Raw genomic sequence first — 112,776 nt, 5'->3', positions numbered from 1 at the left:
CAGCAAAAAGCTAGGCAACTCTTCCACTCAGATCAGAAATGACAAGTGAAACCACCTGAGGAATGGAGCATTTATACTTAATTATTTATTTTTGTGTGTATATGCTCTGTCTTCTAAAATTCCCAATCGGTCACACTGAGCCTGGTTCTGCTGGATGTTTCTTCCTGTTGTAGGAGAGTTTTCTTCTCCACTGTCGCTACATGCATGCTCAGTACGAGGGATTGCTGTAAAGTCAACAACACAATGCAAGCCACAGCCCCATGTCACTACATGCTTATCTAGGAGGTGTAAATGGTGGAAGTGAATGACTCAATGCAGTATGTTGGGTTTCAAGAGATACATTTGAATAATAAACTGAACCTCACTGCAATTTTAATAACCAGGATCAGTGTAGAATGTATGTACTTCACTTGGAATCTCCTCCGAAGTTAACAGGGACCTCTCCTTGCCTGGTCTGTCAGTTAAAGGTATACTATGCAACCGGGGTTGATTTCCCAGCGAGGCTCCCCCCAGGGGGCGAAAGTAAAAGTGCACCGTCGTAAATATGCTCAGCTGTTCTCCTGGTTTGTCCGTCAAGCCAGGCGCGTTTGTTTTGAGCTTAGCAGACAGGCGAACGCAACGAATACAAAAGTCGAAAAAACGGCAGTACAAACAATGACTAACACAGTGAAAGTATGAACATGCACACATAGAGAGAGAAACCATTCCAATGCAGTGTTTCCCCTAGGAATTTGGGACGACCGGCGGAGCGGGGGTGGGGGGGGGGGGGGGGGGTTGGGGGGGGGAGGGAGACAAACTTTGCCCCGATGACCGTCTGAGCTGAGCGGGGGGGGAGACAAACTTTGCACCGCTGACCGGCTGAGCGGAGCGGCGCGCATATCGAGTTAGTTTTATTTTTTTATTATTATTTTTTTGGAATGTCGGCGAGGCGGTAGCGTGAGGGAAACCCTACAATGTTACTTACAATCGCATCAGCAGAAACGCGAGGTCCGCGTCAGCCTTGCAGCCTTCTATGTTCACCCGTGTACGACTCCTCTCTCTGTCCAGAGCCCTTTTCCTCTTTCTGGCCTGCTCCAACATGGGCTTTCGCTGTTTTCTCGCTGGTTCCGCCATGATAACTGCACAAATATCGCCACTGCGCTACCAACGAGCATGCCTTTCACTGGGGGCGTGTAGCAGTTCTCGCCGTAAAGCAAGACCGACTCTCGCGATGCACACAAGACTACTGAGCCTGTGAGTGCGGGCCGACTGCTCCTGTAATTGAAAGTGCGGTATTTCCCCCACAGACCACCAGGGCGGCCGAGAAAACCTTAGTTCAACCTGAAATGACTCATTTAATCATCCAAAACGGTATGGAACACATTAATTAACTGAAAAATGTTGCATAGTATGCCTTTAAGGTGGACAGTCATGTCCAGGTTTGCAGTTACTCTTTCTCTTATCTACTCTTTCAGCAGGTGTTGCTGGACGTACCAAGGACATGACTGAAGCTCAGGGGAGATCAGGCTTTTGCTGTTGCAGCTCCCAAACTGACAACGACGTCTTTGTTGTCAGTTTGGGAGTTAGGGGACACTTACGCAAAGCGGTCTTACAGTTTGCAAATTAGAAAAGCCTCTTCAATAGACAGTTTTAAATATGCTCTCAAAACCACACTCTCCTCTATGGCTTTTGAACCAGCATAAGTAGTTCATCGATTTTTACTTTCTTCTCGTCTATGTTGTATTTTCTTGTTGTTACTTTTACTCGGATTGTTTATTTCCACTTTATTTGTTCAACATTTTTATTTATTTTAATAATTATTTCTGTTCAGCTATTTGGTCAGTGACTACTGTTTTTTTTTAAAGCGCTTTATAAATAAAGTAGACTTGGCTTGGTTATTTCTGTTTCTCAATCATGGATTGAACAGAGTTTTGTTACAGTAGGTGTTCGACTGTAGCTTGGGATATTTTTTAAACTTATCCAAAACCTTAACCTGTGGTGTGTTCCTTTGTCTTCATGATGCTGTTAGTTTAGTTAACCTCTGTCGCCTTCACAGCTAGACTTTGTTTACCATTACAATTGGTTGCACTGAATTCTCATTAGGGTGTATCAGATCACATTTTCAGATTTTCAATGCTTGCAATAATCTAAAAATATCACAAAGGTTGAGACATAAAAATGTAAATAAAGCAATTAATTACTAAAGTGTACGCAAATCTGGCTGCTGTAATTATGTAGGTGACATGATGCGATAATTTGGACTTCAATATTCTCAGAAAATGTTCAAAATGTGTAAGACTTCCAGTGCTGTTTCGTTACTGACACGTCTTCCTTGCGTACAGTTGCTTTCTTTTTAAATTCTTATTTTAAATGTGATTTTTGCTTAACTCTACTTTGTATTTCCATGGTTTCATCCCTTGAAATAGTACAAAGTAGAGTTTTTCTGTTTATCCTCCTAATCAGTGAGAGAAAAGCCGCTTTGGTTTTATTGCACTTCCATAATGTGCTGTTAAATTAATGGGCATGCTGCCTGTGGCAAACTCAGCGTTTTTTTATTCAGCTTGTGGGAAAGGACAGATGCTTATAAACTGCTTAAAAAAAAAAGAAGTTTAGACTTTAGTCAGATGCCTAAAATCTAACTCAAAACCTCAGGCAATGATCTTCAAAAAACAGGAGTAAATATGTAGTGGAAATTATTGTCTGGGCTTAGGATGCCTTTTATTAAACCAACTCTCTGTTTGTCGCTGCACAAACAATTATGCAAACAATAACTGTGTCAAAACAAAACATTTGTTTTATATACTGGGGTATGAGCACATTTAGGATACGGCCAAAAACTGTCGTTTTGGGCTGAAATCATTTTCTCTTCATTCTTTTTAAATTTGATGGGGAATTTATTTTAATTTTCCCTGATGAGACAGTCTACAGTATAGCAAGACAATAAAACAAGTAAAAGATTAAGCAGTCAAGGGGCCTCAGAAAGAAACTAATGTACCATGTTTTTCTGTGGGTTTAAATGGCTTTTTAAGCAGCATTTGTGTAGAACTTGTGTTATTGTTGTGTTTTTAGATTAACGTGTTATATATTGGTTCAGAGATTAAGAAATGTTGGAAAACTGGATCTTCTATAGACTTGCTTGTAAAAAGATTCTAAGTGTTTTGTTTAACTTACCTAATTTGGACTTTAGTTGAAACAATCAGTGTGCTTCAGATGTTCTGACTTTAATAGACACTACACTTTTATCAGTTTTGTGCATACAAGTAGCACATGCAGGTGCTTAAAACCAGTGGGGAACTGCTTTCTCAGTAATAAGTCTATGTTATTTAGATTATTAGCTTTTTCAGAAGCTGCTTACAGACTAATAGCAAAGGCAGTGCCTTATTTACATCTTTGTTCAGATGAGATTTGAGTTTTATTTTTTATACCACATCACCTCAAGCAAACAACAAAGCAATCCCCACTCCTGCTGCAAACTGTGTCGTGTGCCATGAACCACTGCGGTCCTAAGCTAGAAGCTAAAATAATTTTAGGAAAAAAAAGTAAGGAGAAGAAATATTAATTATATTTCTGCTTGAAGTTTTTTTGGCCACTTTATAGGAAGAAACAGGACCTTGGGTTTGTTTTTGATGTTTGTTTTGATGCTGAGACTTTACCGACAGTCTCAGCTTGCTCTATTAAAGAGCTTCTGCATGCCTAACTTGTGTGCCCTTGACAGTTCATCTTTTATCATCAATATCAATCCATGTCAAGCAAGTCCACCCCAAAGCCCAACTATGTACAAAGCTCAGACAAAAAAACTAAACCATTAGCTACATTACATTAGCTAGCCTGGCCAGCCAGAATAACGTTTGCCTTCCCTTCGATACGGCTGAAGTTAGTCTGGAACTGCTCCAATAGTGGCATTTTTCTGGGGCGGTAAACCAGTCAGAGAAACTCCGGACGCGACATAAAAAAGGCACAATCAGACTTCTGCTGTCAACATTTCACAATATAATTCAACATGGCAAGATGCGGTCCAGCGGAGACAACGGTGAAGGATTCTTGTTAAAACAGAAGTAAGCACACTAACAAATCAATGCGCTGTAGCAGCGTCCATCTTGTTCTTTTTGGCTAAAGGATTCTCGATAAAGCCCGCCCACGCCTGTGATTGGTGGCTATCAGGAAAGAGGGCCCCATGGGAGCAGTTCCAGGCTCAGTTCGCTGTATAGCAAAGCAGAGTCTGGCTGGCCAGGCTGTGGATTAGCAACGTTACAAAGCTTTAATGTAACAATGTATTTTGGAGAGTTGAGAATAAAATAATAAAGATGCTTAGATGCAACTCTTTTAACATAACTGCAGCATAAATGCAGCAAACACCCTTTCGACCAACTGCCAAGCACGGTTGTGGAGGGGTGATGATTTGAGCTTGGTTAGCAGCTCCAGAACCTCAGCATCTTGTAGTCATTGATTCAGACATGGACTTCTGTATATATTAAAATCTTGTAGAGTCATACAGGAGGTCAGTGGGCATTCGACAGCCTAATGATCCCAAACCAGGCTTTAAAAAGATTTTAATGAGACATGTCAAAAAAACTCAGGATTGACCTCAGAGGCCTTTTGTATTGATAAATGATTATTAACCTTAAATAATTGAAGCAACATGGAGAAGAAAAGGGAGACATTGTCCACCCTTGAAAAAAATAAGAATAGTTTTTGTAAATACATTTTTATCTGAAATTGTATTTACCTTGTAAAGTTCAACTGATTTTTCACTATTAATAATAAAGTAATTGAGATTGGTTGCATTTACAACATGTAATTTGTCCGTGTTTTAATTCTTAAAGAACACTTGACTAAACCATCTTTAGTTAAATGAAAATCTTGGATACATTCCTGTTCCACTTGAGTTCTCGGCCGTCAACCTCCTTAACCTTGGTTCAAAGGAAAAAGAGGCCCAGCTGACAGTGAAGTGGTGATCGCTATCAGGATGGACTGAGGCAAGGTGACTCACTGACTCTGCCTCCTAATGCAAGGCTCAGTCTGCCCTCAGGGAGGAGCTGATGGAGCTCTCTCACTGTGCCGGGGTGAGTATCCTGCTTCTGGTTCCACAAAACTGGACATCTTCCAAGAATTGCATTGTCCTCTGGTTTTCCAACAGTTTAATGGTCCAAAACTATCAAGTGGTTTTATGGCCATTATGATGTAATGACAGGTATTTACTTTTCCTTCCTATGATGCGTGTATGGCAAGAGATTCAAATTAAACACTTGACTCCATTTAACAGGACTTTTCCTGTTTACCTTGTGGCACATACAATATTCAGTGGCACGGAAGAAAAAAGACTGGATGATCCCTTCAGGCAAGACACTGTCTCTGGACATGAAGTAATGAGTACACGGGAGTGTCCGTTAAGATGTAGCTGAATGTGGACTCCTCTTATGGTTTGATGGACAGTTGCATGTAAAACATAGGTTCATTTCATATATTGCTCATGCAGCTTAGGTTACAGTGCTTTAGTTTGCAGCGACAGTCAGAAGGTCTGAAACTGCAAACTACAAACAATATTAATAATAAAAAAAACAATATTTGGGTCCAAATTTTTAATTAATGCTTTTTGTAATCCACACAGGGTAAGAAGTAAGCATACAAACTCAAATATGTAAACACACCCCAACTAACATTTGGGTAAATGTGGCTTTTTGCAGCCATCAACGAGCGTTGGTCATTTTTCTGGCAGGATATTTTAGCACCCTTCTTGGCAGAAATTGCCCACTTAAATTGGTTGGGCCCAGACACAGACTCAGCTTTTAAGCAGTGTCTATAAATTTTCAACAGGGTTGAGATGGGGGGCATTCCAAAAGCTTAAGGCTTTCCCATTCCCAAACCAGTTTATCGGCCTGTTGTAACACCCAACTGTGTCCAAGTCTCAATGTTCCAGAGTAACATTCTTGTGATGAAGCCTGTTCAGCCAAAAGTAAAAGGTTTTATTGTGTAATTCAAAAGAAAGATTACGAGCTGAAAAAAATATAAATCTGATCAATGTTAGGTTGAATGAATAATTAAAAGACAGACCTAAAGTAATTCTGAGCAACACATAGAGATAACTGTAAAACGATATATACTCACAATCCAGAAATTAGAATGTTATTGAAAAGTTCATTTAATTCAGTAACTCAGTTCTCTAAATGAAACACATTATATAGATTAACTACAACCATAGAGATGTTTTCAAACCTTTACTTCTGCTAAATGCGATGATTTTCTGTAGTCCGGCATGCAGACAGTACAACAGAAATGACGGAAATAATAGAACTGACGATACGTCAGTTCTTTTGTGAGACGGGTACAGAAATAGAAAGGTTCCATACATATCATGGGAAGGTTTGACCAATCTGAGTATTATTTTATAGTATAGATTTTAATGATTAAATACAGTTAATTAGATCTGTAACGCATGTGTGCAGCTGAATTGTGAGTTGTCAACTAAATACCAATTAACAGGGACTTAGCTGGGCATGTGTATGGCCAACTCCTTGAAACACCTGCATGGACGTGCAAATAAGTAGTGCCTCTGCTCGACCTGCTTCAATTAAAATCAAAAGAAGAAAACAAAAGGTGAAAAAAATGTGAAAATTAGAAGACTAGGGTTTTGACGCTTGGGTCTTAATGATGTGAGTTTAATGCTGTCTTCTCCTTACCCCCATAATAATGTCATTTCTTATTCAGGAACAGATTGGATATCTTGTCAGATAAATCAATCCTGTCAGAGACAGAGGGAACCAGTATGTGAAGCTGGGCCTGAGCGAGGTGAGCGTCTCAGCCCAAATGAACGGCGAACAGAGCTGCCTTGCGTTGCGCAACACATCCAACAAGTGGAGAAAAAGAGCGCAGTCACGATTCAGCCATGTAAAACCCAGCAGATTCAACATCTGCAGGACATTAATGACAAGGTAATTGACAAGTTTGCAGAGAGAGAGAGAGAGAGAGAGAGACGCTGTTGCTGCTTTCCTCTTTAAGCTTTTGAGAGTGATGCAAAGCTTTTCTTGGTTTGACTTGGCGGAGCACTTCTGCAAAAAAAACAAAAAAAAACACATTGATCACTGGCTGCGAGTTGTCAAAGCTAAACTCTGCTGTGAAAGCTGCAGTGTCATGGATTTTAAGCTGCGAAGTTACTCAGGAGCATAGTCTTAATGAACCGTTAATGTTTAACATTAAAACTGATCATTGATGTCTGCAGATTTTTGGATAAACATCAGTAATGCAGAGCTTTGCTGTAATACCATGTCTTCTGTAGTTGATGTAACCGACAGTGATTAAATTTGGATGATTGCTGCTCACCATGAGAAAACAATTATTTACATATAAGTGATTTCTTTACCAAATTACATCAAATGTTTGTGTTACAACGTTAACAAGATGGCACTGTTGAGGTAGAATCCACACATATAATACCACAAAGTGGTTTTAAGCATAGAAATCTTAACTTTAGTCTTGTGGGTCGCGCTACCCGCTGCGCCAGGAGCGCGCCCCAGGTGCTCAGTTTTAAAGAACATTTTAAGTTAGAGTCATTGATTTTACTGGAAACGTAAGTAAGTAACGCCCATGTCTCTTTTCGAATAGCTGTGCATGTGCAAGACCGTTTTAGGAGAAAACTAACAAGAAACGTTCACACACACTGGCATCTGATAAGGCAATACCCCTAGAACTCGAGGGACAGAGAGGGGTGTGAACATGATAAGACATAAAGGCTTCTGATTGGTTCTTTCCATTCGGACCGAATGACAAGATTGGTCAGAGTTTTTAAAGGCCTGCAGATTTCAAAGAGATCTAATTTGTTTACCTCTTGTCTCTGAATACATAATGCACTGACTACTATTGATGGAAGGACCATTTCACCCAGTATAACAAAAGTGTATCTGAACAAGATTACCAACTATAGCGTTAATGCTGCCATAATCTCTATCTATATAATCTGAAGGGATTGTGGGACTGGAGGAATATTGCACTCAATTTCCTATTCTGACACAAACGATTGAATAGGTTCCAGTTTTTTTTATACATACAGTATTATAAGTCAATATAAAGAAAGAAATTATCTGTGCTCCACGATATTGGTTATTAAAAACTTTACTGCAAAAAAAAAAGCAAAAAACTCTGATACATAACTACTTGTACATTTTGTGTTGAGTGCTCCTGCTGCCAATAAGACCATGGGCGCTAAACCATAACCCCTGTATGAATGCCCACACTGATGATGAGATTATGTAAACTTCTGACTGGCTCTGTACAGGAAGACTCTTTCTTGTAAGGTGCATTTATTATTAATCAACCTAAAAGACTGGTTATATTTATTCAGCCACATATCCATTAAATGCAATAAAATGTGTTCTGTTGAGCTTGGCTTATTTTGTCATTCTCTCGCCAAACAAAATGCTGCACTCAAAATAGACCTCTTACTTTAAAGACCTGGTTTATAACAATTAGTAGAGTTCATAAAAATAGTTTTACAGAAAATAAACTTTGTACAACTGAGTCAAACTACTCACTCTTGTGTATTCACTGCCTCAGAATGAGTTATTTAAAGATGGTGATTATAATATTCATGCTGTGTGTCATGTTATCCATGTTATGCATCTGTGTGCCACAGGTGTTTCCCATCAACTCCAATTAAGAGGAGCATTTAAGGCGGCAGGAGACAGAATGAAGACGTCAGAGCATTAGTTCTCCCTGAACGGTACCTGACCCAGGGTCCATTTGAATACCTCTATTTGCTAAGGGCTCTTTAGCCAAAGTGGAAGTGCATCAACAGTCGTCATGATACATGCTGTTCAAATAATACAGTCAGTAAGGAAGGAGGCAGAAAAAGGAGCCTGAATGCTTCCTCTCATGGCTAGTTTAGCCTCGGAACCTTGTGACGTCCCTTACCGGTGCTAAGGAGCTATAATGAATCCCATAAACATTTACATGATGTGCATAGCAAACTTTATGGAAATTAACAAAAATGGCCAGAGAGAAGAGTGCGTGCACTTTGCAGTTCATTTTCAGAAGGCTGGAGGCCAGCATTTGACTCATATCATCCATGTGCATTTCCGCCACACAATGACGTCTGAGTTAAAGGCTGTCCGAAATCAGCACAGTAGTCTGATGCACCTTTCCTACCCTCAATAGAGCTCTTACAGTGGACCCCATGAAAGGTCAGGGAGCAGGAGCTAGGAACTATTATTAGAGGTATCCGGATGGAGCCCACGTCTTTGTTCCTTGTTGCTTCCTGAAGCTCGTGTGCCTTTGACTCACTTCTGTCTGTGTTCCTTCCCATTCCAACCTGGATCCTGTTCTGGTTGGAATGGGAAGGGGTGAAAGGGGTGATTAGAGCAGCGCACTTGCACTTAGAGAAGGATGCAAGTACCCGGTTCGATCCCCAGTCACAGCACTCTGGGTCCCTGAGCAAGACCCTTAACCCCTGATTGCTCCCCAGGCGGTGCACAGTGGCAGCCCACTGCTCCCCAAGGGGATGGGTTAAGATGCAGAAGTGAATTTCTTCATTGTGAGATCAATAAAGTTCAATTATTATTATTATTATTATTACCATCCACCTTGGAAGAACTCAAGTCATGGTTCCAGTCCATGATCACAAGAACCTTCCAGAAACTACTGTCGACCTCCATTCCTGAAACACCAAAGACGCCCTCAGCGTATCACCGGACCACCTGTCCATCCTCCAACATGCCGTCCGGCAGTCTGTTGACCAAAGATGTCTGCGTGCCGCCTCACATGCACCCTGGACTCTATTACTCATCCTATCCGTAAGTCGGCCTCTGCCTGAACAACTTCATCCTCCTGCTTGCTGTTGGTGCTCAGCCTTGTCCGCTCTCTCAGTGACCAGAGCCTCCCCAGTCACCCCTGGCATCGGTTCCCTCAGTCACCACCTACTCACTATCTTTAATATAACTCTTACACCGCTTTTCTGCCTCCGTGTTTGTTGCCTTCAGTGTCCAAATGGAAAACACAAATGTGACACATTTGGCCTAAATTTTTAATATTATCAATATACGTTGCTAATTAACACAAAATGGGTCTTTAGTTTTAAAGATCACTTTAACAGTTATTTTTCAGATAAATATTAAATATATTTGCCCTTTTTTTTTTCCTTTTTTGTTTGTTACATAGCCTTCAGGTCGTAAACAAGGTGTCTTATGTGAATGAGCAACAGAAAATGATTGATTATATTGAAGTGTATGAGGCAATGACTTAATTAATTTAATGCACCGTCTAACAGTTTTATGATACAGTAAAAGCAGCTAATTAAGACTACTAAGCTGCTGGGGAAGCTGGATGTGGAAAAGACAGAATCGTTTTGTCAAAACTAATGACTTCAAGCTGGAGGTGAGAAATTCAATCAATATGGCAAATGGTTTGATCACTGACCACTGCATCAGCAACTTTTTCTGCATATTATGAACACACTGAGGCTGGCAAAAGGCAAGCGTGGGCAAGGAGCTACACGATGGGCCAATACTCGGTTTGGAGTGCATCCATATTTAATTATTTTATGCCAAATCTGCTGACTGGTACAGGCTGGACAGTATAAATGTTACTCTTTTCACCACCATTATCAAAGTTAAACATTAAATTGCAAATTTAACTGTTTCATTCTATGCTTTATAGATTTTCATAATTTCTTCTATGGGGTTCCCATTAATGCTTTTGAATGAATCCTAATCACAGATACAGTGCTGGCTCATCTGTACACCATAGTTATATAAAAATATTGGGCAAGCGTTTAAACATTGTATACATTATTTTGCTAAGGTTTTTATTGTCTATCTTAAAGCAAGATAAATTCTCAACTTCTACAAGTCAAAGTACTTTGAATTTACCAAATAGGAGACCATCAAGAAATGTAAAGAGATTCATTCGATCACATATTGAAGGATATAGAAAGTATGTGATGAGAACAGAAAGCTTTATTGATGAAAAGTCATTTGAGAAGAATTCAAGATGCACAACACACATTATTACTGGACAGTATATGTTTCAATCAACAAAAGCTCCTCTCACCTTCACTTGCTAAGAATATTATTCAACCAGATGGCTTTCAGGCTTGTGCACAAAATATCAGTTTTCATGCATCTTTGCATCAAATTGCATTTGCTTTGAATAGGCATGTTCAGTGAGAGCAATCACTAATTGCAGCAAACAGTTGAGCACCTAGATTGTTCCCATAATAGCGATTTACAGGCAACATTCTCATAAGGACCTAGTATTAAAAAAAATAAGTTAAGTGCTCTTAAATTTAGCTTTCTCTTATTTTTTTCTGGATCTGTCTGTCAACGAGGAGATGACTGCGGTTTGAATGACTTGTCACAGGGTTGACTGAACCAGCAGAGCAGGAACACTGACCTCAGTGTGGCTCCTACTCTGTATTTAAATCTATTTTAGTTGGACACACAGCGAAGCACACTTCCCCAAACACAGTTGGGCTCTGCAGGAGTTCTGGCTTTTGGCTTCATACAGAGATTAGAAGCATGGGCAGGAATTTTGATTTTGCAAATTGCGATTAGTCTACACGAGCAGGTGCCCCGGAGCATATCACTGGGTACATTTGAGATTGGACCTGAGTGCTGCATTTGCACCAAATGGAAAATAGAGTGATTGAAATTAAATAAGAGGAAAGTTCCAGGAACTTAAAAAGAACTATGCTAAACAAAATAGTGGAAGATGTGTGAGTCGGGCATGCTTTAGATGCTGAAGGAGTTAATCGTGCTTTTACTGTACATGGACCAAGGAAGTGCAGCCCACTCCAGGCTCCAGCACTGTTGTGCCAGGCCAGATGGCTACCATATGCACACCAAGCAAGCGATCATAGAGAGAAACATAGCAGGCTAGAAAATAGGAAGCAGAGTCGTGAAGTGAGGTGGTATGTGTTAGAATGTCTTTCATCCCCTTTAAAGCTACTCACAACTGCATGCTAGGGTGTTGGAAAAGGAAGTGTGAGCAGGATCATAGGCTTTATTTGATGAAAAGCTGGAATACCCCTGCACACTGTAAATCTGGGGAGATACAACTTCGGTTTGGTTTCCCCGACGTGAACACAGTGTGGTGTGATGTAGCTTTTATTGGTTTGGTCTAGTTTTAGTCGCAGGGATTCAAAGAAGGACTCCACTAAAACGAGTCCTGTGAGAAACTACGTGCATGCTTGCATATGTTTGCTAAAATTAAGAAACTGGCAGATGGGGAACGTGTGTGAATACCAGCTCAACCACACACACACACACAGAGTCAAAATCTCCAAACAAGTTAATAACAAGTCCTGCTGCTTACAACACAAAAGTGAGTGTACAATAAAGCAGACACATGGTAATTACTGCTTGTTAAAAAAGTCTTAATTGCAGTCACTTCATGTCTGCTTCAAGTGAGATGTTTGGTGCGTCTAAATCCAGACTGAATATTTCCCTTTATTGCTCTGCAAGTCTAAGGTAGTCTGTTGGAGTTCCTAACAAGCGGGACGAAAATAGCCTGCAAAATTTCATCTTGTCATAAATCAGCTAGAATTACAAAAGCCTCCTGTAAAGTGTTCAGCAGTACTCGGGAAACTGCCTAAAGAACACATTGAAAGAGCACCAGACCTCTTATTTTCAAGATTGTTTTTAAAAAAGAACAAGTCAAATGATTCTGTATACACAAGACTTAAAGCTCGTGAACGTCACAAAGAGGAGATTTAGACAGATTGAAAAGTACAAGCGCGGTTAAAAAAATAATAATCCATATCAGATACCGCATAAGGATAGAAGCAAATTCACCGGGCCGCAAATCAGAGTTTGAGATGACAGCCATTGGAAATGCGGACACTGCTGGGCTGATTAGTGAAGTGGCTGCAGGTGAGCAGAGGGGCAGTAAATGTCTGGCAATGCAGCTGGCAGGAAGTAGGTGGAGTGAGTAACCAGCTTGAAACAGTATGAGAGGTGATGAGATGAACTCTGAGCTCTTCAGACCGCAACCGAGTCAAATTTATTTATAAAATGTGATTTACCGGACATATTGTTTGTGCTGCATCTATGAGTGTAGTCTACACAGCAACATTGAAGTGAGCAGTAACTTCATAGCCTTACTAGCAAAATACAATTTTCTTATTTTTTTAATTAATTCATTCATTTTTTTTGTTTTGCCTGCCTCCAGCCGAAATTTTTCTAGAACATAATTAACTGTGACATCTGTTCACTCACGCTTGTTTCCCGTATTGTTCAGTGATTTAACTCCACTGCATTAATTTGGCTAGGTACTGATATTGTTCAGCCAAAGAAGCTGTTGTGTGTTGTACAATCAGTTTTGTGTAAAAGTCGCTTTAAATTCATTACGACAGCATGATCAAATCGCTATGAAGTGCAGCTACCGATGCAGCAAACTGGAAAAGCTCATAAACTGAGAAAATACCATAAAGTATTCTGGGGAAACAGAGAAAATAATAATCAACCTCTGTAAAATAAATGGACAACAACTTTGGAAATATACACAAATAAATATTTTTGGAATTGTAGCAAAATGAAGGAAAAGTTGATACTGAATCCCGAAAGCGCAGATTAACACCACATTGGTTTAATACCGGTTTTCTGGAAAGCTGCAAAAAAAAAAAAGAAGAAATGTAAACTTTTGATCAGAAGGATTCTTTAGGTTCTAATCAAACTTTTAGCTTTAAATATTCAGTACATTTCTAAATGATTAGCACATTATGATGAATAGAAAATCACCCCCAAGAAAAAGTTTGTTGAAAAAATAAAGGAATGACAACATTGTTTCTGTGAATACAGCAAGCAATCTTGTACTTTTTTTTAGCGTTGTAGTGTCATGATGAAGATTGCTGAAAAGGTGTTCGTCGTGACATTAAACAAGTGAGGCAAGTCAGAAGATGCGATGTTTATGAAAAGAAAGCTGTTATAAAACTGTTTATTTTGACGCGTGCCAATACATGTCAAACGATCCTCTTTAAAGTAATGTTCTGTTTCTGCAAGTTCAGTAATCTTGTGAAATAAACCATAATAAATTCATGATCAATTACAACGTTTGACACATTTTCTTAGACCCTGAAGGTGTGCACTGCCTCCAGCCAACGGTATTTAATAAATAAGTTTGGAACAGTCTCTTACTCTGAAAACGTAAGCAACAAGTAAAACAAATGTTGAATCGTGTTGTCTTATGAGTGTCTAATGTGATGTATCCCACTCCAGATTTCCTCTGGCTGCATCCTTCTGTGGGCTGGCCAATGATGACTCTGAACAAAGTCAAAGTGATGGACTGACAGAGAAACACACATAACCATCAAAAAAGAGGATCATTCCAGACTTGTCCACTTGTCTTCCCTTACCTTAAGTTTTTTTTTCAACTGAAGATCTGAACTAAACTTAATGATCTTTGAATTTCCACCGAGTTTCACTTACTCTGTGCTTCTGTGTATCTGCGTAAGAAGGCAAAATCCAACGTATCCAGAATACTTTTATTATTGTGGCATTTCAAGTGGACCAGAGCACATGGACAAAAGGAGGCCCACTTTGAGTTAATTTTCTTCTTTTACTATCCAAGCCATTCCTTTGAAATTAGGTCCGTTATTCAGAGCTCCAAACTATGAGAGAAAAACTTTGAAACTAAGTTTAAGAGAGAAAGAGAGATGCTTATAAGATGTTTGCCAATGTTAGATTCAGCTAATGACACAATGAATGTTTGTTTTCCATTCCCTTCTGATTTATCCTTTAAGTAGATAGATTTCATATTTGTTGTTTGCGTTTTGTTTCTTTACTTAGTCATTTGTTAATAATATGACTGATGAGAAAATAATTGATTGTATCAGTACATTTTTCTAATATATTCATAAAATTTCAAGTGGCAATAAAGCATATAATTGGGGCACACTGATATATATATATATATATATATATATATATATATATATAAGAAAATAGATTTCATTCCATCACAATGGTGACCTGACCGCTAGAGACAGACTCCAATTAGCCCTGCATGGATAAGCGGTTATAGATCATGGATTTTTGATACGTAAACAGAATTTAATGTAGATTATCATTTTCTGCATCTGGTGACCTTCTTAGTGTAAACCTTCACAACTCCTACAAAAAAAGCTGTTGACCAAATTGCCTGACTTTTAATGATTTTTTAGATATATTTGCAGAGGACATACGGTTAAAATAAAATGTTGAAAAAAAAAAAAAGAAACGACTAGCTTAAAAACAAGCCACAAACAAAACGTACAGACATCCAGTGATAGAAGAGCTATTTCTGTTTACATGATACATGGTTTAGAAAATGGTCTCTTTGGAACACATGGAGTGAAAATACTAAAACAATTGTATTAAAAATAAATTACATATTTGTTTTATTATTATTTCTCAAGAAACCTTAAATTTATAACAAAATGCAAAAATACCACACAGTAGCATGAATCATATTTTGCTTTTATGCTGGCTTTTGACTAACAAGTTTACTTCAATATTCTGTTGCTTTTTTTGCTTTTATTTTACACTTTCATCAAAATGTTGGGCCCAAAACGTGCCGTGAAAGTCCCATGATACATTACACTGAAAACTGAAGAAATGAAATAGAATAAAAATCCAATAAATAGAGGTCAGCTGTGTTGTGATGCTGAAATCAGGACAGCTAAAAAAGGAAGCAACTGTGAGTAAGTCAAGAGAAAACAGAGATGCAACACATAATACACACAAACACACACGCATAGATGGGCATCTTGTGACGGGTGACCGATGCACAACAAGGCCACTACTGAAGTTATGCAATCCTGTCCAATCAGAGGGAAACCAGCCTCCCTGCAGGCTCTGTGCTATTCCACCCTAAGGTGCTAGCTCTTTCTATTATTTCCCTCTTTTCATCTCATTTCTTCTGTCAAGGGTAATAAGTCTGCGTGTAATATCCGTGAGTTGCACACTTCCCGCAGGATGCTTTCAAGAGTATGCTGGCAATCTTCAGCAGCAGGGAAAAATCTGAAGTCACTGAGCCGTAATCGCTGCGCTCATCCTGTGATGCTTCTCCGGGAGCTCATGGTGGCGTCTGAGGAATAACTCTACAGTGTTTACATTTCTGCAGCTACCTCCACTAACCTGATCCAGATGGGAATAAAAAAAAGTGTATTTTTGAGGTCTGTTGGGTCGGAGCAAAGCACAGACGCAGTTGTCGCGAAATTACCCTCAAAAGTGTATTACGTTTCTGAATCTGAGAGAGATGCAAACAGGGCTGAATGCAACAATGCTCTCAAGTAATTGCTCATTTAGTACTGGAGGCTTTGGAGTAATTAAAGAATATGACTAATATCATAAAATGAGACTTTCTGCAGAGAGACATTTTCCTCGGGGGTAATTTTAAAAAGGATTGTATTATTTAAAGTTGACAGTCAAAGCTTTTAGTAAAAAAAAAAATGCTTCTGGACATTAGATTTCCACACATATTGAAATAAAGTGCAAAGGAGATAAGATGTCCAGAGAGTCCTTAAGGCCAGAGAAGTACAGTCACTGCCTGTGCAAGATGTGCGTGACTGAATGTTTCTTCCTGCGTCCCAGTGTGTTTTCATCTCTGTGTCTGTGTTTCAGTCTCTTTAAAGTGTGTCTGTCTCTGTCAGGTGAAACCACAGCTCTACATCTCTCTAAATCACATTTAATGATAGGTTGGCCAGAGTTGTTTTTTCAAAGATTTCTGTGATGTTTATTATTGCCACCCCAAATCTGTTGCCTTTAGAGAACCGACACGCCTCCCTGCCCCCTGACCCACATTGCCCGTTACATTTTTGTCGTCTTTTGATATGATTTGACAAAATGTCTGCTTTGATGGAAGCAGCAGATGGAAGATGTGACAAAAAAAAGATACTTGCAACGAAGACCAGAGAGGATGATTCAATGTGTTCTGGGCAGAGCTTTACACAAAGCAACGGATGCAAGGAGACGTGACGCACGGTGACACCAGGCTTTGTAATCCATCAGTAAAACCTTTCCAGTGGAGGCTTTATAGGGGAAAGCTTACATTTGAACTCTTCTTTTTAAAGGATGATTGTAATATTGTTTTTTTTTTCTACACTGCGTTAACTAGTTTTATAGAAGGATCAACTGAACCAATAGTTTGTCTCACAGCAAGTGTTTATCTTGACCAAGTCACACATAATCTGCGTCTAGTTTGCTGGGAGCAGGTGAGGCTTTCCTAAATATTCAGTGATGTATTTTAATTTATATAAGACTGTATGAAGGTAAAAATGGCTATCTGTTGCAAGTACCCCAACTGCACTGCGAAGTTTTGGCTGCAGTAAAACATGGGCAGAGTCAAACATGGCTGCAGTCCCAGCTAGGGGTGGGCGATGTGAAGAAAATCTAATATCCTGATGTCTTTGGGCGATACACAATGTATATATCGCTATATGTTCAAATAACCTTGAATAACAAATGTTTTTAGCCAAATAGTGCCTAAAGTTGCATTGGTATATCTCATATTAATGTGTATTTTTTTTTTGTTTGAAAAATTGATTGCAAAATAAAAATGAATTTAAAATGTTCTATTTTAGCCATTTTTTTAACCACAGCTGCACATAGAAGAGGAAAAATGGTTTACTTCTAACAGTGTTGTAGTCTTTTTAACTGCATAAAAGTGGTAAAAATAGACTAAATTTGTTGATATTCGCAGGGTCAGAATGGTGCACATAAAATTGAACATTGGACACTGTCAGCTTTAATTTGCCCTAATTTCCTACAGTAAGGTGTTCCTTTACAGAAAAAAAAACTTATGTTTGCTGTTTGTTTTTTTTGTTTTTTGCTTCAATTGCTGCAGTTCTATTTGCAAACCGCATGTCACTGCTAAAAAATAATAATACTGCACGACCAAAGAAGAACAGTCCCACAGTAATTTACTTCTTTAACAAACATAATGTTCATCTTTCATGTGAACTGATTAGAGTTTACATAAGTCCTTAGGGTCTCAATGTTAGAAAACATGTTCTGTGGTCCGATGAAACAGTTGAGAGTTTCATAGAATCGATAGAACAGACTGTTGAACTTCACAAAGTAGCTAAAAGGAAACAAATTCAATGTTTTGGAGTGGCCATCACAAATCGCTTATCTTGATCCAATTTAAAATGTTTGGATGAAGCTGAAAATATGTGTGTGAGCAAGGCAGCATATAAACCCGACCTTTAAAAAGAGAATGCAGCTCCAATTTAAATGAATTGCCTTAATGGTTAACAAGTAATTGAATTAAGTTTACCCAATTCAATGTGGTTTTACTTGACAACTGATAAACCAAATAAAAAAAAGTTGGATAAACCTAATTCAACTACTTGTTACCAACTGAAGCAATCTGGAGCTGTATTCTCTTTTCAGAGTGTGTTGGGAAGAATGAACCAAAATGCCAGCAAGCTATTGTGAGAAGATTGTGGACGGCTACCCAGCATGTTTCACTGAAGTCAGAGAAGCCAAGAGAATGTGTTGTAGTTGAATTTCTAAATCTGAAAGGAGCAAAAATAAAACTGATTTTTCTTACATTTAGCAAATCAAAATTCTGACAGTAATACCACCTATTTCTATTTTATATCACCCTTATTTATACAGGTAAATGTCACTGAGGCACAAGCAATCTAGAATTTAAATTAGGTCTGATCTAAAACAGGAGAGGTGTAGTGTGATTTAAGTTGAGTTAACAGGAAACAAAGACAAGATTAGATGTCTTTTTATACAATGTATGTAAATATTCAGTTTTAGCTGTCCCTAAGCAGAAAAAATAGGTGTGTAGTTGTTCAAGACAGGTGGGGCTATCTTCAAAAAAAATCATCAAAGATTTTCAGAACCTTTATTGATAACAAGAAAATAAAAATGAACAGGTTGTTCCAGGGGAAGTTGAACCAAACCAGATGTCTTATATTTTATCCATGAACTAAATCCTTTACATAACACAGTAATGTCAACACAATATTTTCCCTCAGTCTGTAAAAATAAAAAGTTCCATATTCCTTTGAACCATCTACCATCTGTTTATTGATTTCACCTTAATTAATTTCTATAATAAACCTTCTTATACTATTAGAAATCTTGCCCTTATGGTACTCATCTACCTTCCAGTTTCATCATTAAACTGCTAGCTACAAAATGTAATTTAATTTTCCCTCAGCTCCTCCTTTTCAGTCCCTGGCCCGCAACCATGCAGAAGTAATCTGATAACTGCTGCCATCCCAGCAGACAGGCAAGATTCCTGCCATGTTGTGCGTCAATGCAGGGACAAACGTATAGCATGCCCGCTCCTCTTGCTGCATGTTTAGAAATGCAAGTTAATTGCACACACATTATCATTCTGTTTTCTGTCAACTGCAAGATAAAGCCTGTTACACTATAAAAAAAACGCCTGTGTGATGCTGTCATTACCGTGCTCTTCTTTATATTCAACTGAGGCTGGTTTTCCCCAACCCGTGTAGATGCGACTTTACATTCTGTACGGCTTCCCTTTTAAACTTCACGACAAGTGGATAATGCAAGTAGATCTCAGAGTCCCTGCAGTCAGAAACCACTCTTCCACCTAATAATGTTGTTAGTGCCTTCAAAAAGAAGCTTATCTGTCTTTTTTTTTTTTTACCTAAAAGTGGATCCATAACTCTTCGAGGAGTGGCTTCGTGTCAGGACACCATCAATTTGTGAGATACAGAACTCCAATCTGCCCCATAATTGTTTAACATACCTCTTGCGATCAATCATTCTGGCTTTGCAAAGAAGCCTCACATAGCACAGGCATCGACTGGAAGTGGGCCATGGCTGGCAGAGAATGATGAGTCCTGGGGCTGCGTGCTGCACCCTGTTGCTCCTCAGCCATCCCTACCCAGGGCTTCCGAGCGATGTCTCACATCGCTCAGGGCTTCTGTTAGCAGATACCTCTGCCTTTTTCCTAATGAGACAACACTCATATCAGGCCTGTAATCTTTCAATTTTCAGCACTGCACAAAACCTCAATGGATGAGCTCCAGCGACCTCAAACGGCTTTGCTCATAATGGAAAACGTGCATAGTCTAAGGAAAACAAAGCCCCCTTTGTTAAGACTTGCGAGTGAATGATTGCATTTTAGACTTGAAGCTGAACACCAGCCAAGTGGTAATTGTGCAATTTCCATTATCACTCAATAAATCAGCAGTGCATGTTCATTGTTCAAAGATAAAAGTCTTTACTTTGAACAGTTTAAATGGATAGTTTGGATTCTTTAAAGTGTGATCCTATTAATCTATCAGCACTAACTGTGGTGGACAGATTTCTATCGCAGTAAGTTAAACAGTGAAGAAATCCTCTAAGCGCTGGGAAGCTAACAGCTTGTAAGATGAAGGAGCCTATTTTAGCCGATTTAAGAAAATAAAAGATGCAATATTTCCAAAGCAATATTCACAGATATTAAATAGGGCTGGAGGATAAAAAACAATTTTTCATGGATCAAGATACATACCTAGAGGACTTTAGCAAATGTCCTGGATGAGCAAGAAATTAATCTTGCACCTTCTGCCACGCATGAAAACGACTTCAACAAAAGCCAAACTATATACATGCTGTGTAAAAAAACAGCCCAAAAGGTCCACACTAAGTCTCCTAAGCCTGGACAAATGCAGAGGTTCGCATCAGGAAGGACATTCGCCGTAAAACTTATGCCAAATTTACCATGCGAGTCAATAATATCCGCTCCATACTGGATCGGTGGAGGACCGGGCTAACAAAGAGCATCACTGGTGCTGGTGACTGCAGGGTACCGGTGAAAATTGGTCTACTCTTGGTCAGCAAAGAAGAAGAGGAAGAGGAGGAGGAAGCTGTGTCTAGGATTAGTGACTTTGAATTTTGGGACTATGACAAGAAAGGCCAGAGTTGGTTGACATGATGGAGAGGAGGATGGTGGACATCCTGTGTGTTCAGGGGACCAAGTGGAAAGGTAGCAAGGCTAGAAGCTAGCTTAGAAGCAGGGTTCAAGCGATTCTACCATGGTGTGGATGAGGGGAGAAATGGTGTAGGACTTATCTTGAAGGAGGAGATTGCCAGGAATGTTCTTGATGTAAAAAAAATTGTTTGATAAGTTAATGAGTCTGAAGCTCAAAATTGAAGGGATGTTCAGTAGGAGCACACGGGGGGTTACATCTTGTGTAGACGATATAATCTGAAGGAAGTCCGTGACTGCAAAGTAGTGAATGGACGAAGTGTTGCCGGACAGCACAGGATGGTGGTGTGTAGAACAACTCGGATGTTAATGAAGGTGAAGATGACAAATGGAGAGCAGAGGTAGTGGCCAGGATATGCTTCCAGACAACTGGACGACTACTGCCAATGCTTTCAGGGGTCTAGGTAGAAGGGTACTTGCTATGTCTTTTGGAAGGAAAGTCAATAAGGAGGAGATGCCTAAAAGGTTTCTTGGAAGAGTAGAAATGTAACACCTGGAAATAAAGTGTTGACCTAGAGCAGGGGTCCCCAAATTCAGTCCTCGAGAGATCTTGCTACTTTTAGATGTATCCCTCCTTCACCACACCTGCATCACCAGGCATCTGCACAGCTCATTGACATGCTGATGAGGGAATTCAGTCATTTGATACGTCGGCGCAGGGATGCATCCAAAAGTTGCAGGAGAGTAGCTCTCAAACACTGGAGTCGGGCACCCCTGACCTACGGCTATGAGAACATTCACTTAAAAGGCTAAAAGCAGCTAAAAGGGGTAATCCATCCGACTCACAGCAAAGTTACAACTTTCTCCTACAGGTTATGATGACTGTTTACAATTTAATCAAACTTGATGATAAAAAAATCTGAACTCTCCCTTTAATTATTAGAGCTATTAGATGCACTTCTTTTCTTATACATCACCAACAAAAACAACAGGAAACAAGCATTATTCCCTTAGCCGTTTTAGAATTTTAGGTTCTAAACTTCTCACCCACTGTCAACACTTCATCTTATACCTAAACTGTGCTAAAGTCAATATTTATCGGAGCTGATGCTACCAGAATACAGGGGGTCAGGCAGACTGGGGTTCCCTTCTTGTCCTCTGGATTCCCCTACATGTGTTTACCCTGACCTCTATCCAAGCAACCCCAGGTACACTCGTTCTGCTGTAAAATCCAAAGTGGGAGGAGGACGTCAGCTGGTAGGCAACATTCAATTTTAGTTTAAAACACATGGACAGAAATATGCTCACCACAGTTATGCACACATCCCTGCAAACTCCTAGAAATCTTTTTTTGTGCACGTGCCAGCACATACTGTAACTCTTCTTTTTTTTCTCACTTGTCAACTGTGTAGAGTTGACAGACCCATATTCAGGACATGTCTGGAATTCAGCTCTCAATCTTATTTTTGGGGGTGTGGTTCACCTTAAAGTCTAAAAAAAGCATAAACACTAATGGGGAAGTCTCTAAAAAAGCATAACTATTGCACAGAGCACTATATTTAACTCATATTTGCTGAGGTTTTTTAACCCCGCTAAATGGTGCCATAAAGCTGGAAAGTAGCACTTGTAAAGAATCTTCTTCTCTTCTCACTCCTCTTAGTGAAGTTTCTCCCCTCAGCAATTATTTATACACCATCAAGATGCATTCATGCTGTTACACCCTTCCAACCAGCACAGCCACATTCCCTCACATAACCCAACACAGAGCAGCATCCCATGCTCCCCTCTGATCTGTGCAGAGAGCAGTTCATCAAGATTCTCAACTCATTAGCGGTAATTAATGGTGGTTTGGTCATAGGTCACCACGCGCACTATGGATTCCAGCTCCAACCTAGGCCAGCTCGTCTCCACCCACTAAAGAGTTGCAAAAGCTACTTTTCATCTTGAATGGCTGTGGCACTTCATCCTCGCACCTCAATGCACTTGACTGAAAAGCCAAAGATGGAAACTTGCCAACTCCAGAGAACTTGGCTGCAAAGGAAAAGAGGCAAACTCCTTTAAAAAGGGACAGTAAATCTTCTGTGTAATGTATATTAGGATGTCCTCATGGAGAGTGATTGTCTGACTTTGAAGTAAAGCAGCATTGGTGAGGCTGCATGTGAGACGCACCATCATGAAATGGATATGTTTAAAAGAGATTCTTTGAAGCTTGTCCAAACGTGTTCACGCCACTTTGACAAAAACACTAATTTTATTTCTTTAGGTATTTCGGGACACTGCATGACTGAAGAATATGTATCATTAAGCAGTGTTGGCAGTTTCGGCTCTCTTTCTAAATTCTCCTTCTTCTCCTGTTTTAGAAACCAGCTTGTATAATCATGCAATCAGTGAGGCGTCAATTCATTATAAGTTAAAAGAGTTTCTGTAAAGATTAGCACAAAATGGCAACATTACCTAATGCATGAGTGGTTGACTGCTATTACTCAAAAATACTTGTGTTTCTGTCATTATTAATTGGACGGCTTATGCAAGTCAAATAAAAAGTTGTAGACTCACAATGGAAGAATTATGAGTCTACGACCTGCTTGTCATGGTGACATGTTGTCAATGGTCTTGTGGAAAAATACTACTCTAAACACTTGTGACTCCAATTTTTGATTCTGTCCTGTTACATTGCTTGCAGGTAATGAGTTTTGGTCTTGATTTTTCTCTTTATGTTAGGCTCCTTGTTCCATTAGCAGCAGTCTGTACTTTATTCACAGTAGACACTCTTATGTGGGTTATATAATGCCGACTTGGCAGCCAGAGGTTGTACAGTCAAGCTCTTGATGGAGAGCACGAGCATGAATAGTGGGGCCTACGCCTGGAATTAAAGTCTGCTTTCAAGAGTTTCCAAGAGACTCGGCTGCCGGTTTAAATCAGGAACTAGATAAAAGCTTAATTTCTGCACAGTCAGTAAGACTCAAGGTCTTTACTTGTTTTCTTTTAATTTTCCTCCATAAATCCCCCTTCTCAGTAGCAGCCTCGGGTGACCCTTCTGTGCACCCTTGGCATTAGAGCTTGATACAGAAAAGAGAGTGATGGCAATAGTGCCTTTTCGGCAAGGGTGCTGCCCCTTGAGACTTGGACTTGTTTTGTGGCATACAACAGTTTAGTATGCAAGTCTGCACCTGACGTCATTAACTGTCCTTTCATGTAACCAAGACTTTTATTGCCATCTGCATTATGTGAATCATTTGATGCCACATCACATCAGCTACCTTTATGTTATCCAAGCAGAACCATATGGACGGCAGCAATCACATGCCATGCGAAAGTGAAGGTTTAATGACAGTGACAGAGGCCTTTAAACACGTCAGAGGCCATTAACCAGATGGATTCACACTATACATGGACCACATCAAGTCATATTTTGAGGAAGACATCTATAATTTAGTGACATCTAAAGGCAAAATTGCATAACGCCAATAAGTAAGTTCCTTCTGCACGCTCATATCAAGGGGTATGTGGACGTCTCAATTATGTTGTTATGTATGTAGTTTTTGTTCTATGGTAAATGGCTTGTACTTGGCTTGTATGGTGCTTTATCAAGTCCAATGATCCCAAAGCAGTTACACTACAGTTAGTCGTTCATCCATTCACACACACATTCACCTGACGGTGGTGAGCTTTGTTAATAGCTGTCAGTCTGCCCTGGGGCAGTGTCTTGGAAACAACAACTGAGATGGTCAGAGTGAGGCATCGAACCAGCAAACTGCCAGTTACAGGACAAGCATAAAAAAAATAAAGTCAGGGTTTCCCCTGACGATTATATTGGAGGGCTGGTCCACCGTTTCAACAACCCCAGCCCCCCCCAAGACAGTAAAGTAAATAACTATCAGTTTTGTCTTCTAAATAACATAGATCATAGCAGAAGTCCTTTAGGGCTACCTTTGCCCTTCAAAAAAGGTATATACATTGTTCATAAACAAACACAATGATCTTGGTATTTATATTATTTTCACAACACAGTGTCATTTGTGCCTCTGCATGGACGTGCCACTACAACTTTGTACTCTCCACAGCCACTCGCAGCGGAGTTCTGCAATGACGTCCAGATGCATTCACAGGTGAACACACACCCTTGCCAGTAGACACAGCCCACACTGACAAAGATGTCGAATATGACAAAACAGATTTTCCTGCATCATCACTCTCTTGATCAAGATGACCTAATAGATTACAGACCTATATATACACTCTTCTTTTCCTACCTAAAATTCTTGGGAAAATAGTTGCTAATCACGTATTTGAACATTTACAAAGGAATTACCTATTTGAAGAGTTTCAGTCAGGCTTCAGAGCTCATCATAGCACCAAAACAGCTCTGGTGAAGGTCACTAATGATATGCTCATGGGCTCAGATAATGGGCTTGTGTCTGTACTTCTCCTGTTAGATCTCAGTGCTGCATTCAATACAGTTGGTCACAATATTCTCCTAGAAAGACTTGGATATACTGTTGGGATTAAGGGAAAAGCATTAGACTTGTTAAAATCTTGACAGATAGAAGTTGTAATCTTTGGACCAGATTCCTAAAAAAGTAACTTCTTAATCAATCACTTAATCTGGATGACATTAAATTGGCCTCTGGTAATAAAGTAAAAAAAAAAATGTATTTTTGACCAAAACATGTCATTTAAATCCCATATTTATGTTTCCAGAGTTTTTTTTTCACTGCTGGAATATTGCCAAAATTAGAAATATTCTGTCCAGGACTTTTGCTGAACAACTAGTTCATGCATGTGTTGCTACAAAGCTGGACTATTGTAATTCTTTACTATCAGGAAGTCCTTATAGTACATATAACATAGAAAGGATTCCTGGCTCAATGTGTGCTTCTGTACTTTTTGTGTCTGCTCTGTCTTCTCTAGCCCCCAGTCGGTCGAGGCAGATGACTGTCCACACTTAGCCTGGTTCTGCTGGACGTTTTCCTCCCCATTCAAGGGGAGCTTTCCTCTCCACTGTCGCTTTATGCATGTTCAGTATGAGGGATTGCTGCAAAGCCATTGACAATGCTGACGACTATCCACTGTGGCTGCACATTCTTTCATGAGGAGAGAATGCTGCTTATCAAGAGCCAATGCAATCTATTGGGTTTCCTTAGGTAGGAAACTTTTTGACCAGTTTCTATGATTTGATTGAATTTGACTTTAGAAAGTGCCTTGAGTTGAGTATGTTCCTAGCAGAGCGCTTTGCTCTCGGACTGCAGGTCTGCTGGTGGTTCCTAGAGTCTCTAAAAGTAGAATGGGAGGCAGATCCTTTAGCTATCAGGCTCCTCTCCTGTGGAACCAACTCCCAGTTTTGGTCCGTGAGGCAGACACCCCGTCTACTTTTAAGACTAATCTTAAAACTTTCCTTTTTGACAAAGCTTATAGTTAGAGTGGCTCATGTTACCCTGAGCTACCTCTATAGTTATGCTGCTATAGGCTTAGGCTGCTGGAGTATATCAGGATCTAATTTTCTCACTCTATTGAGTTCTACTGTTCTTCAATTATGCATTATGTGTTGTCATTTCTGCTTTAACTTTCTGTTCTCTCTCTTTTCTCTTCATAGTAGGTACACCTGGTCTGGCGTTCTGTTAACTGTGACATCATCCAGAGAAGACAGCTCACCCGCTACTACCATCTAATGTAGAACAGATTACTAGATCAATGTGTGCTTCTGTGCTTTTTTGTCTCTCTTGTTGTGTCTCTGCTCTGTCTTCTGTAACCCCCAGTCGGTCGAGGCAGATGACCGTTCATACTGAGCCCGGTTCTGCCGGAGGTTTTTCCTTCCCGTTAATGGGTGGTTTTTCTTCCCACTGTCGCTTCATGCTTGCTCAGTATGAGGGATTGCAGCAAAGCCATGTACAATGCAGATGACTCTTCCTGTGGCTCTACGGTTCCCCAGGAGTGAATGCTGCTTGTCGGGACTTTGATGCAATCAACTGGTTTCCTTATATAGGACATATTTGACCAAGCTGTATAATCTGACCCAATCTGTATAATATGATTGAACTTGACTTTGTAAAGTGCCTTGAGATGACATGTTTCATGATTTGGCGCTATATAAATAAAATTGAATTGAATTGAATTGAATTGAATTGAATTGAGTTGACGTTTTGTGAATTGGCGCTATATAAATAAAATTGAATTGAATTGAACTACTTTTGTACAAAGTCTCATTATATATTGAGGTTCTACCATATTTCTAGACATTCCTACTTTCTTTTTTATGGTCTTGAATACTCATTTCTACTCATACTGAGCCTGTGTGACCATTTTGAGTTCAACATGAAAGAAACAAGACACACAAGACCAAGAGCAAAATCTGTCCTCAGCAGCAGTTTTAACTGAATGTAAGGCTGCCTGAAAAGAAGCAACCAAATTACACAGAGTGCTGCACACAGACATCTTAACAACAGAGCATCGGACTGCAGTGTCTCGGAGTTTCGAGTGCCGGTTTTCAGGACTCCATTGGCCAGAGAATGGAAAGAATCGTGAAAAATGGAGACAAGTCGGAAAGTATGAATAGTGATATGCTTCCTCGTGTATTTCTGAAACTGAATCAGAAAGCAGAAAAGGTATTTTTATACCTCATACATTTTGAAATTATTATTATTTCTCAGTACACCTGCAAAACTGAGAATAGCTACATCTTAAAGTGAATTACTGTAATTGTCTTGTTTTTTTCCTGGAAGAATACATATAACATCAAATGTTGACAATAGTGGGTTCAGTAAATTAAAGGGAATGTAGAGCGTGAAGGGGGGAGAAAGAATTTGAAACGTTGTATGTTTTATACTCAGAATCATGATAAGGTGTGATGTTGTGTTGAGACAGCACAGCAGGTTATGAATTCTGAGAAGCTCACAATCTACTGGCAGGAAAAAGCAAACGAGGTGTATGAAAAGAAAATACTTAAGTTTCCTGAAAGAGTGAGAGAAAGCAGCAGGAAAAGAAATGAAAGTGTGAACAATTTGCTGGATACAATTTTTGAGGGAGAAAAAAAAAGACTGGAGAGTCTTTTTATTAAGCCTTAATGCAGTAAAGGGACGTTTGTTTGGCTTTAACATGTTTGCTTAGGCTGCCTTTATGCCGGAGTAGTACACATACACAAATAAATAAATAAATCAGGCAGAAAGTGGACATCTTTTTCTGTTATTGGAGAGGCCTTTTGTGGGGGCATTGAGAATACAGGGTGATCCTTAGAACATGTGATGGAGAATGGGAACTCCTTGACTATCGATTGACAATGATTTTACAACTTCCTTTATAGTGTGGCGGGATAGTTCTGCATCTTTGGTATGGGGGACCTGGGATTGAATCCCGAAAGCATCAGGAATGGCATCCGGCATAAAAACTTAGTTTTTATGCCGGATGCCATTCGTACTTACTTGCTGTGGGGACCCCCGAAGAGGAAGTAGTGGATATAATATAATATAATTTTACACTAGTTACAAAGACGCTCGTGAAAAAGATTAAGTGTAATCAATTAAAACATACTGGTGAAAAATCATTTGAATATTGTGTGCATGATTCCTTTAGACTGCACTCACTAATAAGCTCAAAGTACTGCACCTAATTAAAATGTTTGCACAAGATGACTGTAAATACTGAAGGAAATTTGTCCTCCACATCAGGACTGAAACTGGAAGACAAACAAACTCATATAATACTGCTTTGTTTACAATTTTTGGTTGTTCAGCAAAGATGGAAGTTATTCTTCTTCTGTGTTTTTTTTTTTTAGGAAAAATTGATAGTTGCGCATGTCTGAGTGGTTCTATTCTGAATAAAGTCAGATGCATATACACACACATTATGATCATATTATTATTATTATTATTTTATCTGAATACATTCCAATAGGATCGTGAAATTTTGTGCATGTAAACATAGCTAATGTGTGTTAAAATGAACTGTTTACTGAGGAGCAAATTTTGATGATCTAGTAAAAGTATTTATGTCCATGTGATCAGTCACATGGTAAAGCCTAGTTTTTGCTTGACGCATCCGTGATGTCCGCTTTTCCCTATTACATAATTTTGGCTACTCGCACAGCCAAAAGTTTCCACTCTGCGCACCTAGGAAAATTCCTAACTACATGAACAGCCCCGTGCGAAAAGAAATGGAGAAATGGAGGAGCAAGCGCTCCTTCTGGCGGAGATTCATAAATATAGACATCTTTATAATTTGGCACACAAATATCAATGTGATCTACAAATTGTTACCAATTGCTGGAGAGAAATCGCCGCCACTCTTGGAAGACAGCAAAAATTAAAAAATAGTGCTACTCTGAAGCAGAGGTGTCGTAAAGGGGGTAAGGTTAGAGCAATTCCAAGGGCCCTTGACTGAAAGACTTTTTTATATAATTATATCAGGTTTTGGGATGATTTAGATTTTTTTGTCAAATGGCCCATAATTCCTGGCAGCACCCCTGCTCAGGAGCAAAAGCTGCACAGAGCATAAATGCTGCAGACATCGTGTCCGCACATCTCATTTACACACGGAACGTATGTGTGTCAAGCATAAACCAGCCTTAACAGGGGCTTAAAGCTTAAATAGCATTTTCATATTTTTGGACATAGATGCTTAAGATGCTTAAGATGAATAAAAAACAAAAAACAACCATGACAAATCATTTCCAAACTTCCCATCTTTAAAGGTGACATATACATTTTACAGTTCATCTGACAAAAAGCAAATATGTAAGGAAGAAAAATCCTCCTTGCTCTCATCTACACCCAGATCTCTTTGTTCCTTACTTGAATGGTATGGGGATATGTCACAACCAAGAGAGAAAAGTTAAATGGTTTCATCTCAGAGGGGCACCAAACCCCTACTGCAAAACATCTTCAACCGAGGACAAAACACAAACATGGACTGTCTACAAGATGTGGTATTGTTGCTAAGACGAACAGACTGGTGAAGCGGTCATATGGGCTGTTTCAATCTTCTCACATTCACACGTGCAAAAACAACATTTGACAAACGAGTGTCTCTTGGTAAGACACAGTCAAGGTGACAATAAGACAGCAGGAAGTTGCTGCTCCCTATTGAGGCAGCCATTAATCTGTTTTTGTACTGATGTAAACACAGAGGGTGATCTTTCTTGCCTCCTTTTGCCAAATAATTACAAAAGCTTGGTGTTTTCTAAAACATACTAATTTAAAAATTGCCAACTTTATTACATACATAAATAAGATTTATATTTTATCCCATTTACAATTATGAACTTGGAAATTGCAAGAAAAAAACACCTTAAAAGGCAGTTATATTATTAGCAATAACTTTGCGAGCGTATCTAACCTGTCACCATTGAGCAAGCCTTTTGAACTGAATAAGACGTAGAATATCCTGCAACTGATCAAAAGTGGTCTCTTTGTCATTCATAAAATTAGTGGTACTTTTTCAGACAGATCTTACTGCACTGAGCAGCTTTAAAATGGCCAATATTGCTGTATGATGTGATTGAATTGACTTTGTAAAGTGCCATGAGATGAAGAGCTGTGAATTGGTGACATATAAAAAAAAAAAAATAATGAACTGAATTAAAATCAAACTGAACTGTTTTCTGAAAAGCTGAATGTCTTTTAAATGGGAAATAGTTTTCTCAATACACCTTTTAAATTGATGGGAAAAGTATCATCAACACCCTGTCTTGTACAAAAGGTACTTGTGTCAATCATCTCTCTACGCACACCCTACCTTGTATAGTAGGTGTCTATAGGGATGGGTATGAAATTTACACATGGTGTCACTGCCTGGTGTTTATTGTGTTGTTTTTGCCCCGGGTGACAGTGGTGCAGGAGCTAGAAGTTTGTCCCTTTACATGTGGTTCGCTCCAACCCTCTCAGTCACTGAGACGAACCCCACTGCAGGCACAGGGCAGCGCCATTTTATAATGAATCAAAGTTCTCACCGGAGATTTTGGAAAATATAATGCGCGGAGACCGAAAGAGAGGTAAAGAAACCTGAACCTAAAGTCAGTGGATTTAATACCTAAACCTATTTAATACCTGTGGTTTATCCCCTCCCCTGAGAGCTAACACCAAACCTTAGCATTGGTGGGTGAGAAATCTAAACCTAAGGTCGATGGACTTAATACGACTTAATTAACATCCTGTTTCAACTTCCGGTTGGAAGTGACTTTCGGGAATTTCAAGAGCAACTTTATTTTTTAACATTTAGCTTTTATTTAAGTCTTTAACAACTTTATAACAAGGGTACTCTTGCAGTTGTGTCCTTGGGCAAGAGACTTTAACTGCTCGGACTGCTGTCTGTGGTAAGGTGTCGGTGATAGTATGGCAGCGATTGTACGCTTCTGTCACACTGCCCAGGTGAGTTGTGGCTACAATGTAGCTCATCGCTGTCAGCAAGTGAATGTCTGGGTGAATGACTGAATGTAAGGTAAGGCACTTTGAGGTACTCAGGACTTACTAAAGTACTATTCATGTACACATCATTTTTCCCCAATACTAAGCAACTAACCATTTTGAGCTGAAGGTCTAATGCTCTTAACATTGTCTATTAGTGCCTTCATGTGGTTGGACCATTAACTGCTACATTATTCACAAAACAGAGCCAATACCACTACCCCTTCAGCAGCTCCAAGCATTTGGCATGCTGAGGTGAGTATATATTCAGATATGCAAAGATAACCTGCAGAGTGCAACATGAGAATAAGTGACTTTTATCTCAGTTCAGTGTTATGCCATTTGTGTATCACCCAACAACATTTGACAGCAGTGGTACACGTATGACATCTAAATAGGCCACACTATCAAATGGAAAGTAAAGACAATCCTACAACTTGATTTACTTAAAGTTGCATCTGCTCATAGGTGATAAAAATGTAGAAACACAATAATATTTCAGAATTGCTAGCAGTGGCTCATCTTCCAATGGGACACCTGAGAACTTTATTCACTTCCTGGGCAAGACCCTAATATTTCTACTTTGTCCACTGTATGCTAACTGGCATTTGAGTTATCTCAGAAAGTGTTTAATGCATTTCACACATATACTACCATTGTGTAAAAAATGCTTGTTGTCAGTATTTCTTATCATTAGCTATATTTGCATACACAAATTTTCACAATCTGATTAAAATGTATTTGGATTAAATAATCAGATTGAACCATTTATGTGAGTACACAATCAATTAATCCTATCATAATGTGAGTGTATGCACCTGGCTTTATTCAGACTAGAACCACTCTGACATGCACAGTTATCAAATTCCCCTAAAAGAACACAGAAGAAGAAGTACTCCCGTCTTTGCTAAACAACAAAAAATAGTAAACAATGCAGTATTATACGAGTTTGTTTGTCTTCCGAGCACCCAGGCTGGACTTGCAGGATACTCTAATTACGGTTGAAACGTTACTGAGTAAGCAACAATTTTGAGCTCTTTTATTCTTTCGAACTGAAAGGTTGTATCGGGAGCCCCAACAGTTTTGCTTATCGACGTGTTTTTGCCACTCAATGTGGAAATATGTCACATTTATGTCGGGTGCTCATATGCACCCGGGTCAGTTTGCCACATTCGGAATAACTTGAGCCTGACAAGCGTTTATAAGCACGTTGATTGGGTTGTCAATCGGCATAGACCACCCCTGTCATTCGGATTCGGACCGAATGGCGGAGATTGGTCAGAGTTTTTACAGGCCTGCAGCTGTTTTTCCTCCTTTTTCTGAATACATAATGTATTGACTACTCTCATGATGGAAGGACCATTTCACCCAAAATAACAAAATGTGTTTCTGAACAGGATTACCAACTATAGCTTTACCTAGTCTGTGTTTAAGTTTTCACACAAAATGATGTATTGTACATGTTGATCGTTTTGGAGAAATCTTTACACCGACTGGATTATATCTACTGATGATGGAATGACTGGATTCATTGATAACCTTTGCTAAAAGTAGGCAGAATGATAAAACAGTAATTTGTAAAAAAAAAAAAAAAAAAATAACATTCAAATATTTTTTTTCTTGCAATTCTCCTAATCAGCCCATCCCTAGAGAAGGATAAATTAGACGGCACTCTAGAACATGACAAGCAGGATGTGATCTTCACAAAGAGAAGAAATGAAAATGTATTGATTTACAATAGAGGCTGACGTCCTGAGCGAGAGGGAACACCCACAACAAGCTTTTTCTTTAAATGAATCTTTGAGGGGTTTGTCCAAAGTTGAGAGAAGATTGTCAAAGCTGTGATAATAGTTTTACTTCAGTGTAGACCACATTTAATTTGATATTGATTTTATTTTTCTGGAAGGAGGCGGTTAATGCTCACTAACCTCCAGAGTTTCTTTTGTTTTTCAGTTATTTGTTTGACCTATTAGCCCTAAACAATGCTAATGATTTTGGTCCATTTAAGGTGTGCAAAAAACAAGGCTTTTATTTTGAGATTTAAGGCATGGGTTCATGTAAAAGATGCTAGTTGACACAGGAAACAAATGAGACCAAAACTTTAGTCAACGTGCAAATCCTAACAAGCCCAAAACCTACTGCTGACAGGGTGACACATGGTAGTTGGATGGATGGATTCAGGGCAGTCCTGGAATGAGATCTAATAAAAGGCTGTAAAAGACTTACTGGGACAGAGGTTAACCTTCCAGAAATGACCCCAAACATTCAACAGGAGCTCCAAGGGAGCGGTTCAGATCTTTGGTTGTAATGCCAGACTCAGACAACCTCATATTCAAGGCAGAAATGGTTTTGTGTTTAAACGTTTTATTTAAATTACAGATAAAGCCCTGATGCAGGTACACGCACATGACTCTAGGCAGGAGCATAGAGGCAACTCTAGGCAAGCATTCTGGTGCCATTCTGGCCGAGTGCACTGTGGCAGCTTTGGGTAGTGATAGCTGACAGGGCTTGATAGGGTTTGTGGTCTGCAGTCCATGTCGTGTCTGGAATACAGAAAGCCAATGAGGTTTCTGACTAGGGCAAGGCGAAATGAGGAAATCCAATGAAAAAGAATTAGGTTGCAAACAGGCAAGGACAATTGCTGGAGATCTACTCAATGAAAGCTTTTAATAGTCTTCCACTGGCTGACTGCGGGATAACCAGGTGAACTGAATAAGGCTGATTAGGCAGTGGCAGATTGGAGCAGGTGCAGCTGATAATAATTGCTGGGTGCAGAAGCAGATGCACAGACAGCCAGAGAAGAATCATGACAATCGTGTATAAAGTCAGGCCTCAAAGCCAATGTCCTGCATGTTTTAAGTGTAATCCTGGTTCAACAATGCTGAACCTGATGAGTGCTTAATTAGTAGGCCTTGATGACAGACTGAGAAGGTAAATCTTTCTTTTGAATCTCATGTGTTGGAGCAGGGACAGATGTGAAACAGGTAGGAGGACTGGGCTTTGAGGCCTGGAGTTGGACCTGCCTGGTTTTGATAAAAACAAATTAACGTTTTAGAGAAACCCAATAAAAGTCCAAACTATATATATATATATATATTAGGGCTGGGCAACGATTAAAATATTTAATCGCGATTAATCGCCGCGATTAATCGCGATTAATCGCATTGTATTTACAAACTCCAAGAATGAATTCAAAAGTAGTGTAAAGAACACTTTTATTTTAATGTTCTGCTGCCATATGAACAAAACTGTTGTAACATTTGTAGCACTTATCAGTAACACATATTTAGTGTAAAGCTCAACTTAAACATGTAAAACAAAAAATAGCAATAATAATAAATTAAAGCTTATTGCCACTGACAGGGAATTCTCTTTATGGGGAAAAAAATCTACCAAAAACAGGCAATTTCTGAGGTAACCGCAGGGAGCAGCATTACCATTTTATGTTCAATACCAAAGTTTAACTTGGCAGTGGTTACAACTAACTTGTTTCTGTCATATTCCATGCTGGAAGAACTTTAAACTGAAATGCTTGCTAACTCGATATGCTTGCGTTGCTTGCGTTTATTTGACGTTAACACGCGGTTTTTTGTTGTTGCTTTCTCGCGTTCATATAGTGAATGGCAGGGAAAAACAGGCAAAAACACATGGATACTTTGAAGAGAGAAGCGACTTCACCGACGGCGTCTAAGCAGACCCCCCCCCCCCCCCCCGCTCCGCTCCGCACAAAACTTGTTCCGGCCGCCAACAGACCGCCTTACCTCGCCTTGCCCCGCCTAAGCTCGCTCGCGGTACCTGCGGGAAACACCGCCTTCCGCATGTCGGCTTTGTTTTTTTCCGGCCAGTATCTTTCTTCCTCTGAATCCGAGGCTTGGCTGACAGCGAGGTTATTGGCGCATTATCGCCACCTACTGTTCTGATTCAAACCCCTACACCGCAGCAACAGACCTTTACAAAATAAAAGCATGTGAGCAACATGCGTTAATGCGCGTTAAAGAAAATATCGCCGTTAATAGTCTAATGAGTTAACGCAAAATTAACGCGTTAACTTGCCCAGCCCTAATATATATATATATATATATATATATATATATATATATATATATATATATATATATATATATATATATATATACATGAAAACATTGGTTCTTTTTCAGTAGTTACATTCAAAAAGTAAAACTTGTATATTATATGTATTCATTACACACAGACTGATATAGTTCAAGTGTTCATTTCTTTTAATTTTAATGATTACAACTAAAAACTAATGAAAAGCCCAAATTAGAATATTGTGAAAAAGTCCAACAATGAAGAGACCTGGTGCCACACTCAATCAATAATCTTTTCTCTAATCAGCGTATTAACTAAAAAAAAAGGCCTTTAGATGGTCTCTCAGTCTAGTTCTGTAGGCGACACAATTATGGGGAAGACTGCTGACTTGACAGTTGTCCAAAAGACGATCATTGACACCTTGCACATCGAGGGCAAGACACAAAAGCTCATTGCTTAACAGGCTGGCTGTTCACAGAGCTCTGTGTCCAATCACATTAATAGAGAGGCGAAGGGAAGGAAACAATGTGGAAGAAAAAAGTGTACAAGAAACAGGGATGACTGCACCCTGGAGAGGACTGTGTAACAAAACAACAATGTGGAGCAGACTCACAAAGATTGGACTGCAGCTGGAGTCAGTGCTTCAAGAACCACCAGACAGACGTATGCAAGACATGATTTCAGCTGCTGCAGTCCTGATGTCAAGACACTCTTAAACAAGAGAAAGTGTCAGAAGCGTCTCGCCTAAAGACAAAAAAGGACTGCACTGTTTCTGAGTGGTCCAACGTTATGTTGTCTGATGGAAGTAAATGTTGCATTTCCTTCCAAAATCAAGGTCCCAGAGTCTGGAGAAAGAGAGGAAAGGCACAGAATCCAAGTTAATAGAGGTCCGGTCTAAAGTTTCCACAGTCAGTGATGGTTTGGGGTGCCAGGTCATCTGCTGGTGTTGGTCCACTGTGTTTTCTGAGGTCCAAGGTCAACACAGCCGTCTACCAGGAAGTGTTAGAGTGCTTAATGCTCCCTGCTGATTACCAACTTTATGGAGATGCAGATTTCATTTTCCAACAGGACTTGACACCTGTACACAGTGCCACAGCTACCAGTACCTGGTTTAAGGACCATGGTATCCCTGTTCTTAATAGGCCAGCAAGCTCGCCTGACCTTAACCCCATAGAAAATCTAGGGGGTATTGTGAAGGGCCAGACCTAACATTGCAGAAGAGCTCAAGGCCAATATCAGAGCAACCTGGGGTCTCAGAACACCTGAGCAGAGCCACAGACTGATCGGCTCCATGCCACCCTGAATTGCTGCAGTTATCCAGGCAAAAGGAGCCCCAAATAAGTATTGACTATTAATTAAAAGAAATTAGTGCTTGAAATCTATCAGTTTGTGTGTAATGAATGAATATAATATACAAGTTACACTTTTTCAATGGAATTACTGAAAATAATCAGTGTTTTCATGATATTCTATTTATATAACCAGCAACTGTATGTAAAGGAAAATATGGTAACATTTTTATTTCACAGAGAGATACAACCACCCACCCCCCCCCACCCCCCCCACCCCCCACACACACACACACACACAACCCAAACACCTGAAGCTGCAAATGCAGCAACAGTTTTTTCTACAAAGTATTCATTGAAGATGATCGGCACAACAACGCTAAAGGTTTCAAGGAAAGACAAAATGTTGAGACTCAACGCAGCCCAAAAGTATGCTCTAGGTTTGAAATTGAAAATTATTTAGTCATGAAGTTTGTTTCTGCTTAGAAAGGCAATTAGACAGGAATCCCTCGGACAATAAGATAATGCTAATTGAGTATTTTTCTATTAAGAAATGTCAAATCAAAAATGATGTATAGCTCACTCAAAAATCAATGTAGAAACATTAATTATAGCTGTCAAACCAGAGGATTAGTCTTTGATGATGAGCTTCAAATATTTCAGGGTGGAAGCTCTCCTTAGGATCACCCTCATCTTTAGTTCACTCCAAATAGTGTCAATCAGATACAAATCAGGACTCTGCCTAGGCCTCTCCAAACATTAATATTACTTCCAGTCAGAAAAATGTTGCTTTTTAAATCAAAAGATAAGACCTAAATTTGTCAGGTGTATGAAAAATATTGCTCTTAGCTGCATCTTCCGTTTATTGTGGGCAAGTGCATGAATCTGCTTTTGCTAAATGCATCCTTCAGCACGCCACAAACTATCTCTACAAAGTATTGACCAAAAGGGTTGAATATACATGAATGGAATACTTTTTAGATTTTAATTCGTAAAATGATCTTTAAAAAAAACATGTATAATTGTGTTTTCACTTAATAAGGATGTATTACTTTGAGTTGTATCGTCACAAAAAATTCTGGAAAGATAAGTTAAGGTTTGTGATTTCATCATGACAAAATGTGAAAAAAGTCAGGCACTGTATTTTTAAAAGTTGTTTGGTAAAGATTATGTGTCATTTAGTTTTATTTGTGTCTGAATAGATGGTAAACTTTCATTGTTGTAGTTATATTAGTCAATGAATCTTTGTAAAAACCTTTTTCATTTACAATAAAGGTAATCTATAGCCCAGTCCTAGTAAGTTCAGACATTGAATTGTACAAGTTGCAGTAGCACTGATGCTGTCATGTTATAGAATTACACATTTTGTGTTAAATTTGACAGTGCAGAGCCGTTTTAAAGCATGGCTGATTCTGGACATCCAGTAGCGATAAAAGCAATAATAACTTGTGACTTTGCTCACCAAAGTCTCAAGTAATTACAGGAAATTTACTCAGAAAGAAATTCAAACATGATGCATGAATCACTGTCAATTACTTTTACAGATAGCATAAATGTCAGGAGTGACACTTTAATCAAATTGAAATAAGTTCCTAACGGTTCTCTCACACTTTTCTCTCCAAAATGTATTAAAACTTGGATGCACATGAAAACATTTGCTTTCGGCACATTTTTACACTTTACAGTTGTTGCATATCATACAAAGCTGGTAATCATGACTGTTATAGTGAAAAAGGGAAAGACAAACAGCTAACTTACAATTTAACAAGCTGCATAAAAAGTTTGACTTCCATATGTCATTTTAACTTCCCATGTCACTTATAAACCAGTCAGTGGCACGTTGAGCAAAACCTCAGATCCTAAAACGTTTAATCAACCATCAGTCTTTAGTAAAATGACGTTAAAAGCACGCACTACATACTAAGAGAGAAAAAATAACAACTGTGGTTGTTTTTGCTGTTGTATAGCAAAGAAATTATGAATAATTGTTGAATAAATGCCTCAATAAATCATCCAGCTGTGACTAAATTTACAAAATAGCATCAAGGGGGGTGTTGATGTGTGAGTGGGCCGGACTGATAATTCTCACCTCAGATGATCGATAAAGTTAATTCAGATGAAGAGAGCCTGTGGTGCAGCCTGGTATTAGCGCCCTAATGACAGAACAAAGTGTTCGATCTTTAAAGCACTCCTTTAATGGCCTCTATACTTTGAGCTGTTTGACTAAAAAAACAATCCCGTAATTACAGAGGAACTGTTTGCTGAATGTGACAAAGCCTCTTTGGACTTTTATCGTCAGCTTGTGAATGAAACGGGTGCCTGGACATGTGTCAGCATAGCAGCTTGTGTGACACCGTTGCTTCTCCACTGCAGCAGGGATATCTTCTAGCCAATGAATACGAGTCATTGGTCACAACAGATGAAAGACACAACGGTATGAGAGGGATTCTTTACTCGCATTTGCTTCACATGCACGAAAGGTTCTCGAGCTCGTGAGCAAAAGAAAAGAAGAAAAAGACTCGAATAAGACTTGAAGTAAAATTTGGCTTCTTGTCAAACATGGCAACCTCCTGAATGATTGGTAATCTGACCGAGCAAAGGGTGTCATCGCAACAGATGGCATCCACGTTCTATTACTGTTTTGTGTGTTGTGTGTAAACCTGCACACAAAAAAATCAAGAGATCTGTGTTGCTTTTCTTCCTGTGAAGCATAAAAATAAAAACACAGGGAGAACTTATGTTATGAACAGTGATGCCAAGGCTAGAGTCTTTTTTTGATTATTAATAAAATGAAAGTTTTGAGGTGCTGGAAAGATAAAATGGTCTGCACTTGTTTAGCACTTTATCATGTCCTGAGGACCCCCAAGCGCTTTACATTCACTTGTTCACCCATACACTCACACATTCACACGCTGACACTAGCCACAGCTGCCCAGAGTCAGCAGCCAGACCTTCAAGGCAACCGCCAATGTTTCTTAGGAGCATATAGTTGATCATGTAAAGAAAATATCTTGCTTTACCATATTAAAAAAAAAAAAACTGCTGATTGCGATGGTTCAAATGACTCAGTAAAACCTCTCTCCTCGTGTTGCTCCTGCAGGTTTACTCAGAATAAAGATTAGTTGTAGCTTGTTGCATCAGTGTCTGAGCCAAATGAACAAGACAGCGTTTGACTGCAGTTGTTGTCTGACTTTAAATCAGCATTCAAAGTTCTCTTCGAACCATCATATTCGTGCCATCAACCTGAAGTTCCCGTGTGGTGTGCGCACAAGCAGACTGGACCTTACTTTTCCATTTAGTATCCAAGGTTCAACTTCTGAGTACACATTTCTGCTGAGTTTTTCCGCCTCAATGAACAAATAATCATAGAACTATTCCACTTATAGGACATTCAGGCAGGGTTTTTTAATTTCTTCTAAAATGGACATTGTGTGAAGGCCTGAACATGCATCTCCAGTTTTTATTACTGTCTCAGAGGGGGTCATAGTAAAAGAAAAAAACGATAAACTGAGTTGTAATTGGTGATATTGATGCATTTAAAAAAAAAAAGTATTTTTGTTAAGCTGGTTTCACGCTGACTACGTTATTTGTTCACTCCATCCTATCATTGCAAAATGTGCTGCGCAGCAGTCCAAACTGGTTCCATTCATGCATCCAGACAGCCCCACCACCCTCCCTCCTTTATGTTGAAATAATACCGGATCCGCTTTACACTTACTGCCTCTGACTTCCTGTCTGGCTAATCTGGTGTTTTACAAATTGACATATTTCACTCCGTCATACGTCACAAACAGATATGATCTGTGTTTCTGACGTACAGCGGACAAGGGTTCTCTGTCATGCCGTAGAACCATGGAGCTTGTGGGAAATGCCCTATTGAGTACAATGGCTTTGATTTGTGATGTAATGGAGAACACACAGATGAAGGAGTATGTGTGAATGAGGGGTTACGCTGCTCCTCATCCGATCCTTGGCGCCGCCCCTTTAATTGGAGGAGGCGTAATTAACCTCCTATAGTGTTTCCATCAACCTTTTTTAATGCGCATTTTTAAATATCGCATTACGATGGAAATGGCAAAATTTGAATTAACTCACTAAATTTCACAAAAAAATATTACGCTCGCTTGAGATGGTTTTTGATTTTTTTTATTTATTTTTTTTTTCAAAAAAGCCTAACTGTACTAAAGAAGAGATGGAAATATATTTGTCAAATAGGTTCTGACGTAGGAGGCTGTTTCTGCTATTAGCTCTATTTTTGTGCGTCATGGGAACATCCAGGAAGACGCCAACAGGTATGTGTGGACCAAAGAGACTTGAGCATTTTCTCATCCGTGAAAAAAAATAGCAACACATTCATAAAAACCTTGCTCCATTAATGATCTGTGGTCCGTGCTAGTTTACAGTCGCTTCTTCCAGTTTATTACAGCGTAAAGTCAAAGTATGATGACATTACTCGTTGCTTCATCTAGTTAATTTGCTACAAACCAGTAAATGGAAACGTGCCTGATTCACATTTTCTTTTTTGTGACATTTTGAAATTTAGCTCAAAATTCAATTGAGAACGAGATGGAAACACGGCTATTGTTGCTTTCAATGTGCAGTCAACGGTGGGACAGAAATCTGAGCTGCATGAGGTTGTCTGAAGAAAGTCACAGCAGACCCTCCTGTGAGGATACAGCATGAATTAGGCCTCACACATTTTGGTGTTGTATATGGAATGTTAGCACTCTAATGCAATTTTAATTAGAGCGCTAATATTTAGAGTGCTAATATTTGTTAGCTGTTGTGTGCACAACTGCATTTTTCTAAAATATTTGACAGCTTCAGCTATGTAAATAAAAAAAACCTGAACACAACTGAAAAGGAACATGTATATAAATACTTAAAAATACGATTTATTTCCTTTTCAGTAACTTTCAAAGAGTCCAAAGTACTTATACTTCCTTAAAGAAATAAAAATCCAGAAAGGATAAATTCTTACTTCAAACAGCATGAATCAAATCAAAAAAGTGTTGAATGGTTTTTATTTCATATTAACGTTATGTTTTATAATGAGTGCTTGTTTGACTGCGTTTAGAGAAACAGACAGAAAAAAAATTATCTGAAGGACAAATGAGTTCAAAATAGGGGACCAATTAAAACTGACACAGTGATAGACACTCAATGGTCTTAAGAGGATTAGGAGACACACGGCCACTTCCCCTTCTGACAAATATGGAAATGCATGCTGCCAGGAAAGTGACTATCAATCATCAGCAAAAGGTTATGCATGTCTCCTGCGATGACCTTCGGATGCTCAAGTTTAGTAGCGGAGGAGACAGAATTACAGTGCGAAGGTTGGAGCTCGGTTCTAAGCTCTTTGGGTGGAAAAATGTGATAATGTGTTTGCCTCGGCGCTGCGAGAGCAGGACAGAACGCCTGCAGGAGCATGTGAAACACAATCGTTTCTTGTCAGCTGTGGGTCAGCAACTTTTACAGCACAGAAATAGGCCCTAACTGTCAACCTCTGTAATCAGAGTTTTTAAAGCCATATCACAACTCCCACGGCATTTGTCTCTCAATTGCAGTTTCTTTAAATTATGTTTAGCTGGGCTGAAATAAGGAGGACGCAAGCACAAAGAGTCTTTAAAAAAAAAAAAAATGATGGGATGCATTGCGACTTACTGTTACCCTGCAGAAATAAACTACTATAGCTGAGCGCATTTCCTTGGGAGTGTTGATACCAGAAAACCCGCAATGACATCAGTAGCTGGAGGCTCTCACAGCCACTGGCCTGCAGCCATCCGGTTAAAGATCCCAAGATGAAAAGCTCCGCCCTCCCTAACGTTGCCTGTAGAAGCTGCAAGGACTCAATCAGGGGCCTGACAAACTACCGTTTCAACCATCCAGAACATTGCACTGATTGACCAGAATCGTCCACAGACAAATCGACTAACAGTGCAGAGGGAGTAAGAGAAGCAGAGCACATTGTTGGATTGGCAATGGAGTGGGAAGCTATAAAACTTCTCTCCATTCAAGCTAATGACTACAGCATGTGAACCTCAGGCATTCTTTCATCTTCTACTCCCACCACATTAGAAAAAAATAATCTCAACTGAAATGAAGGAAAAGTTGTGCCGTAGAAAAGGAAAAATGGACGCGAAGTTTTTCTTTTTTTATGTTTGCACACTTGAAATCGTTCCATCTATTACACAAATCAAACTGTCAATGTCTCAATTTCACCAAAGAAAACATAATGATGCTAATGCACATTTAATGGCTACCACTGAACTTGGTTGACCTTCTTTCTTTTTTTTTTTTTTGGCTGTCCACTTTTCATCTGTGAAATTATTCAAGTGATTTGTCCAGTTGCCTGCAGGGAGCATGAAATCTGACTCCAGTCATGGCACCTGCAAGGCTGCACTTTCAATGTGCAGACAGCTAAAAACAAAAAGGGTGCTAAAAGGAACACACAGGGTAGAAAGAGATAGTGCAGCTTTCTTCTTAGTTGTGTCCAGTTTCTGACCTGCAGGGTGTCCAGGTGCAAGAAGACCTCTTGCCCTTTTTTAAACACAAAAGAGGGGGATTGCCCTTCAGGCCTTTCATGGAGAGCAGGATGAGGCAGCAGGTGGGAGCTTTTGCCTTTGCCTCTAATAGCCTTACATATCATTAATGAATAATCAGAATTTGCATAATTTACAACAAAAGTTGAATTTACTGGCCAGAGGTCTAATGCAAATGGTTCAGCAGAGCTAATTGTCATCAATGAGCAAAGCCTCAACAATATCTATAAAATTCTATAATAAAATATTTACTAACACTCCATGCAAAAAGCAATGTCTGATGTTCTTGGTTTTGTATTACAGTTTTTTCTCATTTAAGAAATGTATTATATTACAATAGCCACAGATAAAATCAGCACACGTTCAGGTTTTAAACAAGTTACATCATCAAAAGGATTTTCTGTGCTATTTATTTTCCTCTCACACAAAATGTTTGGTAAATTTCCCTTTTTGCATCCAATTAATCTGACAAGAAAATACTGTAGATGCATGGCGGTTATCACTTTGATAATGTCAGAATGTGAGTGGGTGAATTTCCAGCAAACTCTAAGTTTTACTGCACTTTTCTGTTACGTAACCAAAAAATGTTTTGCAGTTTGAAAGGAGTCGATTTCTTCTGTTGATGAGTTAATGTAAAACCATTAAAAATGTATCAGAATCCCGTGTTTACTTTACAGCAAAATTAGAAGAGCCTGCTACCGCATTTTGTCAAAAAATGCAAAAGGAACACACTTCTGCAAGGCTCTCTATTATTGTTTTTCTTTAAACACATAATGATAGGAATCTTGGCTTTTTAACTAAAAACAACAAAAATACCTTGCAGCATCTTCCTAGATTTTACTGCAGAGAGCTTGCAGTTCGAAGTCTTCAGCTGATTCAAAATGCTGCGGCAAGAGTTCTGATGAAAATCAACAAGAGGGATCATATTTCTCCAATTTTAGCTTCCCTTCATTGGCTTCCTGTTAAATCAAGAATAGAATTTAAAATTCTCCTTCTAACGTATAAAGCCCTTAATAATCAAGCTCCACCATATATCAGAGCTCTGATTACCCCGTATGTTCCTAACAGAGCACTTCGCTCTCAGACTGCAGGTCTGCTGCTGGTTCCTAGAGTCTCTAAAAGTAGAATGGGAGGCAGATCCTTTAGCTATCAGGCTCCTCTCCTGTGGAAGCAACTCCCAGTTTTGGTCCGTGAGGCAGACACCCTATCTATTTTTAAGACTAATGTTAAAACTTTCCTTTTTGACAAAGCTTATAGTTAGAGTGGCTCATACCCTGAGCTATCTCTATAGTTGTGCTGTGATAGGCCTAGGCTGCTGGAGGACATCAGGGTCTAATTTTCTCACTCTACTGATTTCTACTGTTCTTCAGTCTACTGTTCTCCAGTTTTGCATTGTATTACATTGAAATGACTGTCGTCATTTCAGCTTTTAACTTTTTGCTCTCTCTCTTTTTCTTCATAGTAGGTACACCTGGTCTGGCGTTCTGTTAACTGTGACATCATCCAGAGAAGACGGCTCACCCGCTACTACCATCTAATGTAGAACAGATTACTAGATCAATGTGTGCTTCTGTGCTTGTTTGTCTGTCTTGTTGTGTCTCTGTTCTGTCTTCTGTAACCCCAGTCGGTCGAGGCAGATGACCGTTCATACTGAGCCCGGTTCTGCCGGAGGTTTTTCCTTCCCGTTAATGGGTGGTTTTTCTTCCCACTGTCGCTTCATGCTTGCTCAGTATGAGGGATTGCAGCAAAGCCATGTACAATGCAGACGACTCTCCCTGTGGCTCTACGGTTCCCCAGGAGTGACTGCTGCTTGTCGGGACTTTGATGCAATCAACTGGTTTCCTTATATAGGACATTTTTGACCAATCTGTATAATCTGACCCAATCTGTATAATATGATTGAACTTGACTTTGTAAAGTGCCTTGAGATGACATGTTTCATGATTTGGCGCTATATAAATAAAATTGAATTGAATTGAATTGAATTGAATGTGTAGAAAAGTGTTTTTACTGTGAGCTGTGCAATTATTGACATCCCTGGCAAAGAGGAGTAAAAAGCTTCAAAATATTTTTATTTTATTGCAGTCATATAATCAGTTGGTTGAAAGATTTACGGCAGTTCTCAACAGAGAGCTTTGGATTTTTTTCCTGTGCAATCCTCCTAACTGAGGCACGAGAAACATGGGTTTACGTCCAGACTTGTTTACATTTTTTATTATTATTTCTGTGACTGTACATATAGGCAAGTTTGTACAATTGCATTTTCTTATAGACATTTCTTGACTTATGAACATCAACACACATCAGCCTTGCTTGAATGGCTTATACTCTTGTCTTTCCCATTTCGAAGAAAAACAGGTCTGTGTGTGAAAAAGGAAGTCATAGATTTCTACTTGAAAGTCCATAGACTCTCCAATCAACCTTAAAAGTAAATGTATATATTTACTGCTTCAGTTAGATTCAGTATGTATGTACAGTATATAGATATTTTTAAGAGTGTAGAATGAGATTTCATATAAAAAAAGACAAAAATATATATTAAGGGGGTTGTTAATGCAATAAACAAAGCTTCACTACAAAATAAGAAAAGTTATGGAGATATAAGCTTAGGTCTTTTTTGTTTGTTTGTTTGTTTATTTGAGTCAAGTGAAAAGGTTACAGCACGGTCACATTTTCCATAACTTCTCCTGAAATTCATTTGCATTATAATGCATTTTCAAGGTTGAATCAATATCTATTTTTATGTAACCTGGAGCAGAGCTCATGTTTTTAATGACATTGTCTTGTCTTAAACATAACCAAGTGTTTCATGTGAGAAAACCCAAATATTAAAGACAGAAACAAAACTGAAACTAGTTGTTATAATCTAGGTTTCCTGCATGAAAGTCCTCTGAATTACATGCAGACATAAAATCATAAAGAAGTCAGGAAGAAATATAATTAAATAACATTTGCAAACTGGCTTTCACATACCCAAGCGCTATATTGCAAATTATCCAATAGCTTTTAGATTCTTTCTGTCCTTTTATGACACTTGGATAAAATAAATGCTGCCTTGGGGAGTCAACCCAAAATAAAAAAAATAATTAAAAAAACCTGCCCAATATGAACCTCTTCACCAACAAAACACTACAATAAATCCTAACTTTGTCATGGGATTCCACTGCAATCGATTCCGTCAGTCACAGATCTAAGTCTGTGTGTTGCTCTGTTACTATATTGGACTTCCCTGGATTGTATTGTGTTATTTTTGTTGGGTCAGTCACTGTAGTGATGAGCACAGCCTTTATGTCGGCATTGATGTGGGAATTATTGAGCAGCAGAGCACTGAGCATATGATCCTTTAATGATGCCATGCCAGTCGGTCAAACACTGTGAGGGTATTTGAATCGCTGGGTTTTGACTCTATTGATTAAAAACTGACAGAGTCAACAGGAATGAATTGTAAGTGTGGGTGTTATAATCTTAAGATTATAGGGAATGGTTTTTATTTGTATTCATGTTCTCTCCACTTGTTTATTTATGATGTTCTGTTTGTGTTCATTATTACTTGTTAGATGTTGCCTTGTAATTTTATTCCTTTGTGTTTAGTTTTCAAGTTTATTTCCTCGTTTTCTGCTCTGTTCAATTAGTCTCCTCCCCTCAGCTTCTCCACATTTCCCTATGCCTCAGCTGCAACTCATTTCCTCTGATTAACTCATATTTTTTTCTTCCCAAATGTTTAAATCCTTGACTTCTTTCTGTTCACTGCTGGATTCTTCAATTGCCATGCCTGTTGTTCCCTGTTGTATTTCCTGTTTCCCGTTCACGCTCCATGTCCTGTTCTTCTTGTGCCAATTTGTAGGTTTTTGCCTTTCATTGGTACTAAATGTTGTTGATCTCTGGTTTCCACCTGCTTTTGGATCCTATTGCAAACATAACATGACAGACCAATGATGAATGACCCAAGAGGTGATAAATACAAAGCTATTATGGATCTGGAATTTGTGCAGGAACAGGGAGTTTTTGTCTTTCTTTTGTTCCTCCAAATAATGGAAGGAAAAGGTTTATTTCCTCAGGAAAGCAAAAACACGTAAAATATTTGTACCGAGTGCTGGTAATAATTTTTAATTTTTCAAAGGTCTTCATTTTACTTTGCTAAGTTAGTAAGGCTAGATCAAAAGCTGAGTAAAACCGAGCATGCGAGCAAAGGTGAAACAGCACAGACTGTTTATGAGTGCACACACGGTGAGAGATCTGAGACACAGCATGACATTTTAATCTCCTTTCCCCCCTCTGGGCAAACTGACACCACCACAACACAACAGGTAGATAATTCAGTTTGCAGTTCTCTGTACAGCCTTATGGTTGTGCGATCGTTTGATCTCTACAGAAATGAAGTATTCATTCACTTCTTGCAGTTTGTCAAGGGATCGAATCCCTAAAGCGGTAATTAAAAGAAAGTCAAGTGTGTACATTGTCTTTAACAGAGAGAAAGGCCAATGTCAGCTTTGTGTCTGCATTTAGAGGCGTAATTTTGACTATTCAACCTATATCGTTTTGTCGCTGGATCCTGGAGTTACTGAATCTTGACTGTTAATTGTGTGTTTTCACTGCATGGGTCAAAACTAGGGTGTTTACATAATTTACATCTGATGATGCTAAGAAAGCTTTTTCCCTGCAAGACCATTACCGCTAAAGCTTCAGTGATCTGGCGACCCACATCGCTGACTCATCAGACTCATAAATGTGATTAAAAAGTGAAATGCAACCAATACAGCACTGATCTAACATTTTGTCTATATGTACCTAGAACAGATTTTGAATTAACTATAACCCAAGGGTGTATAATGGAGAGAGGAAAGGATCGCCAGTCAAGAGAATGATATGCTATGCAGCAAAACAATCCATATTCTGTTGCAGGAATTGCAATTAATAACTCATCTAGAGTAACTCTAAATCTTATGTGAAACTGTAACTACCAAAACTTTCAATTAACTTTTCTGATACAGTTTTCTGTTTTTCTTGCTTTTGGAGCAAGAGGAAAAGAGATGGAGCTCTGTTTGGGATGACAAATCTAGTGGCAGAAACTTGTGATTATTTGACAGCAGTTGCATTCTGAATTAAAATCCTTTCTAACTCAGAGAAAGCTTCTAATAATCCTCATATTGTTATTTTTTAAAGCTCGTGCCAAATATCCCAGCCCTAGCCCTCACACATGCAGTTGCAGCATGTCGGCTTCTTTAAAACCCAAAATATGGTAAAGATACATAATCCTTTAGATTTGAGGTTGTTTGACACTGACAGTTTAAATCCCTAAAAAATGGCATTGACAATAGTACTTCCTCTCACCTCGTACACAGATGCTCAAACTAAGAAGTGCTTAATTTAATGTCTTTTTATGAAGGTTAGCTGATTTTATTAATGCCTTAAGTACTGTATGCCGCAGTGATATCCACAGTAACACGAGTGACTGAGGTTGTATGTGGTTGCAAACTAATACTGATGCTTAATTTCATTTTTGTTAAAAAATAAATAAATGCAGAGGAGTTTATGACTGGGACATGATGGACTAAAAATGCTGGGGATTTATTTATTATTATTTATTACCCAAATTTGATGTGGTGGCCCCAGAAAAAGAAAACTAGCCCAGTTGCTGCCTTAATGCATGACTTTGGACCAAGAAATGGCCTTAACTTGTTGTCTGTTTCCAATTAGATGGTCTCTTTCAAAGCAGAAATGCAACTGGTTGCAACAAACTGATGTTACTTAATGGATAAGCCATAAACATCTGGACCTTCTATTTATTTTGTAAAAGGGGAAAAGCTCGACTGTGAAACCTCAAAAAAAAAGAAAGTATTGAAATCATTTTGGGGAGGCAATATCTGTATGTTAACTGGATAACATGTAATGCATGTATTTTATGTATCTGAATGTTTACACAGCTCAATACTCCACTGTGAAGGGAAGGAGGGAAAAATATTCCTTGAAGCTCCCTGTCAAACTCAGTGTTGTCATCATTTAAAGGGCTTGGGGATTTGTTGTTGGTGGAATGCTGTTCTCGTAGAATTTTTTTTATTATTTTTTTGTTTGGCTCTCTGCCATCTTCCCTTCATTACACTGTAGCCCTAAAAACCCCAAACCAATTTGACCAAAACCACAAGCACATGGGCCCTCTCTGTTCGCTCTGCTGTCTCATCCGAATAAGTCTGAAGAGGTGATGTGAGGGGTGATGTCATGGGGCGATTTTTATTTCCAAAACCCAAGTATCGAATGAAATCCACACTGGTTTAGAGACAGATGAGCAATTAATGATTATAAATGAACTATCTTCCCTGCAGCTAGCACTGAGTGTGAAGGAGCAGCTTGCAAGGACATACATGGCTAATTAAGGGCTGTTCATTTTATAAACACTGATCACATAATGTTATATGACACTCTTGTGTAAGAATGAGGGCGCTTTCAAGCCCCCCCTCATCCTGAACTGCCTCTGCAGTGATAATATCACTGCTGTGGTTTGAACCCCCAGAGGTGAGCTGTTGAAGACGGTTAAAGATGCATCGTTACAGGGCTGCAGACGACTACTAAAAATTCAAAAGCACATTCAGTAAGCTCAGAAAACCTCAGACAGTGCTCATTGAGGGATTTACAATTCCAGTAAACATGGAAGACAACGGTAAAGATCTTTTGCTCAACTGGGTCCATCTCAGATCACTGTTGTCAGGCTTTTTTCATGCAGGTAGTCTTGCTTTTTGCTGGTGAAACATGACATGTTTTTTCCTCGTAAATCCTTGTGGAGATACATTCGAATTTGGCCCTGGGAAGTAGAAGATTTGAGGCAAAATATACTGTTCATACTGTGATAGACTGGTGACCTGTCCAGGATGTACCCCGCCTCTCGCCCATTGACAGCTGGAGATATGGCACCAGCACCCCTTGCAACCCAACAAGGGATAGACGTGTTAGAAAATGCAGTCAAAGTAAGATTTAAAAGAACCTTACAACTGAAATTACGACTTACAAAACTGAATAAGGAGATACAATATGCTTGTTTTGCTACAATCCACACTAAGAGTGATGGCAAGAGACTGTAAATGAGGAAAAAAAGAGAAAAAGTAGAGAACTGCAACAATTTTTTATCAAGTTATCAGCATGCAATACCATGATTGACGATATATCACTGTTTCCCTTACATGGGTATTGTATAAAATAGTCTTTAAAAAAAAATAGGGAAAGATGGTCTCAAACAGACCTCACCTGAGATCTTTGTGTATTTCTAAGCTTGTTTTGGTCAGAAACAATCACTGGCCAAATTGTGTCAGTATGTCGAAGGTTTAAGAAAGAATGGTCTGATTTTATTTAGCTCAACAAAGACCCACAATTTTGTTCAGAATGAGTAATCCAATTACAATATTTGATTGCTGTGTTTACATGACGCATTTTTATTCTGATTGGCCTTTTATTTTGATTACTTATGTCCACATATATACATAGCTTATAACAGTTTTGAGTGTGGACCAGTATTCTTTGTCCATGGTGAATGTGATGTCTTTATATCTGTATATTTTGTTCTCAGTCAGCATTACACGTTGTAGTGTTTCATATTCCTGAGTTTACATGTTAATCCAATCGGTAATAATAAAAACTAAATTGTACTATTCTCTTTTTTTTTCACCTGCATGGCTCCTCAGTTTGGGCTTAAATCATCTCCACTCCTGCAAGATATAACTGCATAACAGTAGGGTTCCATGGCTACAGGGGTAAATACACTGTGCCACTCTTTTTCCCACTAATCAAGAACCTTCTGCGAACAGAAATAGGCAAAGCAGTCGGCTTTTTGTCACCTTGAATCTGACCTCACTTGATTCAATAAAGCTAAAATAGGCCCTGAAATCAATGCTAGTGTGAGGCTTTTAGATCTACACTTTGGACTTAGTTTCTGCAAGATGAAGAATAAAGAAAAGTACTGCTTCAGATGCAAAACTGTTGAAACTTTGTATGGGTAATTTCCAGATAGATGGGTATTCAAACTTTAATTTCTTCTCGTCTAAGCTTTGGCACTTCACTTTTCATCTGCTTCAACAGAAAAGACCTTAATCGCCTTCATTTGTTTTTAAAACTCTACATCAAATGTATTAACTGAAACAAATAGAAGAGCTCATATCACTTCCGTTTTAATGTTTTTGCACTGTGTTTCTTTTTCTTTTTGAATCCAAACGAAAACAGCCTAGAGACCCTGTGAGAGGCGGGATGAAAGATGGGCCTAATTGGACGGATCACACGGTAAAGACTGGAATGAAACTGGAAGACACTGTGGCTGCCGCTGCAGTCTATCAGGCTGGGTTATATGCAGGATAAGACCAGATTGGTTCATGAGCTAAGAGAGTTCACTGATCAGGCCATAAGAAACGGCAATGGCATACAATACCTACAGGCTGAAAAATGGAATGCTCAAACCAAAGTGGAACAAGCTGTTGGTAGGCTACAACATCAAGAGATCATTGGCAGAATCCATGCAAGAAGAGCGGGAGTAGGATGGGGAGAGGCGCCTCGTTTCTGGTCCAAAGCCAATGGCAAAGAGGAAGAAAATGGTTGTGGAAGAGGTAACAAGGATGTAGGAGGTGTGGTACAAGGTCAAGGCCGTGCCTCGGGGCCAGCAAGGAAGCAGGACAACTTGGGAAGGAATAGTTGACAGGAACATCAGTTGGTCTGACTTTTGGAAGATTCCACAGGCAAGGCTTAGTTTTTCCTATTTGCACAACAAACGATACACTTCCTTGTCCTCGTAACCTCCACCAGTGGTTTGGGAGTGAGGAATGCTGTTATCTCTTACAATGCCCACAATGCAAGCCTCCAGCATATCTTTTCAGGCTGTAAGATCTCACTCTTGCTACAGATGGCAGCACGATCAGGTCCTGAGAAAGCTAGCTGAGGTCCTGGAGAGGTGTCGACAGGACAGCAAAAAGTCACCTCTAACAGAGGACCATAACAATTTTGTCTTAGCGGGGTGGAACGAAGATACGTCAGGTCAAGAAGAGAAACACTGAGACCCTTTTCTCCTGATCAGGAGTGGGACATGAGGGTGGACCCCAACTTACAACTTCGGTTCCCCACAGAGATCACCACCACATCTCTCCATCCTGGCATTATTGTTTGGTCCACCAACTCAAGAACCTCATCGAACTGACAATCCCACAGCAGGAAGCAATTGAGGCTGCCTTTGAGTGCAAGAAGGCCAAGTATGCCGAGCTGGCGGCCACATGTCGTGAGGCTGGCTGTAAGTCCCCCATCTACCCAGTAGAGGTGGGATGCCCCAGCTTTATGGGGTTGTCCACCACGTACCTCTTGATGGATGCAGGAGATACCGGAAGAAGGCTGAAGAAGGCAGTGAGGGAACTGGAGGAGGTGGCAGAAAAAAGTAGCTTTTGGTTCTGGCTGAGGAGGAAAGATGTGTTGGGGAAAGAACGGCTAACTCCTACAACAGCCGCAGGGGGCTACACTTCTCAGCTGCAGGGAGACGTCCCTGTCACTGCCCTGCCACCAGGAGACGTTCCAGGATCAATGGGTGCAAAAACGTTTCCTGGTTGATGACCCTGCAGATGACCCATGGGCATCGGCGTGACAGGCAGAAATGCCAGGCAGGAAATTCCACCCGCCTGTGTGTTTTCTGAATTAATTTCAAAGTCCCTATTTTAACTTTCACTGGCCTGCATTCTGAAGCTCCTTCATCTTTTACTGACACTCTTATTTGACCTCAAATCAAAGTCTGCTGATAGTTCTGAGAACCAGATAGAAAACCGAACAGGATCATTCTTTCCAGAACAGTGTAACATGCCTCTTTTTGTATACGTTGTCTTGAGGGTTTGGAAGAAGCGGAAGGCATTCTTTTTCAAACATCCTTTCCTTTAGGTCTTTTTAAATATCACTGTACTTGTTTTAAATCATCTGTATCATTTGACTTGTTCTTTATCTGTTTGGTCATGCTTTCATTCATTTATGTTTGAATGTTTGTGTTTATGTTGTGAAGCCTTTGTTATTTTCAGTTGCGAAGGTTCCTAGTAAATAAAATAGAACTTACATATTTTCTCTGTCAGTCAAAATGTGTCTCACTAAACATGTTTGTGTACCCTGAAAGATTATTTCAACCTTTTCATGGAGTTCATTAACAATGCAAACAGTCTTAACAGCAGCAAACTTACCTTTTTTCTACTCAACAGAATCCCCAAGGGGTTTTACTTCAGTATTTCAATCTAAGTATTTTCACTCAATCTGCTAATGCAAGTTTTGTTGAATCACATTTTATGCAGTTTTGTTCGATAATGTAAGCACTTTGTAAATTATATAAATACAATCACAGTTATCATGTCAAATTAAACAATAATGAGGGAAATTGTGTTTTAATGGCATGCTAATGTTAATGGCTCTGTCAAAAAAAGTTTTTCTTTCATTCATTTGAGGATAACCAGTTAGAAATACTGTACTTTAATGCTGTAATCAAGTCTATTGTCTTTGGACTTCTACTCTTACAAAAGACACTTGCCGCTGCAAATTTACAAATTTCAGTTGTTCAATTTATGCCTGTGTGGCTTTCTCTTAGATGTCATAATTTGAATTTCCAAGCATTGCAGATTTACAATGGTTCTGGCAGCGCTACTTTTTGGCACCACTTACACAACTTCAAGCCACAGACAAGCAGGCAAGGAGATGTAAGTGGATGGTACAGCTTTCCCTGCAACAGAGTCGACCCTAATAGTTCACTTTAGATCACAGCTCAGTTCTCTCACACCTGTGACACACACACACACACACACACACACGCGCAGGCACAAAACCGGGTCCAAACAAAACGTGAAGTCTGTTGCTTCCAGGCTCTCAGTTCCAATGTTTTTCATCTTGTTTTCACATCCTGTCCTCCGCCTCCTTCTCTTCCTTCCTCTATCCCAATAACTCTGTCTTCATGACTGATTTCACAAAACAAACAGCACATGCTGCAGTGCAAAATTGACGCTCAGGGTCTCTGTGTGCACCTAGGTGAGAGCATAATTTCATTCACCATAGAGGTTACGCAGGTGTGCAAAAGGTTACAGTTACAGAATCATATTTTTGCAATCAGCTATCAAAGCCTCGGGACCATCAATAATTTATTTAAACGATGAAAGAAATGCCGGAATTTCACATTTGCACATGTGGGACCCTTTGCTATTCACTCTGGACTCTCAGGTGCTGTGTTCCTCCATTAAAATATGTAATAACGGTAAATGATTATAACTGAATGCAAAATTCAGAAAATCTAAGCAGGGAGACACAGCTGGTAGATGAATCCTCTTCATCTCCAGGGAAAAGAAGTCTGAAGTTCTCAATGAGATGAGGCAAAAGGTGAATGGAATTCGATTAGTTAGCTTAAAGAGAGCAAACATTTGTTTTTTAAACTGTTGCGCCTCCAAGACGATGAAGTTCCAGTAAGCAATTTTGACTCGCACAAATTATCGCCAACATGCATTTTTCAGTGTGTAAAGAGATTAACTTAAAGTGAAGACCCTCTTCTTACACAATTCTGCAACTCATCCTCTTATGGCTCATCCTCCGCATTACAAAGCAGACATCCAGCTGTGAGCTAGCCTGCGTGGATCGGAACTGCAAGGTGATGTAACACCGTGCCAGGTGGACAACTGGCAAACGCACCTGTTTCACGAGCAGCACGCCATCCTTTCGACTCCTCTCCATCCTGTGAGTCAGACCGCGCTCTGATTTGATAGCAACAAACTGATGGAACTGAAAGAACAGAAAATTATGAAGTGGGTGAGTCATTCATAGTGGCCTTTATGCACAGTTGTCCTGGGTAGTGGTGTGGGTGTTTTCCCATAAATGAATTCTGTTTAATAAATGTACCTGTGACCATTTCACCCTTACGTATGACAACAGAAAACAAATTGTTGTTGTTTCCAGCGTTTGGAGATTTTTTACTTTCTATTGGTGACTGCTCAAAACGAGAATCTTTGCCACTCCACATTGAGCCTCAGATGTACAGGAACGTACTTCAATGCTACTGTGAATGATTTAAATACCATAAGTAATATTGTATTGGTATGAAACAACAATTTTCCACGAGTACATTTCTTCTAGATTCAGGTTAAAGTGAGACTTTAATGTTATTCTCTATCTGCTGAGCTCATTGAGCCATTAACATGCAGTAAACGGTAGATATTATCATTGGAAGTACATTAATTACTGTAAAAACTGCTTTCAAGTTTAATGTTGATTTTTTTTAATGTGTATCTTTTGTCTTTAAAATACCCGAATTTGGACATAACCTTGTATTTTTGTCAATCAGATTACATGATTTTGAAATATAAGATCATCAGCTGTTATGATTACTCAGTAATTGAGTAGCCTTCTTACTGATTACTTTTTTTACTCTTACTTGAATAATTTCTTGGTTGAAAACCTTTTACTTTTACTTGAGTAAAAAAATATGCTGAAGTAGTACTACTCTTACTTGAGTACAATTTTTGGTTACTCCACCCACCTCTGGAAATTTGTGCTGTGAGCAATAAAAATGACCGGAAAACATGCATGCAAAATAATTCTAGGAAAAATATCTACAGAGCGAAGGAAAAACAGCGTTCTCGAAAGATAAAACAGAGGCAGTTTGAAAAGGCTGCAAGAATTGTCTTGTTTGTTTTCTACACCGTTTCTGTTCTAAAGCTCAAATAAACAAGTCCACACTTCAGCACACCTCCACACAGCCTCATGGGAAGGAGCTGAATTGGCAGATTTTATGTAAAGTCAGAAAGAATATGTTTGGCAGAGACGTGCACACAGATAGAAAGAGTATGCCGGAAAGACGAGAAGGTGATTCGAAAGGTTGCAACCTGAAAACATTCTGAAAACAGCAAAATAAGAAACGAGATAAGTCCAGGCAGAGAGCCGTGTCTCAGCAGAGATTTGCACAACTGCCTCCTTCTAGGAAGAGCTTTACATTAGCTTGCATATCTTGGTTCTCTATTTTTTTATTATTTTAGTAGCATTCTGTCAATCTGAAATTGATTTTTTTTTCATATTGCAGCATGGTGGCGCAGAGGCCAGGTCTGCAGCATCATGGCTAAACAGCAACTCTAAATCTGCTGATTTGAAAGGAGCATTTCTGAATAGTTTTAAAATAGTTATCCCTCTGCATTATGGGTCTTCTTGCAGTGCAGCAACTTTGTCATGCATTAATATTTGATTAGTAGAGTATTTGGTACAGGAATGTTAAGCAAAGCTAGCTCTTCCCATGGCATTATGGTGTTGGGATTAGCAAAAGCAAAGGAAATGAGTAGAAATATAAATCATTTTTCATAAAGGTAATCAAGCAAGGTTTAGTAGTTACATCTGCATCCTCCTGCAGTCTGTTCAAAGTGCAGTTCTCCTTTCAGTCTGTGATCAACTTTGACAAATAGTTGGAACTATAACACAAACTAGCATATGCTCCAACTGGAAAACGGCATGCACAAAATAGACATTTACCTTCTCCTGTGGTAATCTGTACCATATGTTGCTAGTTCAGATGGGGGTGGAGAAAACTCAAAAGGAGTAGGAGTCAGAAATTGGGAAAACATCCAGCAATCATTTGTTTTTAGCACATTAGAAATGGATATGTGGATTTGTTTTGTCCTTACATCATGCGTACAACTCTGCCCACTCTGCACTGTAAACTACAGTTACAGCCTGTAGTTTGATCTAAAGGAGATTTGTCATGGCTCGGGCGCGCAGAGATTGTCCTTCTCTGCAGCATGTAACGCAGTCAAGGCTCCTCGACTTTCAAAGCTCGGATTGACAGAACTATTAGAGCCCTGCAAAGCATGTAGGACGGGACAAGGTTACCTCACCTCTGCATTTACTTCTCGTCATTCTGTTGGCTGACTGTGAATATGTGGAGTAAATAGAAAAGCTGCGAGAGAAATTGAAGAGGCAAGACGGAGGGAGTGAGAAATTGGGAGCAGAAATGAAACAAAGGGGAAGTGACAGAAACGCAGCAAGAAGGCACAAATAAAAACCTAATGTCATTCTGCTGAGTCTCCCAGGCACTACAATGGGGCTGATTGTTCTTAGAAAATAGAATGAAAATGTGTATGCACTTAACGCGAACATGCGCGGAGCAGCATACAGTATGCTGTTTGCTGTGACACAAGCATAATCTGAAGGTCAGTGGTCTGAGCTCTCATGGGAGGTAATGGGATACTGGTCCAGTGGAACAGAATTGGTTCTGCATCAGCAAATCTAACTCCCACTTAAGCACCAATAAACCATAGTTGTTTCCCTTTTCATCTGTAAGCTTGAAATCGAGGAATTTAAAGAAAAAAAAAGAAAATACATAAAACATACAATAAAATAGTCAATTTAGGACACCCCCATACCTAATCCTATTTAAAACAGCTAAAATCACACAAAGGAGGGTCACATCAAAGCCACGTGATTAAAACATTAAAGCATTCAGTACTTTTAAGGAGCTTTACTCTTTTTCAACCCCAAATCATTTAGCTTGGTGTGGTCCTAACTGTTGGAAGTGAGCGTGAACAACATGATGAGATCAAAGGAGCTGTGCGAGGCCATGAGCATGAAGATTAGAACATTTCAGAAGGGTTGAAAAGACTTTGAAATCAGCCGTTTCACTGTATTGGAAATGGATCACAAGCGGTGGACATTCAAAACAACTGCCAAAATGCCCTGGTCTAACGACTCAAGCAAGTTCCCCCTGAAAGCATCATAAATCACTTTCCAAAAACCTTAAAATGTCATCACACAACCTGCAGCTGGCTCTTGCAACTTGATATGAGAGTCATTGTCATTCAATCGGAAGCCTCACTGTCACTGAAGGTGAGGGAAAAACATGAAGTCCAGACTAAGGTTTGTTAGAGAAAACACAAAGACCAGGACTTCTGCAGTAATGGTCTATAGACAAACAAGTTTAAATTAAATTACTTGGGCACTAAAACAGAATCAATATTTAACAGCATTCCAGAAAAGCCGCCTCAAACCAACTATAAGGCACAGATCTGAAAGTGTCAGGGTTTGCAGACGCTTTGGTGCAACAGGACTTGGCCAGTCTACGATCATAGAATCCATCATGAGCCCCGCGATGTATCAGTAGGTGCTGAAGAAAAAACAGTTTAGCCGAATCAGAACCCGATCCTGAGACATGACAATGATGCAAAAGCTACAAATAAATCCACCAAACACTGGCTGAGAATAAAGAAATGTAACGATTTGGGCCAAGTCAAAGTTCAGTCCTTCATCTCTTTGAGATGCAGTGAGATGACTTGGAATGGGCTATACATGTAAGAAAGCTCTGAAATATCGCAGATCAAGTGTGCCCGACACTGGTACATGACAACAAGAATCTCACTGAAGTCATTTCAGCAAAAGGGGATGAGACAAGCTACTAGGGTAGGGAGCAAAACAGCTATGGCCCATTGATCGATGACTTTGTAAACTGGTGTGAGGAGTCTTATCTATACTGATAAAACCAAAGACATGACCAATGATTATAGGAGAAAACCTCACAAAGTCACTTTAATTAAAGGTCAGGCTATCGAGAGAGTGCATTCCTTGGGAATAGTTTTAGATGACAAATTGAATTTTGAGGCCAAATGTGAGGCAGTGTGCAAGAAGTCACGTTAGCATCTCTTCTGCTTGGGGGAAATTCTGCCATTTTAATATTGATCAAATCACAATGACGCTTTTTTATTGTGCTTTTATTGAATCAGTCTTATCCTCTTCCTTGGTGTCACGGTTTGCTCACACAACTCGGAAGGAGAGGAGTTCCCTTTAGCCAGTTGTGAAACTGTCATCTAGACTCATTGGAGAGCCCCAAAAATCAGTCACATCCCTGTACAGCAGGCGGATACAGCGGATGGCCACTTCTGTTTTAAACAATGACTTTCATCCCTTTTACTGGGAGTTTCAGCTTCGTCTTACTCCCTAAATGTAGGACCGGCCATTTTAAAAACAGCCTTGTTCTGACTGATATTACTGGAACTAGCAACCTGAAATAGTACAGCCACTCATAATGAATGGATTTAAGGGATTTTGTTAAGTCTAGATAAGTTTGGGTTTATGGTTTTTTTACCCATTGCTGACTGAAAGCTTTCTTTCTTGTACATTTATCCCATTTTAAGTCTTCCTCTACTTTTCTGTGTCCTATTTTGATTTGGTTTGTGAAGCCTTGAACACATTAACACTATTATATTTATTTGAAACCACTGCAAAACCAATCTACCTACAGATATTGATCAAGTCATCTTGAACCTTGCACAATTGTGTTTATATCTTTTAATGAGCATAGCAAGGTTCATTTTAGGTCTTTGGCTGTTATTAGATCACTCAATATTTTTCAGAAGTAAATTAAAAAGGACCAAACATTGATATGCAAACATTTCTTTTAAAAGAAGTAAATATTTAATGAGGTTGTAGATAACTTTGTGTCTTATCTTGGAGGGAGTAGGGATTAGTTTGGGTGGACGTCATTACACTCCTCCACTGTTTTGGACTTTTACTGATTTGAGGTTGTTGTGCACATTGACAGGTACGAAAAGAGACTGTGATGTTAAAACAAGCCCAATCTTAAAAATTTCAAAGCAGCTCATGTAATTGCCTCATGGGTCTGTCGTTATTTATAACAAAGAACATAGTAGGTTATGGTTCACAACAATAACATCTGATTTGAAACAAAATTGAATGTTTTAGCCAAGTCCAGGCAGACATACCACTAAAATAAAGTGAAATAAATATTTACAATATTTCAAGGTTTAAAGTGAGTGTTGCCTTTATACTTCATAATGACCAAAGACTTTAAGGCACGCTGAGTAGTCTTTATTTAGATAATTACTATCATCATAGAGTGAAGATGCCAAAATTCTCCACTTCAAAAAATCTGAACTATTTCTTTAACCTTTATAAGGCTGGCTTTCATTGTCTAATTTTTTTTTTATTTTAAAGACCAAAGCCACTTAAAGTGTTAAAGTGTACAGTTTAATTTATTTCACAACCATTACATAAATGTGCAGGAGCAAATTATAAGCAATAATGCTTCCTATCCCATACCGGTACCCAAACGCTTATCTAGTGACTCCACAAAGGAGCATATATATATGTCAATTTTTTTTTTATTTTAATCTCAGATTATTTCCCCACTGTCTTAACATGCTTAGACTACAAGCTGTCTTTTTCTTTTATTTGTTTTTATAATCATTATGAGATTACGCTACTCCAATAAAATAGGAATTTGTTTTAAGGTTCTTTACATATCATTATCAGGGGTGCCAATATATGCAGCAGCTGTTGCCAACTCTGAGTATGCAGTGTGACTCGTTTTTTTTTTTTCTTTTTTTACTATCCTGACTACCTCCTTCACATAAATAAAACACATTCAGACAGATCTGGGGTTTTCCTGGGAAAACATTTTCTGATTTATAAGTGATCCTGACGAGGCAAGCCGACGGAGAGTGGGCAAGTTCAAGCTGATGTTATCACGTGTGCCACTTTTCTCAGCCTTTAGGGTTCCACCTTTCATTTCAGGCCCAAACCATCGAGCAGCACGGAAAAGGTTCTGTAACAACATAACAAATGGCAGCAGTGATACGCATACATTGGTGTACCTATCCATAAATCGGAGGATAATTCTGTCCTTCAGTGAAAACACAGGGTGAAACGTGTGTGTACTTCATAAGAACAAGCTGAGAGTGAAGTGTGTTCATCTCTGCCACGGGAACAATATCTGTCCAGTGTTTATACAGCTCCGCATAGCTCTGTGGTCCCAATGTGTAGAGGAAACTGAAATAACCAGAGCTCAGCTGCTCATGGACACTACAGAAGTCCCACATATGTTTGCACCCACACAGCTAAGCATACTGTAGCCAAGGATTAGTGAATCCTGCAGAGTTTGACATTGGCAGCACCAGGGGACAAATAGTAAGAAATCTTCTTCACCTTGAGTAATCCTCTGATAATTTATTGAGAGAATGTGTTGAATTTTTCTTAAAGGATTGGTTTGCTTTTTTAGAATGAGATCTTTTGGTTCTTTTAACTTGATTAGACCCATGAGCATTGCTAAGAGAAACCCCAAACACAAAGCAAGCAGGGCTGCTTTCGTATCTAGTATAATGAAACCGCTGGTTTGTGTTTTTCCCTCTAGACAAGCTACTGAATATCATCATGTCTGTAACTTAATGTAAACTTCTACATAATGCATATTTTAATTTTGTAGGTTTTCAACATGTCATTAACATCTGGAATAATCGAGGTTATCTAACACTTTCTGGATATTTATTGGTACATGAGCTAGATGTAATGCAAAATTTTATCTGGACTTTAAAACTGGTTTGGTCAGAGGACACTAATTTTGGGAGCGTTAGCAACAAAAACTCAAGGTGGATCTGGGAGAAAACATGGGAGGAATTTGCAGAGAAGCCCATGGTCACTGTTAAAAACATTGAATAATCTCTTGTGCTGTGGGTCGGCTTCTTTCCCAAAGAGCCTGGGCAGCATGTCAGCAAGCAGCAGCATCAGCATCATGAACCTTTGGAAATGTTAAGAACACTGCTGGGGAGACCCACTATTCAGCCAGAGAGCGCATTGTTTTTAGTGTACATGAAACAAGACAAGACGTCCTGGCACAAAGTGAACGGCTGAGGCAGGTATAAGTAGGCAGGTGAGCAGAGTTGACAGCAATTAGTGGCAGCCAGTGGAGCTGATCTGAGCTGATTGACTGCAGACTGGTGAATGAGGAGTGGACTGAGCTGATTGGATGGGGACAGATGACTGTTGGCTGAGGGGAGTGAAAACTAATTAGTCTGGAAAAGTCCAAAACAAATAAACGAAAACCTAAATCATGGCAGGAAATGCCAGGAGATTTTGAATAAAGGTAGAGTGGACGGAAAATTGGTCATCAGCAGGTGTGTCGATCAGATAATGTCACAAAATCAACCTTCTTCCCTGGCCACCAGAGTGACCAGACCTAAATGCTGCAGAAAACCTGCAAGTTAAGCTGAAGAGAACAACAAAGAGGGTTCAGGACTCTCGACCACTTAAAGAGGTTGTACAATTGGTAAAAGTACTGCATGTACTTAGTGTTAAAAATGTAAATATGTCTTGATATGTAGCATCATGTACCATACAAGACAGCAGCCCAGAATTGTATTTAATTCACATGAAAGAAAGGGGGTAAAAAAGTCCAAAGCTTGTTTACCACAATTCTCCCTGTAATTTTCAGGCCAGACTGGATGCTATTTAATAAGGATCATTTCGTTTTATGTAAGAAAAAGTATTTGGAGCTCCAACAGCACGCCGCGATACTGACGCTTCACCCAGTTAATCCACTTGCTGGTGCTTTGTTTGCCCAGACTTTCTCTCTTGCTATAAAAAGACGTAGACACCGCTTGTTTGGGTCTCATCTGTCACCCGCAGCGTCTCTTATGGATTTTCCTGTTGTGATCCTTGCCATCTGTGCTTTCTTTCTTTCCTTTCTTTTTTTCATTCCAAGTCAACATCGTGAACAAGCCATTCATGACTTTGGTTGAACGGCGCAGAGTAATTGTTCATCTATTCTGGTCTGGAAGTGCTGTGTTATTTATCAAAGTAAAAGCTCATTCAGAATAAAAAAAAAAAAAAGGTAACGGTAAGCTTTAAGGAAATCAGCAATAAAGTTTCTCTGCAAGGAAAGAATTCACTTTAAAAGAGTTGTGTTGCTTTTGTGATAAAAAAATAATAATAAATGCACATTTACACTGCCGGTAAATGCGTGATTCATGGTGATTTGAAAGCAGTTGTTGGGTTTACAGTGTTAGGTCTATTATGGGGAAAATCTCATATCGGTGTAAAAGGTCAAGCATGAAAAACGAGAGAAAGCTCCTAAATTATTCTCAGCTGCAGCAGCTCCAGCAGTTAAATGACAGAGAACAATGACTCTGAGCGTTTTTACCTCGTGATTGACCATAATTGGACCAGTTTGCAATGTTCCCTTCGAGGCCAAAGCTCTATCAAGTTTACATTCGGTGGCTGGTGGATGGCTGTGTGGGTGCCGTGTAAAATGCTGCGCTAATTTGAGCAGCACATGGATCAGAATGATCTTAATGGCAGTCCACCAGCTGCAACATATCAACACCCAAAGAAATGAGGAAGACGTGCGCAAGACAAAGGGTTCACAGGAACCACTGAGGTGCGCAAGGAAAAGGGATTGTTACAGAATTGAAAAACGACGCGCAATCTATTGCAGGCATTGCCATCTGGTTGCAGGACTTACTGTATTCTATCACTTGTCGCCCCTTAATCAACCGGAGTAAACTTGGCTGGCGTTCTCTCCCGTTCTACCAGACTCTGTGTCTCATCAGCATTTCTCATTACACTCAGAAACGCATAATTCATACCACATCCTCTCCTGGGCCCTGTGTGAGTCTGAGTGTGCTTGCAGCAGGTTTTTTTCTGCGTGGAAGTGTGTGCTGCTGTGTAAGAGTTTCCCCTGGCACAGATATGTTATGTTTTACAACGAGACATAATGGGGACCAGTCTCCGCTGGCACAGAACGGTACTGCTGCTGCTGACTGCAGTCATTTCTGTCTGCTTTCGCCATGTCACATGTCCAACAAGCGTCCACCTCACACGACACGGTTAAGCAACAAAAGACTTGTGAATGAGAGTGCACCCTTTACTTAACCACCCCAGAGAAAGGCTCTTAAAAAAGAACAGCGGAGTGTAATTAGTCTGAAAGCACACACACCATAAACTCGACATGTGCCCTGATACTGATCTTTTCTCACATTTTTAATGTTGACTTTAAAAAGGAAATCCCACCTGGGTGATGCACTTCAAGCCATAATGTTCCCATTGTTTCCGAAGGTTGTGCTTCAGCACAGCAATTTACAATTTTTGTATGGCCACTGTGCCTTTTTTGCTTTCCAGAGTGGGTTAACCTCTGGAAGGTGCATTCTTTGTGCTGAAAAGAGCACGCATTGGAGACAGAGAATGTGAGTTCTGGGCAAGAAAAAGCAAGAGTGAACAAAGCACAACGCCACAAGACTGTTGTTCAAATTGTCTCAAATTACCCCTCTGCAGTGTAACATTTCACAGACTCCTGGCAACAGCAACAAAGAGATGCAAGGTGTTACTGTGGCACATGAATTAACGTATTGATTTTGCAAGTTGTACAACCTGCTGTCCAAAAGGATAGACGTTGAAATATGTAAATATTAACTATGTTTCTACGCTGTAATTAATTTGAAATACTAAATAAAAAGAAATAAAGCCACACTATGAATGGAATCACCTGAAAAAGTGAGTATACCCGGGTACCGCTGATCAAAGACACTTGACTAATTAAGAATGAGCGAATGTGACCACCTCCACAAAAAGAGGACTTGACAGTTTGCTGGTCTGGAACATTCAGATGTGTGTTAACATTAAGCCAAGGTGGATATACTTCGGCAATAAATTTAAAGAGGCTAATGTCGCTACCCATTGATTGAGTTATAAGGTTATTTTAAAACCATTTAAAGTCATCATTCTACAGTGAGAGGGAACATTTACAAGTGAAAAACATCAAAGACATCTGCAAATCTTGCCAGGATTTGACATCCAAACAACTTTACCCAGAGTCCAAAAAGTGTAACACTCAAAGAAATTACAAAAAAACATTGACAAAATTAGATAATACAATAAGGCAAGGCAAGGCAAATTTATTCATATAGCACAATTCAGTACAGAGACAGTGCAAAGTGCTTTACATGATTAAAATATAGGAATAAAAGCAAGTAGGGATAGAATGTAGAGCATCATGTCAGGCTTTACAGATCTCATATAGCATTTAACTGTTAAAGTTTATGCTATATGAGATTAATTCTCATAAAAGGTTAATTCTGGATTGTACCTGGGAATTTCCTAGAAAATGCTTTATTAGTTCAGGAAAGTTCCTTTAAAGTTATAATAAGTACCTGCTAGGTTCCAGAAGGTTCTTGGTAAGTTATGTGAAAGTACCCAGCAAGTTAAATTAAAGTTCCAGAAAAGTATCCGACAAGCTTCAAGAAGGTATCTGGCAAGTCTAGTAAAGTAACTTAAGTTACCTTACTACAGAATAAGGGCTTTCTTCAAATTCTGTCATAAGTAAAGATGCTTGCCAAAAATGCAAAGCTCCATTTTTTGCAACAAATACATAAATAAACAAAACTTATAGCCTCAAATAGCTCATATCAACTGAAAAGCTTGGGAATGGATGAGGGATGATTTTGGCCTGTTTTGCAGCCACCTGATATAGGTACTATGCAAATCTACTAAGAACATCTACAAAAGTATCCAAGTATTCTGCTATCAGATACAGTGGCTTGCAAAAGTATTCATACCCCTTGAACTTTTCCACATATTGTCACATTACAGCCACAAACATGAATATGTTTTATTAGAATTTTATGTGAAAGATCAACACAAAGTGGTATATAATTGTGAAGTAGAAAGATCATTATGCATGATCCCAATAAAATGCATTTATGTTTTCTGCTTGTAATGTGACAAAATGTGGAAAGGTTTAAGGTGTATGAATACTTTTGTATGCCACTGAATAAGGCCTTCTGATCAATAGTTTGACCTGATTTTGGGGTTTTCAACAGGACAATGATTACAAACACAGCAGCATCAGTCCTGACCTCAACCTGTAGAGATGCTGCATTCAGAGCTTAATGGTGCGTTCAGTGACAGGTTGCCAGCTCTGGTTGTCCTATTATTCCTCTTTACAAAGTCTTTTAGGGGAGGTGGAGCTAACCCGTTAAGGATTTTGTAAACCAGGACAGAATCTGCATATTTAATTAGATTCTCCCAATTTAGTAGGTGGTATTTGTTACTGTTAAATCATTCATCAGTCGTCCTCCTCTTGTAGCTCCAGAACTGGACCGACCAGCCGCCGCTTCTGTGGGCGGGTCGGGTAATCTGTCTGTCGGCCTCTTGCTGTGCTCTCTCCCGCTGCTTCTGTCTGACCTCCATCGCGGGCGAGGCCAGTCGGCGCTTCTTCGACCGAGTTGTGTGGTCTTTATCTTGGCCTCTTGCCCTTCTCCCCTCTGCTCCTCTCCCGGTGCTTCTGTCTGAGCGCCATAGCAGGGACGCCGTTGTTTTACCCCAAATGCAGCGCCGTGACTTGCTTGGCAAAATCCCGGTCCGCCATGTTGAGTTGAACAGACAAGCGGATAGAAGCTCCTCCTATTTGATGACGCGGTGACTCGCGGTGAAACCGATGTTGAACTGTGTGCATGCGAAATGTACAGCAGTGAACACCACTCGGTGCAGGTGGAAAATTTGTAGTCACCGCGGTCGGTCCGAACGCACCACACATGAATGTCAGCAAACTTCAATGAAATGAAGCAACTTTATGAAGAAAAGTGGATCCAAATTCCTCCGCAGATATGGAAGAGACATACAGAAATAAAATTCTTCATGTCATAGTGGCTAAAGATGATTATCATCTCTGCAAAACTCTGCATGTGTCTAATGCATAATTTAAAGCTATCTTCCCCACATAATTTCAGGTATACATTCTAAAGAAGCATACTATCTCTCACTGGTTTCTTGAATTTTGAGTCAAGTAGTTAGACTTTTATATTCGTCACACTTCGTGTACATTTATTATGTGTCCGTTTTAAAAACATAAGCCAAACCATGGCAAAAAAAAATAGGTTTTGCAAAGTGATGTCCTTTATCTACCTTTCTTCACTTGAGTTAAAGTTCCAAGAATAAAAAAAAAACGGAAAAACCATTTGAGTATTTTAACCAAATCAGCACTGCCTGAACTTGAAAGTTGTGTCACAACTGTGAGTGAGATTGAAAACCTGTCCTCAGGGTGACACAGATCCGTGAGCACTGGATATAAGGTTCCACTAAATTCATTTTCTGTGACATGCACACGCCTTTAGGAATATTAAAGAGTCCTTGTGTCCTGGTTCTGATAGGAGTCACAAGAAATATTTTACCATATAGAGCAGTTTCCTGTTCTGACAGGAACCCAGAGCTGAAGTAGGGAAACCCAACACCTACTTGCAAACAACACTGAGTCAGACATGGTGAGAGGAGCCCCTGACGTCTTGATGTATATGCGTATATGGCGCTGTGTGTTTTGGGTTTGTGTGTAGTCAGGAGGGGGGCAGCCATATGTTGCATGTGCCAAAGCGTGACCGCAGCAGTGGATGAAAACAGATCTTATAGAACACAGTAGTTATGGATTCTAGGCTAAAGCCTGACGTATTAATTCATGAAACAAAGGACATACATTTTTCTGTGTGTTTAAAACTGATGATATGCAAAGCGAAAGACCCATGCATATTTTATAATGTACTCTGTATCCAGTGTCTTACCATTAGTTTCACATTACAAGGAATAATCACATTTTTAAGCTAACTGACAATGAAAAAAAAAATATTCCTGTAACAAAGCATTGTTTTTTGCATTGATGTCTTATAAACTTCTTGTATAATTAGGCCTCTGTCTTACAGAGGTAGAGCGGTCTCTTACTGTTCCAGTCTCAATGGTAATATTTACAACAACAAAAAAAATCTAACATTTATAATAACTCACATTTATGAATACAAAGCACTCAGACAAATCATATATATATACACACAGTATATATATATATATATATATATATATATATATATATATATATATATATATACTCGAGATGTTTAAATGATTTATACCTGCATCTTGGAATATGAAAGGATGTGTAAAAAGAGAAGGGAAAAAAAAAGATTATTTCTGCAGGACAATGAAGACTATCTACTCTTCTGTGTGACAACAGGAAATAGAACATAGTAAGACCTGAAAAGGCCACACGTCATGTCATTTTATGAATGAATTTCAGACAGGATGCCAAAACGTCTGACACCAGAGAACCCCAGTGAGAGCCATAATCCAGAAATTGAGAAAAAATGAAATAGAGGTTAATATTTCCACATTTGCCAAAAAGAAAACAGGTTTTGTGAAAACCCTTGTAAAAATCTGTATGTAACTATGATTGAGATGCTGCTTCGGAAACCTAAATACATGCTCAAAAACCCAAAGCAATGTAAAAATCAATTGTCAGTCACTACCAAAACTTGATGGCAGGTGTTGCCACAAAGGGTGGCACAGAAGCCTTCTAGCATTTACATTCAATTTAAAACATTTGTAAATGAATATAATAACAATTGCAATAAATAATATTTTCAAATTTCAGGTTTCTTTTCGGTTGCCTTCACAGACTCCTTAGTGTTGATTATATTTAGTCTGTTGAGAGCTCTATATGACTTGAAAATTTGATTACACAAATGCATACAATCAAGGTAAACTGACTAGGCATAATAAATATGGCCACCTGCCTGGTTTAAAGGTTAATTACCAACTGTGCTTTATCCTGATGGAAGAGGCCATAGTAGTTAGTGAGCGTTGTTTCCATGAAATACTCTATATGGTCGGCAACAATGCTTAGTTTTTCAAACTTTAAAAGGCCAAGGAGAGCTAAAATATTAAAATCCTTCAAGTTAGATAATGATAAATGTAGTTCTGAAAGCTGTAAGATTTTTTAAAAGCTGCAGATTGTTATGCAAGATTAGACCCATCAACTGTCTGCTTTGTTTTCCAATTATTCTGGGGTGATACCTGCTTGCTGGTAACCTGACTCTCACCAGATGGATGTTGTTTTGCAGAGCTCCACATTGCTCCACACATCCATCTGGAATCGCTGCCATTGGGAGGGATTTCAATACCACATAAAATGGACGAGCCAATCAGAATAGCAAGGGCGGGATTTTTGTAGATGTGACGTATCAGGGAAGCGACTGTTTGGAGTCAGACAGCAATGGCGGCTTGCAGCGAGGAAGCAAGCGGTAACATTGTTGCGGCTGTTTCATCGGTGTTGTCCAATCTACCGAATATTAACTCTTTAAAACACCACCAGAGAACAACTTTTAAGGTTTTTGTTAGTGGAAACGATTTGTTCACCCTTCTCCCCGACCGGGTTTGGCCAAAGCTTGTTGCCCATCAGTAAAGATGACAGGTTTATCCAATCACATGCAAGGATTTCTGATAAGGCCTGATGGAAATACATTTCCAATGGAGCAATCCCAGATGGATGTGTGGAACTCTGTGGAATGAAATCCATCTGGCAAGAGTAAGGTTAGCCTACCGGTGCCAATATGTGTTATTTTGCAGAAGCCCAAATTAGTTTTACTTTATCCTATTTTAATCACACCTAATTGAGTAGATAAGGTGCCTATCTAGATTAATCACATTTAAACAAGACAATTAATCATCAGTTATAGCAGTGTCTATTTTTATATTTGAACTATAAGGTGCATTTTTGTGTGTGTGTGTGTTCAGCTTAGAGTAATCATATTTGACATTCTTGGAACTCAGGCTCTTTAAGGTTTAAATACATAAATAATAATGTAATGCTGGAAGTAGCACTTTATACATGCAATTCATATTTTAAAGTGTAACAATTAGTTTCCATTTCATATTGCGGTATGCTAAAATATGTTATGAAAATAATTTATAAAAACTGCTTTTTTGGAAGAAATATCATTTATATTAATCAATGATAAGTGCTGATAAGTAAATAAAAGCTGATAAATAAATAAAATTGTCTTTTGCAGCCTCACCAAAGTATCATAAGGACTCCAACAGAGAACGCTTAGCCTGGGCATCCTGACTGTTATGTTTCATATGAAACCAACACTGACCCACAGTGTATTGTCACTTAGAATCAACATTAATTTCTACAACAATTTGAGCCACAATTACTTTTCTGTTTGATTGGACCATGTAGGCCAGCCTTTAATCCCAATCATCCACCAATGAGCATTAATGCACGTGTCTCTGTGATCAGTTCACCCCTGCTCCTTCTTTGGACCACTTTTGTTAGATACTGAAGACCGCAAACTAGTAATACCCTACAAGAACTGTAGTTTTGGAGATCCACAGACCCAGCTGCCTAGCCAGCACAATTTGACCCTTCTCAATGATGTTCAAGTCATTACATTTGACCGTTCATCGTGCTTCTGACACATCTAGTTTGAGAATAAATTTTTACTTGCTCCCTAATATCCCACCTGCTAATATATGATAAAGAGATCATCAGACAATCAGGGTTATTCGTGTAACATCTTAATGGTCTTAATGTTATGCCCAATCAGTGTATGCTATACCTCCAGGGGTTTAAAAAATAAATAGTTTCACCCTTTGAAAATGTGTGTATAATTTTTTACATCCTGATATTGATTGTTAAAGTGAGTCCTAGTTTCTTAAAAGTTTAAAATTGCCATCTGTTTAAATAATCACCTTGATAAAAAGAATGAAGGAACACAAAAATATCATCAGCTTTCAACGAAGATAAAGCATTTTCTTATTTAAGTATATTTGAAATTGTTCAGGGTGTGTGCTTACTTTTCTCCCTCGTAACCTCATTACTAAGATAAAGACAAGACGGGAAGGCACCCGCTGAGGTAACAACCTTATTGGATCTTTGACAGCACAGAAATGGAAAGCGTCTTTGGTGGATGAGATGCAATAAAGATATTCATAAAAGCCTCCTCGCAAAGCTGGGTCACCAGTGCCATGGCCTAATAGGAAAAAATCACCTCAGTAACTCCCACTTGGCATAGAGAGACAGATAGAATGAATGGAGGGAGACGGGGTTCAATTTGGCGGGCAGAGGCTCTTTTAAGGTCAATCCAGCCTCCACTTTACTGATTCGGTTTTAGCAGAAGAAGAAAAAGAATGACAGTGTTTTAGCTTTCCCTGTCGCTGAAGACGAAAGCAGAAGGGTCATTTTAGAATAAATCTTACACTCTTTAACATGTTGCCAAATAATCCACTGACAATCATTTATCTTAACCTGAAATTTCTATATAATAATAGGAATTGGCCTAAATATAACAACAATAGGTTTTAAATGGGAACAAAGACTCTGAAATGACTGGGGTTGTTGTTGTTGTTCTTTTCTGTCTTGAAACGATAGTTGTAGTGAATTGGCACTATAGTAAAACAATGGAGTGAATTGCAATACATTAAACTGAATTGAATTGTTTGATACAGATCCGGCCCACGGTTGTTTAAAGCCCTGAGCAGAATTTTTCATTTGGGGGCCCACCTCCACTTAAAGCTCCAGTGTGTAAGATTTTCACACTGGTGCACCGTTTAGTGGTGCGCTAAATGAATTACAAACAACCTCGCCATTAAGCCCATAATAACTACTACGGAAGATGCGGAATATCATAAATGTGACAATGTCAACATGTCCTCCGTGTATTAGCTACTGCTAATAGCTAATAGCTACGGTCATCGTGTGAAATGGTTTTTTTGGCACTGTTGCCAAATCCACTTGTTTTTTCGGCTCGTTTCTGAACACACAGTTGCTTATTTAGGCTCTAGAAAAGCGACTATAAACACAAGTAAAGAGACCAGGTCTCGCTGTGAACCAAAGACAGTGAACCAGCTGGCTGATATCCCTCCGCCTCCATCCCACATACTCCCTGAGAGGGAGAGAAGACGAACAAACCAGCCGTCTATGCAGGGATGACAGAATAGTTGCTGGACTACAGTGCCCTGTTTCTAATGTCACGGCAAAAATAAACTTCACTCTTATATTGAATTAACTTACTTATCCAGCAGAAAGCCTGCAACCTCAGAATCCATTTTGAATCCCGCTCCCTCATGAATTATCTCCACTCCACTCTACCAGGTAATAATAGCTACGCTGATATTGACTCTCATTTTCTCCAGTTTTATTACTTCTTTTTCTTTTCTTGGTTACTCCCACCGACAGCCCTTCCTCATATAGAAGACAGATAGAAGAAAATACGTATGCTTGACAAGTTTGTCCCCTTTCGGCTACTGAAATCAGAAAAAGTGTTGCAACATGGTGCCTCCAAGAGGATGCACCGACACCTATGTATATATATAAACTACTAATTCCAAGTTATGAGAACGCTTTCATTTTTGATGTGATGTTATTAGACTTTGCCAGAATATGTATTTATAAAACCAATACTTGATTTTTGCTCATTAAAAGCCAAATTATGCACTGTCCCTTTAAGCCCACCAGCCACCAAAGCTCCATTAACCTCCCTGTTATATTGCCCATGCTTGACAGTCTTTGCATTCAGAATTTAGCACTTAGACAGACTATACTGTTATTCAACTGCACTGTCACAATGTACACATGAGTAAAATTTCATTACTAGGCTCGGAGTACAAACAGAAGACAAAAGAGAAACATTATAAACACAATTATTTGTCGTTTGTCAGGCATGTAGCAGCATACAAGAAAAAAAAGCATTTTATATGTACAGAAAAAGTGTATGTAATATGAATTGTGTAAGCATATGTAACAGCAGGATGTATTGCAGCAATGAACGAATTGTATGATGGTATAGATAGTACATAAAAGAAACAGAAACAAATAAAAAATGTTGACATTTGTCAAGACAACTTGGCCGAAAACCTTTGTGTGGCGTGTCATTTATTAACTAAACTTTACTTCAGATAAACTGGTCATTTTAAGCAAGATTTATTTTCAAAGTTTCATTTCCAGAGTAATTCTACAAAGGTAAGTGCAGGTGACAAGGCCAGTTATATTCAAAGTATGCGATGGCATCTACTTTCTAAAAAGTAGAGATTTCATGGAGTATGCATTTTTTTGGGGTAATTTTTGCCCATAGACAAAGGTTAAAAAGCTGATAACTATTTGTATGAGTCAATTGAAAATCGTTTTCACAAAAACTACTCCACATTTGACAGAAAGCTCCTGTATTCTGTATGTGTCCAGGCTACAGAATAGGGCTGCAAAGCAGAAGCCCTTTCCTCCAAGCAGTACATCAAAGTCTGATTAAAGTCATGAAATTAGTACGGCTGTTGCAGGCCAGTTATTTTGCTCCTCGCCATTAGTGGAAAAGACTGTCGTCTGATTTGTGCTTTGCAGCAATCAGGAATAACAATGACATGCCGCTGTTTGTTGACATGCCCAAGCTTCGAAGATGACATGATTTTAAAAAGCTTTACTGTTAGTAGTTGCGTGGGGCCATATGGTGAAAAGGGGCGGGTATAGACGCAACGCATGCACACAAAAAACAACATAAAAAGAAACGGAAAGGGAGCCCAGGTGTCAGATTACAGCGTAATAGACCCCTTGCATCTGACGTCACAGTCACGTGATCGGGGGTGCGCGCCTCCATCTTGGTGGGCAGGCTAGCCTGACAGCCCATCTACTACATGACAAAACGGGTGATTTAGAGCGTACTTTTAGTTAGTTTATTTTTGGAATCTAAACAATGCCTACGACTTGTTGTGCTCCCGGTTGCACAGAGAGGCATTCCAAATCGTTGGATGTACGTTTCTGTCGTTTACCGAAGGATGAGGAAAGAAGAAAGAATTGGATATTTTCAATGAAAAGAGCGCAGGCAGACACTCCCAATGGACTGGGGGAGCGATCATTCTACGAGAGAATTTGCAGTCTACACTTCATCTCCGGTAAATTACAACTTAATTCTGCTCTAGTCATTGTTCATAGCGGCGGAGGGGAGGTGGCGATAGCTACACAGGCCGGAGCAGCGGCCCGTGTAGCGATAGCTACCTCCCCTCCGCCGCTGTCTGAAGCAGCAACAGCGGCTTCTCCGGCCCGTGTAGCTGTTGCTGCTTCAGACAGCGGCGGCTCTCCGGCCAGTGTAACGATCGCTACACGGGCCGGAGAGCCGCCGCAGCCGCCGCGGCTGCTGCCGCCGCCGGAGAGCCGCCGCTGTCTCCGCCGCCGGAGAGCCGCCGCTGTCTGGAGCAACAGGAAGCGGGTGCGGCTCTCCGGCGGCGGCGGAGGCAGCAGCCGCGGCGGCTGCGGCGGCTCTCCGGCCCGTGTAGCGATCGTTACACTGGCCGGAGAGCCGCCGCTGTCTGCTGTCTCCGCCGCCGGAGAGCCGCCGCTGTCTGCTGTCTCCGCCGCTGTCTGGAGCAGCACCCGCTTCCTGTTGCTCCAGACAGCGGCGGCTCTCCGGCCAGTGTAACGATCGCCACCTCCCCTCCGCCCGTTCACGGGCGCTAGTATGTCTGTGTTTATGCTGCAATGTCGCCGACACCCCCACCCATTTTAACAAGACAAAAACACCTAAATAATCCGTAGTGGGTGATGTTTTTTTAACCTACCGGGCGGGTCTTCCTCTCTGCTTTCTGCTGTTACACAAACATGTCTGAACATCCATCCATCCATTTTCTGACCCGCTTAATCCCTCATGGCGTCGCGGGCGTTTGATGGAGCCTTTTTCCTGATATAAAATAATTGTAGCCGTCCAGTGGTTTCAGGGGCTTTCGTGCTCTCTTGTCCATACTGGCCTGCGTGTTTATAAAGCAGCTGTGTCGCGGTACGAAACCCTTGGCGAGCATTTCAGACTCGCTCCGTCCCTTCAGGCTTTTGCTGTGTGGATCTGGCAATCTGATACCATCAACCTTAAACTTACTCTTAAAACGATCTTGTGATACGTTATCTAAAGAAGAAAAATACGTGGAGAACTAGTCATTTCGTCAAATGGCGTGCCAACCAATATGGCCGCCACGCAAGGGGTTCTGGGTAACGGAGTCACGTGGTTGCAAGGGGTCTATTTTGACAACTGACGCTCACCTCCTCCAGCCATCATAGAACTTGAGCTGCTGTTCAAAGGTGCATGGGAGGGAGGGGTCATGATGCTGCAGTTGCACAAGACCAGAGGGATTTTGACTTCCACTTTCTCTCAGATGTAATATTTATATTTAAAAAAAGAATCACCTATACAGCAGAAATGGTATGACAGAGATTTTTTTGTATTTCTGAAACCATGCCTTTTTCATATTGTGGTGAACCTTGAAACTGTTAAGCAGCCCATACCAAATCACAAATGGATGATGTCAATACTATGTGTGCAACTAACTTAATATGATATAAACAATCAGAAGCACATACTGTTCTATAAACCAGCTCTCTAGTATTTAAATAATATTACAGCTATAATGGATTTTGAAATTTAAGGTTGCTCTGGGACTTGCCAAGTCGGACACTTCAGAAGAATTCAGACATGACAGGCAAGCTCCAGCTTAGATTTTGGCAACTAAATACAAATTGAAAACACGTTTTCTGGACTGCATAAGCCCATTAGATTTTTGTTAACCTATTGTGTTTTATGTTATGTTACGCTGCATGTAGAGTGGGGTCAGCTTTTAACAGGCCTTTGACTAAAAACCCTCAAAAAATGACATTAATAAGTTAGAGTGCATCAAAAAAAAAACAGCAACAATGTGAGTCAAAACAAAACAATGACTAAAAGCTACTTAAAGCTGAGACAGGAGTATATGGTTCATAAGGACAGGCAACCTTTTAATTTGTCCATCAGAATTTGTTCCACTATTACAGCAAAGTACTTAAAACATGAGTTTTGGTCTACATCACACTTGGTGACAAAACTTGGGTTTTATGCCACTTTTCCGGCCTTGAGGATTATGTCAATATTCCACATGTTCGAGATGTTTTGTATGCGTCTAATTCCTGTTCAACGTTTCCATGCACTGATGGACGATGTCCACACATTTTCCAGAGGTGGAGGCTTGGATACTGGCCAAGGGAGCGACAGAGTTTCCCATGCACATTCAAGTCAGCAAAACAGTGCACATACTCAACACATATTGGCATTGATATCTAACTACATGCCACTTGTCTCTGGATTGTGTTTGCCAGATGTGACCATTGTGTAAATTTCACTCCAGCTGTCGAAAGAACGTTTGACAATTCTGCACAGCTCTCAGAAATGAAAACGTGCGCCTAACCAGCCTGAAGTACAAAAGCAATGGAAAGAAAATAAAGGTAAACCGTTCTGCACACAATGACAGGTTTCTCTAAGTGATTCATAAAAACAGTCAGAGCTGTCTAGCTCCCCACCCCTCTCCCTTTCACTGTGTAGCTCAATTGTATTTACATCACTCTGCATAATGCATGGCAGCACACAAGTCCCAAAAGGCTTTTCATTATGTAAACCTGTTGCAAGAAGAACATCCATCATTACAGAGCAGGCTTTTGTTGAAGTGGTTTCTGACATATTAAAGGTAAAGCAGGAGTGAACTTAAATTTTAAAGCAAAGACGTGAACTTGGAATCTGGCAAGTATTTTGCGAATCTGTCAGTACTAGAAACTAAATACAGGAATGACTGAGAACCCACTCTTCCTCCTTAGGTGGGAGGGAAAAAAACACACTTCTGCAGAGCATCACTGAAAGAGACCAACTGGGAGGGGTCCTTTGACAAAAAGCACTGTGAATGAATCACTGATAGGCCCTATCCTTATCAGTATGCACATTAAGAAAACAACTGCATGTGCGTAAGATTGATATCATGGCAATTGTGTCTAAAATGCCTGGAGAGAGAAGGAGGCAAGGTGGAGAAGAATTACACCTTTCCCCTCCCCTCTCACGTCACATTTCTACCCAGTCATTCATTACCTGTCTGCACACTCTTATAGTATTGCGGTTGCAGCCATTAAGGTTAAATATCACCATTAATTAGCATAATGAGGATAGAAATAACTAAACCTCCAGAAAAGAACTCATTACTATCATAGATAGATAGATAGATAGATAGATAGATAGATAGATAGATAGATAGATAGATAGATAGATAGATAGTGTGTAGTGCTGAAGTGCAGAAACACCCTGTTGCATGGACTTGCAGCCTTCATAACTCACCGCTGGCATTCTTCCCACAGATCAGGTGTTGCCAGGGCTGCACGGACCCCCACAGCTCTGCGTCGCCGTTGATGGCCTGCTCTAACAGCTCCACCGTGAACTTGGGGATCCCGTTGTCGCGCTCCAGCAGCGCACTGCGCAGCACCCGCGCGTACACCTCGCGGAAAAGGCTCTCCATGCACGCTGCCAGGTAGATGGACGCGTGCTCGTGGATCCTGACCGCCACCCTGCTGTCCACCATCCACCTGAAGAACTTTCCCACGTTGAAGATGAGCCCGCAGCGCGCCGACTTGCCGCGGCTGAACTTGTCCTCCTCCGTGGTCATGTTGTACATGGACAAGGCACTGACGGCCGCGCCGATGCAGCTCATCGAGACGCTCCATGACAGGATTATCTTTGTGGCACTTTGTATCTCGTATTTAGTGCATTTGGCGTAGCGCAGGCTCAGGCGCTGCGCCTCCTTGGCGACCCTGACCAGGACGCGGCTGACCAGCACCGAGAGCCTGAGCAGGACGTCCTGAGGGGGGGTCGGAAGGCTCATCTCCTCGTCCTTGTTCAGCGCGCTTGCCACTTCCCCGAGGCTCCACGGCACATCCTCAAGCTCGGGTAGTTTAGCGCACTGCCCGCTGCACTCCAGGATCTCGGCGTCCTCAACCAGGACCGTGTTAACAGTGTCCAGACTGTTGTGTCGACTGTGCATTGAGTCGGTTAAATGCCAGTAATTACCCCCATGTGCCTCTGAGCAGCACAGCGACGCACTGGACGACCTGAAGGAGTCTGCGGCTCCACCATAACCAGAATCTAGCGTCAAATCCTCCAGGGTCCTTGCTGCTGACTTGCTACTCCTTGCCATAACTGCACTTCATACTGTAAAAAAAAAAAAAAAAAAAAAAAGAGGAGCTCGGGAAAAGTGGGGGTAAATGCTCAAATCGTTGGAGTTTGGGTACGTCTTGCTCGAGTTACGCTCACTGGTTCGTTTTCTGCCTCTCTTTTTTTCCTTTGGGGAAAGTCCATCCAACCCTGAAGTAGAAAGTTAGATTGCAGTATTTTACTTGCATCAACGGTGCTGTACCAACGCAGAGCCTGACAGATGGAGGCGGGGCCCTGGAGAACTGAGATCACCCCTCAGCCAATAGACTCTTGGGAAGGCGCAGCAAAGAGTTTTAATTGGATCGCTTTAAAGGATCAATAAAATTAATGTAGCTCTTAACAACAGAAATAACGCAGGATTTAACTGTAAATCACGAAAGCAAAATCTCTGTTTTTTTAATTCAAGGTGTTTATGAGAAGAAAGAAAAAACACCCCTTAATAAAAAAGCATACCTGCAGGAATAATAGCAGATCTCATCTAACCCAAAATGAAGAAGAAATCAACTGCAGCACGCAAAGATTGAACCCCTCATTCAAAAGCAGCTGTCTGAACGTGGTCATTTGTAAGGGACAAGTTAGAAAGAGTATCAGGCCATATGGGCCCATGTCAGGTCGTAACATGATTCAGGACCATTAATAATAGATTGCATGCATAATGCAACCTTGTTTCTCTGAAGGATGCCTCGTTTAAAAGATCTGAATTTCTTTCAAGGACATGCGCTCAGGCTGACTCTTAAGGTCTAACTTAGAGTTCGGCTTCTTTGTGGACCCCCATTGCCTACCCAGCACAACAGAGGGACAAAAGATTCAAATGGGAAATGCACAGGTATACTTGAGCAAAGAAGTGTGGTGGTTCAATTACATGTAGTGGTTATGGTGGAAAATACATAAATAAAGGAATTCCATTGATGCAGAGAGAGTAACATGCTGAGGTCAGACGAAAAGGCACTCAGAGTAGGAAAAATGTTAACTGGTGCTTTGAAAGGGAAACTGCAATGAGGGCTGCTCATCGAATAAGGGTGAGTTTACATTACAGATGCAGTAGAAAGGTTCTGCATTTGACATCAGAGTGGAAATGTGTCTGGAGCAACAGTGAACCCTGGTGTTGCGCAGACTTACAACAGCTTTTCTCCTCACAAATTACATTACATTCTGTCACAACGAGGAAAAATGTAAGAAAATTCTACCATTATAATTAGAATATTGTGAACAGCTTGTTTCTCTTTTAACTTATTTAACATTTCCGAGACAGACCGGACATTTCCTTAAAAAAAAAGTAGAACATTTACATGATTGACTTTGAGTGTTAAATAAATTGGGACTGCTACTTTTACAATTATGTTTTCCAAACTGCAGGTTAGTTTTATGAAACCCACACATAATCTCTAGAAATCTGTTTTGCATGTGAATACAATTGATTTAAACACCCAACTGTTAAACTATGTTTTAACTGCCCTGACTTGACATACTTTGTAATCATTTAAATACTTTTAAAATGAAAATTATTCCAATCTTTATGTCATGATTGGGCCCTTTGTTCGTATTTCTGGGGCTGATTGACCATTATCCCCCATTCCATGCTCCACGCTCTTCTCAGTCACCATAATCAGCTCCACCTGCCACTGACTAATTATTATCCAGCCGGTCCACCTGGGACGCCACCTGTATATGTCGGCCTCTCACAGTCAGTCAGTGTCACAACGTCTCATCTCTCTGCCTGCATGATTCTACTCCAGCGTTTGTGTTGCGCCGCCAACAGATTCTGTGTTTGTGTGCTCACCTTGGCTACTCTAGATCAACACTCTAGTGCTTGTGTGCTCTGCCAGCTTGGTGGTGTGCTCCTGTCAGGATCTAGTACTTGCTCTGCCCTCTCTGGATATTTATCAGCTTCTACTCTGGTCATAACCTGCCTTAGTCATCAATCAGGTTAGTCTCATTTCACTCCTGCCATCAGCCATCATCAACCTGTCCTGCCAATATCTGTTCAGCCCATCTTCTATACTCTTTTAATAAATCCTTTAAGTGTAACTTCGTATCTGGCTTGAATATCAGGTTCCCAGATCTATTTATTACACTTTAATTGAATTCCACTTGTCAGCGGCACCAAGCAAGAAACTATTAACGCAGCCAAAAAGCCCTTGGTAACTTTGGAGGGGCTGTAAATATCCAGAGTTTAGTTGGGAGAATCTGTTGACCCGACAACTATTAGTCGTGCTGTTCACAAATTTGGCCTTGTGGAAGATTTACTAGATGGAAGCAATGGTTGAAGGAAAGTTCAAAGAAAATCCTGTTGCAGTTTGACACAAACCATATCATCGACAACAAAACGATGTGTGTTCGGGTCAATGAGACCTAGATTTAACATTTCTTCCTACAAATAATACCCTGGTTGTGGGGGGAAAAAAAACTTTTGTTGCCTATCTCCATGAACACATCGTTGCCATGGTAAAATAAATTGGCAGCAGTATTATACTGTGGGGATGAGAGTTACCTGCAGGGACAAGAATTGTGGTCAGAGTGGTTTGGAAATGCATGGAGCTAAATATGGGGCATTTGCAGATGATAAGTTGTTAGAGGCTTCAAAAGATTTGAGAATGGGGTGAAAGGTTACATTCCAGTACAACATTCATTAAACATTCAACCAGTGCTCCATTGTCATGGTCAAACATATTCACACGTTAGAATTGCCTAGTAAAATTTAAAACCCATATCAAAAAATCTATGACAAAACTAGAAAGATTCTATATAAAGATAATTATAATCCAATCTGATTGTGTTTTAGCTATTCCACAGAGAAATTTGGAAAAAATGTCCATGTAAATGTATAAGGCTGGAAGACCCATATCCCAAAAGACTTGCACCTGTACTTGCAGGAAAAGTTGATTCTGCAGAGCATTGACACGACTGAATAGAAATGCACACCTCATTTTGCAGACCCTTAACTGTAAGAGATCTAAAGAAATATATATATTCTTATACATTACTTTGCGTTAATTTGTGATATAAAATCCCAATTCAATACATTGAACTTTGTGGTTGTAACATGACAAAATGTCACAAAATATGAATATTTTTGCAAACACTGTACATGTCTAATTCATAGCTAACTGCTGAATATCAACCCTCTACTATTACATATGGATATAAAAATAAAATTACTAATGTGTGCAACATTAAACCAACATGAACATTTTGATTCTGTAAAAAAAGGAAGATTATGCTATCATACATCTGCTTGCTTGCCCCCTCACAAACAACACGAGGCTGACACACTTGATTGTAGTTTTATCAGCCATGAAAAATTTGGTCCAACTACAAATAAAAAGTGAAGCCCTGACTTTCCAGCTGGTGTGGCTGACCTACATAATGGTGAGATGAAATTACCTCTTTGTAGCTCAATAGAAATGACCACAGATAACACTAAAAATGTCATAATTGTGGGTTCTGTTCATATTAAAGAGTTAGCCAACTTTAAAACTTTTGGTTACTTAACAGACAAAATAAAATTTGATGTTCAGATTATTGTTACCTACCTTGGAAATACTATCAAGTGCTTCATATAACTGAGAAAAAAACTGTTTGTTTTTCCCTTTTAAACCCAATGAAACACATTGAAATTGAAATCAATTAAATTTCTAATCTTAGTGAATTACAGCAATTGTTCAGAGGCTATTGAACATAAACGTAAAAGTCAGCCTCTCAAGCTAAAGAGCTACACTGAAATACTTCTGGCAGGTCAGGAGGGGGAACAAAGCTTCTTTGGTGGCAAAATTGTTCGTCTAATTAAAACCCCCACCACTAAGTAGTCTTGGCACAAACCAGTGACCTGGTTTTCAACCATGGTGTTGCTATGGTTTGTGGGATGTTGGCCTATTGTTTCCCCTACTAGTTTATTCCAGAATGAAATAACCCAATGGCAACTGAATGGTGCAGTTTATTCACAAAGTACTTTCTGTATAATGCACAAGATATACATTTTTTATCTTAAATTAAAACCATTATAACTTTACAATTTTTAAGTAACAGATTTGCAGAAAGGACCTTGAAGCTTTAGGGTGCTGGAAAAACACCTAGAAACCATGGCATTCTAAATATGCCCCCAATTAACAGTTAATTTAGGCTGAGTTTGTCTTAAAAAAGCAAAACATTCAGGGACGAGGTTATTACTCTTGCAATCACACAAGCAGAGAATAAATAATCTTGAAATTCAGATGAAAAACATAACTTTAGATACAAAAGTACCTGGGGAACCAAACCCTTCAATTTAAAAGTCAGTTTTAAAGCACCCCACATCAGTGCTTTGGTCGGAGTGCCACCTAGTGTCAGTCTGTAAAACTGCAGCAGATAAAATTAGATCTTGTTTGGTTTTAAATCATATTTATAAATAACAGAATGGACATCGGCTTGAAGAGGGCCTGCATGGGGCAATCCTTTTGCCGATGTGAGGATATATGAAAAGGATGAAAACTATGTGAAATCGGTTATTATGGCAAGGATACTTTTCTGCAAAAGTGGTGATGGAACAATAAGTCCAAAGGCATAAACATAATCAACTTATTACAAAAATGCTTCTAATGCTTTATAGCAATGGATTCATTATTTTGGTGAGGAAATGTTCTTGTTACAAGATACTATTTGAATAAAAGTTACAAAAGAAGACAGAAATGTGGGAATGCCATTCTTGCAAATTCATTTTAAATATTTGCTTAAATTTGCATGAACCTTTCTTCCAATATTTTACCACTCCTATTCACACAAGATAAATGAACATTTTTATTGATTTGTATTTGCATATTCCAAATTAACAGTCAATCAAAAAAATTCTCCAGATGGGCTTGAGTCCTAGCTCCCCTCTAATGCTTTCTTCTCTTAAGAGAAAAGTTTTTTTCTAATAGGATTTATGTCTGAGGACATAAAAAAGTGTTTCTGAACAGGATTACCAACTATATCTTTAATCTGTTGGAATCTGAAGGTTGATTTTGTTTCTTTTAAACCACATGTTTGGATCATTATCCTGCTGAAAAAAACACTGGCAGCCAAATATCAGCTCTCAGGCAAATTTGGCATACAAAAAGACCTGGGGTCTTCTTTCTGCATGGGGTTTACATGTTCTCCTTTTTCATGCACGGATTCTCTCTGGGTACTCCAGATTCCTCCCACGGTCTAAAAAATGGCTGTTAGGTTGGACTGGCAACCTGTCCAGATAGGCACTACCTTAGCTGTGACCTTGCACGGATAAGCTGGTATAAATAATGGATGGATTGATGTTTCTGTTAAGGTCCATAATGCCATTCACTCTGACAAGTTTCCTATGGTCTTTGGGAGAGAAACAGGCCCGTATCATATACCACCATACCTAACAGTGGATATGAGGTATTTTCCCCATGTTTTTTTTAAACAAGGTATTCATCCTTTGTGTCATGCCAAACTCTACTGGGGTGTTTGTGCTCATTTATTGTTTTATCTGACCAAAGCAAAGTGCAGTTTAGCAAAAATGCATGTGTTTGTGATGGTAGGATGGGAAAGGCTTTTTACTAGCGTACCTCCCAAACAACATATGGACATCCAAATAGCAAGTAATGGTTGGTGTGCAAACTCTTTGAATCCCAATATGTCACTGTAGTTCACTAAAAATAGTCTTTGCAGATTTTCTTTGCCTCCCTTACCATCCTGCTAATAGTGCACAGTGACACGATATGTTCTTATCCATCCTGTTGGCCATTGGCAAAAAGTAAGGGTCTTCTGTGTCTTGACAGTTACATAGTTAGAACATAGACACAGTTAGAAACAAAGTCCCAGATTACTAATTAGAAGCTAATAGAAAGTCTGATCAACTTGAAATTAAAGTTTAACTAAAACTATGATTTGGTTATATTCATTTCATAGGAATTGTTTATAGTGTCAATAAGTGTGGGAACATTGATTAAATGTTTTCTTTTCTTAACATGGATTTCTTCCCCCATATATATATGTATGTATGTATATATAAATATCAACTATTCAGCAGTTTTGGACAAACTCCCCCTGGTGTCTGCAAGAAAGATTAGGAGGGATTTTTTTTTCAGCATCACAAAGAGAAAAAGCCTACATCCAATTTAATATAACGATGACATCACGGGCAAAAAATCTGATAGTTGGAATGGCGTGGCCAGAGTTGTGAACTAATTTATGCAGAAAATCTGTCGGGTGAGTTGAAGAGATTTGTGGAGAAGGCCTGACCTTGCAATCTGATAGATTTCAGACGTTATGAGAGGTTAATTATTACCAGGTCTAGATCTGTTATGCTGACCACCTCCAACCAGAGAGGACTCCATGCTGAAATTTAATCAGGCGCTTTAATGAATTGATCCTCTAAAAGTATGCACAATACTTCCACAAGGTTAATACAACTTTTTCACTCCCTTTTAACCAATTAATTAGTTTTTTAGCTGAATTGTACAGGATAAACATATCAAATTTGAAAAAGTTATTAATTTGCCATGACCTAATTTTTTTCCACATCAAGTATCTGGCATCTACAGGGTTATATATATATATATATATATATATATATATATATATATATATATATATATATATATATATAGCTTTGGAGTCATTTGTCCAAGGCATATTATCCTAGAAGTTCTGATTTTTGTCTATGTTGTCTCTGTGGAAAATCTGGTCTTTATTTTGTTCTTTGAGAGCAACAGTTTCCTTAATGTACACATCCCTTTGAAGTTAAACTACCATAGTCATTTTTTCCTATTGTGGAAGCATGTACATTCATAACCACAGTGACAAAAGCCTGCTGTAGGCCCCGTGATTATTTGACATATTACCATCGGGCATGTAGACAGCTATATGTCCACATGTTGGACATAGTGCCCCATTTTTCACATGACTTTAGTTTGAGATTTACATTTTTAAGAACTGTGGTTTAAAGAATTTAAGATTTCAAGAGAAAGGCTCCTCCAGGAAGATATCTTTCAGCATATTGTCTGAAAATATACTGTTATTCTAGAAAACTATTGGTTTTTATTTATTTACTTTACTTTTTTTATTCTTCTTAGTTACTCAAAAGGAACAGTTCGTTCTGTTAAACGAGATGTTCCGGTGCCTACAGTAAATTCCATTTCAGTTGTGTGTAAATGAACGTGGCTCACATTGGTTTGAGATTATCGCTCTTTTGAGTGGGCGGGGAAAGCCGTGACCGACTGTACCATTGGAGCGAAGGTACTGTTCCAGCACACCGGTGCGACCGCTACATAAAATCAAACGCACCGACTGGAGTGAGCCTCGTCGTGCGGCGTGTGACCATCCGGGTACTTCTTTGTAAGCACATAACGCCAGGCGAGGCTTCTGATTTGCTGCTTTTAAATGAAGTTTTTCTGGGTTATTTTAAGGTTCTACGCTACGAAAAATACATTTTGACGCAAAGTATTGCTAATTTAGACCTTAAACGTGATGTTTAACGGCCACAAAACAACGGAAAACATCGCGTAAACGGTGTTTGTAAAGCACATTACGGAAACGTGACAGAGAACACATTGTATAACTCCTGCTTCTGACCAATCAGAGCGCGTTGTTTCTTCCTCCTTGTTCTTGTGGGTGGAGATGTTGACACAAGAGACATCTTGCAGGCAGATGTTATTAGTAAGCGTAGTAGCCATTGCAGCGTTTATGGACTTCGTAAATTCAAATGTTTATGTAATTCGGGTATACTAACTACTGAGCTAGTGATAAAACGTGTGCATTTGGACATTTTGGAGTTTTTTGGTGAGCTAGCAACGTGCGTTTGAGCCTTGTTAAAGGTACATCGTGTTTCTGCACTAATTTATTTAATTGTTGCTATTGGCTGGAAGCCGTTTTATTTTGAGCTCTTTTTTTTATTTACAAAATGTTTTTATTTGATTGTAATAGCTAACCTCGACTGGGTTTGTGCCTGTTTTCTCTGCGTTTGTTGTGTTTATATGCCTTGCGCACATGCAGTCAGCCTCAGCAAACCCAACTACTATGGAGTAAGGTTAAAATGGGACAACCCTTACTAGGAGCTGCTGAGCAGGTTTAAAGCTCTATCTTCCATATTTGTTTTGTTTTGTTTTTTTTTTGCCTCGGAGAGCACCAGCCTCTTTTGTTTTCCACGTTGTGCTGAAGAACTCAGACGACATGGGAGTCAACAGCATCCACTGGTTTAGGAAGGGACTGCGACTCCACGACAACCCGGCTCTGCGGGACTCGATCCGGGGAACGGGCACCTTGTACTGCATCTACATCCTGGACCCCTGGTTCGCTGGTTCCTCCAGTGTGGGCATCAACAGATGGAGGTAAGCAGGCGTTGATCTGCATGCGTCTGTGGACCTAAAACTAGAGTTGTGAACCCGGGTTGTGTTTGTATGAGCTGGATCAAATGAAACGTAATGGCACCGTGAAGTTGCTTTTGCTGCGAGTTTGTGCTTGGGAAATATGGAGATCCTTTTCATTAAAAATTAAATAAATAATGAAATGCTATTATTAATAAACATTAAATTAAATAAATACATAAATGGCCCCCTGAACTAAAATTAAATATGTATTTTCATTTTATTTATTTTTATCCTATCCTATTTTGTCATTTATATACTTCAAGATTTATCAATTAATTCATTTATTTATATCATAATGGTATTTTATTTTCTGACACTTTTATTTAGTAAAACCAGATTACGTATTTCAGGGACTTTTTTAACTATGTTTTTTATTTAACATAAATAAATGGCAAAATAAGGTAGGGCTGGGTATCGATTCAAATTTTAAGAATCAATTTGATTCCGATTCTCAAGATTTACAATCAATTCTTTTCGAACCGATCCAATCTAAAAATTGGATTGCTGGTATTAAAAACATTGTTTTTTTTTTAGCTGTTACCTGAATTACATGGCTGTGTAGTTATACAACATATTGCTACTAACAGCAAATGAATAAAGTAACAGTAGTTAATGGTGGCTGTAAGGACTAAGCCCTCTCCCTGAATGTAAACATGCTGCGGGGCAGAATACCCAAACAGATCCAAGGTGGAAAACAGTGGACAGCAGAGATATCTAAAGCTGTTTTTTGGACACTATCTTGGTGCATTATTAAAAATATATTAATAAAAATTCCCCTCCCAGAATGGAGTGTGTGCTGAAAATGCATTTTCTTCAAAAATCGATTTTTGGTTATATGAATCGATCTTTAGGAATTAATATGAAAATTGATTCAGAATTGGAAAATCTTTTTTTTTTTTTTTAACACAGCTCTAAAATAAGGTATTTTTTGTTTTATGTCATTTGAGGTGGGACAATTATTTATTTGATGGAATATTTATTATTAATTTACTAATAACAGTATTTATTTATTTAACTTTGAATGTTGCCCCTCTCCGTAGAGAAAAAGGCTGAATTGCTATAATCAGTTATTGAAAACATTTTGCAAAACTTTAAAATAATTAACGACTAAATGTTTCCATTTAGGAATAATTTCCATTTGTTACAATTAGCCGTAGAGGTTTACTTGATGTGTTTCACAAACAATATATATAATGTAGAAAACACACAATATAATCCAAATGTGTTGTTGTTAGCATGATTCCCTCACTTCAAAAAAGTCCCAGCTGAGGCCTTTCTTTGTCCAGTTTGCACTTCCTTCGTATGCTTGCATGGGTTCTCTCTGGGTACTCTGGCTTTCTCTCCCCATCCAAAAAAACAACCTCGGTGACCGCTGGATATAGGCTTCAGGCACTCTGCAACCCTGCAAGGATTAAGCGGGTAGAAACAATGGGTGGATGGAAACTGAATATCTTACGAATCTCACACTGTAACTCCAACCACCTGTTTGTTTATGTATTTAACCCTAAGTCTCAAGACATGCCATATTGCCATACATATTACTTAAACTAAGGAATAGTTCATCATCTTACAAAGACCTTGTTTGTTAGTTGTGTGTGAATTTCTTTATGTTGGGGCAAATTGTGCTGGTATTACCCTTCTCTATGTCATCAGATAGTTTCAGCAAAGAATGCCAAAAAGTAGGGTGCTATAAAGCTGCCAAGAACGTGTTTGTGCGTTTGACTTCAGAAATCCAAAGAAGGGCAGCAGTTAAACATGTTTTAGGAACCCCAGATTCAACATTTCCAAAGACTGAATTTGATGATATTATTATATTACTGTTAGTGTTTAGGTTACGATTATAGCTTAAACTACCATAGCACTTCACACAGCAGATTGTTAAAGCTATAGTTGGTAATCCTGTTCAGAAACACTTTTTGTTATTACTGGGTAAAATGGTCCTTCCATCCTGAAAGTAGTTAATACGTTATGTATTCATAAAAAGCAGGTTAAAAAAAATTATTCTCTGTGGGAGCTGCAGGCCTGTAAAAACTATAACCAATCTCCACCGTTCGGTTCGAAGGGCATGGATTTGACAGAGTTTTGTTCCTGCTCTAACCATATCGTCTTATCTATTGGTTGTCCCACATGCCAATCATTCTGACGCGCTCACGTAACACCCGTGTCTGTGCTCATTCGTTGTTAGTTTCCGCTTGCTGGCTGCACATGTGCACTCTTAGTGTTTATGTATACGGTTATCTTAGCGGCTAGGTTAGCGGTTAGCCATTCATTGTAGCTCCACTTCTCTCACAGTAGACTTTGACCATGGCTTAGAGTCACAAGAAGCAAACTGTGTTCATGTTTATGAGAAGAAGAGGAAGGAGGAAGGCCTCAGTAGAAAGAAATACGACCAGAGTGGATTTGGGAGATTTTTATTTCATGCAATTCCCTGAAAAGCAGTTATTCAAAAAGGGACTTGGGGAAACTTTCGGAAAATCGCCGATCCTAGCTTTATAGCGAAGTTGAAATGCTGCCAACTGCTTTTTAATGGGATATTTGCTACTCTGCCATTCATCACAACACACACACACTGAAATATTTCCATTTTAGTCACTTATAGAGCGTTACAGCTAAATGTCAAAATAATGTATTTTAGTCTGTGGGGGGAAGAAAATCTAACCTAATATTAATCAAAGTTATTTGCTAGACACAAAGTGACGTAACATTTATTATCTGCCATTTATGCCGATTCACATTCTTCATTTATTTTATTAAAGTTGATAATTTTATGCTCTTTCATATTGCTGTGGAACATTACTTGCAGTTTTATCTTTTTCAGGCCCAGTTTTTTTAGAATCAGAAAATTCCTCCTCCACCACTGATATTTTGGTTGCTGGTCTCACTGGGCTATGTGGTTTCTGTTAATGGTAGAGTATACTTCTGTACATTCATGCCTGTACAGTAGCACAGTACAAATGCCAGGATTGTGTTTCCAGATGACACTGTTAGAGGTGTTATCCACAGCAGTGATTCAGCCTATTTGGAGGATCAACCTGAGAACAGCTTGCTTGCAGAAATTAGCAAAACCACAAACCTGATTTATTTTTATTTATTTTTTTATTTCAGCTGAGTTGGAGGAACAGAGGTGTAAGAAGTGACAATTTTCACAATTTTTAGGAATCTGAAGTAGAGATGCAGGTTATCGATTGAGTTTATCTAAAGTTGATTAATCTTATTGCTATTTTGAATTGATAAGTGGCCATTTTCTTACAAAACCCTAGTTTTCTCTTTCATCAATAGGGTCTTTCCATAGTTTTCCATTTTTTTTACTATATGCTGAATTCCAAACCCTAATAATCCCTACGAAAGTCCTCACCATCAACCATGCTTTTGTTGTCATGTCTTTTTCTATCATGTCACAATGTTTTGCATAATGCCCTCAGCTTTTCTGACATCACATCCTCGCCTTCTCAGCACATCAGAGAGTTTTGTTCGAGAAGCTGACTCTGCTCCGCCAGGCATCCTGGCTGAATTGGAGCTATTTAGCCAATAACTTAAGGAGCTTGTTGATTGTTTGTATTTAAAAACAGAACTACATAGAGAGCAGTTTGAAACCTTGTCATTAAACAGTGCAAAAATAATCCCAGACTGGACGCCATTTGGACCGCTTTATGTTGCATCCGTCATTACTTTATTTCTATTACTACTGCGGCGTGACTCCATTTAGAATGACTGGCAGTGCCCTCTTCTGGATGGCAGCTATACTACTACACTGAAAGAAGGTCTTAGCAAGGCAAGGCAAGTTTATTTATAAAGCACTTTTCAGTAATAAGACAATTCAAAGTGCTGTACATGCACAAAACAGAAAACAAACAGAAGAAAAAAAGCATTGCGGAGGCAAGCATATTGCATTGGAACAGCAGCAAGCGAACGTTATCAGTTAATCGAAGGAACACACTTTCATCTAATTAACTATTAATCAACAGTTGATTGTAAGTTGATTATTTGTTTGCACCGCTAATCTGAAACCCACGGTTTGCAGAACTATTTCAATTCAGCCCCATTGGACGATTTTCAAGCACATGTGGCCTGTTTAAGGTCATGTCACATCTCAATTAGATTTAAGACCACACTTTGTCTCTAAGACAGAACTCTCAGGCTTTCACTTGGTTCTTTTTTTTTTCTTTGTTTTTCAAACAAGTGAGAAGCAGACCTACTGCGTGCTTCAGATGATTGTCTTGCTGCATAACCCAAATGGGCTTAAACCTGAGGGTTAGTTTGGAGTTTTTTTTAAATGAGCTTCTGTAAAGTCAATATTGGTTATAGTTCCCTTACCTGTAGTAAAAATATGTAATATCGCAGTGAGCTTGTTGAAAATCTGCCTACATTTAACATTCGTTTTTCTTGTATTTACTCTGGTTCACAAATAAATGCTATCTTTGATACATCATGTTCAGTGTGCAAATTGTAATTTTCTTGCAGTTAATCTGGTGCTATGTGGCACATTTTAGTAGGAGCCACGTGCCGTTTCACTGCACCGTCCTAATTATTCTTTGAACTCTGATTTCATTCAGACTAATGTTATCTGGAAACAAACAGCTTAGACTATTCATTCCTTGGTTAATGCTCCAGGCAGTGAGTTTGCAGCCTAATCACTATTTTCATAGTAGCTTATCCTTGCAGTTCACATTTTAATGAAAGGCATAACAGCACACTGACACTGTTTCTGAGCCTATCAGTAATCATAACTGTAACCTACAGTCACAAATTTATTCAGCAAGCTGTCCTCCACATTGCTGTATTTTTATTCCACTCACTTTCAACGTTTTATTTCCATAATTCCACATGTCACATTTTTCCTCTCAATGCTCCGGACATTATGGCTTGTGTAAGAGTCATTGTATCGGATTAGTTTTAGCTTATATTAGAACTTTGTAAATGTCATAGGATTGACTCCAGTACATTTGTAAATAGGGTGAACTGTAGTAAGCCCTGAAACCATTAAAAAAAAAAAAACAGCTTTGAATACCGTTTTTGCAAATGTGAAATGTGTATAAATGCTGATCAATATAACCAAATCCATACAGAATTGGGCTGTGTGAACCTTTGTGCTACTTTTAGAAACAGGATTTATCCTTTTACGAGAGCAGAAATTTGTGTGTATTTCAGTTTATTAGTAACATAGCCATGTACTTGTTCAACGATCATCTAATAAAGTAAAAATTAGGCTATTGCCTGTTGAGAACTGATGTTTAATAATTTAAATATATGTCTAAGTCACTTTGTAGACAAACATAGTGGGATGAGTTATGATTTTTATGCACTTTATGCTTAACTTTATCAAATAGGTGAATGTGTTAATGTGTCAACATTTAAATAATCCTAATTTGTAATTTCAAGGTAGTTAATAAAATGATATGGAACTTCTGTGTTGAAAGAAGAACCCCACTAGTTACCTTGAATCTCAGGCAGAGCCAGAATCACGGACTGAATTTGCCATACTAACCATTTCAACCGCTAAGACAGTAAAATTATACAAAAGTACATTTTAGGAACATATACATATTACATTTATAAAATAGTGTAGGAAGATTATTCCAGGTAAACCAGTTGGCAAGATGAATTTAAAGTCAAAATGAATAAATAATTAAAATGTGTTTATGAGGCCCATTTATCACATTAAAAGTACCTTTTTAGAAATAACCTTTGAGCAGGCATTAAATATACTTTTCATTAAGCTTACATCTCATGCTAAAGATAATACTTTGATGATCTAATGAAATATTTTAATATTAAATGTTGTTTTCGGTAGGCGTGAGCAGAAAATCATCAGATTCAACCGAAAATAAAACTACAATCTACATTATGTGATTCACATCCTGAATTGAGTTACCAAAATAAATGACCTCTTCAATCATTCTAATTTATTAAATACGACTGTATAAAGTTTTTTTATTTATTTTTTTATTTTTTTATTTTTTCACCTTGAGAACATTAGTATGAATCCACAGTTTTTGTGCTGAATCATGGTCTGGGTACATCACGGTTGGTTATGGATGTGTTCAGCCTGGGGCAAAGTAGACATCATACAAATAACGTTTTTAAGAAATGTACCAGCTTTGAACCCTATCAGATCAATGTTATGGTCATGGGTGTAAACAAAATGTGCATAGAAATTATGGAAAGATTGTATGGCATGAGTTTGTTTTTATTTTCATCATAAGGAGCTATAGAAAATCTGAGAAAAATAAAAAAGTCCCCATATAAAAAGGAAGAGTCTCCTTTTTAAAGAGTCTTAACTGTGTTTAATTTTAATCTTATTATACATTTATATTTAAAGTTTTAAAGCTTTGATATTTTCAGTTTTTGTTTAAAGGGAGGATTTTTTGTTTTTCATCATTATGTATGTTTTCAGATTTGATTTGTGCATTTAATTTTTTTATTTAAATTTTTTTTTTATTAATTTACTTTTTAAACTTAGACTTCTCAACAATCGTTATTGAGGGAAAGACTCTCATTGAAGCAGCAGTTACATCTGTTACGAATCATTGCCCCGGGCCTTCCCCCACCCTAATGTGATCCATGTGACAATCGAAAAAATAAATGTCTGCTGAAGTTGTGGTATATCCACCCTCTAAGGAGTTCATTTAAGTCCTCTGTGTTTCTGCGAGCAAGTTATTTGATAACATCTATCCATCTGTCTCCTCAGGTTTTTGCTGCACTGTTTGGAGGATTTGGATGCAAGCCTGCGTAAACTCAACTCTCGCTTGTTTGTCATCAGAGGCCAGCCCACAGATGTCTTCCCTCGTCTTTTTAGGGTATGAAAATGGAGGAATAACTAACTCAAGTCCAACCTAGGCAATACCCAATGAGAAAGTGAAATTCAATTAAAGGTTGTATAAAAAGCTTGAACTTAAAATTAGATTTTTAACAGTCCTTTATCAGGCGTATTAAAGAAAATTACACACATCATCTAAACAAGCTAACAAAAGTCAAAACAAATAAGATGCATTGGCATTAGACTTTTAAAGTTCTCTAAAAACAATCATTAAACGGGCAGAAATGCAAACTGAAAACTGTAGCTTTGTAGTTTTGTAACGTCAAGGTTGCTAAAAGTGGTTCAGGAAGCCGTTAATTAAACAGTTATTATATCAGTACAAGGAGCGATAAGAGCATGGCACGATAGAGGCTGGGGTAAATCAAGTAAACAATTGTAAGAGTTACAGAAAGAATAAAGCTGATTACGTTTTTTTAATACACTTTAATTTGGATAATTTTGCCCAGAGCCTTGTGTTGGTGTGCTGCCTTTAATTATTGTATGTGATGGTGTTGATTATCCTGCCTACTTTGTTAATAAAAGGTGGACTTATAAATTATTTATTTTTCATATTCTGTTATAAACAAAATGTTGACAAAATTCTGTGCAAACAAGCAAATTTTGGTCAAGCTGCTCCCCAGCTTTGATGAGTCTAAGATGACAAATTTATGATATTATTTAAAACAATGACCCCCTGAAGCTTTAGTATAATTACAGATTATTATTAAGTACACGCATTCCAATATTGTGTAATAGAATGTTTTTGTCTCTCCCCATTTGTGTGATCCTTTTGTTTGTTAGGACTGGAAGATCACGCGGTTATCCTATGAGTACGATCCAGAGCCATTTGGAAAGGAACGCGATGCTGCCATCCAGAAATTAGCCAGCGAGGCCGGTGTGGAGGTCAATGTGCGGATCTCACACACCCTGTATAATCTGGAAAAGTGAGTTAGTCCGGATGACTTCATGTTGCAATCAATACGCTTCAAGCTGTTGTTTCCATACAGCGTGCATGTAAGGGCTTCTTAAAAATGCCCTTTTGTCTCCTGAAGGATTATAGAGCTCAATGGTGGTCAGCCTCCACTTACATACAAGCGCTTCCAGGCTGTAATTAACCGAATGGATGCTGTGGAGCTGCCTGCAGAGACAATCACATCGGAAATAATGAAAAACTGCATCCCTCTTGTTACTGATGATCATGATGATAAGTTTGGCGTGCCATCCCTGGAGGAGCTCGGTGAGCTTCTTCTTTATTTTTTCCATTTTGAAGAAGGGGTTTAGAAAATGCTGCTACAGCAGTCTGTGGGGTAAAATTGGTTAGCATCTTCATAAGAACTACATGTCTGCAGGGTGCATACGGTCACTGGCGGTGTTGGTGCAGCTCATGTTTTTCATTACTTTGAAGTACGACGCTGTAATTCTTTTCCTTACAAGAAAAACATCAAGTTAACGCAGCTCTCACTAACATCATTGATCTAGATTTACACTGTTATAAAATGTAGTTTATGTGAGCAGACAACAGAAGATGATAAAACTGATGCTAGGAAATGTCGTTATTGATATGCTAAACCTAAACAACTTAACGTGTTAACTTTTACACAACTTTAAGATCAGTTAGTTCTCTTTGAATAAATAAGTGTTTTTAAAAAACAGTTATTTGTGCATTGTCTCTATCAGAATTCTGTTGTTTTGTTGAACTCTGTAAAATCATTATGAGGAAGAGTTCAGTTGAAGTAAAAGCCAATGTTTCCCAAAACAGAAATAATTAACCAGAAGCTTAATTCTTTTCAGTTTTAAAGCTTTAAGCAGAAGCATTATTCATTTTATATAGTAATAATATTAAACCTAAAATAATTTTTTTTTTTGCAAATCCACTTAGTGCAGGTCAAATCTGTAAAATTTTTAATAGTTATTTGAATGACTTGACACAGATTTTTCTGTATTTTTTGAGAAGCTAAAATGGCAAAAAAAATTGTATTCAACATTTAGAATACCAAGTTTAGTTTAGTTTTTTTTCTGTCAGCAGAAAACACGTACATTTATGTCATGCCTCAAATATGAACTATATTTTAAAACATTAATCTTAAATCTTGAGACCTTACCTGATCCATGATGAAATTGTAAAGCTTCTTTGCAAGCCTTCCTTTCTTGCTTTGGCTGCAGCAGTTATTTCTGGTTTTGTTATAATATTTTATCTTTATCTGTTGTTGCCAAAAACATGCGGCTCAGGATCAATAAATGTGATTGGTCAGTTATACTGCAGTACGCTGAGCTGCTCCATGCTGCTAACCCTAACGTTTCCTGTACCTAAATCTAATTTGTCCTATCCCACTTTTTATGTCATGAACCAACAACCCTGTTCATCTGGCAGGTTTTGAGACCGAGGGTCTCAGCACAGCAGTTTGGCCAGGCGGAGAAACCGAAGCACTCCGGAGGTTAGAACGGCATCTGGAGAGGAAGGTAAAAATGCACCACTCTGTCTTGACCCAAATACATAAATTAAATCATTGCTTTTAAATGGCAAAATAACTCATTTTACAATCTAGCATTTTGTTGCCAATAAATTAATCGATTTTAAATAGTTGTTAACATGTCTGTATTTAGTACCGCTTTCGACATATTATGTACACAGAAAAAATGACTAAATTTTTCCTTACAATTTCTTAAAATTAGAGACTAAGGCTACGTTTACACTGCAGGGAAATGTGACCCAAATCCGATCTTTTTGCCCACATGTAACCCATATATGTCTTTTTCATGGCAATGTGAACGGCCCAATTCTGATCTTTTCCCCAGATTATTTTCTCGAGTTTCTTTTTCACGAAACTTAATCGAACACTTCTAGAACCATTACTTCTGTAAACGGCGTGCTGCTGTGTGACATCTTCTGTTATCAGCGCACGCGGGTCACTTTGCGGTCTTGAACCATTCGGCAGAGGTCTGATGGCCTTGATGAAGTTTGTGACGCATTTTAAGGCAATTAAGATTACGAAACACTGTCGGAAAATGTTAACTGAGCAGAGACATTTCTCAGGTGAATAACAAAACCCCTAAGGTGTGTAAATGCTGGTAGAACTGAATCTGCTCCGTTTTTAGAGTTCACTGCTTTAACTGACTGAAACGTCATTTCTCACATTGTTTTGACTAACAATTAAAAAGCATCTCCTATATTAATTCCTGTAATTTACTCTCATCAGTTCCATTCCTTTAGCAATCGGCAATAACAACTGTTGCAAAATGCTTTTGCAGGCTTGGGTGGCAAACTTTGAGCGACCACGAATGAACTCCAACTCCCTGCTGGCCACACCCACAGGCCTCAGCCCTTATCTGCGCTTTGGGTGTCTATCCTGTCGGCTCTTTTACTTCAAACTCACTGATCTTTACAAAAAGGTAGAAATTATCCTTTGAGATGAAAATCACTACTATACAATTGTGAACTAAAGTGCGTTTTTGTCTGTTAGCTTCATGTATTTCTAAAAATTAACAAGCTTGTGTGTTTTATTATCAGGTGAAGAAGAACAGCACGCCGCCTCTTTCCCTTTATGGGCAGCTGTTGTGGAGGGAATTCTTCTACACAACGGCCACCAACAACCCCTGCTTTGACAAGATGGAGGGAAACCCCGTGTGTCTTCAGATCCCCTGGGACAGAAACCCGGAGGCACTGGCCAAGTGGGCAGAGGGACGAACGGGTTACCCATGGATTGACGCCATAATGACCCAGCTGAGGCAGGAGGGGTGGATTCATCATTTGGCCAGGCATGCTGTGGCCTGTTTCCTCACGCGGGGAGACCTCTGGATCAGCTGGGAAGAAGGCATGAAAGTAAGAATAAACCTACAGCTCCCTACATGCAGTTATCATGGATATAAACATATCTTGTGGGGTTTTATGATGCATGTGACCCATTATTTTTCAAGGGTGAAATGTCTGTATAAATCTAAGAGCACTTATTTTTAAAACCAACAATTGGGTGCACGAGCTTCAATTTGTTGGAGATTTTCTTGAACAATCACATTGTAAAAATTGAATATAGCCGCAAATCAACCCATCCCTCCACTGGGTCATTAGGCCCGTTTACACTACACTTTTTTAACCGAGCCGAGACCAGTCCGAGCTCGGTAACCGAGATAACTCTTGTTTGTAAACGGTCAGCAGACTGAACCGGACCGTGCTAACTGTGGACCAGTTCCCTAGTAGATCTCGGACTGTTTTTTTTTTATCCCAGTTACCTGATAACGGAGAGCGCATGAGCAGACCGCGTCATCCGCCTACAGTCAGCTGACTGTCCGCGGGTTTTCCGGCGTGTCTGGCTGCACGTCCCGATTCATAATCAATTCAGACAAATTTCAGACATTCATAATAATACTAGCTTCCTTACCATGCTACACGGTTTCCAGAGATGATTCTGCTTAGCAGTGCGATGAACCCCAGTGTCTGTTGTTGTTTCCTGCGTCTGTAAATCCTTATTAGACGTTTGTTTGTCTTATCCACGTACCAAAAGCCGACTCCTAACCATAACATCCTGAATGTTACGGGTGCCGCCATTTTGATTTGCTCGGTCCCGCCTTCTATTCCAGAGAGCGGTAGTACCTGAGATTGGCACTAGGAGGCGAGGAGCAACCAAGGAACAGAGATAACCGAGATAACTCTTGTGCGTAAACGGCCGTTTTTATCCCGGTTAACTGATCCAAGCTCGGACTGGTCTCGGCATGGCTCGGTTTTTAGGTGTAGTGTAAACGGGCCTATAGAGTCTATTGATCGGTGTGAGTTGTCTTGCCACCTGAATCCTTTTTTTTTTTTTTTTCTTTGTCTGCTCCATCACCTGGAAAGAGAGACAAAAAGAACAGCACAACCAACAGACATAAAGCAACAGATACACTCGAATAACACCTAGATGCCATTGCTAAATCATATATATTATTATGTAAGCTGACATGTGTAATGTGATATTTGAAAAAAAGAAAGTGAAAGAACATAAATAAATAAATAAATAAATTATAAGATTACTGTATATAAGTGAACACTTAATACCTGGGACCCAGCACCTGTGGGAGATGTGAAAGTGCACTAGTTTAGGTGAAGATTATCCAGAAATAGCTTGATAGTGATTGTGGAGAACCGAAGACCCACCTTCCCCGAGCACAGAGGCAGGCGTCAGGGGACCCGTAACCCCGGACTCCCAAAGGGGCCCCTAAAGCAGGTCGCCCAGGAGGGGCCGACACAGGATATCTGCAACCCCCCCCCCCCAAGGAAGGAGCAGAGACGACCCCGAGGAAATCCCCCAGCCACCGCAATGCCGACGCCCTCAAGAGCCGCGACGGGGGCCCCGGCCGCCCCCCGGGGGGCCAGGCCCTGCGAAGAGGCCGCCGGGAGTGGGCCGGCGCACGCCCGGGAACCCGCCCCAAACCCGAAGCCAACCAATGCGCCAGGTGGCCAAGGCGCCCGCCAACGAAGTGGAGGAGGGCAGGACGTGGGGGGATGGGCTCCGCACCTAGCGGAGACTTGAGATGTTCTTGGGAGAGGGAGCGGACCACACCCATACCTGGGGAAAAAAAAAAAAAAAAAAAAAGGAAAACTCATTCACGCCACCTGAATCCTAATAAAACTGCAAATTTTCTACAAATGTCTTGATCAAGAGGAAAAAACAGAGTTTCAAATATCTGGATGCAATTCCTATTTTTCAAATTTCAATCAAGTTTCAATCAACAATTGCACCCTGGTAAAACAAAGGCTCAAAAATGTTAAAACCCAAAATCATCAGATAAGGCGTGAATAAACTCACTGGACTGGCGCTGTATGTGACACAGTTAACTTCACAGTTGACTTGCATTTATTGTAAGACGCACCTAAGTAGTAAAGTATTCTTGTTTGTACGCAGGTCTTTGAAGAGCTGTTACTCGACGCAGACTGGAGTGTAAATGCCGGCAGCTGGATGTGGCTTTCTTGCAGTTCCTTTTTCCAGCAGTTTTTCCACTGCTACTGTCCCACGGGGTTCGGTCGACGCACAGACCCCAGCGGCGACTACATACGGTCAGTCGCTGCGTTCATGTGCTTCACGTGAATCTAAAAAAAGTCTTTTCATAAACTGTTTGTTTTGTGCTTCCCACACACATTTAACTGGAAAACCAAAATCTTATGGTTAACTTGTGCTTCTCAAAACCCTCACATGGGTGAAGGAATGCCTGATGGTTTCATCCAGATTACAGAAATAGCAAGTGTAGTGTTTTACTGTATTTATGAAAATGGGCTCGATATCACAGTGAAAATAATGGCTGCTTTGTTCCCTTGTTTTATTTTTCACATCTTTCTTCCTCTTTTTTTTTTTTAGTCGTTATTTGCCCGTATTGAGGGGTTTTCCTGCCAAATACATCTATGATCCGTGGAATGCCCCAGAGGAAGTGCAGAAGGCCGCCAAGTGTATCATAGGAACCGACTACCCCAAACCCATGGTGAATCACGCCGAGGCCAGCCGAATCAATTTAGAGAGGATGAAGCAGATTTACCAGCAGCTTTCCAGCTACAAAGGACTGGGTAAAGACACGAGCCAGATCACTGTTATATTTTAAACTTAAAAATGAACAGTGGGTAAATATTAAATATACTGAATGTTGATTAGTGTAATTTATTCTGTTTTGCTTAGTTTTTAATGCAGTACAGTACAGTCCCTTGTAAAAAATGTCCCCTCTATTCGCATTATGTCACAATACGACCACTCACTTTATTTCTATTTTATTGGGGTTTTATATGAAAGACTAACGTAAAGGCAAGGCAAATTTATTCGTGTGTCACATTTCAGTACAACAAAAAGTGCTTTACATGATTAAAACATAGAAAAAGGACCGTTAATGTGAAGGGAATGAAAAAGTATACCTATCTTTCAATTTTTTTAGCAGATAATCATACTTACAATAATCCTACATATATTTGTATTCAGTCTAGGGTCCAGTGGCAGCGTGCTTTACACCACTGCATCTGATGCATTGCCCTTAAAGTATGGCTTGAATGCAGCTGCTTAACCATGGAAACCCATTCCATGAAGCTCTACACACTGTTCTTGAGCTAATCTGAAAGCCACATGAAGTTTGGCCGAGTTACTGTCGTTCCCAATCACTTCCACTTTGTTATATGACTGATGGTTGACTCTGGAATATTTAGGAGGGAGGAAATGTCCCACCTGGAGTCGTTGCACAGGTTGCATCCTTTCACAGAACCACGCTAGAGTTCACTGAGCTCCTGAGAGCGACCCATTCCTTCACAAATGTTTGTAGAAACGGTCTGCATGCCGAGGTGCTTGATTTTATACACTTTTGGCCATGAAAGTGATCGGAACATTTGATTTAAAGTATTTGGATTGGTGAGGGAATATATTTGGCAATATAGTGTATGTTTCTACCAGCTTTCTAAATCTAGAGACTAGAATTTTTCTGTTTTTTTTTTGTTGTTTTTTTTTTGTTGATTCTTTGCAAAACAGTTGAAGCTCAGTCAGATTGGATGGATCCCATCCATTACTGTTTCTAACCATCTCACAGTCTTTAGCTATTTAAAATCAATAGATTGTTTCTTCCTCTAAGTTAAATGTGATTTTAATTGAGTCTCAGAGTGAAGCCAATATGTAAATACTGTACCAGGTTGTATTCAGAAGCCACTTGTGTCGTCTTTCCCCCAAAGACAATGAAAATGGACCCAGTTCTCTGTGAATCCATTCAAGCAATGTGTCCTAACAGTTTGGAGTGGCACTACGTAGCTTTTAAACTGTAACCGCTGTAACAAAATAGGGACTAATGCCATTTTTATTCATGGCCTTTAACAAAGATGGATGTTCCCAGATAACAGCAACACTCCTGCAGGAGGAGGAACCGGTTAGTTTGACTGGACATGATCTGCGTAAATGCCCTGGGTTTGTAGAAGTAGTCTATGTAGATATAAAGGTTCCAGGAAATTAAGTTAAAGGAACGTTAAGAAACGCAACTTTATTTTTCCTCCCTCTATAGCGTTCCAAGCAAACGCCTTCATAAATTTTTGTTGTGTCACATATGTTGCTTCTGGCAAAGCTGAAGGGAAAATTAAGTTGCCTCTTTTCTTACACTTTAGTTATGCACTATTTTGTCTTGCATTCTCTCACACAAAAAATCCTAGTTAACTACATTTAATTTCTGGTTGTGCTGGGACAAAATGTGGAAGAGTTGAAGGGCTCAGAGTACCTTTTCTTCTATAAAATATCTTTATTCCGAATAGGGCAATTTATTTTCCTGGTTAAATTAAAACATTAAACACATACGTCACACAGTTTACCGCTATTTTTTTTAAATCATTGATATGACTAAAAGCTAATGTCTGTCATTAAGGTGTTTGTGCGTCTCAGAATTTACCAATGTCAAATGAAAATTTTAATCTCATGTACGAGGATAGCTATTTTAACACAGTTGTTTTTTAAAGGGTACAAGGTAAAGAATCATAAAATGCTGTGTTTATACTTGTAGGGCTGCTTGCAACTGTACCAGTAAATGGAGGAGTCAACACTGTGTCTTCTCAAGGTCCAAGAGGGTCCTTTGAAAGGCCCCTGTTGCAGGAGGGAACGTCTCAAACAGGTACGGCAGCTTTACGAATAGGATAAATCTGTGGATGGCTCTCAGTGCACTAACATTTTTACGTGAGAATCATCATAGCCTTCAACAAGGCTAAAATTACTGACCATGAGACTTCAATGTGATGTTCACCATCTGAAATGTGGCCTTTAGAGCTGCTCGGAGGTGTTTACAAGTAGAAGATGAATACTGGGAGTTGTTATGGAGCATCACTAACCCTCTGTTCTTCCGATATAAAAATAAATAAATAAAGCAATTTGACCTCAGCCTAGGTTCACTGCTACAAGAGGCTGTAATGGCAATCTTCTGTCTCTCAGCAATAAAAGCTGTTTGCTAATGTGTTTGACATCTTCTCAACGCGTCTCCTGTGTCATGTTTGAAAGTAGAAAGGAGACCGTCCACGCAGAAGCGACGTCACGAAGAGACGGAAACGGAATGCAGCTTCAAATCCTGGAAGCAGAGCAAATAGTTTGGGAAAGGCTGGACATCAAGGATCCATCAAATGTTTTTGTTCCCAATGTCCTCAGGTTGCAACAACTTGGTTCTGCCTAATGAAGATGGAGAAGAGAGTTAATCTGCTGCTACTATTCAGTTTTTACGGACTTCGGTTTACCCCTTTAAATAGGAACTTGTAAATACCAAGTGAACCCGGATTTGCTTGCCACTGAGATATTACGTTAAGGTGTGTTGCTCACAGGGTGGGACCTGCTCTACCTCACAGGTACAAAGTGATAAAACTGCAATATAGAAATGTAAATTGTATGATTTTTTTTTTTTTTTATGTGACATGAAGTAGCCTGTTGTCTTCCACTGCAGTGTGAACTGTACACACGATGAACCTTCTAAGCAAGTTGCTTTCCTCACTGACATCATTTAATATTTTGACAGCAGAGTGAATTATCCTCTTTTATAAATATAGATAAATCACCCATTGTCTCAGCAAAACAGTGAAAAATATTGAGTTTTCATTCAACATGTGTAGAGATTTATTTTCTAACCTTACAGAGATCTGATGTACAGTAGACAAGTAGAAGCCCGATAGTGACGTTAATCATTGTGTAAATATCTGCAGTTGATTTTCTGTTTTTGTATATTTTGTTATTTAGTTTAAAAAATCCGTCTGTGAATAGTATTACCAAAATGTAAAGGTTTTAATATAAATATATGTTCTTTTGTCACCTCTGTGATCGTAAATGTGTTTTGTATAAACAACGACCATGTTCTGAATGTTTCGGCCTGGCATTAAAAGACTGAAAATGAACATCTTTTGCCTTTGGATTTTGTGGTGTAGTACTTCAATGTTTGTATTCACCAAAGGAAATGCAGTAGTTTGCAATTATAATTATATGGTTCTGGGTGGCATCTTTAGAATTGAAATAAATATTTCAAGATTTTATTTATTTCTTTTTTTGTTTATTGTGAGTTTAGATGCTGTACCAATATGCTAAATAATGACCAGTCTCTGGTTCATCCTGTTCTCAACACAACAAATTAACTTCCTCTCTGAACCTTTAAATTGTCTATGTAGACAAATGTATTGGCACCCCAGATAATATGTAGAAAACCCATTCTGATTCTGATTAAATTGTTTATTTCTTTCACTCCTTTAGCATAACCTCACACTGAAAACTTTTGAAAAATCCTACTTGTAATTGCAGTATATTTATTCAGTAGAGAAAATAAAATTGCACAAGGAAGGTTACTGGTATCCCTTCTGTTAACACTGCGTAAAAGCCATTCTTTTGCCAACATGGCAGCACTCAGTCTGGAAAATACTCAGAAGGTTGTTTAATTGCACAGCTCGCCACTATTTCTGAAGCCCCTAATGACAACCTATATTATACTTGCAGGTAGAGTTCGCCTGTTTTTTATTCAAAATGTTTATTCAAAATTTCTGGGTATGCCAAAGGGTCTGCCATGCGATGTAACTAAATTACAGGGACCTTTGGATGAGCAACAGGCCCACAGCATTGATTCTTGGCGAAAATCATCTCATCTGACCAAAGCGGAGAGGAATTTACTAAATTCCACATTTACATTTGAGATGGTTGGTTAAGCGATGAAAGCACTCAGTGTCAACCCGAGTATTTTAACTTCTTCAAATATGTGAAATTAGATTTTGTTAATGAGGTTGTCAGACTTCCTTAGAATCTACTCTTTCAGAGAAATGTATTAAAAAAAAACAAGACATAACATTTTGTGTGCAAGTTTTATTTCCCTTTTACCTTTAGTCAAAACAGAAACCATTATATAAGAAAACCCTAAAATAATGTGTTTAATGTTTGCGTAAAACCAGAAATAATCCAAATTAATTATACACGTTGTGCCTAATGAGAATGAGTAAACTATTGTGAAACTAATTACGATTTCCGCTTCAAAAGCGCGTTTTAAAAGCTTCTCCAGTTTTAAACCCAATATGAAGAGAGATTAAATTTGCTCTTTCCTTGCGTAATCGCCGCCACCAGGCAGGGACGGCCCCTCGCCGGTGACTCGGTCGGTGACGGTGTCGCGATAGAGGCAGGAAAAATGAGGGAAAGCCGCACCGGGTCCAATGGCAGCAGCCCGACCGGTGGGCGGAGACAGCTCAGTGCAAACTCAATAAAATGTTCGCTCACATCTGCAGCTCCGTGTTCCAGGCCGACAACCTGCGCTGCTTCCTGGTTGGGATCTTTTACGCCTGCTGTTGCTGGAGATGGAGCTGGAGAAGAGCCGGGACAAAGTGCAGAAGAAGCCCGTTCGCCTCATAGCTGCGATTTGCAACAACATGGGCATGGGGAAAGACGGAACACTGCCCTGGAGTTTACCGTAAGACGAGAATAATTCTTATAGCAAACGGACTTTGGCTTTTGGTTTCAAATGTTTTTCTAATCTGGCATCTAAAAGCAGATTTTTTGCATAATGAACCAAACTGTTAAATGTCATCCTTCTCATCCAGTGGCGGACTTGGCCATTCTGGGGCCCCAGGTTAACTTGAAGGGGCCGTCCTCCAAGTCTCCCTTAAATTTACATAGGGCCTGAGTGTGAACGATTTTTATTGGGTTGCCACAATTTTCTTACGGTAACTCTATGATCCAGACAGTAGCGCAAACTTATGTAGTCCCTCCCCTGGCCTCTACAGAGATATAAGCCTACAGCGTTTAATAACAAATATGCATATATGTCTGGAGGGAGCTGTCAGTCAACCTGCATGCACACCAGCGTAAATGATACAGAATGTGAAGCACCTAAGGCTCTACATGTACTGTATAGTAGGCGTGGCTTTGTGCTCCTTCAAGCAAGGGAGGCGAAATAAAGTGGTCCCTCTAGCTCTCCTTGTTATATAAATTATATTAAGTTCAGTTTAATTAAGTTTTATTTATGTAGCGCATGTCATCATGTTAAGGCACGTTACAAAGTCAAATTCAAACAAATCATCCAGACAGATTGGTCAAAAAGTTTCCTATCTAAGGAAACCCAGAAGATTGCATCGAGTCATTGACAAGCAGCATTCACTCCTTCTGAAAAGAGCGTAGCGCCACAGGGACAGTCGTCTGCATTGTTGATGGCTTTGCAGCAATTCCTCATACTGAGCATGCATGTAGCGACAGACCCTTAATAATCTGATATAGAAAAATAATCATAGTACTACCTTTTTCCATACACACTTTGCTGTCAGTTTGGGTTGCTTTATCACAAATGTATCTAGAAGGTAATTCCTCAAACTCTGAGATCCTTTCATTAGCTCTGTACTGTAACAGCAACCATCAGCCATTCTCATCACATCTTCCTTGGCTTACTCTTCCTAGAACCCACTTCCACTTGTTCCTCATGACTCAGTAGTTCTTCTTTAATCCTGTCTGGTTCACGGTGCGCACTGGGACCGGGAACCAGTTGGTTCCAATGGGACAATGCCTATCAGTATTTTGGTCAGCCAACACCGTTGCAGGTTATATTGGAAAAATGTATTAAATTTCTGTATTGTACAAATATATATTTATTTCTTGTGCCTTGAGATGACATGTTTCATGATTTGGCGCTATATAAATAAAATTGAATTGAATTGAATTGAATTTCTTGCTTTTTCCACTTGATAGCCCTGCTTCATCTTTCTCCTTTTTACTCTATCCTGCTGCTTGGTTAAGTGGCACACTGCATTTCCACAATCCTTTACGTAATGAGAAAAAATAGTCAATTTTTAAGTATGTGGAAAGAGAAGAGCAGGACTTGATGATGCTTAGTGTTGTGTTTTCTTGTTGTTATTGTTTTAATTGTAAATCATAGTAATTTTATTTTAAACATACATCAATAATGGAGGGTGGGCCCCTTACTAGCAGTCCGCCCTTACTAGTAGGGGGTCGCAGATACAGTATACACAAATACCCAGAGAGTATGGACCAGTTTTAAGTTTAAAACCAAATGCACTGTTGCTGGGCCAGATTTAGAAGTATGGTTGCCCAATAATAGGTCAATATTTTGGTTTTTATTGATCTGTCACACATGGAAACCAAATTTGGATGGATGCAAGTTTTACATCGTATTTTTTTTCAAAGTTTCTTATAAATATTGCAATACTTCTTGAATAATCACAGAGTAATCATGAGTATACCGTTAGTTGTGCTATGTTATATTGGAAAGCAGCTTCACTAATAGTCACTTCAATGCATTCCATGTGGATTTACAATAGATTAGTTATAGACTACTCAATGAACATAGAGGTCACAGCAAAATGTAAACAGTTATAGAAGAAAATAATATATGATAAAAAACAATAATAACAGATCATCCTCAGATAGCAGCTGTAATAGATTAGCTGTAAAGCTCTACAGGCATTGACGCTGAAAATAGCGTATTTAAAGTAACAATTATAATACCTTCCCAAGATTGGTCAGAAGATTGTACAACTAAGGTGCAGTTTTTAGCTGGTGCATGTGTAAAAACGTGCAGTAATTGGCAATTGTTGTTCCTGTTGTTGTGTCTGCCTCTTTGCTCCATGTGGAAAACTATAAAAGCAGTAACTATGAGCAAGCGGCAAATGTTTCCTGCCACTAACTATGTTAACTGTGACGTCCACAGATCTGAATTCCAGTACTTTCTGAACACCATCAAAAAAGTGTCAAGACCAGGTAGTACTCATCGCTCCTCCCAGAAGAATGGTTTTAAGGATCCAACTTGAAAAAAACGTGTCATTGTTGTTTTAAACTCTGTCATTGTGCAGGAAACATGAATTTGCTGATTTGGGGGCGACTTTGCTGGAATTCCCACCCAGAAAGTATGTTTCCGATGGACAACTCTCTGCACGTAGTGCTCAGTAAGACACTGAGGTGGGTATAATTCCTCTCTCAGTCTGTGCTTGACAATCCACTGTTATCCAGAAACAAATTCCCCAGTTTTTGTTCTTTCTTTCTATCTGCGACTTCACTTTTCTTGCAGCTCAGTCCCAGATTATGCCCACTTCTTGTGCCGAGACTTTGAGAGCGCTGTCCGCCTGGCTGCCGAGCCCCCTCTTGCTGACATAATAGAGACCATCTGGATTCTTGGTGGGAGACAGGTCTATGAGGTAAAGCTACCTATCCAGAAAAGTTGAAACAAGTTTCATATTCTAGCAATAGAACCGATTATAACATTTATGTTGGACATTTTTATACAAACTAGGTCAGAATCACGCTATCTCGGCCTGGTGCAAATTATTATGGTTCATCTTTGTGAAGTTTATTGTTTTTATTTCAAACATGGTTGGAAAAAAATGGGGAAAAGGAAAAAAATCTAATAGAAAATAATATGAACAAAGCTAATTTCCTTCTTTTTTCAATACAGTAAATAATGCATATATCCAGAATGGCATCACAGTTTCATCATGTTGGTGTTGCTGGACATGTAGCACCTCTCCAGTAAATATAATTTAGTTATTGATAGTATATTGAATACAGTTTAGATTAGAGAATATACTTCAAAATAATATTTAGCACCATCTTGTGGCCAAACAATGTAACTCCACGTTTTGGCACTCCACTTTTTTTTTTTAGAACAAAAAGAAACAGATTGAAAAGGCCTTAAACAAAAGAATGCATCTGAATAAGGTTTTTCCAATTGTTGTAGAAGATGTTTGAGTTGCACTGCTGGTGCTATAATCTGTATTTTAAAACAGGGGGCTCATAAAGTCTGAGCTCACATTCATGAAGAAGTCATGAATGTTTTTATCTAACAATCCTTCCTGCATTTGGCCACTTAGTGTTAGACTTTTGTTCCGGTAATTATGGTTGAAGTAATTATTTAATCTCACATGACTCCAGGCTTTGCCAAAATACTCTTTCTAATCAACCAGAATAGTGAGATAGAATTTAATTTGGAGAATGGACTTTAGAACACAAAGAACATTAGCAGGGAGGCAGAACAAGAGGCCATTATTCTGTTGTTCGATATAAATTTTAATCCTGATCTTACACCAGCAAAATACAAAAGCACGCCATATTTTCTCTTTTATTAAAAGTACTTCAAGCTGCATCTAAACATCCATCTATCCATCCAGTTTGTGGTTTTTGCAAGTTTTGTAATCAAAGCCTGACCTCTATCTTAATAGGTACAACAAAGTCTTGGTGACCTGTTGTGTTTAAGATTTATGAGACTTTGAGTCTGTAAAAATGAATTTTGTCAGGATAAATGTGTAGGAGGAACCTTGAACAAAACATAAAATTATGTGACAGACATCTATACGATTTCTAGGAATTTATTTTCAATATCGGTTGAAGTAATTAGACCCATTTCACAGCTACTAACCCAAAAGACTGAACTGTGTATTACGGGGTCATACTTGTACTGTGATTGGCTGCTCTTCTGTCTCCTCTGCCTCACCAGGATGCGTTGAAGCACCCGTGGTGTGACCTGCTTTACCTGACCGACGTGATGGCCGACTTTGACTGTGATGCCTTCTTCCCTGAGTTTGACAGAGAATTATTTAAATTACAGGAAAAGTAAGTTTTCATCTCATCTCGAAACTGATCTGAAAGCCGAGCTGCTGCATCTGAAAGCTGCAGGCGTTTAAACTGTTTGGCGAGGGAGTTATCTGCCCCACGGCACCAAAATAGAAAGTGAGAGTCAGCAAAGTTGTCAGTACAGCTCAAAGGGATTTTGCTGACCTGAACCAGAGCTTTGAACAGCCGTGTTGCTGTGATTAGAATAAATCTGAATTGCAAATTAGTTAAAGTGTGTTCATCAAAGTTGATTTGTTTCCGTTTTAAGGAGCAGCAAATTATCGCGTCGTTGAAATCACAAACTACACTCTGTAAAAAAAAAATCAATTTGCTCCCAACAGATTTATTTTGTTTTAGCTTTTATGCAACACTGAAATCTTTGATTATCAATCAAACTTTTATTTCACACAAACATAAACTGAGTCAATACAAAAAGCAGTTTTAAAAATTATTTCAGCTGTCAAAGAAAACGTTTTTGCCCAAACCAACCGAACCATATTGCCATCCAATCCGAATACCCATTGGCAGCAACAGTTGCCATTATAAGTTACAATGATTGGCAGGGAGTATTTTACATCGCTGAGGTACAGTCCTGGACCACTCGGCTTTAGTGAATTCTCTTAATTGTTTTAATTCAGAGTTTTTGAGCATGGCAGGCCTGTTAGAAAATAAGTCATAGCAATCCTAATGGCATTTATCCAGAAATTCTCCGTCATGGTTTTCTGGAAAACAGTTCTGGGTCCTTGAAATAAAGAAAGTCATCTGGTCAGGAAGCCTTAGATAAATGTGCTACCACCTGTCTGTATGATTTTTGTTTTCTTCTAAAATAGTGTGAGTTGTAATACAGATGTAACAGAACTCAGACATTTCAAAAGTTGTGCTTTTATCTTGTCAGTCCAAAGAATACAAGTCTTGGAGATTGTCAAGATGTTCTTTTTTGTAGTGGTTTCTGCCTGGGAAACCTACTAATGGATGTATTTCCTATGGTTGAATCATGACTCAAATTCTGGCTTTAACTGAGGTGAATTAACTGCCCCACAGCCTTAAAGGGCCTATATCATTCAAATCCTGTGGTATGATGCAATTCCTCCATGTAAATCATGCCCAAAGAGGTATTTTTCTTGATTCCGGCTCATCTGAGTAATCCTCGTGAATTCTGCTCTCTGAGAAGCAGCCCCTCCCTGTCCTAGAAAACAAGTAGCCATGACTGGGTCTACATAGGATATTGATTACCCGCCCCCTCCAGCAAGTACCTACCTTACCTAAACAACATTAGGTTTTTTAGGTAAGGCATGTACCTGACCTATGCCCAATGAGTGATGATTTAAATCAGAGCGCAACAATTTCTGCTGTAAGTTGAGACAAAGTGGCTCTTTTAGCACCTGATCTGCTCTTTTTTAAGAATATGCTGCAGCGGCTCTAGGGCGACCCCACATGGGGAGAGGTGGTGTCGCAGAGAAGGCAAGCGTCTTTCTTCTTATGGAAATGCGGCACCAGAAAACAACAAATATTTGTTAACAAATTAATACACCGTTGTTCTAAAGGCAGTATTTCAATATATGCATATGCATATTGTTGACTAAAAGCATGATATAGAACCTTTAAAAAGGATTTTGTGACCTTGTCCAGACTGATAAATATCAGGAACTTTGTTTCTAATCTTCAGTTTTTTAGATCAGGGTATAATGTGTTTACCTGACTCCGCCAGATAGATTTGCTCCGCATATCCATCTGGAAACCTTCCGTTGAAGTAATTTTGGGAAGGGGCGAAAATACTGGTTAGCTGATTGGCCTATGTTGGTGATAGACGGGCCAAATGAACCAATCAGATTCGTCGTCACTCTGTTACGAGCGACGACGAAAACACAACCACAAGCCAAGCTACTCTTGCTGCTGCAGGTAAAGGCTCATTAGCTCAGCAAAGAAATACTCTGTAATTCCGATAAAACTTGCTCGATAGCCACGCTAATGCTAGTTTCATCGGCTGAAGCCGCCATGTTCTTTAGACTGAACTACCGCGCTTCCCGTTGCGTCACACCTCAACCCGCCTCAAAGCCAACGCTGATTGGACGTTCGTTTGGTGAACGGCTCCGAATTTTCTTTAACGGAGAGTAGCCAGACTGATCTGCGAGTGAAACCTTGAAAGCTCGCGAGATCAGGATGGTCTCACGAGGCTAATAATGTGTTGCTTTTCTCAGATATTTTGGTCTACTTCATGTTGTCAGACAGGTGCTGTTTAAGTAATCTTTTGATTCTACAGATCAGGCAGTAAAACGGGACTGGATGTGGCTAAGGAAAGTGAACTCAGTTTCCCAAAAAATGCGTATTTAGAATTTTACAGTGGAGTGGCAACTTTTTTTCAATGATGGCCAGGCTGGCTGCTTCTTCCCTAAATAAAATGATCATTTGAAATGTATTTTTATTTTTATTTTTTTATGCAGGTACTTGTTAAGAGCCTTGTATAAAGGTGATTTCTAGTCGGTTTAAATTTTATATTCTGTTTATAAGTGCTTTCTTTTTTATACAGAATTTCTCAAGTTTTGATAACACTTAACCATTACAGTCGTCTTTATTTTATATTTTGATTGTTATATTTTTGGTTAGTTTTCCCCTCTGGCTAACTCATTTGTTTTTTTTCTCTTGTTTCCACTTAAGATTTCCTGATGTACCGAGTGAAATACAGGAGGAGAATGGGATTAAGTTCAAGTGCCAGGTTTTCAAGAAGGAGACTACTGATACCATGTAGATGAGAACAGAATAAACAATCTAAATTACCATAAAAGAAGCCAAAATAATGTTAAATGGTTCTTTACACTCCTAGCAGAATGTACTTCTGATAATACTTTAGAGTTTTAAAACTGTAAATAAAAGGTTTTGCCAGAAATTGCAGTATTACTACAATTTGCCAATATGCAATGAAAGGAAAAGAAAATAACTTAAAGTGCTTTTAGCAAAGATAGAAACAACAGTACATTTGTGCAATTAAATTTTACATGTGAAAGTTTCTCCTCACATGTCTACTCCTTTTCAATGTATTTGGACAAAGTCTGGTTCTAAAACAGCTCTCCTTTTGGCTTCAACTTGCAACCGAGTCTTTGCATCGTCCTCCTACAGAAATATTTTGCAGCTGCGATTAAAATGTGTTCGTAAATTGACATGTCATAAAGAAGCTAGCCTGCAATCTGCTGCTTCCTCAGAGTGGTACTGCAGGTACCACTCTGAGGTCTATACGTTCAGATCCAACTGGTTTTCCTTCATATTACAATTACTGCCTCATTTAAACAGATATGGAGAAATGTTACAACACATTTTTTAAATCCTTTTTCCAGAAACTAGCAGGTGTTATGCTTCTATTTAAATATGTGGGGTTTTGAAAAAACGAACAAAAAGAAAAGTAACAATCGGGTTGTAGTTGATGCCTTTAGCCGCTAGATGGTGCCATTGGTGAGGACAGAAAGTCCACGTTTTGCTTCTAAACGTGTCTCTCATTTACTCTCATTAATTTTTACAGATTATAAGATTATAAGAAGATTATAAGATTATAAGAAGTACAAATGCTCATGACAAGGATTGATTTGAATTAAATTTGTAAAAATCCTCACATCTGCTGTTTGTGATTAGATATGCAGAAGTTGAATTTCAGGGTATCTTCAATATCTGCTGAAAGGAAATTATTTTCCTGGTGCCTCTAAACCATACATTTTGTAGATTATCAAGTTAGTACAATATATTTATACTGTAAAAATATGAAAAGGTTTTGTCATAATGTGATAAATGTATATACTGTAGTACCATTATAATGTTCAACCGTGAAAATAAGATTTGTAATATCATACTATTTTGTACAAATGTGAAAAGCATATCATTAGAAAAATAAAGCTTTTACGTGATTTAGCGTTGTTTTTATTTTTGCTGGCTTGCAGCTCCACCCTTTCGTATTACTCTGCATCACATATTGTTTTAACACCTCTCCACAAGGGTGGGGTGGATGATGATACAGGAAACAATGCACATTGCTCAATTTTTGCATCAGCAGATGCAATCACTGCATGCAAACAAAAGGACAACTACAACCTGATGCAAAAGTAGGTGCAACTTATACATTTTATTTGTGACCTCATAAAAAATATATATATATATATATATATATATATATATATATATATATATATATATATATATATATTTCTTGCATCCTACTACTACTTAGGAGCAAGAGACAAGGACATGTTCTTGCTTAAGGTCATGGCTTGAAGACAGCAATAGAACATCATCTCATTTTAGCCTCTGAGATTAGGTCTGACTAAAAGTAATTTATGCATCTCGATGTTGACAGCCACAGAAAATGGAGTAGCTTGCCCGGAATTGAAGGAGAACTCCCAAGCTTGTGTGTG

The 112,776-nt window shown here is 39.2% G+C and overlaps 3 protein-coding genes across 6 annotated transcripts; 2 read left to right on the top strand and 1 right to left on the bottom strand.

Moving 5' to 3' along the window:
* Positions 1 to 19,804: 19,804 nt before the first annotated feature.
* Positions 19,805 to 78,422, bottom strand: LOC105917724 (ankyrin repeat and BTB/POZ domain-containing protein BTBD11-A). The gene is made up of 2 exons (XM_036131030.1): positions 76,842 to 78,422; positions 19,805 to 19,884 (listed from the first exon to the last, which is right to left on the bottom strand). Exons 1-2 carry the CDS (start codon positions 77,692 to 77,694, stop codon positions 19,805 to 19,807), a joined length of 933 nt encoding a protein of 310 aa, XP_035986923.1. The 5' UTR covers positions 77,695 to 78,422.
* Positions 78,423 to 85,287: 6,865 nt separating this feature from the next.
* Positions 85,288 to 102,696, top strand: cry1b (cryptochrome circadian regulator 1b). Of its 4 annotated transcripts, XM_021310650.2 has the most exons (12): positions 85,288 to 85,504; positions 85,811 to 86,017; positions 92,745 to 92,853; positions 93,654 to 93,796; positions 93,905 to 94,089; positions 95,224 to 95,312; positions 96,102 to 96,242; positions 96,361 to 96,672; positions 98,729 to 98,880; positions 99,179 to 99,381; positions 101,331 to 101,438; positions 101,798 to 102,696. In XM_021310650.2, the coding sequence occupies exons 2-12, from the start codon at positions 85,860 to 85,862 to the stop codon at positions 101,902 to 101,904; spliced, it is 1,707 nt and encodes a 568-aa protein (XP_021166325.2). In that variant the 5' UTR covers positions 85,288 to 85,504; positions 85,811 to 85,859; the 3' UTR covers positions 101,905 to 102,696. The 4 variants fall into 4 exon arrangements, with proteins under 4 accessions (XP_021166325.2, XP_012708076.2, XP_035986922.1 ...); XM_012852622.3 differs by having other exon boundaries at positions 85,288 to 86,017; positions 101,819 to 102,696; XM_036131029.1 differs by having other exon boundaries at positions 85,288 to 86,017.
* A 1,329-nt stretch (positions 102,697 to 104,025) lies between these two features.
* zgc:153031 (uncharacterized protein LOC557552 homolog) lies at positions 104,026 to 111,745 on the top strand. The gene is made up of 6 exons (XM_012852628.3): positions 104,026 to 104,240; positions 106,488 to 106,537; positions 106,630 to 106,735; positions 106,845 to 106,971; positions 108,267 to 108,382; positions 111,038 to 111,745. The coding sequence occupies exons 1-6, from the start codon at positions 104,128 to 104,130 to the stop codon at positions 111,126 to 111,128; spliced, it is 603 nt and encodes a 200-aa protein (XP_012708082.1). The 5' UTR covers positions 104,026 to 104,127; the 3' UTR covers positions 111,129 to 111,745.
* The last annotated feature ends 1,031 nt before the right edge of the window (positions 111,746 to 112,776 follow it).

Source organism: Fundulus heteroclitus, unplaced genomic scaffold (assembly GCF_011125445.2).
Source record: "Fundulus heteroclitus isolate FHET01 unplaced genomic scaffold, MU-UCD_Fhet_4.1 scaffold_400, whole genome shotgun sequence".
Lineage (NCBI taxonomy): Eukaryota > Metazoa > Chordata > Actinopteri > Cyprinodontiformes > Fundulidae > Fundulus > Fundulus heteroclitus.
Note: the sequence above shows the minus strand (reverse complement) of the source record. Positions and strands in the feature narration are given on the sequence as shown.

Coding starts and splice junctions, on each gene's coding strand:
- LOC105917724 (XM_036131030.1), bottom strand. CDS start 77,694: ATGGCAAGGAGTAGCAAGTCAGCAGCAAGGACCCTGGAGGATTTGACG. Junction 19,885..76,841: donor CTGTGGGAAGAATGCCAGCG/GTGAGTTATGAA, acceptor TTGTCTCATTAG/GAAAAAGGCAGAGGTATCTG.
- cry1b (XM_021310650.2), top strand. CDS start 85,860: ATGGGAGTCAACAGCATCCACTGGTTTAGGAAGGGACTGCGACTCCAC. Junction 94,090..95,223: donor GCCATCCCTGGAGGAGCTCG/GTGAGCTTCTTC, acceptor TTCATCTGGCAG/GTTTTGAGACCGAGGGTCTC. Junction 99,382..101,330: donor TTCCAGCTACAAAGGACTGG/GTAAAGACACGA, acceptor TTATACTTGTAG/GGCTGCTTGCAACTGTACCA.
- zgc:153031 (XM_012852628.3), top strand. CDS start 104,128: ATGGAGCTGGAGAAGAGCCGGGACAAAGTGCAGAAGAAGCCCGTTCGC. Junction 106,538..106,629: donor CAAAAAAGTGTCAAGACCAG/GTAGTACTCATC, acceptor GTCATTGTGCAG/GAAACATGAATTTGCTGATT. Junction 106,736..106,844: donor GTGCTCAGTAAGACACTGAG/GTGGGTATAATT, acceptor CTTTTCTTGCAG/CTCAGTCCCAGATTATGCCC.